General features: G+C 38.9%; 8 protein-coding genes and 1 long non-coding RNA gene across 9 annotated transcripts; 5 read left to right on the top strand and 4 right to left on the bottom strand.

The window, feature by feature from the left end:
• Positions 1–15,070: 15,070 nt before the first annotated feature.
• On the top strand, positions 15,071–51,223 carry LOC141598984 (alpha-galactosidase 1-like). The gene is made up of 10 exons (XM_074418843.1): positions 15,071–15,176; positions 15,346–15,421; positions 15,661–15,782; positions 15,884–15,967; positions 49,629–49,693; positions 49,806–49,888; positions 50,200–50,290; positions 50,518–50,567; positions 50,709–50,849; positions 50,945–51,223. Exons 1-10 carry the CDS (start codon positions 15,082–15,084, stop codon positions 51,035–51,037), a joined length of 900 nt encoding a protein of 299 aa, XP_074274944.1. The 5' UTR covers positions 15,071–15,081; the 3' UTR covers positions 51,038–51,223.
• LOC141601492 (alpha-galactosidase 1-like) lies at positions 16,625–17,687 on the top strand. Its single transcript, XM_074423310.1, has 3 exons — positions 16,625–16,691; positions 17,351–17,400; positions 17,517–17,687. The coding sequence occupies exons 1-3, from the start codon at positions 16,634–16,636 to the stop codon at positions 17,685–17,687; spliced, it is 279 nt and encodes a 92-aa protein (XP_074279411.1). The 5' UTR covers positions 16,625–16,633.
• A 12,132-nt stretch (positions 51,224–63,355) lies between the features above and the next one.
• Positions 63,356–71,351, top strand: LOC141639007 (transcription factor PIF1). Its single transcript, XM_074448209.1, has 8 exons — positions 63,356–63,614; positions 63,706–64,432; positions 67,961–68,059; positions 68,133–68,198; positions 68,320–68,385; positions 68,718–69,128; positions 69,457–69,543; positions 70,914–71,351. The coding sequence occupies exons 1-8, from the start codon at positions 63,565–63,567 to the stop codon at positions 71,349–71,351; spliced, it is 1,944 nt and encodes a 647-aa protein (XP_074304310.1). The 5' UTR covers positions 63,356–63,564.
• Positions 71,352–73,008: 1,657 nt separating this feature from the next.
• Positions 73,009–78,449, bottom strand: LOC141598816 (uncharacterized). The gene is made up of 3 exons (XR_012523631.1): positions 75,800–78,449; positions 75,627–75,706; positions 73,009–73,173 (listed from the first exon to the last, which is right to left on the bottom strand). It is a non-coding gene; the product is annotated as an uncharacterized LOC141598816 (long non-coding RNA).
• A 2,899-nt stretch (positions 78,450–81,348) lies between these two features.
• LOC141598808 (uncharacterized) lies at positions 81,349–84,569 on the top strand. The gene is made up of 4 exons (XM_074418601.1): positions 81,349–81,590; positions 82,306–82,367; positions 82,466–82,570; positions 84,286–84,569. Exons 1-4 carry the CDS (start codon positions 81,398–81,400, stop codon positions 84,415–84,417), a joined length of 492 nt encoding a protein of 163 aa, XP_074274702.1. The 5' UTR covers positions 81,349–81,397; the 3' UTR covers positions 84,418–84,569.
• A 1,790-nt stretch (positions 84,570–86,359) lies between these two features.
• Positions 86,360–93,620, bottom strand: LOC141598804 (alcohol dehydrogenase-like). Its single transcript, XM_074418588.1, has 10 exons — positions 93,388–93,620; positions 93,157–93,293; positions 92,693–92,745; positions 92,202–92,527; positions 87,602–87,684; positions 87,405–87,480; positions 87,248–87,309; positions 86,946–87,041; positions 86,703–86,864; positions 86,360–86,615 (listed from the first exon to the last, which is right to left on the bottom strand). The coding sequence occupies exons 1-10, from the start codon at positions 93,422–93,424 to the stop codon at positions 86,499–86,501; spliced, it is 1,149 nt and encodes a 382-aa protein (XP_074274689.1). The 5' UTR covers positions 93,425–93,620; the 3' UTR covers positions 86,360–86,498.
• A 6,580-nt stretch (positions 93,621–100,200) lies between these two features.
• Positions 100,201–106,821, top strand: LOC141598786 (putative kinase-like protein TMKL1). Its single transcript, XM_074418563.1, has 2 exons — positions 100,201–101,717; positions 106,042–106,821. Exons 1-2 carry the CDS (start codon positions 100,253–100,255, stop codon positions 106,680–106,682), a joined length of 2,106 nt encoding a protein of 701 aa, XP_074274664.1. The 5' UTR covers positions 100,201–100,252; the 3' UTR covers positions 106,683–106,821.
• A 310-nt stretch (positions 106,822–107,131) lies between these two features.
• Positions 107,132–111,714, bottom strand: LOC141598796 (putative pectate lyase 8). Its single transcript, XM_074418575.1, has 7 exons — positions 111,515–111,714; positions 111,370–111,420; positions 110,965–111,039; positions 108,315–108,957; positions 108,095–108,198; positions 107,865–108,003; positions 107,132–107,724 (listed from the first exon to the last, which is right to left on the bottom strand). Exons 1-7 carry the CDS (start codon positions 111,613–111,615, stop codon positions 107,503–107,505), a joined length of 1,335 nt encoding a protein of 444 aa, XP_074274676.1. The 5' UTR covers positions 111,616–111,714; the 3' UTR covers positions 107,132–107,502.
• An 882-nt stretch (positions 111,715–112,596) lies between these two features.
• On the bottom strand, positions 112,597–121,948 carry LOC141638932 (RAF-like serine/threonine-protein kinase 20). Its single transcript, XM_074448136.1, has 10 exons — positions 120,454–121,948; positions 119,052–120,385; positions 118,895–118,981; positions 118,433–118,585; positions 118,026–118,189; positions 117,766–117,913; positions 117,084–117,206; positions 116,922–117,009; positions 112,955–113,133; positions 112,597–112,872 (listed from the first exon to the last, which is right to left on the bottom strand). The coding sequence occupies exons 1-10, from the start codon at positions 121,826–121,828 to the stop codon at positions 112,852–112,854; spliced, it is 3,672 nt and encodes a 1,223-aa protein (XP_074304237.1). The 5' UTR covers positions 121,829–121,948; the 3' UTR covers positions 112,597–112,851.
• Between the last annotated feature and the right edge of the window lie 2,714 nt (positions 121,949–124,662).

Here is a 124,662-nt window from a genome sequence, read left to right as displayed (position 1 = left end):
CTTCTTCATTCGAATTGTCAGCATGAACAATTTCACTTCTGTTTTCCCTTTTGTTCTGGTGATCATTGGTATGAGGTGCACGCCCTTCATCTATGCCTTGCTCAATTATGACATCATCATCATTGTCCACTCCCACGGTATCATGTTCTACTCCAGTATCTATTTCATTGCTCCCCCTCACAACATGGGAATCAATATTTTCGACATCATGTTCATCGTGTACAAATGTATGTTCCTCATGACTTACCCCAGATTGTGTACCCATTTTCTCACCAGTGATTAGAAAAGGATGCACGTTTTCGAAAAAATGAATGTCCCTTGATACAAAGGTTCGTTTTTCTTTCAAATCGTATACTTTCCACCCTTTTTTGCTGTGAGGATAACCAATAAAAATGCAACGCTTTCCCCTTTCTCCAAATTTATCCCGTGGTCGGTCTTTATTATGGACGTAACACAGACATCCAAAAACTTTGATATTATCAAACGTGGGTATTTTTTGATATAAAATCTCATAGGGAGTCTTTCCATCTAGCAAAGGCATTGGGGTCCGATTTATTAAATAAGCCGCAGTTAATATACATTCGCCCCAAAAATATAAAGGTAGACCCGCTTGAAAACGCAATGCCCGAGCCTTTTCAAGTATATGACGGTGTTTTCTCTCTACCCGTCCATTTTGTTGTGGTGTGTCGGTATTACTTGTCTGAAACAATATTCCATTTTCCTCATAATAATGTTGCATGGACCCTGACAATAATTCCGTTCCATTGTCACTTTGTATTCTTTTGACACAAGTCTCAAATTGGGTTTTTACCATTTGACAAAACATTTTCATTAAATCCCCGGCTTCACTTTTGTCTTTCATTAGGTACACCCAAACTCCCCGACTATGGTCGTCTACTATTGTCAAAAAATAATGTGCCCGTGTTAAACTAGCCACACTATATTTACCCCAAATGTCAACATGTATGAGACCAAAAATAACATCACACCGCTTATTATTTAATTGAAAAGGAGTACGAGTCTGTTTCGCTCTACAACATGAATCACAAACAGTATCGATAGTCCAATTTAAATTGCATCCAACTAAAGTAGAAAAACGAGAAAAAATACTTTTCGACGGATGTCCCAATCGATTGTGCCATAATCGTCCCATCTTTGACACTTTCACCTGCCTCACCACTTCTTGCTTTTCTGACTGGTAATAATACACCCCTTGTCGATGCTTACCCCGTCCAATCATCATCCTCGTAGTCGTGTCCTGTATTTCACAATGATTTGAAAAAAATGTTATTACACAATTATTTTCACTAATTAATTGTTTGACGGAAATGAGATCGCAAGTAAGTGTTGGCACAAATAAAACATCCTTTAGAACAAAATTGGTACTCAATCTGACTTGGCCGTGTACTTCAGCCTCTACACGCCTACCATCAGGCAAGCTCACTGTTGACAACTCTCCTGTCCAACAATTCTCTAATAATTCTCGTCGTCCCGTCATATGGTGGGAGGCTCCGCTATCAATCATCCACTCAACATTAATAGTAATTTTCATACCTTGCAATTTTTCGGTACCATCTGGACTACCATTCAACAAGACTCGAATTCTCTTGACTTCGTCATTGCTAAACGGAAAGTCTGATTTTGGCCCTCCGTCGCCTTTGAATTCTCCACTGGAACTGCTCCCCACTGCATTAGCCTGGTAGTTGCCTTGCCCTCGGCCTCTACCTCTTCCTCTTCCGCGTCCGTTGCTCCTGCCTCTACTGCCACGACCCTTCTCTCGTGCCTTAACTACTTCATAACCATGCTTATCATAGCAATGGGCTTCTGTGTGAAAATATTTTCCACAATGTGTGCACGATGGCGGCAGCGACGATTCTCCTTCCTCATTTTCTTCCTTGTTGTATCCGTTTCTACCCTTTCCACCGTAAGTCCTTGTTGCCATGACAGCCTCTATTTGTTCCTCTTTGACTTTGGTCATGGTAACATGTCGCTCTTCTCTCAACACAAGAGCATAAACTCGATTCAGAGGCGCTATTGGATCTTCCATCAGCAAATTACTTCGAATATTTCCATACAATTTGGAATCCAATCCCATTAAGAATTGGTGAACACGTTCTTCTTCCTGCTCCTTCGCTATTGAGACTGCCGCCCCACAGGTGCAACCCTTAATCTTGCTGTATTTTGCCAACTCGTCCCAGATCATTTTTAGACGAGTATAGTACTCGACAATCAAATCCTTTCCCTGTTTGCACTCACTCAAATCACCCTTTAGTTGGTGAACACGAGGCGCGTTTCCCGCCGAATATCTTCCTCGCAATTCCTCCCAAACATCTTTTATTGGTTGATTAAACGAAATACTCGGGTGTAGCTTTGGATCTATCACGTTCCGAAGCCACGCCCTTAGCATGGCATTACACTGCCTCCACGCTATGGACTCAATGCTTTCTTCTCCTTCGTCTTCATTAACTTCCGGTTTATTCACCTTGCCTTCAATGAAGGCTAGCTTATTTTTGGCGTCCAACCCATTTTTGACTGCATCTGCCCACAAATCGTAATTGTTGCCATCAAAAACGATTTGTGTGACATTTAGGTTTGGACCATCGGAGGGATGAAGGTAAAGTGGTGATGTTACGGATATGGTCTTTGGACCACCCATAGGACCCTTGTTTTTATCCTCTCCAGGCATGATAAAGAATACAGAATTATTGATCTTCGTTTTTTTTTTGTGTGTGGATCGCTTAATGCTCTGATACCATGTGAAATTTCTAGGAACAAGAAAGAAGATGAATATTGTTTTATTCGTTCATAATCAAAGAGTCAGATTACACCTATACTTATATACACAATTAGGTTATATCTTTCCTAAAGTTAATCCTACAAAATAGGAAAACTGAATAACAATATACAACAATATTAAGCTAAATATGGAAGACTATACGGAACAATATTATCTCCAATATTGACCATATCTCATATTCTAATAGCTATTGTCGTAGTTTTATGCTACGAAATGCCCGGAATATGCTACTTTGGTTTGTTTTGCCTTATTTGCAGGAATGGACCAGAAAGTAGTGAAATCAAGCCTTTTTACCGTCCGTTTTGCATGCATTTGGAAGAAGAAGTGAATTTGGAGCGGGAATATTGCTGTTATGGGTTGTGTGAAGCCATTTCGGGAGCTAAATAATCAAGTCAAAGCTGAAACTAACGAGATTTTGAGCTGCTGAAGTTAGATATCACTCGATCGAGTACTTTATTGGTCGATCGAGTGGTTTTAGATCAAATAATAGGTCGATCGAGTACTTATTCAAGTCGATCGAACAATGTCTATTTAGTGTTTACTCGATCGAGTAACTATTTTAGTCGATCTAGTGGTTTGAGCTTTATTTTACTCGATCGAGTAGTTTAAAAGGGCTCGATCGAGTGGTTTCTATTGGGCTCGGGCCTTTTTAGCTTTAATCCGTCATTAGGTTAAATAAAAGTTCTATTTTCTTATAAATAGGAAGAGGGACGTCATTTGTAACTCTCTTCCCTATCTCATACACTACTTTACAATACTTTTTCCCTGTTACTTTTCTACTGTTCTCTGCTTTCCGGATTTTACTCTGTAATTCTCCTTTCCCTTTTCCTCTCTTTATTTAATGTTTATTCTTTTGCCATTTGCTCTTCCCTTTATTATGTCTAGCTAATTTCTCTGCTAGGATTAGGTGATTCGATGGACTGTTGTTAATTGCTAATTAGGTTTATAGATTTGTCGTTGTTGTTTTAGTCTATGTTGTTAATCGCTGCTATAATTGTATCCTGCTAGTTGAGTCGACGCAATTAGCTTATTTAACTTTGGTAAGCCTTGACCTAAACCGGAAGGTTGGAAGAGGTGAGACCTGCAGTGAGCAATAGGATGCTTTAGTGAGGGCGGAAGTTAAGCTAATAGCATTTTAGGGCGAATTGAGACCGGAAGGAGATATTCGTTGCCCCTTAGACTGACACGTCGACTAATCTGTGACCTTAACTGCAATTAATCGACGTTCATTGATGAACCGATATCCTAGTTCCCTCTTTCTTCTGTTAATTTCTCTTATTCATTTTTCTCTTGCCTTAATCTTATTAGTTTAGTTCAAATATTTAAAACCCCCATCTTGTGACGTAGACAGACCGAATAAACAAGTAGATAGTGACCGCCTCCCTGTGGAGATCGACCCTACTTACCGCTGACTTCTGTTAGTAGTAGCTAGGTATTTATTTTTGGTACATAACGACCGTATCAGTTTGTATGATCGAAATACGTGCTACTTTATTCGTGTGGTGTTCTACTCTATATATGTCGTAGAGAGCTAGAGCTACTTCAACATTGTGTCGTTAACGAACATGAAGATCCGAACCTAAAATTTTAATTTTTAAGTAGACGTATCCACTGTATTCATTGAAGAATTGGGGAAAATGTACTAAGATTACAATAATTGCTTTTATAACATGCATAATCTTTTTTAAGTCGCTTACCCTTCTAATACACCACCAATGACCATATTTTCGTTAGAATTTGTGTAGCTTTAGCATAAAATATATTCTTAACATTGTATTAACCACGTATATATAATTGATACTTTATCTTACACGTATAATCTATATCTCAAATATTTCTCAAGGTCATAGCTAATCCCGTATTTTAACATAAAACCATTTGTTTACTGTGCATATCGGCTTCAGTTAGGTTTTTACTTTTTAGCTACCTTTTCCGATTTATTTATTGTAAATAGTTTGACAGAAGACTTACTCTAATTTTAACTCTAAGAAAATCTTTTCAGTAAGAAAAAAAATCTAAAATGATAGAGTACATACATTTGTGCAATAATATATGACACGTATTAGTCATTGTTTGATTGAAATATGGACTCTCGTGTAGAGTTATATTACTTAATTATCACGTTTGGTATAATATATAGTATCATGAGCAAGTGATTCTTATTTCTTAGTTCCTCATATTGAAACATAAATACCGTCTCACCTCAAGCATAATTTCATCCTTATTATATTATAGTAAGCTTGGAGCTTCAATTACCCCGAGTTTGCTGTTGTACTTACTTTTCCATCAAGGTGTTAAGTCATGAACTCATGATCAAGATCTTACTTTTACCAACATTCTATACGTAAAAGAAATAGATGCCAATATAGTATCTTGTTGGATTGATAGGTGTTGGAGTTGGTTAACAACTCATCTAATAGTCAAAGTCTACAAGTCAAACTTGTATATAATAGATATATTTATACTGTGTATGTACCACTTGATTCATTTTAATAATACAAAAACACAGTTTATTTACATTGTTGTCTCTCTCTAAATTCTCTCTTTAAAGCTTCCATTTCTTACATCAATGGCGGCATATACATTTCTTCATGGTATCAGAGCAGGAAACTGCTTCTGATCGCCATTGATTCTTCATCATTTCTTTTCGATTGTCAATCAGTTCGTCATATTACTCATCTTTGTTGATTTTCGACGATTTAACCTAATTTCGTCGTTAAATTTTCCTTTTCCCCAAAAATTCGTTCTTTTACCAAATTCTTACCTATTTTCAACGTTTTTCCCTAATTTTTCAGCGATTTACCTAATCCTATTGATTTTCCCCAAATTTCGTCAACTTTACCTAATTTCTTGAAGTTTAATTCGAAACATCAATGGTGCCGGTTGAAATCACACCTGATAATCCGCTTTACCTTCATACTTCCGATTCTCCTAGTATAAAGATTGTTTCTCAACCGTTCGATGGCAAAGGCTTCAGCGGCTGGAGACGATCGATGTTGATCGCTCTCTCTGCTAAGAATAAACTCGGTTTCATCGATGGTAGTACACCTCAACCTGCTTCGACTGATGCTACTGCTGGTCTTTGGAAAAGATGTGACGCGATGGTTCTTTCGTGGATTTTGTCTGCTTTATCTGATGAGGTATCTTCTTCTGTTCTTTATAGTACTTCCGCTAAAGATGCCTGGTCACAATTAGAAGAACGCTTTGGTCAGACAAATGGAGCTCACTTGTTTAGCATTCATCAGCAATTAAATGATATTTCTCAAGGAAACGACAGTATTAGTGCATATTTCACTAAACTTAAGTTGTTGTGGGATGAACTTGATGCTATGGGAATAAGTCCTCGATGTTCTTGCACCTGCACTTGTGGTAATTCCGCTAAATTAGTCAAATTTCAGCAAGATCAGCGAGTTGTCAAGTTTCTGATGGGATTAAAGGATAGTTATATTGTCATTAGAGGTACTCTTCTCATGTTACAGCCTCTTCCTTCCATTGGTGTTGTCTATAACAGTCTTCTGCAGGAGGAAAAACAAAGGGAGATACAGTCCTCTTCACAAATTCAGCTTGATTCTGCTTCTTTCTATGCTCATAATAATTCCAGGCCTTTCCAATACCAAAAACAACACACCAGCTACAATAAAAGCTCTCCTTCTGGCATCAATCCATCATTGGGAAGGTACAATCCTCCTGTGTCTCAGGCTCAAGCAGCAGCCGATAGTTCTAAACCTAAATTCTGCAATTACTGCAAACAAAATGGGCATTTCATCAGTAATTGTCCTAAGCTTGAGAAAAAGAACAAGAAATTCGCTAATCAAGCACAATCATCTGATCCGGGGAGTATTTTAGGTGCTTTTGAGACTGCACATGCCACTGAAGGTGCTGGTTCAAGCCCCATGCCTACTATGACTCAGCTGATGGACTTATGGAATAATTCTCTCGCTCATCCAGATTCTCAGCTCATGTCTCATGCTAACTTTGCTGGTAACACCACTCAGTCTAAACAATCTTTTACTTGCAATACTTTTTTGATTCTAGATAGTGGAGCTACTGATCATATGTGTTCAAATAAGAGTTTGTTTTCATCCATTCACACCATTCCTAAGCCCTACTCTATTTCCCTTCCTAATGGTCAAACTGTCTTCATTAACACTGTTGGCACAGTTCCCATTTCTTCTAAAATATCTCTTGATAATGTTCTTTATGTACCTTCTTTTCATTACAATCTTCTATCTCATTTGCCAAATTAGCTAAAACGATTTAATCATCATTAGTTTCACTCCTGATCTTTGTTGTTTGCAGGGCTCTTCAATGAAGATGCCACTGATTCTTGGTAGAAATCACAAAGATCTCTACTTGCTTCAATCCAGACCTCAGTCTTCTGCTTCTTTTCCTGTTTCCAATGTTAATTCTGTTTTGTCTAGCATTCATGTTCATGTTTGGCATAGTAGATTAGGCCACTTACCATTGTATAAACTCAAACAATTTGAATTCTGTAAAATTTCTTCTGTTAATGAACACGTTCTTAGTAGTTGTTCTGTTTGTGCCAAAGCCAGACAACACAGACTTGTTTTTCCTCATAGCAGCATACAATCCAAAACTGCTTTTCAATTAATTCACATTGATGTTTGGGGGCCTTACCATATCCAAACATACAATGGATACAAATATTTTTTAACCATTGTTGATGACTTCACTAGAACTACCTGGACACACCTTATCTGCTCTAAGGGTGATGCTTTTTCTCTTATTAAAAATTTCATTGCCATGGTGTCTACTCAGTTTAATGCCAAAATTCTTACCATTAGATCTGACAATGCCTTGGAATTGGGCTCCAGTCCTTCTAATGCTCAATTTTTTCTTGATCATGGCATTGTTCATCAAACATCTTGCTTTCACACACCACAACAAAATGGTGTTGTGGAAAGGAAACACAAACACCTCTTGGAGACAGCCAGGGCTCTAATTTTCCAATCCAAATTGCCTAAGAAGTATTGGGGGGAGTGTGTCTTAACTGCCACATACATAATAAACAGATTACCTACCAAAATTCTTCAAAATAAATCTCCTTTTGAACTTCTTTTTGGCAAGAAACCTGACATTTCTCACATGAGATCATTTGGTTGTTTGTGTTATGCCACTTCACCTAAACCTGGAAGAGACAAATTTTCTCCTAGAGCTATTCCTTCTCTCTTCCTTGGTTATCCCTTTGCTAAAAAGGCCTACAAATTGCTCAACCTTGACAATTATTCCGTCTTTATCTCTAGAGATGTTATCTTCCATGAACATGTTTTTCCTTACATAAAAGAAACTGTACATCCTTTTCTTCCTCTGCCTATCCCTGAAACGGATCCCCCATCTTCCTCTTTTGTTTCTTCACCTTCTACTCCAACAACCACTCTTTCTCCTTCTCATCCTGCTCCCTTGAGGCAGTCCACTAGAATATCTAAACCACCTTCCTATCTTTCTGACTATCATTGTTCTAACCAAGTCTCTTCCTTCTGTTCTCATACCCTCACTTCTCTTTGTTCTTTTTCTTCTTCTTTATCACCATCATTTGCTTGTTGCACTGTGCCTGCACACTCTTGTTTGAATGTTTGTTTACTTCTCCCTATTCAAGACCCCTTGAGTTATGAGCAGGCCATTGTTTATCTTGAGTGGCAGCAGGCCATTGCTGCTGAGTTTTCAGCTTTAGAGGCTAATAATACTTGGAGTTTAGTCCCTCTTCCCCCTAGTCAGAAATCAATCAGTTGTAAATGGGTGTTTAAAGTGAAGCACAAGTCTGATGGTACTATTGAGAGGTATAAGGCTCGTTTGGTGGTGAAAGGTTACACTCAACGAGAAGGTATAGACTATCATGAGACCTTTTCTCCTGTAGTCAAAATGACAACCATTAGGAGTCTTGTTGGAGTTGCTGTTAAGAAAGGTTGGTCCATGTTTCAATTGGATGTAAATAATGCTTTCTTACACGGGGATTTAGATGAGGATGTTTATATGAAGCCTCCTCCTGGTTTGACTATCTCAGATTCCAAACTTGTTTGCAAATTGCAAAAATCACTCTACGGTTTAAAACAGGCCTCTCGGCAGTGGTATGCAAAGCTTAGCATTGCTTTAAAGTCCAGAGGTTATTCTCAATCTCTCAATGACTATTCTCTCTTCACCAAGATCACCACTAGTTCCAGGGTTTATATTGCTGTGTATGTGGATGATATTTTAATAACTGGAGACGATCTTGCTGAAATTACTTCTTTGAAATTATTTCTGGATGATAGCTTTAAGATCAAGGACTTAGGCAACCTACATTACTTTTTGGGTTTGGAATTTACTCATACTGCTGCTGGTCTTGCTGTCACACAACATAAATTCATTGTTGATCTTTTGAAGGAGTTTGATTGCCAAAGCATAAGGTCAGCTGTTAGTCCCTTAGATCCTTCTAATAAGCTAATGGCTGGTGAAGGAGATGAAGGAAAAGTTGATTCATATACATACTAACATACTCATATATGTCGAAATTAATTTGTCATAAAATTAAATGTGGATTTTATGCATGCAAACATTAATAAAATAAGATAAGAAAACATTTTCTCACCATAAAGATTTCGGTCATAATGGGCACTAACAAGATCTCCTTCTTGTTAGTTCTTGAGCTTTCCATTAATGGATGAACATTCTTGACTTCAAATTAGAAGCCCTCCAATTAGTAGCACCCAAGACAATCCCTTAATCCCACAAATAAACATGTACTAGATGTTTGTATTGTAGTTTACCTTAAAATCTATTACTAATACTCATATACTACTTCTAGTAATCTTAGTAATTTATTTGAACAATTTAGATTAAAATCTCATCCTTTTTTGATGAAGATGGAAGAGAGAGAAGAGAGGAAATTCTACATGAACATATTGCATGTATTATGAATGGTAGAGTGTGATAAAAAATTAAAAGAACAAAAGCACTCCTCAAGAAATGAAGCCACACGGTTTGGGTGAGCCAAAAGGACCAATATATTGTCCTTCACTTTTCATTTTGTTCTTTTCTATACCTTAGGCTTGTAAGGCTAGTAGTAGGTAGGCATCATTATGTTTATTTTATCAAATAAAATAAAACAACCAAAACCCACTAACACACCCACTATTTTCGGTCCATTATGTATAAAATGGACTACCATTTTATTTTTGTCAATTTGTCATTTGTCACACAATATGTCACATGTAGTATGGTACATGTTACTAATTAATTAAATGCATATTTATCACATAAATATCATTTTATAAATTAATTAAATTACATTCAACAAATTGACTAGTGATGCTTGATCACTTAAATAAAAATGGGTCATATAGTTATAATTCACAACTTCTTGTAATTATAATTAACCATTCATTCTTCTTTATTGTTTCTCAAACAATAAATAATTTTAGCAACAAAGCATTTTATTACTAAAATAAATCTTATTTAATCCCATTACAATAAGATATCAATATTCTCTTTCTCACAAATTGAATTGTTCAATTTTAAGGAATTAATTAATCTGTATCGGTATACAACTAATTAACCTTTTCAATTAAGGGAATCGTCCTTTAGGTGTGACCTCAAGGGATCAACTGATCACCACCGTCGCACGACAGTAATGTCAAACTCTAGCCAGCCAATCATTACCGATATGTGTGGACCAGTTGACTATATATGTAATGTATCATCCCTTTCGTATTCTTGGCATGAGATTTAATAATGATATTTAAATCATGTGATCGCACTATTGTTGAGGACACATTTCCCAACAGGAGATTCTCTTCCTGATGCTACTTTGTACAGGAAACTGGTAGGCAAGTTAAATTTTCTGTCTCATACCAGGCCTGACATTTGCTTTGCCGTTCAACAATTAAGTCAGTACATGTCTGATCCCAGATATCCTCATTGGAAGGCTGGTCTTCATGTTCTTAAATACCTATCTACTACTCCCTCTCAAGGCATTCTTCTCAATAACACTGCTTCTTTCACTCTTCAAAGTTATTGTGATGCAGATTGGGCTGCCTGCCCTAATACTAGACGGTCTGTTAGTGGGTATGTCATTCTCCTTGGTGGAAGCTTGATATCATGGAAGTCTAAGAAGCAACATACGGTATCCTTGTCTTCTCATTGAGGCGAATCTGTGTCTCTTCGCAGACTTACTGCCGAACTTGCTTGGCTTACTCGCCTTTTGGCAGAACTTGATGTACCTGATGTGCTTCCTGTACCTGTTCATTGTGATAGCCAAGCCGCAATTCACATTGCTAGGAACCCTGTATTTCACGAGCGGACTAAGCACATTGACCTTGATTGCCACTTTGTCAGGGAACAACTTGTTGGAGGTTTAATCACCTTGTCTTACATTCCTTCACTATCTCAACCTGCTGACCTACTGACAAAGTCCCTTTCTGGTCCTCAACACCATGTTCTTAGTGACAAGTTGGGACTGGTGTCACCACCCTCCAACCATTGTTGTCAGAATCACGATTCGATCCAACGATTCTACGATTTTACGATCTAAAAATGCTTGACCGATCCTGGATCCTACGATTCTATCATAATTGTAGAATCTTACGATCCTATTAATTTGAAAATTTCTAGAGATGGGATCATAATACGATCCTACGATTTTACGATCCTACGATCCGATTCCATAATAAAAAAAATTAATATATATATTTTTATAAAATGACACCGTAAAACCCAAATTTCGTGTAAGTTGTTAATACAATGATACTAAAATCATTAATTACCAATATTTTATGAATAAATATTAATAAATAAGTGTTTTGATTTTCAATTATATGTTTTTAACAAATAAAAAATTATATTTAGTGAGTTTGTAGAATCTTGCGATTCTACGATCCGATTCTACCGATTCGATCCTACCCTCCCCATCGATCTTAAGTAGAATCCCGATTCTGACAACATTGCCTCCAACTTGAGGGGGGATGTTGGAGTTGGTTAACAACTCATCTAATAGTCAAAGTCTACAAGTCAAACTTGTATATAATAGATATATTTATACTGTGTATGTACCACTTGATTCATTTTAATAATACAAAAACACAGTTTATTTACATTGTTGTCTCTCTCTAAATTCTCTCTTTAAAGCTTCCATTTCTTACATCAATGGCGGCATATACATTTCTTCAGGCTCAAAAGGCAATTAACATGACATTGAGTACATAGCTTGTTAAACATTATCTTCCTAAAGAAAAACTATACCTAATAAGTTGTAAATTCATTGTTTTTATCAAGTATAACACTGATTTCGTGTATACATGTTCGCAATATCGTTTTCGATCATCGCTTGAAAGCTATAGTAGCCTATATTCTTGCATTTGTAAAATTGAAAGACCAGTAATATAATAAGGGCAAAGTTTTATCGTCAAACACAAAAACTTAAATTTAAACTTTCAAGTTACAAATTAACAACCATTGAATTGGTTGTAAGATGAATACCCACACAATATTAGTACTACGTAGCACATTACAAATATGAGTCACACCAAAAACCTAAATTTAGATTATTAACCCATATTGTTAGATGATACAATTTCTTTATGATGTATCTTTGAGACTTTGACTCCAAGTGCTTTTCTGCTTCTATCTACGAAGTATAATTATTCATGAAAAAAGAATTCAAATAAACAAAATAATGTCCAAGATAATTAGAGAAATAGAAACATGGAATACTTAATTTATTTTATATGAGGTACCTTAAACTTTGTCATATAAAAAATATGGTATTTGTGACAAATAAGATACCCTTGCCATTAACTGCTTTAAGTATACTGTATAAGAGAATGAAGATATTAGGTTATAGATACGGAGACAAATCTTACAAAAATTGAACCATGCCAAATATGAAAGACATAACGGAAATTTAAGCTATTAAACTACTTCGATTGAATTATTCAATCTAATAGACCAGAACAGATTTTGAACACATAAGTAGTTTGTCTTACCGGAATATATTCATAATTTTTTTTGACCATCTTCAGCTTCCAACAGCTCTTCAATATAATTTTCCTCGAAAAATTTTCATTAACCTGTATCACATAAATAAATAAATAACTGATGTCAGTAAATATCGCTAAAATCATGAGTTACGAAAATTTAAAACACATCAGATAACATAGTCGAAGCGAAATATTTTAGTTAGGCAATCGTCAGATGCAACGCAGCAAGATGTAAAACTTAAACTTATATACTACGCATGAATGCATGATGTCTTTGACCATCCCCAAGCAAAGGTCACGCTAACTAGGTCACGAACCGATTTTACTCTTAATTCCACCTTATTAACCTTGACCAATTTTCATCCTCCCAAGTAGAAGGTCGCGACCTAGGTCATCAACTCAATCATTATCCATTTTACAACATTCCCACTATCATATTATATACTTCTCTCTTACTTTTTCTAATTTTATAAATATATTCATTGTCCTTTTTTTTGTGTCCAACAAACCAGAAAATGACACCTATTGGGTCATGGAAGAGGTCACCAAATGAAGCAAAGGTCACAAATTGACCTCCAAAGGTCACAAATTGACCTTTGGTCACAAATTAACAACTTTGGTCACCAATTAAGTAGCTTAATTAAGTCACTAACCATGACCAAGCAAGGTCATGACCAAGCAATTGACCTTGCTTGGGGATGGTCGTATTAGAATTGGTCTATTAGCTTCCACTTTATCTTAAGCAATTACGATTCATTTGGTGTGTTTTGAGTTTAAGAGAAACATTAAAACTATCATCATATTTATATTTACAAACTGGCGTATTGATAAATTAGGTTATTTCAATTACAATCTCCTAACCAAATTCATATACTCCGTAATTAGATTATCTTATTCGCTCAAAGGTGTTTCGTGAAAATTGGACTCTCTTTAATCGTTCGAAAAAAAGCTTCCTTTAATAGTATAGATAGATAGATATATTGATAGATATGTTTACTAATAGACATTGTTGAGTAGATCTAATACAATAAACTATGAACATTAAAAATAGATTGATAATATCTGAATTGATATCTAACTAATAACCAATAATATGTGTTCCGGGTGTAATTCCGGAGCAGGATTGTGACCACTTGAACTTGTGGAATGATGTCGTTGCTTGTCTCTTCCTTTCACTCTCTCCTGTAAAGATGAACAAACTGAGAGCTCGGCTTGGTACCGAGCGTACTCACTCCGACGCTCAAGTCAGTAAACTTAGAGGGATAAGTTGTATGTTTAACTTGGCAAAGTATATTGTAGAGAGATAAGGGAGTTTATACCAGATTATTCAGTTAGTTTCTCAATGAGAGATGATGAGTATTTATAGACTTTCACCTTTTGTCACGTAGTGGCCAAGTGGCCAAGTGGCGTAGCGGTGGAAAGACTGTTTTACCCTCGGCCGAGGGACCCATGACAGGCCGGCAGTCCTGGTTGACTCCATGCCGAGGGGACTTGGATGTGAGTACGCGGATATGCCTCTCGGCCGGCTAGTTGCCGAGCCGAGACCCAAGTGACAGGCCGACAGGCTTTGTCGGTTAGGCTGTTAATATGTTGACTTGCTGTCTTTTAGCTATGACCTTGCTCAATATGTTGACTCGGTCAGCGGGTGCAGAATATGCCCCATCAATATGAATAATCTAAAGTGTACTACCCATAACCGTTTCAAGCCGAATTAAATCGAAATTGAACTAAATTCTACATATCCGAAAGATACTCGAACCTAAATGCATATGAACCAGGTATAAGTTAAACTAATTGACTCGAGATAAAAACTTATTAAATTCTCTCATTAATTATTATAACCTGAAACTATTTTCAAATATCCGACTCAATCCGCATTCGAACCATAAAACTACGAGCCGTTTAGGGTGTAATCAATATCAAATAAACCAGAACGAAATTGAACTAAAATTAAAATTAAGGTGGTTGTGAATTTATGACTTGAATTTGTCTAAAAAACGGACTAAGTTAAGGCAAAGAAGAATAAAAAAGCCTCGAAGGACCAAAGTAAGACCGAACCGGTATTAGAATCCGTGAGGCGCGCGTATGGGTACTGAGTGGCGTCAATTTCATGCATATACTTGGCCTTTATAATTGGACGTTTTCTCAAGTGCTCTAGTCTCTTAGTGTTTGACTATTTGACTTAAGACTTTGATTTCTTTTGGTTATTACTTCTAGTAATTACGTATGGTTTGGTTTTACGTATGGTTTGGTTTTGTTTTTAAGAAATTCTAATTTTCTAACGACATACTCCGTATGTTTCAGGGTCATTTAATGGCCAAACGATCAACTTTTCCGTCTGGTATTAAAGCTCTTGCCGATTATGTTCATAGCAAGGGGCTTAAGATTGGAATTTACTCTGATGCAGGGTACATTTGTAGCAAATCACAAATTTATTATGTACTCCCACCGATTCTTAAGAATTGGCCCCATTTGATTAAAATACTCCTCACAAATCTTAAAACGTGGGGTAATTCCAAAGAATCGGATAAAGTAGTTTCTTATGCGGAATTAATGAATTGTTTTCATCTTTGATAGGTACTACACTTGTAGCGGCAAAATGCCGGGGTCATTGGGGAATGAACAGAAGGATGCAAATACATTCGCCTCTTGGGTATCTATCCCTCTTGAGTCGGAATTGTTATATGATTTGGAATTGCCCATTTATGACAATTAAATTATATAGTTCACACTACAAATTATTTGCATCCTTTTGTCAAGAGTGACTAATAATCATTCTTTGGAATTGCCCATTTATGACAAATTAAATTATATAGTTCACACTACAGATCATGAATAGGCCATTTTTGAGTCGGAATTGTTATATGATGACTAATGATCGAATTTCTATAGGGTATCGATTACCTAAAGTACGACAATTGCAACAATGGATCAAAGCCAACTGTTAGGTATCCTGTGATGACAAGAGCACTGATGAATATTCGTCGACCAATTTTCTTTTCACTATGTGAAGGGTAATACGAGATGAGTCGAAAAAATGGTATCTTAACAGTATGTGTCAATAATGTGTCACTGGTGATTCTTTTTTTTTTTTTTTTTCTATTTCTTTCGATAGGGGGGAAATGCATCCGGCTCTTTGGGGTTTTCAAGTAGGGAATAGTTGGAGAACGACCGACGACATTGCTGACAACTGGGATAGGTAATGCTTGCAAATCTAACGGTCTCGTTTGTTACAAAAAATGTGTTTTCTGTGTGAATGTTGAGCTTTTTAGTACTATAACGGTCGTGTTTGTTACATTATAGTATGGTCTCTAGAGCGGACATGAATGAGGCTTACGCTGAGCACGCTAGACCCGGTGGCTGGAATGGTATGTTTAGTTAGATTCGAATTCAGAAGTTCTTTCGAATTTTGAATATTCATGTGAATGATTCTTTGTCTCTACTTAATGTTAGCATTTGCTATTTGAATAGATCCGGACATGCTTGAAGTGGGAAATGGAGGGATGACGAAAGACGAATACATTGTTCATTTTAGTCTATGGGCAATTTCCAAGGTGAAATAATTTTCTTGAAAAAAAAAAGCAAAAATTGAAAAACAAGAAAGTAGATGCTTCCTCCGTTCCATTTGTTTCTTTACGTAAAGAAACAAATGGCAACACAGTATGAATATTAAGAAAACGTACATTGGTATATATATGTATAAAGCAAACGTACTAAATATAGATGGTATTCTTAATTTGTGTTAAATAATGGCCAAGGACCTCATACGAACTGAAATTTTGAAAAAACATATAGGCCCCTCTTCTGATTGGGTGTGATGTGAGAAATATGACAAAAGAAAACATGGAAATGTGATGTGAGAAATATGACAAAGGAAAACATGGAAATCATTGGCAATAAAGAAGTGATTCAAGTTAACCAAGGTAAGGTCACATTCATTTGAGCACAATTTCTCTCCATTTCCAAAATGGAGAGGCAAGTTTCTATTATTGGTCCGGATCGCATTTTGGCAATATCTAACGATTCTCAATTTACGCATAAAAGTAAAGGAAAAATGGGAGTGAAAGGGATAATTATTATTAAAATAAATTGTGAGAGGAAATGGAGAGAAAGGAAATAGAGTTTCTATTTCCTTGAAGATAGACTCGAAATCTATGAGAGCTTTGACTCAGACCATAAATAGTACTCCCTCCATTCAACTCCACACTACCATTATCTATTTTGTACACTATTCATAATTAAGCATTCAATTTGATTTTTCTCCCAATATATAAGTGAAAATATATTCTTGTGGGATCTTATTTTATTCGTCGTTACGAGTACATTAAAAATATCTAACTTTTATATTTTTTGGAAATACGTAGCTAACGATATTTAGCGCGTAAAAGACGCGTTGACAAACGTGAAAAAAGAAAGTAGTAGTGTGGAGTTGAATGGAGGGAGTACTTCGTAAATACTTAACAGAATTGCTTTTGAGGAGGTTTGAAAAATTCCCTTCAAATTTTAAATTCTTACGGACGAGAATTTGAATATTAAATTAAAGTTTTTGGTGATTTAATGATGTACTCCGTATTATGTACAGATCCTCTGGGAGTTCAAGCAAAAAAAGTTAAGAAGGATGGTGTCCGAGAGGTAATGAATTAATATAATAATACTTCCTCTAACACAAATTGTATACATTTATTTTTTAAACTGATATATTTGTTTTAAAATTTAAACGATATTTTTAACATAAATGTGGTTAACAGGTGTGGGCTGGGCCATTGACACATTATAGGGTGGCGGTTGTTTTGGTGAATAGAGGTACACATACCCATCATGTAACAGCCCATTGCGACGATGTCGGCATTCCCCAAGGCACGTCGTTCAAGCCAGGGATCTTTGGGAGGTACATAAATCATAACACAAAATCTCATTGAAGACAGACGATATCCGTCACAAGCTTGTGACGGATACCGTTTTCTCTCACAAAATGCCCATTAAGAGTTAAGTGGGAAGCACATGAGGGTGCCCCACCTTGTCCCTTCTCCCTTTTTGTGAGAGATCACAAGCTTGTGACGGGATTAGCCCGTCACAAGCAAGACTAGGTGAGTTGGATATAGACCTGGCAAAATCAACCCGGCCCGATTGACCCGACCCGAAAAGGTTGACCCGAGACCCGAAATCGACCCGAACTGCCGCACCCGAATGACACCCGAAGTCCGAATTGACCCGACCCGACCCGAAAATGACCCGAGCTTTCATGGACCCGTAATGACCCGACCGAAATGCCCGACCCGAAACCACTCAACCCGAAAATGACCCGACAAAATATAACTCTAATTGACCCCAAAAGACTTGAAATGCCTTTTTCTCTCTTAATTATTGACCCGAAAATGACCTGACCCAAAATAACCCGACCCGCTTGACCCGAAAAAGACCGACAAACAAACCCGAAACAGACTTAATCCGAAATGACGGCCTAGGACCCGAGCTAACCCGAAAATTTGAGAAACCTGAAATGGCCCGACCCGAAATGGCCTGACCCGAACCCGACCCGTTAACCCGATTTGCCAGGTCTAGTTGGATACAATTTTAGGAGGGAAAGGGAGGGGAGGGGGAGTGAGGGGAGGTGAAGGGAGGGGAGAGAAGGGGAGGGCAAATGGAATGTGGGTGTTTGGATAACAAAAATTATGAAGGGAAATGGAAGGGGAGGAAGGAGGGAGATGAAGAATGGATGGAGGATTGAAGGATGGTGGTGGTATAATTAGAGTTCAAATAATGTTTTCTTTCCAAATCTTGCCACCCTTGGAAAGATTATAATTTGTTCTATAGGGGGGAAAATAAGTCCTCTCATTTCTCTCCCCTTCCATTTCCTTTCTCCCATATTTTTTATTCAAACAAAGGAAATTAAATCCCTCCCTTTCCCTCCCCTCCCCTTCTCTCCAATTCCTTCAATCCAAACGGACCCTAAATAAAAAGTTTGTTGGGAATTTGACAGCAACATTGGAGCCTCATACCTCCAAGATGTTCATATTAAAACCAATTGCTTGATTCTCTCTATTTTCTTTTGTTACTTATAAGCATCAGTGTCGAATGAGGTATAATCCATTGGAATGACGAAGGAAGCCATTGAAGCTCGATTGAAGAAGCTTACAGAAGTAGACAAGTATTTGTGAAATATTATATAGAGAGAAAATCTAAATATAGTGTTTTGTGTATTGATAAAATTATGTGTAGGCACGGAAAATTTATTAATGTGCCGAATAAATAAAATAAATTAATTATTTTGAGTTAATACCAAATTTTAACTTAATTTAATTAATTCGTCCCGGTTAAATGAAATATGGGTCGATTCGGATTACAAAAGGAGTTATTCGGATCACTAAACCCAGAAAGAATCAAACTTGGGCCAAGAGAGCTAATAAACCCACAAATGGGCCTGTGACCATCAAAGTCCAATAAGGAGATTTGAAACTCTATAAATAGAGCTCTCCTCATTCATTCAAAGGGTTGAAAAATTCATAATTGTAAAGGAGCTAGAGAGAACAAGGTACAAAATTCCTACAAATCCTCTCTGTCAAAATCATTGCAAGCAGTCAACAAGCACATCAAATCGTGCCGCCTGCGTTGAAGATTCAATCACAAATTCAAACCTTCAAGAGAGATTCAAGTCATCCCGACCCTCTCAAGAAATCAAATCTACATCGTGTGTAGAGCAATTAAATTTGTCTACACACGCACCCCTCACGTGTACCCCGTACACGTACCCCTTACGGCATATTAGAATCAGAGGATACATTAGAGATTGTACACGTACTTTTGATATTTATTAATAAAATTTAATTGTTTCCTTGTTTTGTATTCCAGTTATCGCAATACAAAATTTGCTGTTACAAATTTTGGTGAACCCGACGTGAAAATCTCTACCTCTCATCTCTACTGCTGTTTTATTCAAGTCTATCAAAACAAGAAGATGTCTACTAAGCAAAGCATCTCCTCCAGTCCATCCAAGAAGACCTACGCAGATATCCTGCAGGGTACCCCCATTGCTGCTACCTCCCCTGCTACGCAGTCAGTTGGCATTTCCACAAGAGCAATGGCGAAGAAGGTTGCTGTCAATGCTGCTGCTGCCACTCTACGCTCTGTACACGTCCCAACTAGGCCGCCAAGTTCTCTGTCGCCTCCATAGCTGCTGCTGCTATAGCGCTCTTGGCCGCCTCTTCTCCTTCACGCGAAGAGACTAGAAGTGTTAAGGTTGACAAGAAGGCTTCTCCTTGCAAACCCAAAGCATCGCCAAAGAAGAAAGAAACCTCAACTCCTAACGTTGCTTCAGTCATGGTGATAAGTGGCGATACTCTTGAGGATCGAATGCAGAAAATGAATGATCTCCTTGAAAAGATGATGAAGGAGAGTGAAGAAAAGAACAAGAAAATTGATGAGCTCCAAAAAGAGGTGGTGGCACTCCGTGACAGGAAGGCCGAGAGCGAGCATGGTGACACCGATAGGGATGTTGATAGCGATAGAGAAGTTGGCGAGGATAGGGAAAAGCCAAAGAATGAGATCAGCAACTTCACTGAAGAGAAGCTGCAGGAGTTAATAGCCAAGACGATCAAGTGTCAGTTGGATGATAGCTCGACAAGTAGTGGACGCTACATCAAGCCTTACACTAAGAGGATTGACAGTCTGCGCATGCCATCTCGGCTATCGGCCTCCAAAATTTCAACGATTCGACGGAAGGGGAACCCAAAGCAACACATCACCCACTTCGCCGAGACATGCAACAATGCTTTGGAAGGAAGGTGATCGTTTGGTGAAGCGATTCGTTCGTTCGCTCAAAGGGATCGCGTTCGACCGGTGCACACGATCTGGACTCGAGTCAATTGATTGTTGGGGTCACATGGAAGATGAATTCCTCAAAAGATTCTCTGAAAGACCAGGACGTGTCGTCGCATGAGCGAATTGACAAAGACAACTCAATGGCAAGATGAGCCTCGTGCCGATTACATCAACAGTGGCGTGCGAGCGGAATGCAAGGATCGCTTAAGTGAAGCGTCGGCCCAGATTGAAATGTGCGTCAACGGGATGAAATGGGACATTCTTTACATCCTGAAAGGGATCATGCCAAAGAGCTTCCAAGACCTGGCTACCCGCGCCCATGACATGGAGATCACAATCAGAGAACATGGTAGTGCTTGACCAAGTTCTTCTAAGGTGCCAAGTGAAAAGAAGGAGTTCAAGAAAACTGATAAGAACTCCAAATCGTCGACAAAGGAAACAATGGTCGTCGAAACCAAGAAAGTGCACCCGTGAAAATATTGTCAAAGCCTAAGTATGAAAAGAAGAAAGAGTCATTCTCTTACAACTACCAACGAGACAAGCCTACATTGAAAGAGTTGCAGGCTAAGAAATACCCATTCCCAGATTCTGACTTGTCTGGAATGCTTGATGATCTCTTAGAAAAGAAGGTTATACAATTGCCAGAGTCCAAGCGCCCTGAGCAAGCAAACAAGACAAACGATCCCATTATCGCATCGTCATCACAGGCTGGTGAGTCATCCTATTGAAAAGTGTATAACACTCAAGGAGAAGATCATACAGCTCTCCAAGGAAGGGAAGATCATTCTTGACTTGGATGACACAGTAGCTACAAATCAAACTACTGTAGTCTTGGAGCAACCTGACGAGCCAATTATACGACAAGGACAATGTGTGTATATGTTGCAGTTCGGAAGTTTTGAGCCTGTGGCATTACAGATTCAAGGGTCATTGTCGTCGCTACCTCCAATGTCATTGGAAGAAAAACTACCTCCTCAGAATAAGAATGAGGAAAAGAAGCATGAAGATGACGATGAAGGTTAGACTTTGGTTACGCGCAAGAAGTCAAAGAAACAAACAAGACAGATAGCGCAACCTGTTCACCGTCGAAGAAAACAATCAAAGAAGACTAAACCTCGCAAGACGAAAGGAAAGAAAAAGCCCAAAACAGTGATCAAACCACATGTCTTGCCTATCGATGTACTTGAGCAAGAACCACCGAGTCCCGTCACCTTAAAAGAATTCTTCCCACAAGACTTCTTAAACAAGGTTACCGTGTGCACCGTCTCAGCTACGGAAGGTGGTGATGATAAAAAGAAGATAGAGGAAGGAGGCCCAGATGATGCGGTATTGGCACAACAAGTGTTGCATTTACGAAAAGGAGAGCGAAATAGTGTCTGCTCTTGACGCCCTTCCTACAAACATGGGATGGAAGCAAATCTTTCATCTACCTAAAGAGAAGCGTCAGCTGATAATTCAAGGACTTGAGAAGCCTGAGTTGTATGCGGGCAAGATGAAAGAAAAAATTGAGCCTCTTGAGCAATCAACTGGATGTGTCTCTTGCAACGCAGCCTTGAGTTTTTCAGATGAGGATTTACTTCTTGGATCCAAACCTCACAACAGGCCACTTTATGTGTCCGGGTACATTAGGGGGCAAAAGGTCAAGCGCATCTTAATAGATGGAGGCTCAGGAGTCAATCTCATGCCAAAAGCCACTATGAATGAATTAGGGATCACGATGGATGAACTCTCCAGTAGTCGAACAATGATTCATGGTTTCAACTTGAATGGGGAGCGTGCGGTTGGCATGATCCGTGTGAACCTTGCCATGGGTGATCTTTTTTCCGACACATTGTTCCATGTCATGGATGGCAAGACATCGTTCAAACTATTGCTGGGACGACCTTGGAAGCACGAGAATGGAGTTGTCGCCTCAACCCTCCATCAATGCTTGAAATATTATCGTGGTGGCGAAAGGAAAATAGACGGAGACGCCAAACCTTTCTCTAAGGTCGACTCTTTCTTCGCTGATGCAAAATTCTTTGAAGAGAATGGTACTTCCAGTGAGTTCATGCCAACCACCATCTCTTCAACAGGAAAAGGAGGTAAGCGGGAAAGGAACATCATCAAAGAAGATGAAGCTGCAAGTCCTGCTAAAGAAAATGATGTTAAGAAAGATGTAGACAAGGTCAACAAAACAGCTACTCCTGTTGCGTCACCTAAGAAGCAAGAGAAGCCGCAGAAAACTACACCACCAGTACTACGCTACATCCCGAAGTCTCGCCGCAAAGATGGGGAGAGTCCTTTTGTAGAGTGTCTAACACCAAAGATAGAGCCTAAGGATAAAAAGTCAAGTCTGGTGTTCAAGCAGGAATGGGTAGCCAAAGTCGTTACACCTCTACCAAGTTCATCTCAAACGAAGATTGTGAGACCTCCTCCGAATGGTTTCTTCTGTTCATCCAGTCAATCATCAAATGAAGAAAACAAGGGGATATTTGATTCCAATGCTTACAAGCTACTGGCAAAGGCTGGATATGACTTTACAAATCCGACTCCTCTTGGCAAAGTTATAAAAGTTGAGCCGTACGGTCTTAACAAAGCGCAACATGAAGTATTCAAGCAAGATGGGAGCTTCATGGTGACCAGGGCCGGGCTCGGATATGAGTCTCCTGCGCCTGTGAAGATTGGTGCTCGTAGAAAAGGGGCTACTGCATCTTCTCAGCATATCACAGTAGAAGAGGTCGAAAAAAATGAAGAAGGAGAGGAAAAGATGCATCCATCTTCAGTCTTCGATCGAATAAGTCCACCTGCAGAGAAGTGTCGTCCTTCTATATTTACAAGGTTAGGGAGACCAAATGCTTCAACCAAACACATTTCTGTTTTTGCTAGGCTTGGCAATCAAGGAGAAAGTAAGGTCAAAGTGTCAACACCTTCGTTGCGCATAAACAAGAAGGGCGCAATACATGAACGCTTGAGTGGTCCATCAAAAACAGTCTTCAGTCGACTAGGGGCTCTCAAGAGGAATAGTGGTGAGGGTCGTCCTCTCTCAACTTTTGCAACACAAAATGAAGAAGAAGTAAGAGTAAGCGATGATTTGAGAAGCGCAATACCATCTCGCATGAAGCGTATGCAAGTAGTGGATATCATCCAGCATGAGCCACTCAAAGCAAGGAGGCGCGTACTAGTTCTCACAGGCCAGTCAAAAAATGTTGAGCCTATTCCTTCCTCTCCACGTCCCTCTGATGTAAAGAAGCCAAGAGATTTAGAAGTTACAACGTCGTCATATCATATCACAGTAGAAGAGATACCTGACGAGAATGAAGAAGTTGAAGCCGATGAGGCCCCGAAACACTTGAAGACGGGGGCAATCGATCGTGGATGAACTCAAGGAACTCAATTTGGGAACTACTGAAGATCCTCGCCCCATTTATGTCAGTGCTTTGCTGACTAAGGAAGAAGAATAGGAGTACTACAAGTTGTTGGTCGAGTACAAAGATGTCTTCGCTTGGAGCTATAAAGAGATGCCTGGACTAAGCCCAAAAATTGCAGCTCATCGTCTAGCAATCAAGAAAGGCACCAGTCTCAAAAAGCAACCTCAACGTCGTTTCAGGCCGGAGCTTGTACCTGAAATTGAAAGGGAAGTCAATAAACTCATTGAAGCAGGTTTCATTCGAGAAGTCAAATATTCTACCTGGATAGCAAACATAGTCCCAATCAGAAAGAAGAATGGACAACTGCGCATATGTGTCGACTTCAGAGACCTTAATGATGCATGCCCGAAGGATGACTTCCCTTTGCCAGTTACAGAGTTGATGATTGACGCAACCACTGGTCATGAAGCCCTCTTATTCATGGATTGTGCTGCTGGTTACAATCAAATACATATGGCACCCGAAGACCAAGAAGCAACGGGTTTTCGAACCCCAAAAGGGATCTTCTGCTACACAGTCATGCCGTTTGGATTGAAGAATGCTGGCGCTATGTACCAACGCGCAATGCAAAAGATCTTTGATGACATGCTGCATAAAACAATAGAGTGTTATGTTGATGACGTGGTTGTCAAATCAAAGAAAAGAGAAGACCATATCAAAGACCTTCGAACCGTCTTTGAAAGACTAAGAAAATGTCAACTCAAGATGAATCCACTCAAGTGCGCATTTGGAGTCACATCTGGGAAGTTCTTAGGTTTTGTGGTCAGGCATAGAGGCATTGAAATTGACCAAACAAAAATCAAAGTTATCAACGAGATGCCGGAACCAAAGACATTGAAAGAGTTGCGCGGATTGCAAGGACGTTTGGCATACATTTGAAGGTTCATATCTAACCTAGCAGGACGTTGCCAACCATTCAGCCATCTCATGAAAAAGGATGCTCCATTCCAATGGGATGAAAAATGCAAAAATGCTTTTGATAGCATCAAGAAGTACTTGGCGTGCACCGATCTTTGGGGCACCAATTCGGAAAGCCACTTGTCCTCTACATCGCAGCACAAGAACGCTCACTGGGGGCAATGTGTGCTCAAGAAATTGAAGACCGTAAGGAGAGAGCACTCTATTACTTGAGTCGTACCTTGGTTGGAGCTGAGTTGAATTACTTGCCCATAGAGAAGATATGTCTTGCTCTGGTGTTCGCCATCCAGAAGTTGAGGCACTACATGCAGGCGCATACCATACACATGGTCTCAAAAGCTGATCCAATCAAGTACATACTCTCAAGACCAGTCTTGTCTGGAAGACTTGCGAAATGGGCAATGTTGCTTAAGCAGTATGACTTGGTGTTCGTGCCTCAAAAGGCTGTGAAAGGTCAAGCTATCGCCGACTTCTTTGCTGATCATCCGATTGCAAAGACATAGTGGGAAATTTCAGATGACCTCCCAGGAGAAGAAATTTTCTATGTGGACGTCCTACCTCCATGGCAAATGTACTTTGACGGCGCTGCAAGGCAAGATGGAGCTGGAGCTGGAGTTGTATTCGTAACTCCACAAAATCATCTTATGCCATATGCCTTTACACTCACTCAGTTGTGTACAAATAATATGGCAAAATACCAAGCTCTCATACTCGGTCTTCAAATGGCGATCGAAATAGGTGTCAGGGATATGGACATATATGGAGACTCAAAGCTGGTGGTCAACCAAGTCCTTGGTGAATATGAAGTGAAAAAGGAAGACTTGATTCCCTACCATCAACAGGCATTACAACTGCTGAATCAACTTGACGACATCCATGTTGGTCATGTGCCAAGGAGTGCCAATAAGTTGGCAGACGCGCTTGCTAATCTTGCAGCCACTTTGGCACTGGGGGCAGAAGAGTCTATGCAAGTCCCAGTCTGCAATCGTTGGGTAGTATCATTGCTTGAAGGAGAGGAAAATGTAGATACAACCAACATGATATGCGTCTACACAGTTGATGAAGATGACTGGCGTCAACCTATCATTGATTTTTTGGACCACCAAAAACTACCCGATGATCCCAGACACAAGGTAGAAATACGTCGACGTGCTCCAAAGTTCATTCACTATAAAGGGACACTCTACAGACGTTCTTTCTCAGGCCAATGGTTGAGGTGTCTAAGCAAGGACGAAGCTTATCAAGCAATGCAGAAGCTCATTTCGGCATTTGTGGTGCTCATCAATCTGGGCCTAAACTTCATGATCGTGTAAAGAGAATGGGGTATTATTGGCCAACCATGGTGCAAGATTGTATGGATTTTGCGAAAAAATGTGAACCCTGTCAATTCTACGCAAACATCATACACCAACCGCCGGAGCCGTTGCATCCTACTGTTTCTTCATGGCCCTTTGAAGCTTGGGGACTTGATGTTGTAGGACCTCTTACTCCAAAGGCCTCAAATGGACACGAGTATATCCTCGCTGCCACTGACTACTTCTCAAAATGGGCAGAAGCCATCACACTACGGGAAGTGAAGAAAGAAAATGTTGTGGACTTCATTAGAACCCAAATCATCTACAGATATGGTGTACCTCAACGTATCACAACTGACAATGGAAAACAATTTTTCAACCATCTGATGACAAGTCTGGGAGAAAAATTCAAGTTCAAACAATACAAGTCATCCATGTACAATGCCTCTTCAAATGGTTTTGTAACACTACGGATTTTCTTGGGTGACTACTCGACCGAGTAGAACCTACTCGGCCGAGTAGTGCTGAGGTTGTGTGTTGTTTTGGTTCTGCCGAGGAACACTCGGCCGAGTAAAGTGAACACTCGACCGAGTGTGGGACACTCGGCCGAGTATACATTTACTCGACCGAGTGTCCGGTTTGGCGGAGTGTTATTTCGACGGTTTGATTAGGGAATGTTTAGGGTATTTTATATTTCCGCGTCAGTTTCTAAACATCATTCCAACCCTAATCATTCTACGATCTCTCCCTAATCACTCCCTAATCATCCTCATATCTCGTTGTGTGTGCAAATCGTCGTGATCCTTGCGTGTAGTCTCTTATTCTACTGTTGGTAAGTTTCATTCCCTTGTCATTTGTATTCTTTTGGGGTTTTTTGTATATATGAATTGGGGAAAATGGGATTGCGCAATGTGTAATTGTATTATGTGATTATTGTTGTAGGTGACGATGTGATATTTGTTATGCATTTGTATGGTTGATTGCAAAGATAGCGGATTGCGAAAAGGTAGGGTTTCCCTACTCAGTTTACTGTCAATTGATTTGAGATTGTGCTTGTTGTAATTGTTGTTATCTGCTGATCATCGGAGTATGGAGATTGTTGTGACGATGTTGGTATGAGCGGATTGAGATGCATTTTGTGATGTCATGTGATTGTGATTGTGGTGGAGTCACTTGCGGGAGTGGCTTCACACCCTAGTTCGCCCTCCGTGGAACCCGCCACGGGAGGGGATGTGCACATTAAGGGACAGGGATTGTTAGTCGCTCGTTGATGAGTTGGACTAGGTGGGGATGGGCTGCGGTCACCATCGGCGGCGAGGATTACTGTTGCGATGGGTAATCTGGGGGCTACACACTTCGGTGTGTAGTCGGTTATTGTGTGAGATCGATGATCAGCTGGTTGTATTGTTGTTGTCTTATATTGATTGAGTAGTGACCCCCCGTGTTGTTGTTTTGTAAAACCTACGGTGATCCATTCGGGGATGGTGAGCGATTGTGACAGTAATGCAGATGTTTAGCTATGGGACAGTCATGGGGAGTCACCACGTCAAGTCTAGCTTCCGTTGTTATGAGTTTAGATGTCTTAGATTTCATTTGTATTGAGACCTTGTACGTTTATTTTGAGTTGGTCTGAGATAATGTAATCTTTAACTTTTATACTTTAATAAATGTCGTTTGGAATTTGTAACTTTGATATACTAACCTCGGGAAACCGAGATGGTAACAGCCTTTCATGCTAGGGTAGTCCTTGGTAAGGTACCTTGGTATGAGGGGGTGTTACAAAGTGGTATCAGAGCCGACGATTCCGGCACCTAAAACGAATGAACCCAATGAACTTAGGGAGTCTAAATAAAATGAACCCGGGGAGAGTTGTTTGGAGCTACCGCAAAGACTTGGGAGACGTCCCGGAGTCGCACTAAGGCCCTTACGATCTCAAGCCGGTCACATGGGGGAGAAACTGTTGTATGTTTGAGTTATGTGTGTTTGATATCTGTAGTTTGAATCTTGTGCATGGTTGGATTAAATGAGGAAAGAAGTGGAATATGGTAGTAGTTGAAGGATGTATCGACGATTTGTTGATGTTGAAACTTTGAGCATGGAATATGTCGGCATGTTAAGTGTTGGAACATGGTAAAAGATGAAAAGTGAATTGTGAAATTGCATCTGGTTGATATTGAGCCTGAAGAATGTGATCATGTTACCTGTTTAATACAATGTTGAGCATGAAGTATGGTAGTGGTACATGTGCATATGAATATGATGATTTTAATGCTTGATTGTTGGTAGAAGCATGTGATTAAGGTCATGCGTCTGTATATGTAAATGTGGTGTTTAATTTTAATGTGAATATGATAAATGTTCAACTATGTACTGGTTTTTAGAAGCATTGGGTCGTTATTGTTTGTTTTATGCATGTTAAAGTTGTTCTGAAAAGAAATTTTGATTTGTATACAAACCGATTTTGGAAGTGTTGTCTTAAAACTGTCATAAGTCGAGTTCTAGAAACGATATTGCTGTGATTCCAAGTTGAGGTGATATATTGTCCTCTTACGATTCTAACGATAGGTCACACGCCCAGATTGACCAAGTAACGAGTGAGATATGACTGTTTTACGAAAACTGGACGGTGCTGAGAACTGCGCCTATACTTGACCGAGTAGTCCCTACTCGGCCGAGTGTCTGTTATACTCGACCGAGTATTTCATATTCGGCCGAGTAATCTCTCTGGGATAATACTTTTTAGCGTCTGGAGTCGTGAACTCGGCCGAGTAGTCTCATACTCGACCGAGTAAGGTCTACTCGGCCGAGTATTCCCAATACTCGACCGAGTGATCCTTCTGCGACAATTGAGTTTGGTTCTGGAGTCGAAAACTCGACCGAGTACCTTGTACTCGACCTAGTATGTTACGTATTCGACCGAGTACCTCGTTGGCGGCCACTTTGAGTCGGTGGCTAAGTTTTTACTTTTGTTTTGAGCCGGTGGCTATGTTTTTCATTGTTTTGAGTCATAGGGTATATACACATGTATGTTTTGAGTCTTAACGCATTCTTTTATATGAGAGACGGTCCTGAATACGTAAGTTACCGGATGTTATGACAAGGTGTATTCCGGCTTGTGAAGGACATGTGTTGGGAAAGGAATACATATGTTAATATGTGGTTGTGAGGGATAGTGGAATAAGAAAAGAGTAGATTGATGAGCTAACCAAGACAAGGAGCATGTTTTGTGAGATACGATGAGTGATGTAGCCGCGGATTGAGTATTATAAAAGTAAGTGCATATGGGCAAGGGTGATGTACGTGTAAAGAAACGTGAGAATGAAAGATTGGGATGAGGGATACGAATAGTGGCGTATTGGGAGGTGTAAGGATTTATGGAGGGAGACGGTTTGGGTTGAGTGCTTAAGGTTATATGTGATAAAAGGTCGTTATAAGGGATGGAAACGAATAGTGTATAGTGAGGTCAAGTTATGCCGCGATGAGTAGATAGCAGTTTATTTGGGAATTTTGAATATCACGATGTGAGCCTAGTGAGTAATTCTTAGGGCAATTAACGGTATGAGATGAATTTTTTTGTTTTCTAGTGATGTAAAAGGGAGATGTAATTGTTTGAACATTAAACGTTGGTTTTATGGATAGATTAGTGACAATTGGGAGTTATAGTATAATGAGGGAAGACCCATAGTAAGAAAGAGTGAGATGATATCGACATAAAGTAATGGGATTTGAGTTTGGAGGCAATGTGAAGGTAACCGGAGCACTAGAGAGTTAGATAGAAATAATGAAGAGTTGAATTATTAAGGGAGTTTGTCGAGGGTAAAAGAAAGTAATAAGGGGAGTAAACCTAGGAACATGTTCACCGAGGTTATGTGATATAAAAGTATGGAATCGTCGAGATGTATGATACTTTCATGAGGATTTGAGTTTACAGTTATATAGAAGTTTCAGGACAACATGATAATCATGAGTTTCGAGGAATTAAAGAAAGCAAAAGTTGGGTAAAGAATTTGCACGATATGAGATTTTGGTGGTGAGTCGGGTGACGATACAATTAAGGATGGAATTGGAAATAGTGTTGAGGTGATTTTGTTGATATTTTTGATGTTAGTTGTTTGGGATGATAACTAAAGGGAGGAAACAGATTGTTATATTAAGAAGTGATAGTAAGAGAGTAGTCATATGAAAGATGTTGGTGTCATAGTATTGTCACTAGTGGTTGAGGACGATGTTATTTTAAGGAAGTTAGTTGTTCTAATGAGGTTGATTTTGTGGAGGTGACTAATGTTTGGTTGTGAGGGATTTTAAGGTATGGATATATGAGGTATTCGTTAGTAGTTGGGTACAGATGTTATGGCTACGTTCGCCGGGTGGTGATAATTGTGTGTAAAAGAAGATATGTTATGAAGGGCACCTGAGTTAAGTCCGGATAAGAGGTATTCATTGTCAAGTGGTAACTTACGAATCGGGATTGGCTATTTGGATGTGATTATGGGTCTTAGGAGTATGTAAATGTTTGTGTGAGGTTGTGACCTCACGAGATGTGGTATGGTGTGATAGTCATAAAGTTGTTATATGAATGTTTGTAATATATGTTGGATACGGTAACTTAATGGAATGATGATCAAAAAGTGATAGTTTGGGTGGTCTGACAAGATTGGTTATACTTGCATGTGTATTCATGATATATGTTTATTCCATGAAAAGTATGGATAGTATGCATGAGATTCTTGTCTATTTACTCCGTATGATGTATGGTGTTGTGATCGGTAAGGCGCGGTTTTGAGTAAGTTTGTTGTCTAAGATGTTATATTGAGTCAGTAATTATGGGATTGTGTATGTTGTGATGTCTATCGGTGTGGTTGTGGTGCCTCGGGTGGTGATCCGGGCACGGTACTTACTGTTGTGATGCGGGTATTTTCGCACTGTGGTGCGGCTGTTGGTGGCGGTGTTGCGATGCTGTCACCGGTTGTGGTGGAGTAGGTGAGATGACTATAATACAAGTTTTTGTAAGTGCATACCAGTTAAACATAGATTGTTGTTTTGTTTCTTCGTTGTTCCTTGTGAGTTTTGGTTGAACATAAAGATGTTGTTTTGTTTTGTTGATGTTTCTTACCGTTTGGTTTGGGAATGAGGGTAGAGTATGATGTGAAAGAGAGTTGTATATGTTTTCGTTGTTGTCATGGTATAGTGATATTCTGTTGATGGGACACGATTGTGAGAAGTTGTTACAAGTAATTTTTATCTTGTTTTAAGATGAGGGATCGGTAGTCATAGTCATGGCAAGTGATTCGTGGAATATGTGTTGTAATGATCTGAAAGCGACAAGTGGTTCATAATCTTTTGTTGAGATAGTGAGTGCAGGATATTGGGAATTAGTGTCATGTTCAGTTATGTATGAGTTTTGCGGTAATGAAAGAAAATAACTTGAGGATCTAGTGTGAGTGTACGTAACAAGTGTGGAGTGTGAATTATGCTTTTGGTGATATGAGTTTTATATAGTTTATATAAAGATATATGTCATATTGCGGTAATGTGGAAGAGTTGAAGTTTTGGGTTAAGCTAAGGATTTTGAGGTATAGGTTAGGGGGTGTGACGAGTGAATTGAAGGATGAGAGTTGTTTAAGTAAGAGAGCCTAAGATATATGCATGGCGACTGCTCGATTATAAGTGGTTATCTTTGACATGTGGTGGTGATGAAGATAATGAGAGGTATAGCTAAGGATCTAGTATTAGTGAGTTACGAGGACGTAACATTTATCTTAAGAGGAGTAGGATGCGATAAAAGAGATTTTGATGGTTGTGCATATGGTAGTATAATTGGAAGTAGAGTGTTGGTGTAGCATAAAGGACGGATATTTGTGTTGATTTTATTAAGGGTCATGACCGTGTTTGTAGTAGTTCGATGTTTAGCAATGAGAGAATATTTCAAAGTGTTGTTGAGTTGAATGATAATGATTATGAGTCTAATAGTTTTTGGTTGGAAGATGATGTTTATGTGTTTGAGTAAACTTCGAGGACGAAGTTCGTTTTAAGGATGATAGAATGTAACATTCCGTTTTGATGATTGATCTTCTTTTGTGGATTGAGTGCTATTGAGTGTTATGGAAGTAATACAAGGTTGGCAACATTATATTGGGTAATGTTATGGAGTCAGTATTGAGAGCCTATGCTATAGTTGAGACGATATCGTGAGCCATGTTGTGGAAGGAAGAGTAGTTTGTGGAGTTGGTGTTGTGGAAGGAAGAGTAGTTTGTGGAGTTCGTGTTAAGTGTCCGTGATTTATAGGTTGGGTTAGAACTTCGCGGTCGTGTTTCGTTTTGGTTGTTGTTTTGCTTTGACTCGGGATAATGATTTTTGTGGTGACTTGTATAGTTCCTTGGTGTTGTTATATGTGGCTGGTATAGTCTTGTGGCGTAGTGTTGTGCTTTGTTTTATAGTAGAGTGTGAACTTCGGGACGAAGTTCTTTTTAAGGGGGGAAGATTGTAACACTACGGATTTTCTTGGGTGACTACTCGACCGAGTAGAACCTACTCGGCCGAGTAGTCTTTGAGGTTGTGTGTTGTTTTGGTTCTGCTGAGGAACACTCGGCCGAGTAAAGTGAACACTCGGCCAGGAGTGTGGGACACTCGGCCGAGTATACACTTACTCGGACCGAGTGTCCGGTTTGGCGGAGTGTTATTTCGACGGTTTGATTAGGGAATGTTTAGGGTATTTTATATTTCCGCGTCAGTTTCTAAACATCATTCCAACCCTAATCATTCTACGATCTCTCCCTAATCACTCCCTAATCATCCTCATATCTCGTTGTGTGTGCAAATCGTCGTGATCCTTGCGTGTAGTCTCTTATTCTCTTTGTTGGTAAGTTTCATTCCCTTGTCATTTGTATTCTTTTGGGGTTCCTGTATATATGAATTGGGGAAAATGGGATTGCGCAATGTGTAATTGTATTATGTGATTATTGTTGTAGGTGACGATGTGATATTTGTTATGCATTTGTATGGTTGATTACAGCATAGCGGATTGCGAAAAGGTAGGGTTTCCCTACTCGCCTTCATCAATTGATTTGAGATTGTGCTTGTTGTAATTGTTGTTATCTGCTGATCATCGGAGTATGGAGATTGTTGTGACGATGTTGGTATGAGCGGATTGAGATGGCTGTGATGTCATGTGATTGTGATTGTGGTGGAGTCACTTGCGGGAGTGGCTTCACACCCTAGTTCGCCCTCCGTGGAACCCGCCACGGGAGGGGATGTGCACATTAAGGGACAGGGATTGTTAGTCGCTCGTTGATGAGCTGGACTAGGTGGGGATGGGTGCGGTCACCCATGGCGGCGAGGATTACTGTTGCGATGGGTAATCTGGCGGGGCTACACACTTCGGTGTGTAGTCGGTTACTGTGTGTGAGATCGATGATCGGTGGTTGTATTGTTGTTGTCTTATATTGATTGAGTAGTCCGACCCGTGTTGTTGTTTTGTAAAACCTGCGGTGATCCATTCGGGGATGGTGAGCAGATTGTGAGTGTAATGCGAGATGTTTAGCTATGGGACAGTCATGGGGAGTCACCACGTCAAGTCTAGCTTCCGTTGTTATGAGTTTAGATGTCTTAGATTTCATTTGTATTGAGACCTTGTACGTTTATTTTGAGTTGGTCTGAGATAATGTAATCTTTAACTTTTATACTTTAATAAATGTCGTTTGGAATTTGTAACTTTGATATACTAACCTCGGGAAACCGAGATGGTAACAGCCTTTCATGCTAGGGTAGTCCTTGGTAAGGTACCTTGGTATGAGGGGGTGTTACAGGTTTGGCTGAAGCCTTTAATAAAACTCTTTGCAAATTGTTGAGAAAAGTAGTAGCAAAGTCAAAGCGAGATTGGCATGAAAGAATTGGTGAGGCGTTGTGGGCATATCGTACCACATACAAAACACCTACTCAGGCAACCCCGTACGCGTTGGTGTATGGAGTGGAGGCCGTGTTGCCTTTGGAGTATCAGATCCCTTCCTTACGCATTGCTATTCAGGAGGGACTCACAGATGATGAGAATGACAAATTGCGATTAGCAGAGTTGGAAGCTTTCGATGAAAAGAGATTAGAGGCTCAACAAAAGCTCTAGTGCTATCAAGCAAGGTTGTCACGCGCATTCAACAAAAAGGTGCGCCCTCGTTCTTTCCAAGTAGGAGACCTCGTCCTTGCAGTACGAAGACCAATCATCACCTCTCACAAGCCAGTTGGCAAGTTCACCTCTAAGTGGGATGGTCCATACGTGGTACAGGAGGTCTATACAAATGGTGCTTACAAAATCGTGGATGAAGATGGCGTTCGGGTAGGCCCAATCAATGGGAAGTTTTTGAAGCGTTACTATTCTTAAATCCCAACAGTGAAGGCTCCTAAGCAAGAGCGTAAACTGCAAGTCCAAGCTCCTAAGCAAGAGGTTAAACTGTATACAAAAAAAAAAAAAAAAAAAATACTCCTTCCTTTATGAACTACGTCGGCTTGATCTTGTGAAATACATTTTGTACTTCACAGGTACGTAGGCAGCTTGGGTGAACATGTAGCTCAAGTGCAGCCACACCTCCAAACAAAAAAAATCTCCCTCTTGAACTACGTTGGCTTGATCTTGCAAGTTGTCATCTTGGTAGCTTTGCAAGTACGTAGGCAGTTTGAGCAAACACTTTGTTCAAGTGCAGCCACACCAAAAAAAGAGCCAAAAAAAATTACAGGAAAATAATTACTCCTGGCCCGCAAGAGTTTAAACTGTGTACGGCTAAAATTACAGTCAATCATCAAGCAAGGTTGTAAAAGCAAGGCCATGTTAATCGATGATGAGTTCCGCTTGAGCTGGGTCTTTACACTATTTGCTTCACGGTTAGCCTTGGATAGATCTTTAAAAAAGAGGGTCACATCGCATACAGGTAATGAAATGGTGTAGCAATCTGGCACATAAAGACTTGGAACTTCCTTATAATCGACGAGCGGGTTCATTGCATGGTTACTCCAAAGGGAACCCAAGATGACCCTCCAGGAGTAGCTCGTACTCTCTTGGAGTCTACGAGTCAAGTCCATTTCGAGTTGCAGCCCTACAAAAAAAAAAAAAAAAAAAAAAGGACGAGTCTAAGTTAATATAGAGAATATGTGGAAATCTTTTGCAAGTAGGAGGGACATCAGGTCAAGAAGTTTATTCATCCGGCAGGTCTCATACGGAGATGGTAATGAAATAATAGTCTTCATAAAGAGGTTCATTGCATGGTTCTTCAAAACTGTGTCGCGATGACCCGAATGGGTTCACCCTGACACAACTTGTCGTGATGACCCAAAATGGGTTCACCCTAACAAGCAATAAATCTTCAAAACTGTGTCGCGATGACCCAAATGGGTTCACCCTGACACAGCTTGTCGTGATGACCCAAAATGGGTTCACCCTAACAAGCAATAAGTCTTCAAAACTGTGTCGCGATGACCCGAATGGGTTCACCCTGACACAGCTTGTCGTGATGACCCAAAAATGGGTTCACCCTAACAAGCAATAAGTCTTCAAAACTGTGTCGCGATGACCCGAATGGGTTCACCTGACACAACCTATCGCGATAACCCAAAAATGGGTTCACCCTAACAAGTAATAAGTCTTCAAAGTGTGTCGCGATGACCCAAAATGGGTTCACCCTGACAACTCGACTGAGGCTGAAATATTGTCTGAAGTAATAAATCTTCCGCGGTGGATAAATAAGATTGCAGTGCGTGAAAATACTGATAAATTGAAATTGCTTGGCCAAAAGAAAGACGGAACATAATCCCTGCGGGTCATCAAGAAAACATACAAACAAAAGAAACTGAGGCAAGAATATGCATTCAAAAAAGAAATTGAGTGTTACCTTTCTAACCTACAAGAGCGAAAAACAATTGTAGTAAGATGTGATGTCATAATTGATGCAATAAACTAAAAGGAAAACAAAAAAAAAAACAAAAAAAAAAACAAGTCAAAGGTGCATGAACATTCTGTCATTGCACAAGTTCACTTAAGCATGCAGTAGTCACTACACCAATGTCGCTGTGACGATGTTGATTTCACCTTATCAAAAGAAAGTAATATGGATTAGCACATGGAGTACAAAGCAAATAAGTTCGACTTCAAGGTTCGCTCATGTCCATTAATGGCAAATCTGTATCTCTTTCGATCTACTGATGCTGAGTTTGGAATATCATCACAATCATGCGAATATTGGACGCGTCGTCGGGAAGCAAATAGTCACCAATTTTCTTTGTGACTTCGTGTCAAGAAGACGTCAATTTTAGGTTCAAGACGAGATTGCACCCGGATAGTGACTCCGTCATAATGGGCACTGCCGCACTGGTAGGATGGTTTCTTCCTCTCGAATACAAATGGAGATTTCCTTTCAAATCAAGAATTCGGTGTCGGCCTTTGCGAATTTCACCTGTAATAAAAATACAAGATCAAGTCTATCAAGTCTTTCAATCCAAGCGATCAGTGACGAGGTCAAGGATTAAATCAATATTATATTATGGTCGGAGCGTTAAGCAAGGCAAAATTCGGGTCGATGATATACAAAACGCAGGCTACAGTATGATTCGAGCTTTGCTAGAATTTCAATTTGGGCATGGCTGGAGTGTTTCTAAAGGCAAGATTTCTAAAGCATATGGTTGTGTTGATTTAACTTGTTCAATAAACATGGTACAACAAAGACCAAGCAAGGAAGAAGAAAGGCGATAAATTTGTTGCACATATGCAGAGAGGGCTCCATCGTTGCCAACATCGCCGAGTCTCGATTTGACAAATTGTATTCGTCTTTATTGTATATGCAAAGACTAAAAAACGAAAGTGCAATAACAAATTTAGCATCAGCAAAGAGAGTTCAGGTTTGAAGAGATTAACTTACTTGGAGTATGTTAAATTGTTGAACGAGTCGAGAAATCAGAAACATGCCGGATCGGTGTCCTGTATCAATAGAGTATGATTCTATTCGTGAAAAAAAAAAGAATAAATTAAGAATACGAAATCAGGGGACAATGTGGTGCGTAATTCAAAACATATGGAAGAGTGACCTTTAATGAAGAATTTTTTTCTTAAATGACGTTGTAAACCAAAATATTTACAAAAATGGGGTTCATTTCAAACTATTTACACGGAATGGGTCCACGTCAGCACTTTAATTTTTTTTACAGATGCAATAACTTCCCGCTACTTCAATTAGCGAATAGTAAATTTTATTTTTATTTCAACAACTCCTCGCCATTTCACTTAGTGAGAAGTTACCAAGGTCTTTTTCTTCTACCAAGGTCAACCCAACCTTTGGTTTTAATGCTTCCTCCATTAAAACCAAGCCTCTCACTCTCCGTAATCCACAAATCAAAACACCATTTTTGCTCCATGCTAGCAATTGGAAGCCCCTGATTGTTTCGTTATTCACCACCACTCACAAATCATCCAACCACCATTTCTACGCTACCCATCCATCACCAACGGTTCCGAACCCGACATTTTGTGCATCTCCCTGTACCCTAAACGAAGCCCAGACCAAAACCCGATTTCAGAGCCACTCAAATCACACCACCATTACCGCCATGGCTCGACTCGTGAGCAGCTCATGCTTCCACCCCATTTCGACCTTCTCTACTGGCGCCACATCCGCCAGTCCGCACCAAGCGTAAATAGAACTTCATTGTATGAATGTTGCATTGCTTTGGTATGTATGTGTTTGTTTGTAGTTGAGAGTGTTGGATGAATATTGCATTGGAGTTGTATTGGTAGAGTGTTGGATGAATCTTGTATGTTGTGGACCTATGTCCTGGTTTTAAACCAAGTTTCAGCTGTTTTTTTGTTTACATTCAGCTACATACTCGTTAAATCATTTAGCAAGAGGTTATTGGCCACCAGTAGAAGTAGGCAGAATGTTTTTGAAAATACACTTGTAACTTCTCGCTAACTGAAATGGCGAGGAGTTGTTGAAATAAAAAAAAATATACTACTCGCTAATTGAAGTGGCGAGAAGTTATTGCATCTGTAACAAAAATTAAAGTGCTGACGTGGACCCATTCCATGTAAATAGTTTGGAATGAGCCCCATTTTTGTAAATATTTTGGTTTACAACGCCATTTAAGAAAAAAATTCTTTAATGAAACCATGTTCAGAGAGGAAATAAAAAAAACAGCAAGACCAAGAGCAGGGAAGAAGAAAAGGCAATAAAAACTTACCGAAAGCAGTCGGATTTGTCACACGATGAAGATGAACACGGAGGATTTAATGCAAGACGATGTTCGATAACAATGGAACTGTGTCATATATATACAGAAAGGCAAAGAAGTTAAGAGTATGGTGATGTGTGCTACAAAGATATTCACAAAAAAAAAAGAAGAAAGCACGCAATAGGTTGCAGAAGAAAGAAAATACCTTAAAAAAAAAGGCTTGCACTGATTTATGTTGGGACGGACAGACGGAATATTAGTATATGTATATAAGTTTTGGGTTCCCTAAATTCTACCTAAACTGGAAAGTTTCGGCAGACACGGGACTTTCCTAAAAATTGTATAGTGTAATTCTGTTGGGAATTAGATGGTATGGTTAATGTGTACACAATTTGGATTAAGGGATCCGTCTGTGGGTCACTCGTCAAGTTAGATACTAACGAAGACGTTTTAAAAAAAATTGGTCATCCTTACGATAAGTTCGGGTACCTAATGACTTTCAAGTCAGACAAGTCAAAAAGAAATGCGTTATCCGCCAAGTCTAAAAAGAATGACAGGGTGACGTCAAAAAAAAAAAAAAAAAAAAAAAAAAATTATCCTTACGACAAGTTAGGGTGCTCATTATCGATTTCCAAGTCAAACACAAATTCACCCGCCAAGTCAGATAATGAAAGGGGTGACAAAAAAATGGATCATTCTTGCGACAAGTTAGGGTGTTCATCATCGACTTCCAAGTCAAAGCAAAATGTATCGAGACCTCGCCACGTCAAGACACCAAAAATGGCGCACGTGACAAGGTCCCGAGGGGGCAATTTGTAGGCACGGAAAATTTATTAATGTGCCGAATAAATAAAATAAATTAATTATTTTGAGTTAATACCAAATTTTAACTTATTTTAATTAATTTGTCCCGGTTAAATGAAATATGGGTCGATTCGGATTACAAAAGGAGTTATTCGGATCACTAAACCCAGAAAGAATCAAACTTGGGCCAAGAGAGCTAATAAACCCACAAATGGGCCTGTGACCATCAAAGTCCAATAAGGAGATTTGAAACTCTATAAATAGAGCTCTCCTCATTCATTCAAAGGGTTGAAAAATTCATAATTGCAAAGGAGCTAGAGAGAACAAGGTACAAAATTCCTACAAATCCTCTCTGTCAAAATCATTGCAAGCAGTCAACAAGCACATCAAATCGTGCCGCATGCGTTGAAGATTCAATCACAAATTCAAACCTTTAAGAGAGATTCAAGTCATCCCGACCCTCTCAAGAAATCAAATCTACATCGCGTGTAGAGCAATTAAATTTGTCTACACGCGCACCCCTCACGTGTACCCCGCACACGTACCCCTTACGGCATATTAGAATCAGAGGATACATTAGAGATTGTACACGTACTTTTGATATTTATTAATAAAATTTAATTGTTTCCTTGTTTTGTATTCCAGTTATCGCAATACAAAATTTGCTGTTACATTATGATGTATGTACTGTATCTATATATACAATTAATTCCTACTTTATGAATTAATAAAACGCAAATTCTTATTTGCGACGGGTACTGTTCGTCTCAAATAAGAGACGGGTCAAATGTGACCATTTTATGAGAAAATGTGACCATTTTTTCATAGGTAACATTTTATGAACAGTTTATGAGTGGTTACATTTTATCAAAAAGTGGTCACATTTGACCGTCTCTTATTTGTGACCGTCACAAGGGAGAATTGTTGTTAATAAAAATATCTTTAACTACTTTACAACAACTTGTAACAACCTTCGTATTCTGTTATTTGTGAATTGTCGATGAGGTAGTGTGGTTACGCGTGCCCTCATTCTCGAGTCCTACCTCGAATCATGGTTGAAAGCGTTGTATCACCTTACGAGAAGTGCATTTTTTCTATGATTTTTTTTTGCGAGGCTTTTTGTATAGTTTTTTTACTGACGGCATCAAATTGTTTCGGTAAAAACCATCAATAGTTATGTGAATTAGCTAAGTCAACCAACAACTTCTCTCTAGGCGGGTTTTGATCTCCGTTGATGCTCCTCGTGGGTGCCGACCTCGCTCAACCTACACATGTAAAGGAACAGGTCCCGAGGTTGTCCGAACATACCATCTCCGATGCCTAAATTAGTAGGTTTAGGAAGATAGAGTTTCTACTTTGGCACATGATGTGCCCAAAGTAGGTTTCTCATGTGCCCAAAGTAGGTTTCTCTTGCTCGTGTAGAGAGAAAGAGTAGTTATACACTTCTACGATAGTATATGGTGAAAATGTAGTTCACCTCTTTCTTTTTTTTTTCTTTTTTTTTTTTAACCTTGGTATTGGTGTGGTATATATAAACAATGGATTATGTAACTTACTTCCATACTAACCGTTATGTCAACGTGACGTGGCTAACCTCTGGCCGAGACCACCCAACGTCAGAGGGATCTCAATCGACCTAGAGAGTCGACAACTCTTGTGGACGAGTTCTTTTCCTCGTTGTTAGAATATAAAACCATCAGATTCAGCTTTTGGTTGAGATGATTTCTTGACATGGTATTAGAGTCAGTGAATCCCACTCCCTTCAATTCATTCTTATTAGTTGAGATGATTTTTTGACATGGTATCAGAGTCAGTGTGATCAAAAGGTCACGGGTTTGAATCTCACCCCTTTCAATTCATTCTTAAGTGGAATATTAGCACCTGATATGGGGAGGCATGCAGTTGCATCCACAATTCAAGCTCAAAGGGCATTTGTGTGAGGGGCCAGGTTAAATATAAAATCATCGACATAAACTTTACACTCGTCGCCTTTCATTTGATGCCTTCAGGTTTGGTGAGCCTAATTAGGGATGCCAACCTTCTAGCCTCCGAGTCTCCGACACTCTCATATTATATTAGTACCGTGTCATAAGGCACTCTCGATATTGAAAAAGTAAAATTAAAGAAGCTTAAAAACTTCCAAAAATGACACGGGTACATTAATATATTATATCTAACATTTCTAAATAAAGGGACCAAAATTTTAATCGCAATGACTAATTAGTTTTTGTTGGATATGCAAAACACAAAATTTTTAGAGGCGGTGCTGATAAAATGATTAGTGATAGCCTATGAAATTCGTCTGCATTAAGTTATTTTTGTGACTTTGTTTACTCCGAAAAAATAGATCAAGCTAATATTATACTCTCTTTTAGGCTATGTTTAACGCGGGATGAAGGGTGGTATGAGTGTGGGTCTGAGGGTCAGATTTTTAGAGGTTGAAGCTCATACGTGGATAAAGCAATGGGTATGAGCTGAGAATCTGAGCATGAGTCTTGGAATTTCAAGACGCTTCTTCAGACGCAGGAATAGTAGATTTGTAATATTTTATTAATATAAGTTGTAGATTTTATTAATATAGTCCATCTTGTTTCAGACGCTCTAAAATAAGACGGATTAAATGTCACCATTTTTTAAAAGAATGTAACCATTTAGTGACAAAATATTATATGAAGCTAACATTTTATCGTAAAATGACAACATTTTGTCCGTCTTATTTCAGACGGGAGAATTTGCGCTTTTTATATATATAGTAGATTATTTGCGTTCATGCATGTATGGCATTTGGTGGGCAATGAAGTAAAATAAGTTGAGTTGAGTTGAGTTGGGTAACAAAAATTGAGAAAAAGCCCATCTTATTGAGTTGAGTTGGGTAACAAATATAGATAAGATAAAAATCTACTTGACCAATTGAAATGTAGGAAAATCTAATTATAAAATTATATTTATTAAAAAAATCTGTGTAATAAAAAAAACAATTAGGCTTGTAAAAAAAGGTTTATAAATAGCTTGTTATCTTGTATGCTAGTCACATATATTTCTCAACTTAAACTTATATTATCTCGTATTTCTATTTATTTTGTTCAGTTTTATATTATGTGTTTATGTAATTTTCTTTCGTATCTTGGAATTTAGTTTGTAATATAATTTCTTTTATTTATATATCGGTAGTAAAAAAATACTATGTCAAAAGGTTTATTTAATATTTGATTTATTTGAGTGAAAAATATGTCATCAAAAAATAAGTGAAGATATTGATGTAAAATGAAATATAAAAGTAAAATAAGTTAGTGGAAAGCTGAGGTGGCAAAGTCTGAAATGAGTATGAGGATAAAGTGTATATTTTAAGTGAGTCTGAGAGTGTTGAGTATGAGTCTGAAGAATGAAAAGTTAGTGGAAAGCTGAGGTGGCAGAGTCTGAAGTCTGAAGATGAGTCTGTGGATAAACATAGTCTTAGTGGCTGTTTTATTCATTTTTTTGGATACAAGAATAATAAAATAAATTTAGACCACATAAAAAGATCTGTTCTCTACTACGTGAAATTGAATTTGACCGCACAAAAGATTTTCAAATAAGGAAAGAGATAACAAAATCCGACTAGCAAGAAAAAGGAAAGAGGAACATTACTAAAATTAGGAGAGAATATAATTTTAAATATAGGAATTAAAGTTAAGTAGAATTATCTTTCCTGGCCCCACTCATTAGTTATCAACTGAATTCGACATAAAGACCAATGAATTGTGATAAAAAGCATTTTAATTTAAATAATAATATTGGATCACAAATCTCCACTCGCACCTTGGCACTTGTAAGGTAAAGTTTAGGGTTTTTTTTGTCAAAAATTACCTTATATTTAGGTGTATTTGTAAAAATACTACCTTATATTATTTTTTTTGTTTTCAACTACCTTTGTTTTCTTTATTTTTGGTCAATAACTACCTACGCTAAGAATCTAGACATATTTGATCTATTTTCCGACTTTAACATATCTCACATGACTTTTTTATGTTTTAATCTTACTAAGGCCTGATTTTGGGAAGTCATAAAGTACTTACGCTAAACTTTAGTAGATGTTTGTAGTTATTATTGAAATGTGAAATTTATTAATTTTGCTTATCTGAAGTTAAATTTTGGTTTGAATTGATTGATCATTGTTGTTTGATGTTAAGAAAAATTGTGAGATAGGTTAATGTCACTAAATCGACCAAATCTCGCCATATTTTCAAGTAGTAGGTAGTTTTTGACCAAAAAATGAGAAAGAAAGGTATTAAAACAAGAAAAATAATATAAGGTAGTTTTTTTACAAATACCCCTAAATATAAGGTAGTTTTTGACAAAAAAACTCTAAAGTTTACAATAAATAGAACAACTTGTCCGTTGAAAGAAGCGATATCCGTCATGGTGAAGATGGATAATGTCCCTCTCACAATATCATGAAGTGGGAGAAAAGGAGTGCTTCTATTTAATTAAAACTTACATATTATGAGAGAGATACTACCCGACTTTAGTTTGTGACAAATAATGTCCATTTTTAATGAGAATTTGTGTAAATAGAAATGATAACTATTAACGGATACATCTATACCTAGAAAATGATACCTATTGACCGAAATTTAGTCATGGAGGAGGAAGTAACAAGTATTGATAAAAGATAATGTTGAGGAATGTGCTAATGATGTGGTAATGATAGATACGTTAAGGATGAGAAGATATAAGGTTATCCTAAATCCTAATACTCAGAATTAAAGATTAGGACAAAAATGAAAAGAGAAGAGACGTATATAGTAAGGATAGCCACAAAATGATCCTCGTAAAGCTAAAGCGCGGGCCATACATGAATCGCGACTATATATACACAGCCTTATAACAGGGGATGTGAGAAACCAAGATTTTATAGCAATAGCCAAAAGGCGTTCAAAATTTATTAGCTGTGTTACTGTGTAGCATATTTATACGAGTAGTAGTAGTGGTAGTAGGTCCATCAGTAAACATGGGGAATAATTACGCATTCTTGTGTTTGTTTTTGTTGTTAGTGCTTCATTACGCCATCAATACCAGCAATGCTATTAATGTTAATGCTACTGGTCATGATCCATACAGGAGATTTTTGCTTTCTAATGGCCTTGCCCATACTCCTCCCATGGGGTATGTAACTCTCTCTCTATTCTTACTCTTTCAAATCATTTTCATTTTTGCTTTTTTTTTTTCATTGTTTCGAGTATGTCGGAAATAGTCTCATCCAATGGTGGAGTGAGGGGGCTAGTAGAGGTGGTAATCGGATCACTCGGGTCGGTTACGGGTCGGGTCAAAGCGGGTCGGGTCATATCGGGTTCGGGTTGTGACGGGTTAGCGACGAGTCGGGTCGGTTACGGTTCATGTCGGGTCATCTTCGGGTTGGATCATCAGCGGGTTGCAAGTCGGGTCGGGTCAGTATCGAGTCAGATTATAAACATATATTTTCTCTTATGTATTTAGTTTTAGATGGGTAAATTTCTGTTTAAACAACGTGTAGGTGCATTAATTGTAATTTTAAGTGAAAATAATTAAGATTATTGCCAATTTGGTCTTATTTACACCATTATTAAGCTAATTCACTATCGGGTTGAGTCAATATCGGGTCACGGGTCGGGTCGGGTTCGGGTTGGAAAAAATAAGGGTGTTATCGGTTATTGGGCCGGGTTGGATCGGGTCGGTTCGGTTTCGGGTCACCCAATTTTCGGGTTGTATCGGGTCGGGTTTCGGACGGGTCGAGTCGGGTTTCTCGGGTCGGGTCAGCTTTTGCCAGCTCTAGGGACTAGTAGGGGCCTGGAGCGCTCGTCCTTTTTTTTTTTAGTTTCCCTTATACTATTATTATTACTACTACGCTACCTACTAGACCGCCCCCAATCTCCACCACTTTCTTGTAGTTATTTTCATCAGTTTCATGTAGTTATGCAATACTCCCTCTATATCACACCAATAGTAACATTGACTTTTTCACACTTGTCGAGACACGTTTTGCAACGTGAATATCTTTAGTTACACATTATTAAAAATTATAAAAAATTGATATTCTTATAGCATTCATGACGATAAATCAAACAAGATCTCACATGACTATATTTTGTTTTATAGATTAAGAATAATATTAAAGATTCTCTACGACCATAAATAGTGTCAAGATTCTCAATGTTATCATTGGTGTGGTATGGAGGGAGTATTACTTTGTATTTGCTGGTTTTATGACTTATGATAAATATGAAGGGTTTTTTTTGTCAAACACAACATTTAAAAAACTTTTTTTTCCAAACACCACCTTTAAAAAAAAAGTTTGTAAAACACAACTTTTAATAATTTTTCTTTTGTAAAACACGACATTTTGGCAAGTCTTGCAATAGGGTGACTTTAAGTCGATATTTGAGGTAGCAAACGAGGTCGATTTGAGGTGTTCTTAGACTTTTTGGAAAGGTGGTAGTACAAGCTTTCCAGGGGTTACCAATACGGTGGTAATAGGTGGCCTTATGTGGGGTTTATTGGTGTGTATAGTAAGGTTGGTCAAGGAGTGAATTGGAGGTAAAAACAAATCAGAAAAACACAAATTCACTCCTTAACCACCCTTACTTTACACACCAATAGACCTCACATAAGTCCACCTATCACCGCCGTATTGATAACGCCTTGAAAGCCTATACTCCCACCTTTCCAATGAGTCTAAAAACATCTCAAACCGACCTTTTTCTTATCCCAAACGGCGACTGAAAGTCACCCCATTGCAAGTGTTCAAGCTCTAGCCAAAATGTCGTGTTTAACAAAAAAAAATTTATTAAAGGTTGTGTTTCACAAACTTTTTTTTTTAAAGGTGGTGTTTGAAAAAAAAAGTTTTTAAAAGGTTGTGTTTGACAAAAAACTCAAATATGAATGAGTATTGCTATCTACCTTTTCACTAGCTCCTATCTTCTTCATTTGCCCTCTCACAATCGATTAAGTTAATATATATCGTATGAGACAGATGCCAAGTGGATGAGACTAAATATATTATATTTTAATCAGTTATTAAAAAAGAAGATAGATAAGACTTCTCAATATGAAAACATGATATTCAAGTCTCCAATTCTTGATGTGACAATTCACTCGCAAAGTCAAAAGGGTAGTTGGACACAGGTATCCGTTTTAAGATAAACAGTTAAATATCTTTCTTTAGGACAAACTTTTTTAGTCCATAGGCATCCTCCTTTTGGACCATTTATCATACTTTGCCAATTTTAAGTTTAAATGAATATTGCTGTCTTAAATAAGAATTTTTGTATAAGGATTAAATATACATTCTTTATTCTTACTTTTAAAACCTTTTTTTTAGGGTGATTTATATCGACGACGTTTTAGTAAATATCGACGACGTTTTTTATAAAAAGACGACGATTTGACGCTTTTGACTTTCTCTCTAAAAAAATTTCTCTCAAACTCAACTAAATTAAAAACAAAAAACAACAACAACAATTAACAATATGTCAACCTAATTAGTTCATGACATTAATTTTGTAAATAACATATTGTTAATTGTTTGCGAATCAAATTTTTACCCCAAGATTGAACCATAGACCAAACTTTGAGATCTAACGTTCAACCATGGACCAAACGTTGGAAATCAACGCGTTTGTTAGTGGTCCAAACGTGGGAAACCAACGTTGGCGTGGTCCAAACGTTGAATCCACGCCACACGAGATTTTTTTTTTTTTTTTTTTAAAAAAAAAAAATTTCTCCGTGGCCAAACAACCAATTCCCGTCACGACAATGCGGATGACGCGTTGCATTCCAACGTTACACCCACGCCAACAACCATTTCCAACGTTTGGCGCGGTTTCGCCTAAAAACCGTACAAATTCACTCCCAATCCAATTAACAACAACAAATTTCGACTCAAAAATCAATCCCAATCAACTATATTTTAAAACAACATATAACAATCCCAAAATTTACATAATAACAACTAATTAACATGAATTTTAATCGAAAAACTAACAAATTCTACACTAATTCAATTAATTTAAATAAAAAGCTAACACATAACCTAATTTACTAACTAATTCAATTCTAAAACAAAATCCAATCAATTTAATCAATCAACAATAACAATAAAGGAAATAAAACTATTTAATTTCATAGTTTAATTCAATTAGTTTCAATTTCTAAACTAATTTAAAAAAAAAAAAAAAAAAAAAAAAAAAAAAAAAAAAACCACACTTACTTGGCAACGTGGGAGGCGGCGTGTGTGGTGGCGGTGGAGGCGGCAAGGTCGGCGTGGTGGTGGCGGCGGTGTGGTGGCGGTGTGGTTGTGGTGGCAGTGTGGTGGTGGTGTTGAGTGTTGGTGGAAGTTGGAGGTTGAGTAGAGAGAATAGAGAGAATAGGGAGAATGGCTAGTGAGAGATGAGGGGCAGTGAGCGTCTTTTTTATGAAAAACGTCGTCGACGTTTATTAAAACGTCGTCGATATTAACGAATCCGGTTTTTTTAAAGTGCATTATGACTAATTGATAAAAGTATTTTGGATGAGAATTTTGAAATTACTCTAATTTAAGCTAGGATTCATGGTTCTGTGTATAATCTTAACTTACTAATATTTAATCCGACCAAAAATATTTAAATAACTTGTATTGTACTACAGTCTGATACTCTGATACTCGAACATGAAGCCAGTCACGTTTCACGAAGACCAATTTATGACGATTGTCTTTGTTGAAATTCTTTATTAACATTGTTGATTTTGGTCTACAGATGCTGTCATTTGTAGTGGTTTTATATGTTGTTTACTAAATCATATACGAAATTTGTAGTGCTGGATGTCCGGTGTGTTTCGGTTTACTGATGGGAGTCTTTGGGTTTGCTTGACATGAGGGTCGTTTGCTTATAAGTCGATATAAAACTAATACTGCTAACCGAAACACCAGTTAATGTATCAGTATAAAGTCGGTATAAATTCAGGACAATTGTTCTAATGTTTTCTATCAACAATCTCAGAATCAAGGTAGAATTAAGGTGACTTTGATACTTAACATCAATTATATCTATTTACTTATTGTTTGAATCGGATGGAATAGTGGAATCACTTCAACTGTGATGATGTGAGAAAAGATTGTAAGAGAAACCGGTAAGATTTTCGACCCCTATCTATACTAACGTAATTCAAGTAGAACAAGTCTTTGAGGGATTAGAATCCACATTGGTGATGCAATGGTCGAATGGTCTCTCTAAGCTTGGTTATAAGTACGTTAACATAGGTACGTCATGTATTTCCTTATAATCCGTTATAATACTTAACATTTGAAGTTTAGTTTGTAGTCTGACAATTTGCTCGGATGTTTCCTAATCCCTAACATTTGTGTTCTTTTCATCTCGAGATGATTGTTGGGTCGAATTAAGGCGTGATAGAACGGTGCGCGTCTTTTTTCCTACTATGGCTCAACATCAACATTACACTAGTGACTAGTGTAATAGAAGGCTCTCGTACTTGATAAAAAGGGGTGCACGACCTATCCGAGACTAGCGTTACAAATTCACGACGGGTTGATACTTCCAAATCCGACTAAACTCCGATATTTTTTTCCTAAATCTAATGTTGTGTTGATATGTTTGGGGTCATTTAGTAGCCAAAAGATCAACTTTTCCGTCTGGTATTAAAGCTCTTGCAGATTATGTTCATAGCAAGGGGCTTAAGATTGGAATTTACTCGGATGCAGGGTACATTTGTAACAACCTCTTTTATCACAAATTCATAATGTAATTTCTTATGCAGGAATTAAGGAATTGTTTTCGCCTTTGATAGGTACTTCACTTGTAGCAAGAAAATGCCGGGGTCATTGGGGCATGAGCAGAAGGATGCAAATACATTCGCTTCTTGGGTATCTATCACTTTCATTTAACCGTTAACTCTTGACAAATTAGATAGTACACATTACACATTATCAATGGGCCACTTCTAATTGGAATTTTAAAATGACGACTAATTATCGACTTTCTATAGGGCATTGATTACCTAAAGTATGACAATTGCTTCAACGATGGGTCAAAGCCAATTGTTAGGTATCCTGTGATGACAAGAGCGTTGTTGAATGCTCGTCGACCAATTTTCTTTTCACTATGTGAATGGTAATAAGATTATTACCTTCTCCTACTATTATATGAGATCAGTAAAAAAATGTTTTTCTTAACCATATGCGTCATTGTTGATTTTTTTTTTTTTTTTTTTTTTTTTTTACAGGGGGGACATGCATCCCGGCTCTTTGGGGTTCTCGGATAGGGAATAGTTGGAGAACGACATCGACATTCACGACAACTGGGATAGGTAATACTTGCAAATCTATCCGAACAAAAATGTGTTGCCTTTTGTATGAATGTTAAGCTTTTTAGCTACTATAACGGTCATGTTTGTTACATTATAGTATGGTCACTAGAGCGGACATGAATGAGGCTTACGCTAAGCATGCTAGACCTGGTGGTTGGAATGGTATGTTCACTTAGATTCTAATTCATAAATTCTTTCGAATTTTGAATATTTATGTGAATGATTCTTTGTCTCTACGACTCTACTTAATGTTAAACGTTTGCTACCTGAGTAGATCCGGACATGCTTGAAGTGGGAAATGGAGGGATGACGAAAAACGAATACATTGTTCATTTCAGTATTTGGGCAATTTCCAAGGTGATATAATTTTCTTTAGTGCGTCTTGCTTCAGACATGCTTTTTTGGTCTGAAATAATAAGACAGTTAAATGTGACCACCATTGAAAAAACCAGTTACCATAAGTTGTAACGCTGCCTATACCATTGTGGTTACATTTAACTATAAAATAGTCACATATGCCCGTCTGAAAAATAAGACGAAAAATGCCCGTCTGAAACAAGAATTTGTGAATTTTCTTAAAAAAAAAAAAAGCAAAAAATGTTGCTTATTTTAATTGATGGCCAAGGACCTTATACGGCAAAAAAAAAAAAAAAAAAAAAACAATGTAGGCTCCTCTTCTGATTGGGTGTGATGTGAGACATTTGACAAGGGAAACCATGGAAATCATCGGCAATAAAGAAGTGATCGACGTTAACCAAGGTAAAGTCATCTTTTAAGTACTCCGTATAAAACATGTCAAATAGTACTACTTTGTTTAAGACGGATAGGTGGATAAGGCAAGAGTTTGTCATGATCTAGACATTCTGCTTTTTGTCTCATTACCCATTTTATATCCGTCTTAAACAATAATTGTATTGATGTCTATTTCCTTGAATAAATATAGAGGATTGAAACTCTTGGTGATTTAATGATTGTATTATGTACAGATCCTCTCGGAATTCAAGCAAAAAAAGTCGGGATGGAGGGTGACTGGGAGGTAATGATTAATACTCCGTATAATATACTCATACAATATCGTATACATTCAATTTTTCTAAAGAAAACGGGTATATCAGTATTAAGATTAAGACGGTTAAATACTAGTCTTTGCTGATATAATGATAAATGTGGTTAACAGGTGTGGGCTGGGCCGCTGACATATTATAGGGTGGCCGTTCTTTTGGTGAATAGAGGTACATATACCCATCCCGTAACAGCCCATTGGGATGATATCGGCATTCCCCAAGGCAGCGTCGTTCAAGCTAGAGATCTTTGGGAGGTACACATTGTTACTCTCCGACTTCATTTTAATTACGTATTATGTAAATAAGTCGACTTAAAATAACGACATTGCGTTGTCATTTGTTATTACAGCACAGGACCTTAAATCAGAAGTTTGTTGGGAAATTGACAGCAATGTTGGAGCCTCATACCTCCAAGATGTACATACTGAAACCAGTTGCTTGATTATCTCTATTTTTTTCATTATTCTTGATGTATTCCTTCATGTCGGTCCTTAGTTTGTGCTTTGATAAAAAAAAACCAAGAAACTTTAGTGAAACCTTGACATACTGCTTCAATTGCACTCAGTGGCGGAGCCAGAATCGTTTTACCTGTGGGATCTATTCTAATGTAATTGTTATTTATATTTTATTACGGGGTCTTAAAGACATAAAATTTTCAAAATAGACAAATTTTAATGATAAAAAACGCCAATTGTCGAAAAGCTATGGGATGTCAAGACCCCACTACCATATATGTGGCTACGCCACCGATTCTGCCCAAGAATCGTTACTTATAAGCATATCGTATGGGCTACTCAAACAAATCCCCTGTTTTTCTCTCCTAAGCTCTAATCGCTTCTCATTAGCTCTAACCCCACTGTGTTGTCACGAGTTCGCGATTGAGTGTGTGGTTAAATACTCATCAATCTAAACATATATAATCGATTAATTTCCTAGGAAAATATTATTGTGCGGACTGTGAACCCTGAGATTCGACAGTAATAACATAAAGAAGCAAAATGTAGGGGAAAAACAGGATTTTTAAAACTTTTTAAATAAAATCCAACAGCGGAGTCACGAGATACAAATCACAGTTAAAACACGTTCAAAAGTTATACAATCCGAAACAGGGCGTAGAAATGTAGATAAAAGGGATTGTAGTCACTCTCAAACACCTACATGTCCAAAAGTAGGCGGCCAAGCTAAATTGACAAGGGTCAACATTGAGTCATTAACATATCTACACTCGCTAGCTCACTCATTAAGTCTTGACCATCCTCCAACAAAGCACCGACCTTCCATTTGCTAATTCACCAAAAAAATGAATGTCACTGTCGGTGCGCGGGGCAGAGCAAAACCGTATATAAAACCGTATTTGATATTCGGTTTTTAATATTATCATTTTTTAGTATCCTTATTCAAACACGGATTTTCTGTATATACGGTTCTATATATCCGGTTTTTCTGTATATCTGGAAACCGTGTATACAGAATCCGATTTTCAGTGTCAGATATGTATTTTATACGCAATATCTCCTTTCGAGTTTCTTTTTATGATTCTATACTTTTTAATTTAAATAATGCAGAGTATTTAAAAGTCGATGACCTAAAGAGTATAAGGAGTTATAAGACGGAGTCATTGAGAAATTAAATTTAAAATCAATGTAGTCCGTTATTTATTTATTTATTATGAGCACGATATTTTAGGAAATATTCGCAAAAAAGAATTATTTTGACTGATATCCTGCATCTGTCACTGGATATGATTATACAGACTTTGGGAGAGTTTCAATAAGTTGAGAAAATAGCTATGTATTAACCATTATTATGTGCCCAATTTTGAAATGGAAGAAGACTACACAATTCCTTCAACATCTACTCTAACCAAAACAAGGTACTTTCCTTCCTTATTTCGGAAGTAAACGTGTTTACTTCCGAAATGGAACTTTTAAACTTTTTAAACAAATTCCAACAGTGGAGTCACGACTCGGGACCGGGCGGCCACGGGCGGCGGAACCGGACCTCCAGTTTTGGCCACTAAATTTATAAGCTTTATTGATACAATTCAATACAAACCTCTACATATAGTACACTTATACATTCATGTTTAGGGCCTCATTTTCTTATGGTGCACCGGGCCTTCATTTACTTTAAGACGCCCCTAAATTCACGAGATACAAATCACTGTTAAAACATGTTCAAAAGTTTATACAATCCGAAATACTCCCTCCATTCAACTCCACTTTACATATATTCCTTTTTCGTCCATTCAACTCCACTTTATATGTTTCTTTTTTAGGCCCAGAAAATGATCATTCTATCCTTATTCACACTCCATATTTACAAAAAATATCATCCATACCCCACACAAATCTACCATAAAACCCCACCTTTATATTTTTTTAATATTTTTAACCCCACCATTCTCTTTCCCTAGGTACTTTTTATAATTTTTTTAATCCGCTCCTTAATATACTGCAAAAAGCAAATATGTGAAGTGGAGTTAAACGGAGGTAGTAGAACGTAGAAATGTGGATAAAAGGGATTGTAGTTGATGGGGCATATTCTGCACCGCTGACCAAGTCAACATATTGAGCAAGGTCAAAGATATCCACAGCAAGTCAACGACTTAGACGACCTAGCCGATGCGCCCATCTACTGCCAACACGGGTCCGGCATGACAACTGCCGGTAGGAACACATACCGCGTACTCATATCCAAGACCCCTCGGCGGTGAGTCACCGGGGCCCGCCGCCAGACCATAGGTCCCTCGGCCGAGGGATAGATCAGTCTTTCCACCTGCTAGCCACTTGGCCACTTGGCCACTACGTGACAAAAGGTGAAGTCTATAAATACTCCTCAACCTTCATTGAGGAAAGGATCCAATCCAGAAATACACAACTTAACCTAAATACACTATTCATCTGGTATAATCTTCCTTATCTCTCTACAATATATTCCTAGCCAATTAGCATACAACTTATACATCTAAGTTTACTGACTTGGGCGTCGGAGTGGGTACGCTTGGCTCAAAGCCAAGCCCTCAGTTCGTTCATTGTTGCGGGGAGAGGCCGAGAGGAACGATTAAGACAAGGAGAATCCAACTCAAGACATCATTCAACAAGCCACGGGTGGTAACTATACTTGCTCTGGAATTACGCCCGGAACAATTGGCGCCGTCTGTGGGGAAAGACACTAGAAGCTAGTCACATTCATTCCCAAAACAAAAAAAAAAAAAAACACACAAAAACCCACCCAAAAAGCTAAGAAGATGTCGAAACAACAAGACGCAGTCGTGACCGACGAAACCGCGTTCTACCAAGATGATACCTTCAACAAGTTCGAGTCGTGCGGCCCTCCACCGGGGGGGTAATCCAACCGGAGTTCGGGATGCCGATGATACCAGACACGCCGCTGCCAGCCAACCAGGTCACCATCATGGGGCATGTGGTTGACATAGCAAAGCTGAAAATGGTCCTGGACCTAATTAGTAATACGTCTGCTCACACTGTCACGCCGACAAGAGCGGCGGAAACTGTCCGGAAGGGGAGCCTCGGCAAATATGTTGCCAAAGGCCAGAAACCGAATGCCGGCGGGTCAAACAGCAAATCCGTCTTCGAACGGATGGGAGTAATCCATGCTATCATCGAGGGCAACGGGAATGGTGGGTCCGCTCATGGGCACAAACGGCACCTGAATGAACCGTGCGGACCATCAACTTTGTGCCCAACACCACCCCGCTTCCAACATCCCCGATATGACCATTGGGAAGAAGGACTACGAGGAGGTCGTCGCTCTTCACAGCGACCCACTTACAGTCCACCTGGACATAGCCAACCACTTGGTGAAGAGGTGCCGATTGACACGGCGCCTACACAAACATTATGTACGAGAGAATGCTTTCTCGGCCTCGGTCCGAGAGTCGAAGATTTGAGCCCCGCACCAACCCGCCGTACTGACTTTTTCGGGGTCGGCCTGGTACCCCCGGGTCGGTCGGGGCGCGGTGAGGTTCGCGAGAAGGAACCGGGAATGTTATGTCGAATTTATAGTCATCGACGGCGCAAGATCCGCCCACAACGTGCTCATAGGCCGGGTCACTTTGAGTGAGACCGACGCCGTAATTTCCATCCGGGCCTTGACATTGATATACGTCTCGGACCGGGGGAAAGCGCATAAGCTCGCCTCAAAGAACGAGAAGGAACCCGGCGTATGGGAGATACACACCAACGGCCCTTCCACGACGGGTAGCTCGAAAGCTTGACATCGTTATTTTTAGCCCAAACGGAGACGTGTTTGAGCACGCCTTAAAACTTACCTCCGTAACCTCAAACAACGAATCCAAGTTCGAGGCGTAATAATAGGAGTCAAGCTAGCCAAAACCGCGGGGGTGAGCACGTCGTAGTGAAAATGATTCGCTCCTAGTGACCAACCGGATCAAAGGAGAGTACAAGGCTCGGGACTATAGGACGACAAGGTATCTAGAGAGGGTGAGAGCTGGCGCTTCAAAATTAAAATCCTTCCGATACAAAGATACTCCCGGGCCGAGAACGACCGAACCATCGGCATGGTCGAAGGAGCGAGAGACCGAGGAGGTGGAGATTGATCCAGGCCGCACCATAACCATCGGTGTCAACCTGGAACCAAAGTTTGCCGAACTCCTGGACTGCTAAGGAAAAATAAAGACGTCTTCGCCTACTCGGCCGAGATGCCGGTGTGAGGTGGGAGGTAATTATTCACAAGTGAACGTACTCCCCACCGCTCGCCCTGTCAAGCAAAGGATGAGGAACTCCTCGGTCGAGAAAGATGAGGCCATCAAGGCCGAGGTAGATAAAGCGCTACGGCGGGCTTTATTATGCCTTGCACTTACCCCGAGTGGTTAGCCAATGTTGTGATGGTAAAGAAATCATCGGGGGCATGGAGAATGTGTGTAGACTTTACCCAACTTAATAAAGCATGCCCCAAAGATTGTTACCCTATGCCTCGGATAGATAGCTTAATCGACGCCACGACAGGCTACACCATCTCGAGCTGCTGGGACGCCTTCTCGGGATATCACCAGGTTTTCATGGGTGAGGAAGACATGCCTAAATGCGCATTCATCACCGCTAACGGCACATACATGTACAAAATGATGCCGTTCGGTTTGAAAAAAACGCCGCGCAACGTATACAATTTGGTGGACAAAGTGTTCCAAAATCAAAAAGGGCGAAACATTGAGGCCTACGTCGACGATGCTATTGTGAAAAGCAAGTCCGACAAGCGAGCACTGGCCGATTTACACGAAACATTTTGTTCACTAAGGAAATACAAGATGAAACTCAACCCAATGAAATGCAACCGGGGTCGGGTAGGAAAATTCCTCGGAGTACTTGTCGGTGCGGAGGCATCGATGCAAATCCGGACAAAATCCAAGCAATCCTAGACCTGCCGGAGCCAAGGAATCGAAAAGAGGTTATGATCTTTGGCCAGGAAGAATGGCGGCTCTCGCCCGCTTCATCTCTCGGTCGGCAGACAAGAGCACCCCATTCTTCAAAGTGTTGAAGGGGAATAAAGACTTTGGTGGGGGAGGAACGAGCACGGCTTTCAAACAAGCGAAAGCTCATCTTCGGACTCTCCCAACTCGTCCGGCCGATCTTTGGGGAGACGCTATACCTATACACATAGCGATTACCTCGGCCCACGGTCGGTCGGTGATCATCGGGAAGAAGACAAACAGCAACACCCAATCTACTTTGTCGACCATACGCTTTTGCCCGAGAGAAATTACCCACTAATCGAAAAAGCGAGCCTTTCGCCGTCGTCGTTGCCACGAGGAATTTAAAACCCTACTTCGACGCGCACCTCGTGACGGTCCTAACCGATCAGCCGTTAGAGAAAGCTTTGGAAAAATTCGAACAATCCGGCGAGCTCATCAAGTGGGCGTAGAACTCTCTCGGCTTCGGCATTCAAGACAAACCAAGACCTTCGATAAAGGGGCAAGCACTTGCAGATTTCCTGGCCGAATGCACGTATCAAGAAGAGCCAAACCCAGGCGTATGGGAGGTCTACACCGACGGCTCCTCCCACAACAGCTCAGAGCCGGCATCCTCATCATCGGCCCCAAACGGGGACGAGTTCGAGTACGCCTTGAAATTCACCTTCTCGGCCTCGAACAACGAATCCGAATACGAGGCGGTGATAACCGGGGTCGAGCTAGCTAGGGCTGCCGGAGCAGAGCACATTGTGTTTAAGACAGACTCACTGTTGGTTACTAACCAAATCAGGGGGAGTTTGAGGCTCGGGACGACGGAATGGTAAGGTACCTAGAAAGGGTAAAGGCCGACATAGCGAAATTGAAGTCTTTCCAAATCCAATGCGTTCCCAGATCCGAGAACAACCGGGCCGACGCTCTCTCCAAACTTGCCAACTCAACCATCAAGAACGTCACCAACCGTCTTTGGTAGATATCAGGAATGCGAAGATCATCACTGAGACCGACGGCATGGTGGGCAACGTGGAGGCCGAGGCAACGTGGATGACTCCGATAATGAAATACAAACTTACAGGCGAATTACCGGAGGGCCGCAATCCCTCGGCCAAAATAAAACGGATCGCGCGGTACTTAGTGTTCGAAGGAGAAGCGTACGGAAGGTCCGTAATAAGACCACTCTTGAAGTGTGTCGGTCCGGCGACGCAGAGGCGATCTCGACAGAGATTCACGAAGGCATCTGTGGACACCACATGGGGCAAGAACGCTATCCCACAAAGCTCTACGAGCCGGCTACCGGCCCACCATGCTTCAAGATTCGAACAAAGACCAAGAAGTGCACGAACGTCGGATGCATGCCCCGTGTACACGCTCCCTCCAGGGACCTACAACCGGTGCTTAGCCCTCTTCCCTTCGCACAATGGGGGATGGACATGCTAGGGCCATTCCCAACGGCCTCCGGAGGAAGGAAGTTCTTGATCGTCGCTGTTGATTACTTCACCAAATGGGTTGAAGTCGTAGCGACCGGCGAAGACCACGTGGCCGTCGAAAGGTAATGCGGGAAAATGTTATAACTCGTTTGGATTACCCCAAGTTATAGTATTTGACCACGGCCGAGAGTTCGGAGTGACCGATAATGAATTGGTTAGAAGAGCTTGGTATCAAGTTTGCATACTCCTCGTCGCCACCCAGAAAACGGACGGGCGGAGGCGGCCAACAAAACGATCCTCAACGGTTTGAAGAAGACGGTCGAAGACCTTAAGGGAAGATGGGCCGATGAACTACCCGGCGTCCTATGGTCCCTTTGAACCACGGAGAAAGAAGCAACGGGGTACACCCCTTTCCACCTAGTCTACGGCTCCGAAAGCGATCCCGCCAATTGAAGCGACGGTGCCAACATTGAGCGGCTACCTTTAACCCGATTTGAAAACGAGGAAGGCACGAGAGCTTCCTTAGACCTAGTCGAAGAAAGCCGAGATACAGCACGCCTCAACTTGGCAGTATATCAAAACCGGATGAAAAGAGCCTACAACCGAAGAGTCCACAAAAGGGACCTAAGAGTGGGAGACCTAGTCCTAAGAAAGTCGGCTGCCACTAACAAGGGAAACATTCACGGTAAGGCGACGGCCAACCGGGAAGGTCCCTACAAAGTGGTTGAAGAGATGAGGCGGGTACATACCGGTGACGGACATGGAGGGTGTGCCTTTGATGAGCCATTGGAACACCGACAACTTAAGAAAGTACTTTGTATAGCGGCGGAGGTGTCCAAGCCCATTGTGGACACCCCAATGCGTAATCATAACAAATGAAGAATCACCCAAATTTTCCATCAAAGTGCTTGTCCCCTCCATAAGTTGCCACCGGTCAGTCACCCAAAGAAGAAACGTATACTCGGTGCGGTTGAGACGCAAGTCCGCGGCGGTCAATATGCCTACGATTCACGAATGCTATCGAGCCATAACCCCGATTACCTCGGCCCTAGCCGAGAGCGACGGGACACAATGATCGATACGCTTATCGAGCCGTAACCCCGATTACCTCGGCCAAAGCCGAGAGCGACGGGACACAACGACCGATATGCTAGAAGAAACGTATACTCAGTGCAGTTGAGACGCAAGTCTGGCGGTCAATATGCCTACAGTTACGAATGCTATCGAGCCATAACCCCGATTACCTCGGCCCTAGCCGAGAGCGACGGGGACACAATGACCGATACGCGCTATCGAGCCGTAACCCCGATTACCTCGGCCAAAGCCGAGAGCGACGGGGACACAACGACCGGTATGCTAGAAGAAATGCTAAAGACGTTAACACAGTTGAGATGTGCATTCTAACTGCCTCGGCCATGCCGACGGTAAAACGAAGGCACTCAATTAAATAACGCAAAGAGACAAGTGAAGAATGATGATCAAAGTCCCGGCCAAAGCCAAGGACCAAAAGATAAAACTTTATTAAAAATGATTGCAAGGAGAGTCACGGGACGACGGTAGTCCCCATGAGGATAGCCTAAACTCTACCTACCAAAGCTTTACAAAAAGCAAGGAAACAAAGAAAAACAAAAGGTTACAGACTTAGGATTTGAAGCGCCAAAAGATGGCAGGGAGAGAAGGCTCAATAGTTGGCCCCGAACAGACTAAAGCTATCCGAGACGCCGGTGAGTCCGGTGACGACCGCCCGTCTCCCTATGCCTGTTCTTTGTCCTCCATCAAAAGCAGCGGCCCTCTTCGGTGGCCGGCTCGGAAGAGGGCTCTACATTTTCAAGTGCCTTTAGCACGTCACCCTCCTTCACCTCTCGCATCACGACGGCCTCCGTCTTCTCCCGCCAGCTGCGTCGCGAGCCTCGGCCATCTCGTCCAAAAGTGCTCAAATTTATCCCACGGGAAAGAGCCCTCGGGGACGAGCTTCCTTATTGCCTCCCTGGTCGCCTCCTCGGCCTGGTCCCGGGGTGGGCGCACATTTTAGGGAGAAGATCATCTTGAAGCATGGCAATATCCTTCTCCTTTTGAGCAAGGACGACTGCGCATCCCTAAGCGCCTCCTTTGGTGGTGGAACCGATTCTTCCACTTTTCACCCTCGGCGACCACGGCGTTATGAGCGTCCTTGTACCTATTCCGCTCCTCCATCATCTTGGCGATGGCGGCATCGCCTTGCTCAACTTTGGCCCTCTCGGCCCCCAGCGACTTCTCAACCTCCTCCACGCGCTTCTTGGCGAGAAAAGAGATCCGATTTAAACTTCGCGGCTTCCCCCTTCGCGCGGCGGAGAGGTCAAGTTTAAGCTTCGCCATCGGCGGCGCAGCTTGGGCCATGGTTTTCTCTGCTCCGCGATATAGGAGCCGGCTTGTTGGGTCCACTTCGCCGGCCTCTTATACATTTTCACACCCTCCGCCACAAGCTCGGAGGCGAGAGATCTTCGAGCAGAGGAGTCAACAATGACATTTCCGTCACCCGCCTTCTCGAAAGCCCTCTCGGTCTGCTTCCCACGATTAGTTCGAAGAAGAACGACGGTCGCCGAGGGAGGATCTACAAAAATTTACACAAAGCATCCATGTCACCTTGAATTGACACGTCGAAAGCAGGTCATACGGGATATCCGGCGAACCAGCCAAATCCGAACCATAAGTTAGATCCGTACCAGTTTGGAACCTCTTCGCTCGTGGGCGGTTTCCTCCCGCCAACGGCGAGGTAGATGGCGGATCTTTCCTCTTCTCCCCGACAACGGCGGAAGCAAGCGGTGGCTCCTTAGCAACGGTCACCGACCCCCCAGTAATATCAACGACCTCCACGGGTTCCTTCGAACCACCAAGGTCGAAGAGGGAGTCGGGCACGACGCCGCCCCGACACGGACGCGGCTTTCTTCGTTCTCTTTGGCACGCCTCCGAGAACCCTTGCAGGCGCCACCGGATCTACCCCTTTCAATCGCTTATCCATGAGCTCGTTGGGGGACGGTCTACGATCGCGCGATTTAGCCGTAGGATCTTTGCTCAACGACCTTCCCGTCCCGATCAAGGCCTAACCTCTTCAAGTACTCTCTCGGACGGACCACTGGCCAAACCGGTGCAAAAACCAAACAAGAATTACACGACAGAATAGAACATAGCTCTAAAAAACGGGAGCATAACGAGGCAAAAATGGGCCTCACACCGACCCCACTCACCCCCGGGCCGAGGGCCGGTATGAGGCCGACGTGTGAAACAGCTCATCTTGAAGAATAATCGAGTCGGGGCAGCCATCCCTTCTCAAAGATCGAGCAGTGCATCGCCCGCTCCTCATCCTCGATAAGAGGAACCTTGAAGCGTCCATTTTCACCTTACCCCGGGAGGTACACTCCTCATACTCTTCCCGGTTCTCACACCGCAAGTAAACAGGGCTCTGGAAAGACCGGGGCAATGGGTAATCCTCCAGCACTTGGACGTACACCCACCGCGTTGCGGTCTTTGCAAGAAGTAAGCTTGTTCACGGAGACATAGCCTGGCTCCGTTTGTACGCTGTACCACCCCACTTTACCGGCAATTGACGGTCGAAGACTGTGGAGTCGGCGGAATAAGTTGACTGTCGGGATCTCCCCCCTAAAGAGACAAAGCCACACAAAGCCAACTATCGTCCTCATGGCCCGCGGATGTAGTTGGGCCACCGCGACGTTCATAGCTCGATAATGGCCACGACGTATTTATTCGAGAGGAAACCGCAGCCCATACTCCGGATGCACGATGTACACGCCGGTGTGACCCGGTGGAGGGCAACAGACCGCTGACCCTTTTTAGGAATAACCATCTTATACCCCTCACCGAACGAGAAATGGCCTCCGAAAAATGTCTCGCCGGAACAAGCGGCGAACTTATGGGACCAACCACGTTCAAGACCGATCGTGCGGGGCTCGCCATGATCCGGGACAGCATGACCTCCCACCATCGAAGGGGTCCCCTCATCCTCATCAGCATCCTCACCCTCATCCTCCCGTCCCTCCGGTGGTGGATCGACTACGGAGAAGGAGACCAGGGCCCCCAAACCTTATCGGAATGGCGTCTAGTATCTCCTCCCCATCAAGACGCAATGGGGAATCCTCCGTGTGAAGTACTAGTCCGGCGCCGAGAGCGGACATAATAGCAACAATTATTTAACAAAATAAAAAGTGAAGAAGTTTGTTTGTTTACCTTGAAGAAAAACACTCACGGAATAATAACAACGAATGTTAGAAAGAGAAGCCCTTGAAAGTTTAGAGAAGAAAATTTTGGAGAATGAAATTGGTGACCAATTTCACATGAGCAACCGCCCTATTTATAGGGAAAAGCCCATGAAGAAGGACCAATCGAAATGACCCATGAAGCGTCAACCAATCGGCGTGCGGACACGTGTCGGACATGCAACCACGGGATGTCAATCGTTGCAACGATTAGACGTCAATCAATGCAACGATGACCAAGCGTCTTCAACACGCCTATTCATATCTCCTTGCCTATTCACCTTCCTCAACGAATTCCCAAGCATCTGTTCTCCTCCCGGCCACATGATCAACCAGGCCGAGGCGCCGGCCGGGGGCAATCAAAAACTACTAAGCACTCTCAAACCCGGTCTCGACCGGCGTCCCTTTCTTTTTCCACATCGGATGCCCAATACACATCCATGTGGAGGGGGGATATGGTACGGCCTAAGAAAGACCAGGGCGAGAGAGGCAAAAGAAGCCGCCGAGAAGAAGCCCGTCGAGAAAATTTTCTACAAACTACTTGCGCAGAATATACGCTCGGACGTACATCGAAGCCCATACCACGGCATAGACTACGCTGGGGCAAATTGATGGGGCATATTCGCACCGCACGACCAAGTCAACATATTGAGCAAGGTCAAAGATATCCAAAGCAAGTCAACGACTTAGACGACCCTAGCCGTGCGGCCCATCGGCTGCCAACTGGGTCCCGGCATGACAAACTGCCGGTAGGAACACATACCCGCGTACTCATATCCAAGACCCCTCGGCGGTGAGTCACCGGGGCCCGCCGGCCAGCCATAGGTCCCTCGGCCGAGGGGTAGATCAATCTTTCCACCTGCTAGCCACTTGGCCACTTGGCCACTACGTGACAAAAGGTGAAGTCTATAAATACTCCTCAACCTTCATTGAGGAAAGGATCCAATCCAGAAATACACAACTTAACCTAAATACACTATTCATCTGGTATAATCTTCCTTATCTCTCTACAATATATTCCTAGCCAATTAGCATACAACTTATACATCTAAGTTTCCGACTTGGGCGTCGGAGTGGGTACGCTTGGCTCAAAGCCAAGCCCTCAATTCGTTCATTGTTGCGGGAGAGGCGAGAGGAACGATTAAGACCAAGGGAGAATCCAACTCAAGACATCATTCAACAAGCCACGGGTGGTAACTATACTTGCTCTGGAATTACGCCCGGAACAGTAGTCACTCTCAAACAGACACAAGTCCAGAAGTAGGTGGCCAAGCTAAATGATAAGGGTCAACATTGAGTCATTGACATATCTAGTTATCTACACTCCCTAGCTCACTCATGAAGTCATGACCATCTTCCAACAAAACACCGACCTTCCATTTGTTAATTCAAAGAAAATGAATGTCACTTCCGGCGCGGAGGGCGGAGCAAAACCGTATATTCGATATAGTGTTTGAAAATCGTATCTGATATCCGGTTTTTAACATATCGTTTTTTAGTATCCTTATTTAAAATGAATTTCCCGTATATACAGTTCTATATATCCGGTTTTTCTGTTTATATCCGGATGTACAGAATCCTTTTTATTATCAAGAAGGAAAAAAACCGGCGACCTACTGCGAGTAGAGTTCCAAAGAAAAGTTTACATGGAAACTGAAAAGTATCAAACCGAATAAAACATTTTATCCTTTCCAAAAACAGAAACCTTGCATACTAGATTCAAGCACCAACCCTCGGAGTCCTTCTTTGCAATCGCAACGATTTTCAGTTGTTCAGCCATTCCTCCAATATATAAGTTGGGAAAATAGAAGTATGTATTAACCTTTATGTGCCCAATTTTGAAATGGAAGAAGACTACACAATTCCTTCAACATCTACTCTAACCAAATCAAGGTACTCCGTACTTTTCTTCCTTATTTTTGTTCTTATAGTTACAAAAATGAATTAAACAATATTGTATTATTCTTGAATGAATTGGAAACAGCGGGGAGGATGAGATCGCCGAACTGTTATGGCAAAACAATGCCCCGGTTACAGTTAACCTAAACCAACGTTTACCTTCCAACTTTGGAATCGCACCTTCACCACCGCCACCGCCGCCACTGCAGAATCCGCCAGCTGAGGCAGCTGATCATAAGCTTTACATGGCAGAGGATGAGATGGCGTCATGGCTTCATTACCCTCTGGAAGATTTTTACAGTGAACTCCTGTTTTCGAATCCTACCCCTTCAACAACGACCTCGCCACCTCCAACAGCTGTTAGACCGCCTGACTTTCCTGTCAGGCGGTCGGCTACTGGAGGATTCCCGCAATTTTCAATGATGGCGGGAATTAATCCACCAGAGCCAGTGCCAGAAAGCGCGATAAGGTCATTGTCGACCGTTGTGGGTTCCAACGACACGCCGCCAATCATGACCACCGGTGACACCCGGCCTGGACCGAGTGTTTCCGGTCCAGCAGTGGTGTTGGCGAACACGAGTTCCGTGGGAATTATTTCGGGTGGCGAAGGGACTTCAGAAGGAGCAATGACAGTGTCAACATCAAGCAGCTCCATCACTACTCCATCAGCAGCCACTGCAACTGAAGAAGCAGATGTAAAAATGACTAGGAGCGATATTGGTGACCGTAAGCGAAAGAGAATTATTGAAAGGGAGGAGTCCTTTGTCTCCACCGCCACCACAACCACCACCCCAGTTGACGCTCAAAATGAGGTTAGCGTTTCATACTTTACAGTACTTACCTTTTTTGTGGTAAAACTTTAAAAAATTTTAACCAAGAATATCGTTTAAAGTTTTTAAATAATCTGCATTCTGAAACCTTCTTAAGACGGATTAGGTTAGTTATAATTTACAAAAGTAAAGCTTATTTTGTTCATTGAATTTTAGTGGAGAATCCTTAAATTGTTGTTTTATAAATACTTCTATAACACGGCTTCCACATATTTATCGTAAACCAGCATTTTCTACCAACTGATTTCACGTACTAATAGTATTGTGTTTGACTCTGTTTTATACCGTTAATATAACAAGAATTTTCTTTGATTTGTACATAAAAGTGATGAAATCTGGTATTTCATTTTCCTAAGTTAAATGTGGGTTACATTCATTCTCACCCGTGGCCAAACATTTGTTTGCCTTTTTATGATTGGGAAAAATAAGAGTATTTTTTAAAGAGAAGGATATAAAGGGTGCAATGTCAGTATGATGAAGGAAGTTGTATACTTGTATTTAGATTTAGATAGTATAGTGTGTTTGGTTGAATTGGGCGGTAGATTTTTGCGGCGGTGGGAGTTAGATTACGCGTCATGCTCGGATGCATAACAGACATCTGAGGTTCTCATACTGGATGACTATCTAAATACTGCATCAAAGTTTGGGTCATATTTTGTCGTCTCTATTAACTAACTCTTCTATTGAATATGTCGAGCTTTTGTTCTTTTCCGTTCAAATTGTATATCTAGGAATAGGATTGGAATTTTGTTTAGCCGTGAAGCCCTATTCTTTTGAACTTAATTTCAGCTCATTTTAGTTCTGTTTAATTTACCTTCGTTTAGTTTAGCCTCATTTAGTTAGATTGATTGATTCGATTGATTCTGCCGGATTGATTCAATGCGACTCTCACTTCATTAAGTTCAGTTTAGTTCAGACAGTTTCAGTCCAAAAGAACAGGACTTGGGCCTTGTTCTTTTGATCGAAATTATGAATGAATCAACTTAATGGACTGGAATCAACTTAATAGAGCAGATTTGAAATGATCTGATCAATCAATTAAAATAAAAAGAAAAAGATAATAATAATAATAATAATAATAATAATAATAATAATAATAATAATAATACCAATAATTATAATAAATATTATAATAATAGTATTCATTATTAATAATAATAATATATTAATATAATATAATAATTATCTAATAAGTTATATAAAAAATAAATATAGTAATAATAATAATAATAATAAATGTAATATAATAATTTATTAATATAATAATAATAAATATGTTATTAATAATATTATAAAAATGAATATAATAATAAAATAATATAACAATATAATAATAATAATAATAATAATAATAATAATAATTAATACTACTAATATTGCCATTAATCATAATAATATAATAATAAATAAATATATTAAATATAAATAATATAATAATAAATATAATAGTAATATAATAAATATTAATATAATAATAACAATAGTAAATAAATTAATATAATAATAATGATAATAATAAGAATATAAAAAAAAAAAGAATAATAATATTAATGTTGAAATAAACTCAACTCAATCAATCAACTAAATCAACTTAATAGATTTTAATCGAATCGAACTTAATAGAGTGAATCGAATCGAACTTATTAGAACTGAAATTAAGTCCAAAAGAACAGGGCTTTGGTCTTACTTAGGGGGTGGTCATGGGCCGGGCCGGGCTTGGCTTGATGTAGGTGGACCCGAAAACAGACTGGTTCGGGTCAAGGGCCCTAGTTTTTGACATGTCGGGTCGGGTAAAAATTGACCCCGGGGATGGGTCGTGTCCGAGCAGGCCAGGCCGACCTAAAGGTTCGACCAACCCTAGTCTTACTTAGCCCCTGTTCTTTTGGACTTAATTTCAGTTCTAATAAGTTCAGATCGATTGATTCACTCAATTCGATTCACTCAATTGATTGATTCAATTGATTGATTGATTCAGATCGATTGATTGATTGATTGATTCATATTAGTTTATTTCAACATTACTATTATTATTCTTATTGATATCATTATTATTTTTATATTAATGTATTTACTATTTTTATTGTTATTATTATTATTATTATTATTATTATATTATTATATTTATTAATAATAAATTCGTATTATTTATATTATTATATTTATATTTAATACATTTATTATTATTATTGTTATTATTATTATATTATATTTATTATTTTATTAATATATTTATTATTATTAATATTATTCATAACATATTTATTATTATTATTATATTAATAAGTTATTATTTAATATTTATTATTTTATTAATATACTCATTATTATTAATATTATTAATCACATATTTATTATTATTATTATATTTAATATTATTATGTTAATAAGTTATTATATTAGACCTATTATTATTATTTATTTTTTAGTTATTATTATTAATATATTATATTATTATTAATAATGTTATCATTTATATTACAAATATATTATTATTATTATTACTATATTTATTATTATATTAATATTTTATTTTTTATATATCTTATTAGATTATTATTATTATTATTATTATTATTATTATATTATATTAATATATTATTATTATTAATGAATAATATTGTAATAATATTTATTATTATTATTGGTATTATTTTTATTATAATATTTATTATTATTATTATTATCTTTTTATTATTATTCGATTGATTGATTGATTGATTGATTGAATCGATTGATTGATTGATTGATTCAGCTCCATTAAGTTGATTGATTGATTCGGCTCCATTAAGTTGATTGATTGATTGACAAATCCAAAAAACAGGCGCTTAGAGCGGAGATATTCATTTTATCCCTTAAACGGATTAAATACTATCACATAATGATAATAGAGACAAACATTGTTAGCTGTTAGAGTTTGTCTTATCAAATGAAATCTATTTGAACGGTTTTAGTTGTAAAACAATTATGTCTAATTTTAAGCAAGAATTTGTGTTAGTTTAGATATACAGGCCGTTGATTTAATCATTACTCCTGATATCGAATTTTATGGTCCCTTTTTCTATTGTCCCTCCTTAAAATTAGAGTAATAGACTTGCTAACAATCTTTGTAAATTGTCGAGATAGTTGCTCTATTGGAGCAATAACTCGCTTGCAGGCAACACCCGCTCCAATAAGCTAACACCTTCAAATCTAATAGCTTACTTTCTATGGTATAATTGTGTTTTATGTGGGAACATTCAAGCTACAAGATGGTTATATCTTATCATTGGAGAAATATGTAGTTTCAAAGCAATATGACTAGAAATTTTGACATAGCAGATTCAGTTACAAGAGGTTGAGTTTACCATCGTAGATGCTCTAATAGTAACTATTATGAGAGCATCTCCAATAGTTCATTTTTAAGAACCTCCTCGCAATATTTGAAAAATATAAAGCTTGTAGTTTACCATTAAAGATGGAACAAATGCCGGGCTAATCAAGTAATCAATGTCTTATATTACTTACTGCAAGGAAGTAGAATTTGAATCTAGTGATGAGAAGAAACATTTGCGTGGATCAAGCTCTACAAAGAGAACTCGAGCTGCAGAAGTTCACAATCTCTCAGAAAGGGTATGTCTCATAGTAGTTTTTATAAACATTGTCCACCTTTGTTTGAAGTTTAAATTGATGATATTGAATGCAGAGACGTCGAGATCGTATAAACGCGAAGATGAAGACATTGCGAGATCTCATTCCTCGTTGTAACAAAGTGTGTGCAACTCTTATTTGTAATCTATATGTGCTCTCATTCATGCATCATTAGTCCTCTTCACCTATTTTGGTTGTAGCTCTTGTTTGTCGGTTAATTTTGAATTCTTCAATGACTCTAGTCCGATAAAGCTTCAATGCTTGATGAGGCGATTGAGTATTTGAAGTCACTGAAGATGCAAGTACAGGTCAGTTCGATCAATCGATCATATAAAGGTTTTTCAACTTCTAGTGTCAATATTACTAGGTATGTAAAAACTCAGACTTCCATAAGTTGAAGCCTTGAAGTAACACATTTGAATAACAAAACACAAATTATACTATAAGACCTTTGTATAGTGCGACCACTTAAAAAGTGACCATTTTATGTTAGAAAGTGACCACTTTTTACCATTGTAAAATAACGAATAAGCAGTGGTCGCTTTTAAACCTAGAACACCATTTATCATAAAATGGTCATTTTTTTATCTGCCGTCCACCTTTATCTATTCACAATCACTGACAAAACCTAGGTATGCAGATGATGTCCATGGGATATGGAATGATGCCAATGATGTACCAAGGAATGCAACAACAATACACACCACCAATGGGAATGGGAGTAGGCATGGGGATGGATATGGGAATGACGACTCGCCCAGTGGTGCCATATGCCCCTGCTATACCACCTGCTACAACAAATGTCATGCCTCCAATTGCTCCGAGATTGCCCATCCCACCTTACGCAATGCCATCCGTTCCTCCGCCTTCTGTTCCTACACCAAATATTCTAGTAAACCAACCAGGCAATTTGGGAGATTCTAGTAGTAGTCCATATGCCCCTCCGGGCCCTGGAATCCCCCAAATCCCTAACGTGGCCGATCCATTTCAGCAATACCTGATTTACCAACAAATGCAGATGCAAATGCAGCTCCAAATGCAGGCATCACAGGTGATTCTTTAATCTTTCTGGATATATGGTCCACCTGCTAGAAAAGAAAGCGTAAGGGTACAATATACTTGGTAGTCGGGATTGCTAAACATAATGAATGACTCAACTTGGCCCGACTCATGATAATTTTGAATTTTATTAACAGAGCCAAACTTTATCCCAGCCTGGTTCAAGCAAGCCAGACGCCAGCAAAAGTGATGATGAAAACGAAGACGACCTTTAATAGCGTAAGCTCTATTGTTAAATTCACCATCCATTGTCTTTTCTGTTCTTTTCCCCTGATGTATGTTGAACTTTTTAAGTTGATCCATAACATGTTCTATGGCAGGTTACAGCTTCACCAAACACTAAACATAGGTTACTGCCAACAAGATTTTGTAGCAAGAGGAAATCCATACTTGTTAATTCGGCTCAAGTTTGTATCATTATCGTGCATTAGCAGGAGAGACGGACATGATAAACCGTAAACCTTAAACCTATCCCGGTGATGTGATCAAGTTTCATGTAAATATATATTCCTTAGGTTTTCACTTCTCTATTTGTTCATCTGCTGCTTAGCTTGGCGATATAAACTAAATATGCAATTGAGTGATGATAGGTGGTTACCACGGCGGAGAACCAGACAAGTAAAGGGGAAACTATATAAGCATTAGAATTAACAGAGGGTCGTCCGTGAGATTTCAGGACCCTCTACGAAGTTTTATTAAGGGGGTGTTTGGTTCACCCAATATAGGTATGAGGTATGGGTTTGGAATGAACCAAACCCATACCATGTGTTTGGTTGACAAAATTGAAGGTTTGATACCTATACCTCAAACCCATGAGGTATGGGTTTCTCATACCCATGGTATCAAATTACAAATATTAAAAAGTGATAAAAATAATTGTAAAAAAATCATTTTATATATTTATTTGATTAAATTTTCTCTACATGATTTAATAGTATAAAAATTATTATTAAAAATATTGTATTTTGAAGAGTTTTTAGCTTTGATTAGTTTCTAACCTCATACCCCCAAAATTGAACCAAACACAAGGTATGAGGTATCAAGTTCCAACCCGATACCACCCAGGTATGATTCCCGATTCCAAACTCATACCCACGCGTGAACCAAACACCCCCTAAAGAGGCATTGGTTCTGACTTTTGAGTAGCCGGCCTAGAAGTTTAAACATAATTGACTCTTATCTTACTTTAGACGGATATATCTGTATATAGTGGGACTAATTGTAAATTTTAATCCCCTCAAATAAGTGTGGGTTCGGTCGTAAATTTGACGGAAATTGGCCTATTTTTTATGATCAGAAGTTCCTAGACCGACTTAGAGTCGGTTTGCCTTTTAGTTTAAGGTTTGCTTAATTTATTTATTCCCCACCTATATATAGTTTGCTCTGCTATTTATGTACAATCAACAGAAGTAATCCCCGTCAAAAGTGACCAAAGTTGAAGAAAAGAATCCAAGGTATTTATTTAGAATCTGTTTTTTTGCTTAATGTCCTTGGTACTTGGTATGATTGATTGCTTAATTTCTTTGCTTAATGTTTTAGGGCCAATTGTAGTTTTATTTTAATCTCTTGTTAATTCACAATTGAAATTTTTCGTTGTTTAATTTTAATCTAATTTTTTTGGTTGTTTAATTGTGTTACTAGATCTAGGTTAAATGATGTTTACCTCTTAGGTCTCCCATCATTGAAATTTTGTTTCAGGACTATTTTTGTATAAACAATTCAGTCAAACTTAGTTCAATCGTACTACGATTTTTATTGGTTGTTTTTGTATAACCAGGGGTTAGACATGGACAATCATTCTCCTTATTTCCCGTCTTCTATGAAAGTAAGGTTCTTACCTCATACGGGAGGTGGAACTTCTTTGGAGGAGGTAGATGGTGACGATGAATTGAAAGAAATTGGTTATGCCCCTTATGAGTTTAGTAACGAAGACAGAGAAATAAATATTGGTGAAAATTTCGATTTGTCTTCACTCTTCAGCCATACCCGAAATTTCTTGATCCGCAGTAATGGAGACAAAGTATTTGTGCATAATCTCGCTGGAAAATATATTGTTATTGTTGGGTTTTATATACCAATGCCCAAACAATCTTTTATGCCTCATTTATGCAAAGACGTAATCACAATCTACGATGAACTCAAGAGTAAAGGAATAAATGACTTTGAGTTTGTGTTGGTAACGCACATGAGACCTGAATTTCCTGAATTTAAATAAGATCGGGTGGTCGAGAGTTGTTTCATCCACTTCTTCTCCGCATTCTCGTGTCTCGCGGTTCCCATTTTTGACTTTGCATGTTCAAGGAATCTCCTACAAGCCATGGCCATATATGGCCCTTATCATAACAGATGTCTGATCTTATCTACAGATGGGGAGGTTTTGCAAAATGATTTGCTAAAATTCAGAGATTATGGTGATAAATGCTACCCTTTCACCCATGAACAATTCAATTTTCTAAGGTGTTTAATGACTAACATACCCCACGGAGTTGTGTCACTTAGAGATTTATTGTGCACTACTACATGTGATGTATTATCGGTGCCTGATTGTGTGATTTTAACCGGTCAAATGCCTTTATATAAAATTAGAAAAAGGTATGTGTGGTTGTACTTGTTCAACGATGCCACTTTTTTTGCACAACTCCTTTCATGGGCTAGTTATCACGAGGAGGTAGAGGTTGTCCTCATTTTCCCCATTCATGCCGACATGGAATATAGGGAGTTCATTCGGAAGACTTGTAGGGAGGAAATCTTGAGGTTTGATACATTTCGGTCCCAAGACAAAAAATTTAGAATACTGGAATGTCGTATGAGCCGGTTGTTATGGCTTTACAGTGGTCGTCGCTCGTTCGACCAGTTGATTGTTATGGGCCCTGGGTTTGTGGATCTTCATGGTGTCGAACTTTCTATTCATTACTTTGATCAAGCTTTTCCTTTTTCTAAGAAGTTACTATATAACAGTATCGTAGGAAAGTTGCGCTCTATTACCATGGGGGAAGTAACTTCTTTGCTCCCGCCTGGTTTAGACTTTGATGGCCGGGATGTATTCCTTTACATAGATGCTCATCAAAGGTACTTGTGTGGGAGCATCATTTGGCTGAGCGGTGCGCTGCAATGAAGAGATTATTCCGACCCAGCCTTGAGTTAGTATTTCTTTGCATAGATGATAAGGAAGTTGCACCCCCGGATAATTCTTGGATTTCGATTCCGTATGAGCATAGCAGGAAGGTATATAACATGTTTGAAAGTTTGAAATTTGGGAGCGCCCCTACAATCTATGCTTATGGAGCTGACGGTAATATTGTTTCCATTCGGGCTCAACAATATTTATTGGACTCGGACTGTACACCTTCTGCCACATTTCCTGATTTTTCTTATCTAGAAGAAGAAGTTGCGTTACATCTAGTGAACTCTGCTCATTATTGGAGTGAACTTTTTCAACCTAGATGGGAGAAGCCGAAGCCGAGAAGCCAACTCTATCTCATGTAGTATAATAGTATGTTAGTATTTAACTATTTATGCAGTTAGCTTAGTTGGCGGCTTAGTTTGCTTGTTCGTCTAATGAAAAACTATTAATTATTTGTACTTTTATTCGATCACCGACTTAATCTAATGTTGCATGGAGTGTTGCTCTTTTAATTCAAAGTGAGATTTCATGTTCGTCATCTATGTTCTCTGCTTACTTTCTTTGGCTAGAATGTCTTATGTCAATGTTTTGTGCTGGCCCTAAATACTACAGTAAAAATATTAGTTTAGGGTCACTCGACATGCCACGCAACCAGATTACTTAGCATTGGCATGACCGTAAATACTAAAGACTGGGACCTTTAGTCTCGTATATTTTGGTGTTTAACTATTAGTGTGGACGTGTCGCCAAAGCATGCATCTTCCAGCTACATCTTTATAGGTATATACATGTTGTCAATACACAATGCCCGCTAGCTTACTCGTTCATAACCTATATAAACACTGATCTTCAACCATATAGACATAAAAATGACAGCCACACCCGGTGAGGAGTTACTCAGGTCTATTTCCACCTATATTACAACATAATAAGCATTATATTAATAACAAAACCAAACATGATTCAATTAAGCAAGTCATCATACAACATGTAAGAGAGAAGTAAAATACAAACATGTTATCATACGGTGACCAAACAAAGCTAAAGGCATGATAATAAACCATAGCACAACCAAGCAAGACATAACTCGGATAAGTCACAGAATCAAAATACTACGAACCTATGACAAAAAGTGACATTTTAGTAAAGCAAGGCGCATATAAGACACACAACCAACAACGATATCATGGCCGAATACATCACAAGCATCAAACCCAGTAACCCACTATCGTAGACATAACCCATCGACATGACTAAGGCCCTGTTCTTTTGGACTTAAAGTCACTTAATTTAAGTTCACTTCAGATCCTATTAGTTGATTGATTGATTCATATCCTCAGTAAATTGATTCAGATCTAATAAATTGATTGATTGATCCTTTAAGTTGATTCGATTCGGATTCTATAAGTTCGATTTCAAATCCTATAAGTTCAGTTCAGATCCTATAAATTTAGTTTAGAAAAGTTATATATAGAGTATTATTTTTAAAAACCGACGCAAAAACATTTGTCATTATTAATTAATTATTTGATACATGTATACATTATTATTATTTTTTTTTAAATTATCACTCTTTTCATTATTCTTTATCGTAATGTAACCGTATTATAATGTATGAACAAACCAATGAATATAAAGCGGAAAAATGTTAATTCGTATTATTTTACCTTGTGTTTTAGACTATACAAGTATTTTTTTATCGGAAAAAGTAGTTGTTGTTGTGATAATAATAATAATTAAGTTAGATTAATTTAAGTTAATTTAAATTCGGATCGTGTAAGTTCAGTTCAGATCCTCCAAGTTCAGTTCAGATCCTATACGTTTAGTTGATTCGATCCTATAAGTTGATTGATTCAATTGATCCTATAAGTTCGATTGATCGATCGATTCGTTTGATCCAAAGAAATGCGGCCTAATGCCCTCCCCTTAGGACTACAATAACATACAATCCTAATCCAAACCGATTCTCGGGTAAACATGATTCGACAATGGAAACATAGCCAGACTGAAGGTCCGCTACGAAAGGTTGAGCAATTGGTCTCCCTTGTGACGGGTTACCATTTGTGGCAGATATTTTGTGAGATAAAATGGTAACAAAATGGGTTAGTAGAGAAAGGGGACCACATGAATAGTGTTGCAGAGAGAGAAAAAGTGGGTACATTGTGAGGTAAAATGGTATCCGTCACAAGCTTGTGACGGATATGTCATGTCTTCAATGAGAATTTGTCAAGGTTGAGTAATTCTTGCCATAGAAACATGGCCTACATAACCTGACCAATCTGGCAGAAAATGGAGATAAGAAGGGAGTCTTAGTTAATCACCCAATAGCAAGATAATACAAACAACCTAACGCATGTGCGCAATATTTGACAATAGAGTTGATCAACAAAAATGTCGACCCCTCAACAATGTTGTCTTGTCCACACCACATAAATACATGAATACAACATTTGACGGTCAAGTCAAACAATGTTAAATGTCAATCCCTGAACAATGTCATCATATCCACAATAACTCATCCAAGCAAGTAAGACTTGCCAGAATGACTCCAATGTAATGGAATAGTGACAATGATATGTATAGACATTATAAATAATCGTCTTACACATATTTTAGTTGTAGATAGCCTAATTTAAGTCAAAATAAATCATACTCAATCAAGTCCACCTCTGCTCGGTCGAGTGAGCATACAAACACTCAATCGAGCAAACCAAGAAGAACACAAGCATATGTTCAAATTAGACCACCCTGGATCACTATGTTAAGAAACCATCTCAACCAAAAGCTTAAGCTATTGGTTGGAGTCCCCAAGATCGGTTTTACACTCTAACATGCCCCCGGCCCTCATAAGAATCACGAATGCCTTTTGACTTGAAGAATGAATGCAACTGCAGGCCTCCCTACCTGGTGTTAATATTCCACTTAGAATTGAGGGGGATGCGATTCGAACTCGGGTCACACTGACTCTGATACCATGTCAAGAACCCATCTCAACCTAAAGATTAAGCTTAAGATGATGGTTGGAGTCCCAAGACCGGTTTTATACTCTAATATAGCACATCCCCACTCGATTGAGGTGCAATCGATCAAGTTAAGCACTGCTCAATTCTGCTCCTTTTCACACTCGAACAGTCGAACATACATAAAAGTTAAGCACAAACAGACTTAGAGCATGTGATTCCCCAGCATATTGCATATATGTAGCAAGTATTGACATGCAAACATGGATTATAAACAATGACAATCAATTACATGCACAAATGCATAAGCAAACAAATTTACCCAAAATCATACAGATCACCCAACCCTAACATACAAAGCTACATTCTACGAGTAATAAATACAGAAAACAACCATCACAGTTACCTTTTCACCAAGCTAGTAGGCGAGAGAATAGTCCACACCACATAAGAGTTAGCGTATGGGTCATCAGGGTCAACACGTACCTATAACAATTATGATCATCTTGTGAGAAAATGTCAACTCAAATAAGATTAGGTTTAATTTACAAAATGATAATGAAACTGAAATATGCTTACATTAAATTGTAGAGGAGACAAGATGAGAACAACGCAACAAGAATAACTTATCAACCATATCTCTTCATCTAAGGCAAATAATATCCCCTCCTCAAAGATATGATCCCATATCTATCCTTACCCCCTACACAAGACTTTGATCTTATGTATATTGTAATTATGGCAAAGATAGTTTGTATATCACCTAGGTTATTCATTGATGTAATAGTATATATATGCATCTCCTCATCATTGTATAAACACAATTCATTAATACAAAAAGACCAAGTATTATATGGTATCACGTTGCCCTAATCGATCCGCCATCAACCTACGACCTAAACGACCCACCTTCAAAAAAACAACACTCCCTGCTTCCGCCACCCTCCATCATCATGACAAACCCCAACAATGACATCTCTGTCCCCAATCCTCACGAAACAACCAAGCCCTTAACCTCCTTAAACTTGAACCACTGTGTCAAGTTAAACCCGCTCAATTACACGGCTTGGCATTTTCAACTCACCCATATCCTTTTCGGATTCAGTCTTCTTGGATTCCTCGACGGATCTGAGAAAGCACCACCCACCACCATTGTTGATGATGCCAAAAACGAGACCCCAAACCCTGCATACCTATCTTGGTTAAAACAAGATGGGTTAATCCTAGGTGCTCTTATGGGCACGATCTCCTCCGCCTTGCAATCTACGATTTACGCGCGAAAACTTCCAAAGAGGCATGGGATATCTTAGCCCACACATATGCCAACCCTTCCCGAGCCCATATTTTACAGCTCAAAGAACGCCTTGATTCCATCGTTAAAACGACGGATCAAACCATTACCGACTACATGAACCAAATCAAAGCATGTGTCGACCAACTCGCTCTTATGGGCAAAGTTTTAGACACCGAAGATGTTGTCGCCAAAATCTTTAAAGGACTAGACTACGAACTCTATAAACCCGTGATTGACACAGTTAGAGCTCGTGACAACCCCATCACGTTTGAGGCATTACACGAGAAGCTCCTACAACACGAGCTTCTCCTCCAACACCAACCCTCCTCAAACCATTTTAACCCATCTGCCAACCCGGCCTATCGAAGCCAAAACCGTGGTAACAACCGTCATTCTCAACAGTCGGCATCCACCCAGAATTACGCCCCATCCCACCCTTATCAGCCACCCTCCAACACCAACCCGAGACCATTCAAAGGACGATGCCAATGGTGTCGTCAAACTGGTCATGTAATAGCTAATTGCCCATTGTTTCGCAAGCTATTTCCAACCATCGTCTTTCCCGAACCCAACTACCGTCAACATAATGGACCACCCCAAGCCAACCTAGCTACCTACGGCAACCCATCACCAAACCCGAACTACCTCCTCGACAGCGGCGCGTCCCACCACTTGACTCGCGACTTGGATACCCTGGCCTTCCACTCTCCATATGACGGTATGGATGACTTAATCATTGGAGACGGTTCTACCCTTGAGATTGCCAATACAGGTTCATTCAATTTGCATAATCTTAAATTCAATAATGTTTTACATGTTCCAAAGATTTCTCGTAATATTTTATCAATCTCTCAACTATGTCGAGATAACCATGCTTATGTAATTTTCTCACATGATTCGTTTTTTGTTAAGGCAATCCAAACCGGGACAACCCTCCTCCAGGGCCATGCTAAACACGGAGTCTATGAATGGTGCCCTTCCAAACCAACCGCACTAGCCGCTGTCAAAGGATCGTCACTACTATCGTTACATCATAAGTTAGGTCATCCGTCCTACGATATAATGAAAATTATGAATAAAACTTTAGTTTCGTCAAATTCGCATTTTGATAATTGTCATTCATGTCGCATCTCGAAAAGCAAAAAACTCCCGTTTTCTACCTCCTCTCTACACTCCACGGCACCCCTAGACCTCATTTTTTCCGACCTATGGACGAGTCCCGTCATGTCTCGTGATCATTATAAATACTACGTTATATTCGTTGACCATTTTACCAAATATATTTGGTTATACCCATTAAAACGAAAATCGGAAACCACCACTGTTTTTATGCAATTCAAAGCCGTTGTCGAAAAATATTTTCAAAAACCAATTAGACATTTATTTTCAGACAACGGTGGCGAATATATTAAATTAAATACCAATCTTCTCAATGACGGTATCACTCACGGCACATCGCCTCCTCATACACCCGAACATAATGGCTATGCCGAAAGGCGGCATCGTCACATTGTTGAAACTGGTTTAGCCTTACTCAACTATGGCGGTCTACCTACTAGTTACTGGCCATTCGCGTTTTGTACTGCAACCTACCTTATAAATAGAATGCCTACCAAAACCTTAAATGGTAGCACCCCATATTTTCAACTCCACCGTGTTCAACCAAATTATACCAAACTCCACAACTTCGGATGTCTATGTTATCCGTGGTTGAGACCGTACACTAAACATAAATTAGAAGACCGCTCCATTGCGTGTATATTCGTTGGCTATTCTAACACCCAAAGCGCGTACTATTGTCTCGACCCAAAAACACATCGAATTTACACATCCCGTCATGTACAATTTGTCGAAGATAATTTTCCGGCTCGAAAATCAAATTCGACACCTTCCGTAAATACACCTCCTGATGATTGGTGCACCCTAAATATTCCACTCCTACCACCACAACCCGCATCTCCACAACCACCCATCACCCACAACCGCCGGCCCATCACTATTGTCTACACTAGACGGCAACCTATTCCCACCACTGCCTCTATCCCATCCCCATCAGTCGAACACCCCACCTCCACCTCCATCGATACACCTAATACCACGACACCACCCACTGAGAACGCCACATTCGACCCCATCGAAACACCTACCTGTGACCTTCACACCGACACCAACAACCCCCCTCCTCTTCAAACTCGCCTTCTGATCAACCCTCATCACCCACTCCTGCCCCACGCACAAAACGTGGCAAATTACCTCCACCCAAGACCGTCACAACACGGCTTGACAACAATATTCGAGTTCCTAATCCTCGCTACGCTAACCTTGCACACACGTCCACTACCTCCGACAACCTTCCTAATACTATCAAACAAGCCCTTGTTCTTCCTCATTGGCGTCAAGCAATGCAAGATGAATTTCAAGCACTTGAACGCAACCTTACATGGACTCTTGTTCCACGAAACTCGTCCCAAAATGTTATCGGATGTAAGTGGGTTTTTCGAAACAAATACAATCCTGATGGTACCCTTAAACAACATAAGGCTCGACTAGTTGCTAAGGGATTCCATCAACGACCCGGCATTGATTATAATGAAACCTTCAGTCCCGTTATCAAACCAACCACTGTCCGTCTAATTCTCTCCTTGGCCATCACGCAATCATGGTCCTTGCGACAATTAGATGTTAATAGTGCGTTTCTACAAGGACGCCTTACTGATGATGTTTTTATGATTCAACCACCAGGATTTGTCGATCAATCCAAACCAGAATTTATTTGCAAGTTAAATAAAGCAATTTACGGATTAAAACAAGCTCCACGAGCTTGGTATACGGAATTAAAAACCTATCTTTTGACTTACGGATTTAAACAATCTATTTCCGACTCTTCCCTATTTATATTTCAAACAAAAGCAACCTGTATTTATATGCTTATTTATGTAGACGATATCATAGTTACTGGACCGCATCCTACGCAACTTCAAACCTTCATCACTAGCTTGGCACAACGATTCTCGCTCAAAGACCTTGGACCGCTGTCCTACTTTCTTGGCATTGAAGTTGTACCAAACCAAAATGGCATACATTTAAATCAATCTAAATATGTCTATGATCTACTCACCAAATACAAGTTCATTGACGCTAAACCAATCAACACACTCATGGCAACCTCCCCGCCACTTACTCGCGAAGATCATCAATCAATCCATGATCACGCAACCTATCGTGCCATAGTTGGTAGCTTGCAATACCTATCACTAACCCGGCCTGACATTGCCTTCACTATAAATCGTCTTGCTCAATTTCTTCACCACCCTACTATCACTCAACCGGATCGCACTCAAGAGGCTCCTTCGCTATTTGCAAGGAACCCAGACCTTCGGAATTCAACTCTATCGCAACTCACCCTCATGTCTTCATGCTTTCTGTGATGCAGATCATGCAGGTGACAAAGACTCCTACATGTCCACCACTGGCTATATCATCTACCTTGGTAGAAATCCTATCTCTTGGTCATCTAAAAAGCAAAAAGGTCTCGCGCTCTCCACTACTGAGGCTGAATTTCGCGCTGTTGCGTCTGTCACAACCGAAACACTATGGCTTCGCAACCTCCTGAACGAGCTCCATATCACTGTCACCAAACCTCCCGCTATCTTCTGTGACAACATGTCGGCTACCCTTTATGCCAAAAACCCCGTCTTTCATTCCCGCATGAAACACATGGCCTTATCCTTCCACTTCGTCAAAGAACAACTACAGCTTGGTCAAGTTCGAATTCAGCACATTGCAAGCAAAGATCAGCTGGCCGACATTCTCACTAAACCGTTGCACAAAGCTCAGCACTTCGAATTACGATCCAAGATTGGCCTCACCTCACGGACGTCCATCTTGCGGGGGCGTATCAACCATATCTCTTCATCTAAGGCAAATAATATCCCCTCCTCAAAGATATGATCCCATATCTATCCTTACCCCCTACACAAGACTTTGATCTTATGTATATTGTAATTATGGCAAAGATAGTTTGTATATCACCTAGGTTATTCATTGATGTAATAGTATATATATGCATCTCCTCATCATTGTATAAACACAATTCATTAATACAAAAAGACCAAGTATTATATAACTAGAATTGGTTGAGAAACCAAGTCATATTAGTGATTTGAAGATGAAAGCTTGAATGATCAAGAATCGTGGGGCTTGAGGAAGGAGGAGGGGAAGGTAAAAATGAAAAATAAGCCAAGTCTTCCTCATAAAAGCTTAAATGAATCGAACCCAAACCAGTCTCAAGGTCAAACTAAGTCGGGTTTTGCTAAAATTTAAGATAGAACCGACATTACTAACCCGAGTTGGAAAAAACTTAAAATTGAGCTGAATAACAAGACTTTAAATCAAACGCCTTTTTATCTCTAACGCTTTTTTTTAACCATTTGATATTAATACTTTAATTATATTCAATACTTACAAGGCATACAAGCTACATATTGAGAAAATTATAGAAATTAAGTTATTTTAATATAATTTTATTACCAAAGTTATAAGAGTTTATAAAACTGTGTTTTAATTTTCTTTGAAATTTAAAGTATTAGAAATAATTATTTTTAAAATTTTAATAAATAAATTAATGTTAATATTTTAATAAAAATTTTGATTCATTTTTACTCAATGGTTCGACCCATTATAGTTGACTTTCGACCATAAATTAACTGGTTACTATTTATTTATTTTTAGGTTAAGGTTAAATAGGTCACTGACCGAGATTTACTTTTGACACGGTAGAAAAAAGGTCGGGTCGGGTTGGACTCGAAACTTGACATGTCAATATTTGTTCCTCATAATCTGAAGCTTGAAGCAAAAATCAGAAAAATCGTTCCGGTAAAAAAATGGCAGCTTCAAGCATTGGCTATGGCGTCGTACCCATTTCACTTCATCATTCATCAGCCAAATACTCTCAATCTCTCTCCTTCAATTCTTCATCTATTACTCTATCCCCTATAACCTTACTCCCTAAACTTCAATTTAATTCTCGTGCTGTTCTACCCCCAATCTCCGCTATTCAATCCAATTTCTTCAAAGGTGAAACCATTTCTCCCAACTCAATTCCTTCATTAATTACTACTACAACTTTTTACTTTTAGCAATTTTGTTGTTGTTACTGAATTCCCAATTTAGTTTATTTATTCACTTCTTAGGTTCTTACCGAATTATGTTCCGGTGAAAATTGCAATTTTACGGTTTGATGGTGTAATTTAGTAATTGATACTCCCTCCGTCCCGTCCCAATCATTTGCTTACTTTTTTTTATTCTTCGTGAGCGATATTGTAATCATAGGTAAACAAATGATTGGGACGGAGGGAATATTATGATTTTATTTTATTTTTTCCGTGTTTCGGGTTATTTGGAGGGTATTTGAAAGCCAACCTTACTGAGTGTGGAATTTAAGGAGTGGGGAATTGATATAGGATAGAGCATTCTGACCAAATTACATTTTGGGAGATTGATGGTCCAATATTCTGCCAAGTTCAGTCTGTGGTTTTAATTGATTATGCTGTATATCGCATTGATTGTGTTTGAGCACCCACTTTTTCGACTACACACAAAATTACTATCACGTACAAGGCGGTCGGGAGGTGGAGGGTTGGGGTTCTAAAGATGGTGGACTAGGGCGTTCCAGTCGTGACTGCCCTATTGACCTTGCTATCTGTCTGTGCTAACTGTTCGGATTAAAAACCATTTTGATTTCAGCTGTTATGTTTTAACCATCGTATATGTATCCACTACTCTAAAGCAGTGGTTCAGACAGCTTTCAAGATTGGAAAGGATGGAATTGAAGGAGGAACCAACCTTGTGCCGGTAATTTTAAGTTAGCTTGTTTTATTCTATATTTCTATGCTAAATGTATCTATAGGTTTTTTTTTTTGAATTCTCGTGACTATGTTTAATATTTCCAGGAAGCTGTTCCACGACCTGTAGCTAAGATCTCTGTGGCCATCGTTGCTACTGCTCTTTCTCTTTTGGTTCTCAGATCCTTCATATCGACAGTTTTCTTTTCAGTGGTACGTTTATTGACTCTTCTTTGTATTGAAGTTGGATCTTTACTCTTGGCTGGTGACACCTATGTTTACAGTTTACTTAAGGTCACTTTACTTGATTTTCTGAGACTCAAATACATACGTAGTATTATTTTCCAATGGGCCAAAGACACTTTTTTTCGGCTTTAGAAATTGATGGAATAAAGCAAATGGCTCACTGTACTCTCTATTCTTATTGTATCACTTTACACCCTCGCAGTGTTTAACACAACGATAGAGTTGTGCACATCCAATACTCTTACCCCGCCACAACTCACAACTGTATGCCATTGAGAGTTTATGACACTAGGTTTGGGGTTTCTCAAAGACATTGATCATTTACATTGAGAAATGACTGGAAGAACAATTTTTTTTAGCTTGATAAGTACAGTGGAACTTGTATAAGAAAGTCTCGCATATGAGGCCAGTCTATTAACCATATAATATAATGAAATGAGGAGTATATAGTATTCGGATTCGCTGCACATGTTAGACCGTCTTAGTAAGAGTCATTATGCTAAATATATATGGAGTTTTCCATTAGTTGTCATTCAATGATCTTTGTGAGATGACGATGAAAATGGTTTCCGCCAAAAAGACTAAGGGGTTGTTTGGTTGCCTTTTAAATTCATGGGAAATGGAAAATCATGGGAAGTAGCTAAATGAAGTCTTGTTTGGTTGCCCAATTCATGGGAAATGGAACTTCCTATGAAACTCCAATTCCTACATGATGTAGGAAGTCACTTACCTAGCCCTCCCTAGGTAAGTGGAAATTTCCACATGAATTGAAGTTCCCACATCCAACCAAACAACATTTATACAATTCACATGATTTTCAAGTTCATATGAATTTAATCTTCCCGGGAACTCTATCTTCCTTTGGTGAACCAAACGACTCCTAAGGATGTAATTGTTGTTGTTATTTAGGGTTTAGGGTTTAGGGTTTCTCAAAGACATTGATCAATTGCATTGAAAAATGACAGAAGATTTTTTAGCTTGCTAACTTTACAGAAACTTATATGAGAAACTGCCACTCATGAGATGAATCCTTTTAACGGTATAATTAAATGAGGAATACACAATATATATTCGTCACACATGCCAGACGTCATTATGCTAAATTTACATGGGGTTTTCCAATAATTGTCATTCAAGGGTCTAATATTGTGAGACGTCATTCAAGTGTCCAATAATTGTCATTCAAGATTTTTTTTGGCGGTTCTTTTACAAATCTAAAGCATACGTGTGACGAAGAGTTGAGGTTAATTGAGGTGGTCTTTCTAGGTTATGTTTGTTTGCTGGAATCGTCATTACAAATTTACGATATTATGGGATCATATTATTAGAAAAAAAAATACGGGAAGAGAGAGGATGCACAGTTACCGAGTCTCAATGTATAAGCACAGTTACATGACTAGTGGCGCTAATATACTTTCCACATACTACTCTGCCCTCTCCCATAATTTTTTTATTATGTCTCCTACAAATGGTCCATCATAAAATGCCATTTTTTTTTTCTTTACAATTATTTTTATGGTTGAATGTAGCCAGTTACTGCTAATTTGGTATATTCTACTGTGTCTTCTACTTTTCATGAGAAGGTCAATTTGATGAATCCCATGAGAGCTCATCAATTCTCTATTTGAAAGAGAGATTTATTTTCACAAAAGCCTTATTATTGTTTATCTACTGCGGAACAGGGTGTCATGGGCTTTGTCTATTTCGTTTATCTTGCTCTAAATAAAGACAAAGGACCAAAAATAAATGAAAAACCAGGTTCGACGGATGAAGCAATAGACCAAGCAAACAAGATCATGGACAAATACAAATAGCTCCAAGCTTGCCGGTATTTACTGTGTATTCTGCCTTTGTTTTCTTACTTGCATAGTCCGCATGTATTTTGCCGTTCTGTGAACACTGAATATGTTCAAATATTATTGAATTGAAATTAGGGCCTACGTGAAGGTATTTTGGAGTTGGGAAACCTGAGATTTTTTTTCAGTTAAACTAGGACTTCCCTTCCCAAAGGACATAAACTTAGGCAGTCTGGATAGCCTAGGTGATACGTGCCTACACTATGGGACTAGCGACCTAGGTTTTCTTCTTGTTGGAAGTAAAACTTTGGGACCCCTGGGACTTGTAACATAAATATGCGTTGTTGAGTTGTTGGTAAAACAGGCATGCATACTGCTAAGCTTCTCAAACATTAGAGGGTAGTAAGAGGCTCAAACATTAGAGGGTAGTAAGAGGAGGATGAAGCATTTGTGAAAACTACACCTCTAATTCTGTGATTAAATACGCCGTGGAAAAAGTTATCCAAAAATCGCGTTCACCTAAACTTTCAAGATATGTTCGACTCATGATTTTTCCCACTCAATTGTAAAACTTGCAAATAAGTTAAAACGCCTCCCATAGAAAATACATAATGGAAATGCATTACCACTTTTTATGTTCAGTTAATTATTTGGACTTCTTTCAGTTTCTTTTTGGGAAAATTTTGAACTTCTAAATCAAGAGGATACCCTTAAAAAGCAAATCATAACTTGGGGATGTAATGATGTGTGAAGGGAGGGTAGTTGGGAAATTTAAGCTTAGAAAGCAAGGATGTCCCTATTATAATACTTCCTCCGTGCTGTTTACTTCCACTATCATTTTTGAAGTTTCTTTTTATCTTTCCACTTCTCATTCTTTTCTTATTTAGTAGTAAATTATTTATTTTTACCGAATTACCCTGCCGCCTAATGTACCCACAATCCTACCCATCTTCGCCTCACCCACACTCAGGCACCCTCAACCTCAAACCTCAAACCCCTACCCAACAAACACACAACTTAACAAATACAAAGCTTATCACCACAAGTCAAATACCAACCACCACCCAACCACCTTGATCGACTCCCACAGCACCTCGACCGACCACATGCTCCCCCTCCCGACCCATTCACCTCCCGGACGACGATCCATGGTTCAAAATCTCGGCCGAGCTTTATCATATTAGCCAAGTTGTATTGGATTGTAACTCTACCGATACGAGATACCGCCCGAGATATCAGCGAGATTCATTGCGTTTCCTTACTATAATTCTTTACTCTGAGTTTGAGGCTTTGAGCCATGGTTCAAAATGCCTTCGAAACTTAACATATGCCTTCGAAATATACACATATGTTAATATTGGAGGAATTATACAATATTGCTCATAGAATCGCTCCATGACGCCTGCAAATGACCATAATACCAATTACCACCTACAGTCCCTAGCTAAAATGGTACATCACTGCCTCTCCGATGAGAGTCACACTCATCACACACTGCGGGTCTCTCATCTCTGGCTTCGAGGCACACGCTGCTGTCTCAAGCCATCACATACCATCTTGACTCCCACAATGACTCACCATATAACCCTATACCATATCTGTGAAAGAGAGATCCGTTGATGAGAAGGCGGTGGGAAGAGTAGATTAGGTTTTTGAATTGTATTCTACAGGGTTTGGTTTGGTAAGGCTAATTGTGGGTGGTTGTTTTTTGGATAGTGATGGCCTTGTGGGTGGCGGTGGATTATGGTGTTGTTGTGGGGCTTGTGGGGTGGTGGTGCTGGATTTGGTTGAGTGGTAGTGCTGGAATTGGTGTGGTGGCGGACCGGCTGTTGAGGGAGGCGGTTAGTGTTGGATTGAGGACTTGATGTGGGAGAAGGATAAGAGGGAGGAGTATAAGTTTCAATTTAATCAATTTGCTAGAAAGAGCATGAAATAAAATGGGAGAAAAAAACGGAGGAAGTGATTTGCTTCTGGAATTTTTCCCCAGAAGCAAATTATAAGAATTTAGAAAATCAGATAGAACTTTCTATTTGTCATTCCTGAAAACTATTACAATATCATTGCGACAAATCAATATTTGCAAGGCTGCCTGTAGGGTGCTAATTATCCATGCTAATGATGCAACGTAATCCCTCGCCCTTCTTCATGTACTCAAAAGCCTTGTTGATCTCAGAGAAGGGCACTCTGTGAGTTATGAATTTGTCCAGATCCAACACCTGCAAATTGTGCAGGCAAATGCATTAGAAGTTTATAACCCGTAATTTTCAAGAGGCTTTATTATGGCCTAATCTTTGGCACTTTACCTTATTCATGTACATATCAACAACTGAAGGAAGATCAGTCTTAGGCTTATAGTTGCCAAAAAAGGTTCCTTTCAGAGTGCGCTCATTGAGCACGTTGATCGGCTTGGTCATGAAAACTGCATCCTTGCTCGGAACCCCACAGAGCACTGCCACTCCCCATCCCTGTTTAGAATACCAGAAATCTAATTTGAGCTCTTTAGTTATGCTGAAGGAATACATTTTCCCAAGGTATAGATGACATACATCATGAACACATTCGAATGCAGATATCATAACGTCAACATTTCCAGTGCATTCGATGCTCCTGTCGACTCCTCCTCCTGTCATCTCTTTAATAACCTATTCCAAGAAATAGGTTTCCAATATTACTGCAAATACTACTTATCAAGTATCAGCAGAGCTGTTAAGGATGAAGCAATTCAATAAACCGCACCTCAGCACAAACCGATAACTATACAACCCCGGAAAATTAACGAAAACAAGATCGACCTGCGTGACCAGATTTGCAGCTATCCGTTGAAAAAAGAGATTTACAGATGACTTACCTCTTGTATTGGTCTGGCATGGTCTTTTGGGTTTCTGAAATCTGTGACACCAAACTTCTTGGCTAAAATGCAGAAGAATGGTGGTTTTCAGATCAATTGAATTTATAGGATTGGTTATAGAATGCATGATTTCTACAAAGAAGAGTGGTATATGTACCTTCTTCAAATCTCTCAGGATTTCGAGCGATCCCTATTATTCTTGATGCACCAGCAATCCTAGCACCTTCTGCAGCCTTTTGAAGGTAGACATGATTGAAGCATAGGAGCACAGATTAAAACACAAGTACATATTATGGATCTCAATCTGCTTCACATAAACTCCCTGTAAAATTGGTGAATCCTAGAATTACTCACAGCAAGTCCGACAGCCCCAAGTCCAAATACAGCAACCGTAGAACCCTTCTTTGGTTTCGCCACATTTAAAGCCGCACCCAATCCTTCAAGAGTTAGAAACACATGATATTCAGCTTTAGAATTCTCAATTTTATGTAGAGGTTGTGACTTGTGAGTCTAGTTCGACACCATTTCACATTTGGGACTAACCCAGTCCTGATGTTTAATGATCACAATTTCTTACTCGTAATATAGTTGATGTTGAAGACGATTTGGCACCGTCTTCTTCATCATCAGAAGATAATTAAGTTAATTAAGTTGAAACTACGGGCCATAGATATGATCACGGTAAATGGAACTACGGATTTCCCCGAGTAAATCAGTTCTAGCCATCGTGAAATGAGATTGGTCACCCTGAACAGCATGTGAGAGAACTCGGTAACCACAATGACCGTCTCTGGATGGATTATACCACGCTTCTAGATACTGTGTAAACCAGGAAGGCCAAAACTCAAAATAAGGAAAGTACCTCCAATGACCAATAGTATAGTTTACCTCTAGAGGTGCGCAATGACCAATAGTATAGTTTACCTCTAGAGGTGCACTGTGCGATGTGCTGAAACTCCCCGTACTCGTGGTAGCGGTGGTAGACGGTGTACCGGGACCCGTTTGAGTGGAACGGGGGTAGTAGACGGAGTAACATGAACCGTCGGAGTAGAACGGGGGTAGTAGACGGAGTAACAGGAACCGTCGGAGTGGAACGGGGGGTACTAGACGGATTAACAGGAACCGTCGGAGTGGACCCCCACCCCGTACCCGGGGGTGGTAGGTTGTTGTGTAGACGAGTTTCTTTAGGGCGTAGCTGATCTGCCTCTACCTCTCCCTCTGCCTAAGCTAACCCGAACTCGTGCATGCTCAACGACGGACGGTTCTCTACGATTTGCCCTCTTCGGACGTCCTCTAGGGTTCTCGTTCACCCGAGGCTCGTATACATCCTCCTCATCCGGATGTATCTGAGAGTAAAGGGCATCGAACATGGATGATCTCATACTCGGATCTGCATTCCGAATTTCATCAAATAACTCCTCGAGTCGATCATCGTCACAAGCCGGCATTGCCTCCGAACCATCGTACTCCAACTTCCTCCAAAATACATGTAAGACATCAAGAGGGGCTCGAGATCCGTTTCTAGATATGTCATGAGGTGAACAAGCACATAACAAACCAAGTGTAGAAGTCTTTACACAACCGCAATCGATCATCAAGGCATCTTTTAGTCATCTTGGCGCCTCTTTCGAATTCTCCACGCAATTCAATGATGACATTCTTTGAGATTTTATAAGAAATTCTGGAGAATAATCGATGAATCCCCGTCAACCGTCTCGATCTAGATAACTTCAACAAGTGTCGGATCTCAACATGTTGCGTTTCCAACAAAGAATGAAAATGGATCCAGATGCTATCAATGGCCAGTTTCGCGCTATTCATTTCTTCAAATTTGCATGAGCCGACTCAACCCGGGATGTAGAAGTGTTCCCAAAATGAGTTATCTTGTTCGTTATGTACTTGGCCAATATCTCCACGTGCGGGATCCATTGACCCTCAATATAAGCCGCCACTCCCGGCCATTGCCTTGCCAAATTGGCCCACGCCACATCAAACTCATCTTGGGTCTCCGCCTCGACAACTGCTTTAAACAAGTTACAAGTTATGAACTTAGCCCAACTATCCTGACCCGTGATATGAAGTGATCTCGTCTCCACGTTAGAATATATATGCCAAAGACATAGCAAGTGAGCCGAATCCGGAAAAACAGTGGGAATCGCATTCAACAACCTTTGCTAGAAATCAGTAACAATAACATTAGGTTGAACGGCATCATTGAGAAGGGTCTTCAGTTGTTGTAAGACCCAACGATATCCATTCTCGGACTCATGCGTCACAAGAGCATATGCGATCACCAAGGTCTTCCCAACGGGTGTGACTCCAACCATCTCAACAAGCGGAAGACCGTATAAGTTTGTCTTGTACGTGGAATCGATTAGGACCACATAATAGTATGATCGAAACATCTTAACGGCTTCTGGATGAGCCATGAACACGTGGGTTAGCTCATCGGTCTCCCGATCAATGACCCAGTAATGAACGTACTCATGCTGAACCGCAAGTGCTAACATCTGTTGTGTCGGGTTTCTCCCATCTCTTTCCTCGACCCTTACTTTCTGAGAACGATTGTAGATTTGTCGCCGATTAGGTCTTGACTTTTCAAGATTTCGCTGAGGCAAACCCGCACTAATAATAGCCGGTGTTACGTGAGCTCTAACTTTGGCGTCGATATACGCCAACTCTTCTTCATCAAATTTTGCGAAGTATCAATCGCCGTCAGAATACAACGTTAAACCATGATTATGAAACCCGAAGAGCATGACAAGCTTCCACTTATTCTCTTATATTTCAACAACTTTCATTTCAGCATAAGTACGTTCATTACTGGGTCATTGATCGGGAGACCGATGAGCTAACCCACGTGTTCATGGCTCATCCATAAGCCGTTATGATGTTTCGATCATACTATTATGTGGTCCTAATCGATTCCACGTACAAGACAAACTTATACGGTCTTCCGCTTGTTGAGATAGTTGGAGTCACACCCGTTGGGAAGACCTTTGTGATCGCGTACGCTTTTGTGACGCATGAGTCCGAGGATAGATGATGAGTCCGAGGATAGATATCGTTGGGTCTTACAGCAACTGAAAGCCTTTCTCAAGGATGCCGTTCAACCTAATGTTATTGTTACTGATTTTGAGCAAGGGTTGTTGAACGCGATTCCCACTGTTTTTCCGAATTCGGCTCACTTGCTATGTATTTGACATATATATTCTAACGTGGAGACGAGATCACTTCATATCACGGTCAGGATAGTTGGGCTAAGTTTATAACTTGTAACTTGTTTAAAGCGGTTGTCGAGGCGGAGAGATGAGTTTGATGTGGCGTAGGCCAATTTGGCAAGGCAATGGCCGGGAGTGGCGGCTTATATTGAGGGTCAATGGATCCCACACGTGGAGAAATGGGCCAAGTACATAACGAACAAGAGAACTCATTTTGGGAACACTTCTACATCCCGGGTAGAGTCGGCTCATGCAAATTTGAAGTAATGGTTGAATAGCGCGAAACTGGCCATTGATAGCAGCTGGATCCGTTTTTATTCTTTGTTGGAAACGTAACATGTTGAGATCCGACAGTTGTTGGGGTTATCTAGATCGAGACGGATGACGGGGATTCATCGATTATTCTCCAAACTTTCTTATAAAATCTCAAAGAATGCCATCATTGAATTGCGTGAAGAATTCGAAAGAGGCGCCAAGATGATGGAAGATGCCTTGATGATCGATTGCGGTTGTGTGTAGACTTCTACACTTAGTTTGTTATGTGGTTGTTCACTTCATGGCATATCTAGAAACGGATCTCGAGCCCCTCTTGATGTCTTACATGTATTTTTGGAGGAAGTTGGAGTACAATGGTTCGGAGGCAATGCCGGCTTGTGACGATGATTGACTCGAGGAGTTATTTGATGAAATTCGGAATGCAGATCGGAGTATGAGATCATTCATGTTCGATGCCCTTTACTCTCAGATACATCCGGATGAGGAGGATGTATACGAGTCTCGGGTGAACGAGAACCCTAGAGGACGTCCGAAGAGGGCAACTCGTAGAGAACCGTCCGCCGTTGAGCATGCACGAGTTCTGGTTAGCTTAGGCAGAGGGAGAGGTAGAGGCAGATCAGCTACGCCCCCAAGGAAACTCGTCTTCACAACAACCTACCACCCCCGGGTGGGGTTCCACTCCGACGGTTCATGTTACTCCGTCTAGTACCCCCTGTTCTACTCCGACGGTTCCTGTTACTCCGTCTACTGCCCCCCGTTCCACTCCGACGGTTCATGTTACTCCGTCTACTACCCCCCGTTTCACTCAAACGGGTCCCGGTACATCGTCTACCACCGCTACCACGAGTACAGGGAGTTTCAGTACATCGCAGTGCGCATCTCTAGGGGTAAACTATACTATTGGTCATTGGAGGTACTTTCCTTATCTTGAGTTTTTGCCTTCCTGGTTTACACAGTATCTAGAGCGTGGTATAATCCATACTGAGACGGTCATTGTGGTTACCGAGTTCTCTCACATGCTGTTCGGGGTGACCAATCTCATTTCACGATGGCTAGAACTGATTTACTTTGGGAAATCCATAGTTCCATTTACCGTGATCATATATCTATGGCCCGTAGTTTCAACTTAATTATCTTCTGATGATGAAGAAGACGATGCCAAATCGTCTTCAACATCTATTATAGTTCCATTTCTCATGGTAAAAGTATAATGAGACGAAATTATATTACGGGTAATTATTCTTACTTTAGTTCATTGTCAGTTGATGACTTGTGCCCTTGATGGGTATATGTGGGTTAGTTGAATTAGGTTGGTAATTTTAGATAATCTCACAGGAGACCGAAGTCATCCAATAGGGTAAATGACTTGGTTTGACATACAAGAATGTATCGTTTAAGTTTTGTCATCAGGGTAATTTATTCGAGAAGGAAAAAGCACAAATGTTTGGTAAGAGAACCTGTAGAGACACCACAGCTGAGAATGCAAGCTTTTTCTAAGGAAGCCAGAGGGTTGATCTTCACAAGGCAGCCAGCATGAACAACTGTATATTCAGAAAACGTGGAGGTTCCTATGAAATGGTACACTGGATTTCCCTTGAGGGAAAACCGAGACTTGCTGTCATTTAGCATCACTCCTCGGTAAGGATTCATTCTCAGAAGGTCACACATGTTGCTCTCCTCAGATTTGCAGTGGCGACATTCTCCACACTCTCCGGTAAAGACAGGGAGAACATGGTCCCCCACGCTGAAATCAGTTACACCGTCTCCAACGCTCTCTACAATGCTGTTACATGACAACAACAGTATGGTAGGGTCATTATTATACCTCAACGTTCCGTAAATTTAGGTAGAATTTCAGTCAGTAACATATGACTAGCTGTGAGCCTGTTAAGGCAGTTTATCAGTACAATAGTGAATAGCCGATAGCAATTCATTAGTCAGGACATACCCAGCTGCTTCATGACCGAAAATGCGAGGGAATAATTGGGTAGCAGAACTGCCCTGCAAAATTTGTTACTTGCAGTTTTCAGTTTTGATGATTATAAAAGCTGAGTACTTCAAAAACTCAGGAATACAGCATACGGAGTACAGCAATATACACGAGGCAAAACATTGAGATGAAGGTGTAACGATATTGATACATTTTGTGGGCCGGTTCTCGTTATGGGTCATTCATAGACAATCTGTCTCGTATGTTTTAACACGAGTAAGATTGTGTACTTCCCAATTGATCTTGCATAGTATTGTTGGTAAACCATAGTTAAATGAGGTGTATGACAATTAATTGGATCTTTATATGCTACTATCTTAACTGAGCGTTTTGTGAGTCAAAAATAATGAGTTTCAGCTTGATTGAAAATGAAGAAGTTCCGGATGATGCTACTTAATGAGCAATTAAGTCGAGAAGTAGACCTTGGCTTCCCAGAAGTAGAAGTCAGTTCGGCAAAGAGTGGTGTATTTGATCTTTACTCGGACTTCCATGGTTTGTGGTGGTGCAACCTCGATCTGCTCTATGACCAACGGCTTACCTGCCTCCCATGCTACTGCAGCTGTACACAATACATACAATCTTGTAAGAGACACCATACCATCAACATCGAAAATTACTCAAAATCGAAGACGAGGAGTTTCTATGACTAATACCTTTGCAGGGGATCACAAGGCCAGCAAAACTAGACATGGGTTTACTTGACAAAGTATTGATCAAGAGTGTGTGATGGAATGAGATTTTTTATGCTCTTTAGTTTTTGAAATATTCTTTTTTATAATAATGGCTTTTGACATAAGGTTTCATTTCTAGTTTGTATTTAAGGAGTTTGAGGGAAGAACAAAGACGTGTGTGTAATACATGGACAAAAGATAGAAATGATTGTCCTGTGAGTACTAACTAGAGCAGTTTCAGCCCTTCATGCAGGATAATGTAACTCATTCATGATTGGAGTAGTGTAGGATTTTTGAATTTTCATGTGTTTTAGGCGTGTATATGTGCGAGTAGCTTACGTAGATTGCTTACGTAAACCTGGCAAATGGGTTATTTGGTTCGATTTTGAATGAGGTTAAAAATCGGTGGTTTGTTTTTAGTCTAGTTGACCTTAATTTCAGTTTCAGTTTGATTATTGGGTTCACTTCAGTTAGCTAACTTAATCGAGTTTGTTATTTCGAGACATGTATGATTCAGATCGGATCAATATCAGTTCAAATGAGTTTCAGATTATAATCTCTCTTCCTTTCTCACCTTTACTCTTTATCATTCTTCCTTCTCCTCCACCACCACCATCACCATATTCATCTCTCCCAACCGCCTCCCTTTCCATCCCACCTCAACCATGTATTCTCTCTCCTCCTCCATAAACTTCTTGTATGTCAACTCTATGCACTCTATTTTTCCCCTTGTTCACCATCCTCTTATTCTCAACGTGCTCAAAAAGCCATCAAACTCCTCCGCCATCAAATAATTCGACAAGAGAAATAATAACTAAACAAGCACAATACCCATAATAAGAGATAGATGGTGTTGGGCAGTAAAGGAAGGTGATTAAGGATGGTGGTTGTAAGAGGAGGGCAAGGCCGTTTCGAATTTTTCGGGGTCTCTGTGCGAAATCTAAAGATGAGGCCCTATATAGCATTTTACGAAACTATTTTATAAAAACATTGTAAAAAAGAAGACATAAATACTAAGAGGGCGTTTGGTTAGAGAAAGAGAAAGGGAAAGGAAATTAGAAAGGGTAAGAGGGGGAAAGGTAAGGAATTACCTAAAACTTAACTAGTTGTTTGGCTACATTAAGAAAATGAAGTGTGGTGGATTATGGTTTATTTTGGTGTGCGGGTGGTGGTTTAGGTGGGGTGGTTGTGGTGGTGATGGTGGCGGTGGCGGTGGCGTGGTGGTGGTGGCGTCATGGTGGTTGTGGCGGTGGTGGTGGTGATGGTGGTGGTGGCGTCATGGTGGTTGTGGTGGTTTATGTGGGGTGGCTGTGGTGGCGGTTTTGGTGGTGGTGGCGGCGACGATGGCGTCTTGATGGTGAGTGGTGTGGTGGGAGTCGCAAGTGTGGTGGTAGGTGGTTAAAGATTTAACAAGTGTAATGAAATCTCATACCTTGGGGGGTGGGGGTAAAGAATTAGATGGATTGAGGGGTAAGGAAGGGAATTTCATTCTCTTTGTTTGTGTCAAACAAACACCAACAAAGGAAATCAATAACTTTGTTTCCCTTTCCCTTTACATTTCTTATGGACCTCCAACCAAACGCCCTCTTACTAGCCAGCAAGACACTAGCTTTCAATGAGTTTTTAAGGCCAAATTTATTTATCCTCACTTTGCTTTGGTTTTCTAGACCCAAAATTTTGAGACCCTATGCAGTCACACGGCCCGCACAGGCCCAAAGACGTCCCTGGAGGAGGGAGATTTGGGAGAAGAGATGGATGGTATTGGGTGAAAAAAGATGATTAAGGATGTTGGTTATGGGTTGTAAGAAGAGGGAGATTTGGAAGAAGCGAGGTTGAGGGAACAAAGGAACATATATCAGATATACTATTTCAGATTTTATTTGTATTTGAGCATATGTGTATTTATTATGAGCTTATTACGTCAACTTTATTTGTTTTTGAGCATATGTATTTTTTTCCGAGCTTATTAAAGTTTATAAGTTAGATTTTAATTTTTTTCCCGTCAAAACTCAAATTTAACTAAGTTTATAGGTAATATTTTTGAGTTTTATTGTAAATTTTTGAGCTTAATGTTTAAGGGAAAGAACTCAGAAACTTTATAGTAAAACTCATAATTTTTAGGGTTATTTCATGAGAATAATCCAAACTATGACACATCTTCTCATATTAATCCATACTAACATTTAACCGAGAAAAATCTGAATTATTGCCTCATTTATCTTCCATTGAACTGAGCCTAATTTTTACCTGTTGCAACAGGTAAGCTTTCAGGTCATAAGGCTGTGGGGCCTTTATTTTTTCTTTTTTCACTAAAATCTACCTAATTCTTGTTGTTCTTCCTGATCTTCAACTTTTCCCAAATTAAACAAAAACCCAGAAAATCAGATTTACTAAATTGCCCAAAAGTGGACATGGATATGATGGTTGACTGCGTGTAGCTGCAATTCCTATCCGATCGTGTCGCACATTAATGCTTCTTGTATTATTGACTGAATTGCCCAAAGGGCTAACCATTAGGGTACCAATGATTATGCTTTTTGGACTACTAAGTATTGCAGTGCACTAATATGTCTGCAAATTACGTTTTAGAAACCAATCCCTCTTCGTCTTCTCTCAATCTCTCTTGTGTGCTTATCCCCAAATATAACCCTAATATCATTCATTTTGCGGATTTTTTTTCATGTTTTCGCCTATATCATCTGTTGATTTTGGATCTTGATAGACGCTGCTTCATCGCCTCGAGATTCAAAGCTTCCTAATTTTTAATGTTCATCTGTATTTTTTATAATTTTAGTAGATATTGATGTGAATTGAACGGGATTTTGTTGATTTTGGTTGATTTTGTCTTATTGCTTTGTGATTGAGGGATGTTTACTCTTGCCCAGATTGTTTAAGCATATTAATTTCTCAAGCTCCTTTGTCGCAATCTATGAGGAGATTTTCTGGGTTTTGTTTTTATTTTTGTCTTGATTAATGAGGTAAAATGAGTTTTGTTGATATTCAAACTGAGGAGAGGATGAGTGATTTTAGATATATGGGAACCGGCTGTCCAAGTCTCCCTTCCCTAAGTTCGGTGAAAGTTAAATGAGTCAATAGTTCAGATTATTCTCAGTTAAACGTTAGTATAGATTAATACAAGAAGGGGAGGCATAGTTTGGATTATTCCTATGAAATAACCCTAATTTTTAAAACAAAACTCAAAAATTTTATTTTAATGAAACTATACAACATGTGGTAGTACATCAGATGTATAATCTACTTGCCGGAGGTTGAGGAGTGAGTTATTATCATATTTTAATTGTAAGTAAAATTGCAAACAACTTTTAATTTATGTTTTTTGTTATGTTTGACGGAAACTGCACTTTTTTGACGGAATTTGTCAATGGGTATGTGTTAATAAAAGGAATATTAGGTACCTTTATTAGGCCAAAAAAATCTTAGATGCCTTGATGCCAATGAGGTTAAATGTTAAGTACTCCTTGACAAAAAAAAAACCAATTAAAAATCACGCGTTTTACATTCTTGTAGTAATACTATAACATAAGACATAGTATAAGAAGACACAAAGAAATAACATCCTAATAAAGAAGGTAATAAACTATGATAGATGAGATAATAGCGCCAAGTTTTCATGGTGGAATAAGGTAAACTTGGGGTCTTGGCATGAGGTTCTTCACCAATTATAACAGCAAAACTTAAAAGCTCTCAATGCAGCTGAGCGACGAGAACAAGGTGCACTTATGCCTCTAGGACATATCATGCGTTTTACAATTGCAGCATGATAAGATTAATCAAGCAAACTGAGTCACTAATAAATTCAATTAACAAAAATAAGGAATCACACTATACTCGAAGAAGAATTTAGTAGTCTCATTAATAATTACCGAAACATCATGTTATTTGAATCAAGAACAATAAAATTAGCCTTGCATAAGGAGTATTTGCTAGTAATTTTAGCTTGTAAGGTTCCTAACTGAAAGTAGAGCTTTTATACCATAACAAACCGATTGTATTAAAGAAAAGTAAGTGTTCAACATGCACTAGCCAAATGTTGTATACATGCCTCTATTATCCGTCCTGCGCCAGTTTTTATAACGAGTGTATAAGGCAGGCACGAGTCGCGCCTTTTTTAAGCCGCATGCCGTCCTTTTCTTTGTGAATTGTATTCAACCAAACATATTAGATCCCTACGCACGAGTACGAAGACAAGACTCTGGGTAATTAACCTCACCGCTCCTCGTGCCTAGACTCCGTCTCGACCTTTGGTTCTGACTCGCATATGAATACCATTATTATAACAAAAGTAAGAAAGAACAAATAAAAAATTAAACAATAAAAGACAAAACACACATATTTACGTGGTTCACTAACGGATGTTAGCTACGTCCCACAGGGCAGAAGGGAGAGAGTTTTATTGATATGTGAGGAGTTTTCAGATTACAGATTCAGACGGTAGGATAAACATAACTGCTATGTAGAGGCTTATAGAGTTTTTATAATACTCTCTAACACCTAATACAGAATTACCTAATAAGGCCCAAAACAAACCCCACATAATCGTTCAAAGCGGCGACTAATAAAATCAAGGCAGAAACCCAACAAATACTGCTACCCAAAGCCGAGTGGTCATTGCCAATTTGCCATACACAACCCATATTTACTCCAACAACAATATCACATTGTCGTACCATTCATTAATGTCATAGTTGAGTAAATTTAATGACATTTTGACCAAAAAAGATGAAAATGTATAATAGGCAGTGAATCATGCCTTAATGAAACTAAAGTTACTATATTGATAATGATAGGTGTGTTCCGTTGACAATCTTGAAGAATTTTTTCTCCAAAATGTACACACTAAAATAAGGCCTGGAAACAAAATTAAATGTTACTCATTATTTTTTTGGTTAACAACAAATCGGGTATTACCAAAAGCGAACATAAAAACAAAACAAAAACTACAACAAAAACTTAAAACGCATAGAATAGAACCATCCGAGGCCAAGCGACACCACCGATGTCTTGCTGAGTTAGAATAAAGAGTTGATTCGGCATTTTGCTTCATTATGATATAAACTTTTCATTAAGCTAAAAATCTATCTTTTCATTAAAATAATACGGAGTATAAATTACAATCTTTTTATTAAATTAGAAACTATAATCCGTATAAAGCAAAATCATAAACTGTTATTACTAGCTTAGTGTGTGTTTTGCCTAACTTGTAAAAGTGTTTTGCGATTTAAAAACACTTTTTAGCCAAACACATCAATTTTTAAAAGTTAAACAAAAAATTTCAAAAGCTAAAAATCCATATTTTTGCACATAAAAATGGAAGCTTTTAAAAAGCATTTTTAAAAAATTGAGCTTGAAAACCAAAAACTCATTTTTGAGAATTGAGTCCAAATAGTTGAAATAATTTGAGAAATTTATAAAATGATAAAATTAATTTCATAGTAAAAAAAATGTTTTCATAAAAATATCAAAATACAGATTGATTAGTTTTGCCATTTCATTTATTTTTCTCAAATAAAAAATGTAAGGATGAGAAATTTGAAAAATTAGTAGTTGTCAATTTAAAATCTATTTATATCGTCTTAAGAGAGACTTACTGTTTAAACATGTCTTAGTTGTTTTGTAATTAATTACTTGTGTCACCTGAAAATTTTTTTTATAAAAAGAAAGTAGTCAATCTCTATACTACGAGCACTATTTTTGATGATACATTTATTTTTTATTTTTTTTTTGGTGACGAGGGGTTGAATCCCCCCGGACACATGCAATACCCTACAAACCACGTGTGCCATGTAAGACATCCTTTAGGATGATATACGTGAATTTCCAAAGTGTGCAGAGTCGAACCCGGACTTCTCAATTCGTTTATTCTAACGCTTTGATGATACATTTAAATTAGGTTTATTTTCGACTCTTATTTCTTCAAATCTCAGTCGCTCAAATCTGCCAAAAACATTTTATTTTAATGGAAATTATATTGTTAGGAATCTAATATTTGTAATTTAAAGTCAAATTACACTATGATGGAAGTTTTTCCTTTATAAAAAAGAAATTAATATAGTAGACCCATTTGTCAAATCACATAAAAGCACAATTATTCATTTTACCAGGCCACAAACCACAATTGACAACCAAAGTTAGAGAAAAAGCCAGAAAAGACATCCAAAAAATTCAAGATATCACATTGTCCAAACTCAAACGGTCAAACTTTCCCTTTCCCCAGCTCTCCTTAAAATCAAAAAACCCAAAAACAAATTTTTAAAAAAACACATTCTTATTTCAGACGGGCTGTTTTTCCGTCTGAAATAAGATTAACAAAATGTTACAGTATCATTTTTTAAGAGAATGTAACCATTTAATCCACAAAATGTTATCGCTAGATGTGTCACTTTTTATCTTGAAAATGATGTGAAAAATAATGGTAACATGTTATTAGAAAATAACAATATTTTATTGTTAAATCACAGCACGTTGCCCGTCTTATTTCAGACGAGATACAGCCGTCTCAAGAAAGATGCATTGTTTAAAAAAATAAACTCTTATTTAAAATGGGTTATATCCGTCTGAAGGTTAAACCGAGTCAAACAGTATAAATACGCTAAAAGAAAACCAGGTATAGTTTAGAACGGGTCAAATATTCCGTATGAATAAGCTAAAAGCAAATTGTATAGGAAAAAGTAAAAAAATTGTCTTAAATACTCGAGTAAAACGATATTTTACCCGTTTTAATTTAAGACGAAAAGTAACAATTTAAAAAAAAACATCATGTGTCTACTTTCCCAGTGCACTCCACACTCCTACTCAGTTCTCAGTCTCACTCCCAACATTCCTTTCCATGTTTCTCTCTCCAAAACAACTTTCTGCAATGGTGTTCCATAAACCCATCACCTTTACTCTTCTTCTTCTCTTATCTTTTTCATCTTCATCTTTTTCAAAATCTCCATTAACAAAATCCCCATCTCCATCTTCTTCTTCTTCAAGAACACCACCACCAACACCAGCTACAGATATTGAGCTCCTCCTCTACAAAATCAAACCAACATTACAAGGAAACACACAAAGTTTCCTCCTTTCTTCATGGAACACAAGCATCCCTCTCTGTCAATGGCATGGTCTTAAATGGGTCTTCTCTAATGGCACTTTCCTCAACTGTGAAACCCTTTCTTCACCACACTGGTCTGACACTTCTCTTTCAACAAACCCTTCTCTTCATCTCAATTCTCTTCAACTTCCGTCTGCTAATCTCTCTGGTTCTATTCCTCGAGAAATCGGCGATTTTTCTGCGCTTCAGACTCTTTATTTAAGCCTGAACTCTTTATCTAATCAGCTTCCTTTAGAGCTTGGTTACAGTACTTCTCTTATTGACATTGATTTGGGTCATAATTTATTTACTGGTTCTCTCCCTGCTTCATTGTGGAACCTTTGTGATCGTCTTGTCGCGGTTAGTCTTCATGGTAACTCTTTCTCTGGTTCTCTCCCTGACCCTGCTTTGCCTAATACTACTTGTGATGATTTGAAAGTTCTTGACTTAGGTGATAATAAGTTTACTGGTTTATTTCCTGATTTCGTTTCGAGTTTTAAGGGTTTGCAGGTTCTTGACCTTAGTCATAATGTATTTACTGGGGTGATTCCTGATGATATTGCGCAATTAAAACTCAATAAACTTAACCTGTCTTATAATAATTTTACTGGGTTGATTCCTGATTTTGGGGAGGGTAATAATAAGTTTGGGGTTGAGGCTTTTGTAGGGAATAATCCTGGGTTATGTGGGCCCCCTTTACAAAGTTGTAGTTTTGGTGGTGGGTCTAATATGACCCCAGGCGCGATTGCTGGCCTTGTGATTGGGTTGATGACCGGGTCTGTCGTTGTTGTGTCGTTGTTAATTGGGTATTTGCAAAATAAGAGGAAGAATAGGAGGGAAAATGAGGATGAATTGGAAGAATGTGATGAGGATGATAATGCTATGATTGAGAATGGTGAATCGAAACTAATTGTGTTCCAAGGCGGCGAGCATTTGACCTTAGACGATGTTTTGAATGCTACGGGACAAGTTATTGAGAAGACGAGCTATGGAACGTCTTATAAGGCAAAGCTTGCAGACGGAGGGACAATTGCGTTGAGGTTATTGAGGGAAGGTTGTTGTAAGGATAGGAGTGCTTGTTTGCCTGTGGTCAAGCAGTTGGGACGTCTTCGACATGAGAATTTGGATCCTTTGAGAGCTTTCTATCAGGGAAAGAGAGGAGAGAAGCTGCTTATTTATGATTATGTTCCTACCAGAACTCTTTATGAGCTCTTGCACGGTACGCATCTCAGTTCTTAGCTTTCTGTAGTCTTCTTATTCTTTGTCTTCATCTTAGGTGCGTGTTTGTTTTTGTTTATTCAATACAATTACAAAGGGAAGGAGATTCGAACCTATTACCTATCTTGAGGCCGTTAGTCTTAGCAACTAGGGCAGGACCTCAGGGGTACATTCAGTCCTTATGGACTAAATGACTTTAGCTGGAATGTTGTGTTCACGACTTCACGTAAAGGGGAGTTATAGTTCGCTTCTCCCCTGACAGGGATGAGATCAGCCTTCGGGAGTTAACTTGAATGTAATATGTTGCTGATTATATGACTAATATATGGGCCATGCCGTCATGGGCAGTAACTCAAGTGCTTCTTTAGCCGGCAGTTGTGCTGGTTTAGACTATTGATAAGTGTAGACGTATATATAGTACTCCCTCCTATTCTAAATAACTCTCCCCCGACCCTTCTTATGGGACGTGCTTTTTCACATACGGATTTTACTCTTTCACATACGCATTTTACAATTTTACGCTTGTCATTTTGTTCATTCATTTACCCAATCGATTTTTTTTCTCCCTTCCCTCATCTTGTTTCAACATCAACACCACACTCTCCCTCCCACCTGCTCTGACCACCACGCTCCCGTCCAACACAATAGAGTAACCACCACCAAAACAATCTTAAAACACATTAATGGATGAGCAAGTACAAGGAGTCACCGGACAAATTTGTTCTGGTTTTTGTACCATACACATTTGCTGATACGATGGCATAAAGCTGATGATAGTAATACATTGTTGAACACATAGAGTAATCATCAATTAATTAATAGGCGCACAATGATAGAATCCATTAATTGGGGCGAATGACGACAAATAAAAGCACAAGCACAAAAGAAGAGTAAACAAGTAAACATTACTTGATAATTCTCCGTAAACATTACAAATTGGTTATTGATAAACCCTAATAATTTTAACAAAATCATTTTATAATTGCTACACAACAAAATTACTTCATTAATTGAAGAATTATAATCTATTGTTCCAAGTTTATAGAGCAATTAGATTCGATTTTAAAGAAAAGGGTATACGTAAGAGTTAATTTGTTTAGGTTCTAGTGAAAACTGAAAACGGTACGATAGAGAAAGTTTATGAAAATGTGTATTTGAAAGAATAAAGATCTTATGTGGAAAAAATAATTCCTATTCACAATACTCTCCCCCATTTCCTTATTTGGTAAAGTTTTATACTTATTTTAATCACTCACCCCACAACAATACCCCACATCACCCCACAACAATAATTATTTTAATCACCTCACCCACAATAATACCCCACAATACCTTCCCTCTCTCCAATTACCTCACCCCACCAAAATAATTTAGCTTATTTAATTTGGTTTCCTTAATTATCGTGCCACCCTTGAATAGGGAGGGTTATTCAGAATAGGAGGGAGTATCTCTTTTGATTTGCATAAACTCACATGTCGCAGAAGGAAAGGAGGGTCACTGGAATCTATACTTGTAAATTGTTTTAAGTCGGCGGTACTAATGAAATTGTATTACTTAATGTTAAACTAGTTTAGACTTCGTGCAATAAATGCACGGTATATATATAATATTTTTTTTATAAACAAATAACTTATAAAATAGTGATATTTCATTAATTGTCCATATTTCTCATTATTGTATTTTGCTTTGTTGACAATTAATCAAGAGATTTTTTTTCTTTGAAATGTATTTTAAAACAAAATATTTTTTACCCACAAAGCTAATGAATTCAATTTTTTAGTCATCTCAATTTTTTTTGTCACGAAAGTAATAACAGTGATTCAGTTTTGTTTTGTATGTTGCATGTATTAAGTTATTCTTAAATTATAGTATCAATAAAAGATTTAGCGCAATTTATAGTTTTATATAAATTTTATTTATATTTTAATTAAGCTATTATAGTTTGGGGTTAGAGGTGAAAATAATATAATTTGATGAAAAGATTAATTTTAATTAAAAGATAATAATTTAATGTAATAAAAATGAAATTATTAGTTTCCTTTTTTTTAGTAAATGCACATAATTGTAGTTACCGACCTTATTTAAAAAGATACTTTTTGGAGGGAAAATGTGAGAATTTCTATTCATTTGGTAAATAGGGGATTATGACATCTAAGTTAGACGGGGACAATGAAAATGACAGTAAGGGAGTACATTATCTTGTCGAATTTAATTGAAACCTTATAAGGAAGTTAGAGTTTAGGTTACTAGATTCGCTCATGGTGGTTGCTTAAAATTTATGTCATACAACTAATGAAAGGGTATATATATGTCACTATCGTGTATTCCTAAACTCTAACATGTTTCCCATGCTTGTCTGTGTATTCCTAAGACATGTTCCGCACGATCGTTCTCAAGTGTTAATATTGTTTCATCAGAGGAATTTCATCTATAGCCTCTATTTAGCATTTCTGTTTAAGTCACTATAAATAATTCCTACCATATTGTTTATTTAAGTTTGGATGATCTAAAGCAAAAGGGATGGAAATGAAAACAAAATTGAATCCCCTTATATAATGTAATGTTAAATAATTATTCCCTACGTATAGTTCATTTAATTCCTTATTTATTTTTATATTTCAATAGATTATAAATAAATATTATTACATATAATATTATTCCGTATATTATACTAAATTTAAATTACATTTATGGTAAAAAAAATTAATATTTTCTTTTAAATTTGCAAAAAAATTATATTATATAAATACATTTTTTCATACTTTTATCTAATGATTTTTATGTTGATGATGTTTATTTATATTCACTATATATTTGTTAAGATGCACCAAAAATTGAGCGCACTGATTTTTACTTGAAGCGTACCTACTCTAAATTCTGCAAAAATAGAGGATATAGGGGAAAAAAAGCACAAATATAAAAAAAATGTTTTCATAAAAATATCAAAATGATATCGTCAGCACATTGATTAGTTTTGCCATTTCATTTATTTTTCTCAAATAAAAAATGCAAGGATGAGAAATTTGAAAAATTAGTAGTTGTCAATTTAAAATCTATTTATATCGTCTTACGAGAGACTTTATTGTTTTAATTTAAAATGGACACTTAACAATTTTTTTAAAAAAACATGTGTTGTCTACTTTCCTAGTGCACTACACACTCCTACTCAGTTCTCAGTCTCACTCCCAACATTCCTTTCCATTTTTCTCTCTCCAAAACTTTCTGCAATGGTGTTCCATAAACCCATCACCTTTACTCTTCTTCTTCTCTTATCTTTCTCATATTCATCTTCTTCAAAATCACCATCTCCATCTTCTTCTTCAAGAACACCACCACCAACGCCAGCTATAGATATTGAGCTCCTCCTCTACAAAATCAAACAACATTACAAGGAAACACACAAAGTTTCCTCCTTTCTTCATGGAACACAAGTATTCCTCTCTGTCAATGGCATGGTCTTAAATGGGTCTTCTCTAATAGAACTTTCCTCAACTGACATGAGTTTGATCTTACCATTTATGATACAAACAATAGCTACAATTATGAAAATGTGTATTACATAATATAAATTCATACAAATCTTAAATAATTTTTTTTTATTATAAATATAATATAAATTTATTAAATATGGAGTAGTAATATATGTGAATATATTACTAATCTATTACTAATATATTACTTATTAAAATTTAAAAATAAATAAAGCATTTAAGAGAGTATATTTAGGGAATAATGTTTTAAAATACATTATATAAGGAATCATTGTTGTTAAAATCGCGATCCGGATCGTAGGGTCGTACGATCCTACGATCCAAAAAGTGGAAAAAGATTCAAATCGTCGTAGGATCGTTTTGGTGGTAGGATCGGTCAGGATCGGATAGGATCGTAGAGGATCGTTCAGGATCGTAAAATGCTTATTTATGCAACAAATTTGTGAGTTGGTTGTTATTCTATACTTACAACTCTAAATTAAAGGTATATGTAATATATTGATATGATTATTAAGACTTTCATGTCATTAAATAAACTTGTTTATCCAAACTATTTTTAGGATCTTACGATCCTGCGATTCGATCCTACCACTCCTTTATCTCGATCCTGACAACATTGCAAGGAATTTCAATTTTTTTTTATTACATGCCTCTTGCTTTGGATTATCCAATCCTACATCAATTATATGGTGGGAATTAATTTTAAAACAACCGTATGAAGGGAATTATTTTCCGTCATAACATTATGTAGTGAAAACACCCTTCTTTTGTCTATAATAAATAATTTTGGATTTGTTTTGACGTATTCCCTCAAATCTAAATATGTTAATCCAGAAACTAAGCTAGGAAAACCTGTGCTGAACTGGACGCGGCGCCACAAAATTGCACTTGGTATCGCAAGAGGACTAGCATATCTCCATACAAGCCTAGAGTCTACAATAACTCATGGAAATGTGAAATCCAAGAATGTACTTGTCGATGATTTCTTTGTGGCTAGACTTACTGAAATCGGAGTAGACAGGCTGGTCATCCCTGAAGTAGCTGATGAGATGTTATCTCAACTCAAGGCAGACGGGTATAGGGCTCCAGAACTTCAAAGGATGAATAAGTGTAATCCAAGGACCGATGTTTATGCATTTGGTATAATGTTGCTTGAGATTTTGATAGGGAAAAAGGCTGACAAGAATTCTCGAAGTGGGGATTTCTTGGATTTGCCGTCAATGGTAAAAACAGCCGTTCTTGAGGAGACGACAATGGAGGTTTTTGACGTTGAAGTTCTCAAAGGGATAAGAAGTCCCATGGAAGATGGACTAGTTCACGCATTGAAGCTCGCAATGGGCTGCTGTGCACCTGTGGCTTCTGCTAGGCCTACAATGGATGAAGTGGTGAAACAATTGGAGGAGAACAGACCGAGGAACAGGTCCGCTTTATACAGCCCAACTGAAACTAGAAGTGGAACAGGTACTCCTTTTTAATCTTTTTTTTTTTCTAGTGACTACACTTATGTACTATGTACTGTAGGAGCTAATGTCACTTGAATTTGAACCGGTTTCTAAGAATGTAGTATTTGGCTGACGTGAAGAAATTATTGAAAGTAATTCATCATTTGTTTTACGTTCCTCGTAGTTTTTCACTTTTTCCTATATTTAGTCTCCAAAGAGACCGTCCCACATTTTAAAAATTGTGGGACATCGAACTTCAATGTGTAATGGGTTTTAGCAAGTAAATGGAGCGGTCTCACAAAAAACACTGTGAGACCGTTTCTTTTGAGAATTTGTTTATTTATTTATTTATGTGTTTGTTTATTTATTTATTTTGGTTGAAGTGAGTAGCTTACTTTATTAGAAGAGTACCACCACTTTAAGTCAGTAAACCGTTTCACAATCAACCAGAGTGACCACTGAGCAACCGCAAAGCAAGATTCTGAGTTCTGACCATTTCTTATAATGTTGTTCCACAAAGACCACAAATCATAATTACTGTCTCCAATTGTTTTTCTTTCTTTACATATTCTTGTCTTTCTTTTCTCAATTTCCTTTTTTCTACTACAATATTTCATTCGAAATAAAAGCCAGCGAGATATGTGACAAGGAGGTACTCGAGTGATTGAGACTATCACCCGACTATTAGGCAGACTAATACCGATATCAGACAATGGAGGGACTACCATAAAGCTTACAAGATGAGCAGAGGATTTTGGACTCGAGGAAAATGAAATATTGGTGCATTTTGTGGGTTTAATTTATACTTTGTTCTTCTGTTTGTAAAATGTATTTGGGTTGTGGATAAATGGGACTAACACTGACGACCACGGCGACAATTGAGAACACCAGCACCAGAAGTTAGGGTGGCAACGAGATTGGATGGCTTCGCTGCCAAGCTTGAGGCTCTGGCGTAGCTAGCACCGGCTTCTGATCCCGATGCTGTGAAATATGCCCCATTTAGAAGCAGATCTCCTGATGATCTCCAGTTCCAGTGCTTCCATCTACCCTCATTGTTGTCAACCCTCTTAGTCACCTATAATTGAGAATCATCATAGTCAGTACTTACGAAAAAAACTTGTACGTTAAGACATGGCAAAACCGTCCCATCCTAAAATAACCGGGCCTGTAACTGACCTAAATTACCCCTATACTAGGTTCACATAAAACAATCACCTCTTTGGCATGAGTATTTGCAGGGGCAAGGTATCTGTTTCCTTGACTGTTGATGGTGGGTTCTGCGCTGCCTCCAATCGCGTACATTTCCCAGTGAGTGTAGTCATTATTTACGACATGGAAGTACCCATGCCTACACCTGTATATGGGTTATTGACCCAGTTAGTTAACCGTCTGGTGAAGAAGAGAGTATATAATGAACCAAGACGCAATTCGGTTTTTAGCAATACCTTGGCATTCTCTGAATAAGTCCTTCACCGAAGTGGTTGTAGGCAATAGTAACCTGCATTATCTTATCCGGTGTGTATGAGTCACTGTGACCGAGTAACATAACCTGTTTTCCATCAAATGACGAAGAAAACACCAGTAAATAGTTGATAAAGAAACAGTCGAAAACCCTAGTTACGCTTGTATGAGACGGTTTTACATGGGAGACGTTTCAGTAGTTACCTCATTGTGGTGAGTGAAGTAATTGTTCGAAATAGTAATGGCTGTGGAGGCCATAATAGCATCAATGAGACCATCAGCACAGTTCGCCAGCGAATTATGGTCAATCCATATATGACTGGCACCGAAGATGGAAATCCCGTCACCATCAGCAATAGTTCTCCATCCATAATGAGTCGGCGAGCTTCTGACCATAGCATTACCTGTTGGCTTGCAGTCATGTATATTGAGACCATGGATGATGACATTAGTAATGTATTGGATTGTAATGCAAGCCCCATTAGCAATGTGAACATTATATCCTCGGCCATCGATAGTTTTGAAGCTGTTCATAATGAGCTCTTGCTTCAGGGTGATCACCATGTCTCTCTTGAAAACAATCCAAAGCGGCTCTTTCTGGATGACTGCATGACGGAGGGTCCCAGGCTTCGGGTTGACTGCATCATGGTCACTTGGGTCAGTAACCACATAGAATTTACCGTCCCGGCCACCCACAGCATTGCGACCGAACCCAATGGCACAGTCAGCAAGGCGCTTGCGGTTCTTATGCCAGTTAGGATCACATCTCCAACAATCATCAATTGGGTTTCCTGTTCCACACGAAAAATAGCCGAGGTTTCTTCTTGCTGTGCTGTTACTAATGCTCCTGAAAATTATAAAACTTGCATTAAAACTACTTCTTGGTCCCTAAATGTTTTGGGGTCGGCATGATTCCCGAAACATGACTATGACTATTAGACTGTTATTAGAGCATCTCCAATGGTTTGACTTAGTTTCAGCTAATAGTTTGACCATTTGTTTAAAGAATTTGGGCGGCATAATCGAGTTGTCAGGTACTCAGGTTGCGACATGTGAAACGGTGCAGGGCGTGATCACACAGAATGGATGAAATACGGAGAATAAGAACAGTATGTGCAGAAAATAATGGTTACATTCTGTTTTATGGCGTTTGGGTAGGAAATGAGATTTGTCATTAAATGCAGAGAAACAAAATAAGTACATCAATTACGAGTTACGAGTTACGAGTTGGAGTAAATAAAAATAAAAGGTGTGATGTCGGTATGTAGGACTAACTAGTTTTATGATACATAGTAGTTCAGCAGATAGCAGCATAGGCTCCTCTCATTCAATTCCGACAATGGCGCCCACATCGTATCGGGGCCAAAATGTCGTCCAAGAATGCCATTTCGAGCTTGAATTTTGCTGGTATTTTGTTTTAGTAACCGGGTCAAATTCTAAGTAAAATGATTTTGATAACAAAATCACACCGGACTATTAAAGTTATGAAACGAAACCAAAATAACGTAACCGAAAATATCTTAGCTCCTAATCCTAACCTAACCTATTTATTTAAATACTTATTTATTAGTATTAAATGAGCAAACTTTTTATAAAAATGGACCGTGGTGTGAGACCGTCTTATTATAGAATTTGTGTATTATAAGAGGTATGGACTGTGATCCATACTAGTGATAATATGGGATGTCGGAGCAAAATGAAATTAAATGTGCCAAACACTGATCTCGTGCCTAGGCATGTGCATTACTGGTTTATCATGCAAAAATAGCAGAACTTAATATCACGAGAGTGTCTAAACCTAAGAAAAGAATAACGCAGTATTTAATACGGAATATTTTACTACTATTCATTTACTTAAATTCACCGAGAATTGAAAATGTCTTATCTTAGTACCTTAGTACGGAGTATTAATTAGGGGTTACAATAAATCCTAGGTTAAAATCCACCCAACCCCGATATTTTACTGCCTTTGTGGCACATTTGACACCAAAAAGAAAAAACTAGGATTTAATGAGTTTATTGTTATTTGAATATCATAGAAGAATTTCACAATGTAATGGAATAGCTACATAAAGTAGTTAAGAACTTACGATATAAACTCCTATAAACGAATATTAAATACTTATCTTTGTATCACTTTTTTACTTTTGGTAATTACAAAGAATAAAATTGTAAAATAAATGATTGAGTATGAGGGAGTTAGTAGTTATTATATTCTCCCTTCGACCGATTCTCATGAATTGTCCCATATTTCGTTTTGGCCATTCAATTCATCAGAATTGTCTCATTTCCATTTCCATTTTTATTTTTTCACTCCCACCTTATTTGTAAAATTCACCATTCACCCATAATCTTAACACTGCGACCGTCACAAGTAAGACTTATTGAACAAAGTAAATAGAAGATCTCCGAAGAATGAGAGGTAGTAGCAAATTAGCGTAAGCCTTGACAAAGAGGGAAGGACATGCAAAGAAAGGTCCCTAGCTAGTGTTGGGGCCATCACTCATTTATTAACATTTCATGTGTGAAAAACTGACAGAATTCTATTGACTTCTGTATAAACTTAGCATAGTTAGTAAATTTTCTATTTTAATTTGTATTAATCTTTTTGACTCCTCCATCAATTCCGCAAGAAAAAGGCATCTCTTAAATGAAATTTTCCAAGTATATACACTAAAAGAGAGGTTAGAAAGTGGAAAAGGGGTGGAATTTAATTAGCGTCTGCTTCGCCATGTGTTTGGTGTAGTTTTTTTTAGGGTAATATGCATTAAAACCAGTCACCAATTTAATTATTGGATTTTTCTTTTTTTTTAGCTAAGTATGGAAATCAATGGTGAAATGAACTGAAGCTTACTTTTGGACCATGGCAACAATCTCCTCCGGTTGTTCGGCCACCGCTTCTTCATTTCTCACTTCAACCTCCTTAATCCTGCAGAAATCGCAACAGAACTTTGTTGTACTTATCAAGTAATACCTCTTAAAAGGCAATGAATTATGGATGTTAAAATTCAACCAAATACATTTCCAATCAAACTCTTGTGGAACATAATAATAACAATGTAGGTTGTTGCACCGTATAATTCACGCCACCGATTCTCAATTTATTGCGAACGACAAATTTAGGCACAGTGTCAAATTCATTCACTCTCATTAATAATAGCAATTATATAATCTGCGTGCACTCTGTGTTTGCATTGACAGACGGACATTTCATTCGAGATCATAACCATCAATGAATTCTAATTTCTAACTCACTCACCTCTGTACTGCCATGGATGAGTTGTACAAGTTCTTCGACTGCTCTTCAATCCTGTAATAAAACAGTATAAATGTATAATGTTAATTATCCAGTTAAATTAAATTCCGATGATAAAAAGTCGGAAAATTTGAAATAGAGTAAAAACCTGTCAGTTATGTTTACTCTGCCATCAACGTAGTAGCCGAGAAGAAGCACCAAGAATAAGAATGTGAATACGGTACAACATTTTGAGAAAATTTCCGCCATTAATGTCAAATGTCGTCTCTCTCCTTCCGTCCTTCGAATGCGGGAATAATATTGAATTTATGTTTGTTAAGGAGAAGAGATAGGACAAGAAGGTCAAATAAAAATGGCAAAGGTAGGCTGGGGTTTTATAGGAGGAATAAGGAGAAATAGAGAGGGAGCAGAGAGGTGTTAGTTAATTAAGTGTAACTAATTAACAACTAATACTCCGTATTAGTTTTGGACTTTTTACCTCTATATAACTGCTTCTACCTGTACTTTGTGACTCCTACGCTCTACTTACTGAGTTTAGTGTAATTTAAGTCAATGGTATATAACAAATTTTTGACTTATATTTCACTTTTTTTTTCTTTTTCTTTTTTTTTAAGAAAAAATTGGGAGTATTTTATTGATCTTTCGATTTCATCACCAACCGGAGCAAAGACGTCAGCAAAATTTGGTGAAGGGTTTTCTAATGTCAAAAAATGAGTAAGCGAATGAAATTGGAATTCCATGAAAATTTACATGCTATAACAATGGCAAAGGCTGGGAAATAACCAAGGATTTGTCGTGGTAAAGGATGTGGTGTTAAACTCTGAGTATCTAGGTTACTCCCTCCGTTCCAGGTCGTTTGTTTTTTATTCTATTTTGGAGTGTCCGGTCAATTATTTGCTGTCTATTTTAGAAATGCTTTTAATGGGTAATTGGATCCTCCACACTCAATTTGGTCAACTCATGACGACCGATTTTACCAAGTAATAACTTCCAGTCTTCTGATTCACAATTGATATCTCCTGTTGTAGTAAGGTTCTCACCCAAACTTGGCCCATAGTAAATACTTCATATTATGTCTTACAAATATAGGAATGTAATGTCTTGCAAAGTGGGATTTGAACTCAAGTTATGAGTACCACTATCTCATGACCTTTTACAAACTAAACTTAGTTAACTTCCGCACCGTCTTGCCCAGTAATCATGGAGAAATAGCATAGGCAACAAAAGAAGTAAACTCATGAAAGTCATTCATCAAGATGAAGTATATACACATTAATTGTTCAGCCAAGAATTCATGGACAACTGAACCAATATATCACACAAGCCTGCTCACATATCGACTCTTATATAAAAAAAAAATGAAAAAATGGTGTAATACACGGCTATGCACATAAGATAAACAGGCAAATTACAACATTCAACTACTGTTGAGAAACAAAACTTCTGCCACGCTGTCGCCTGGACTCATCTCATCTTTGACATTCTCTACCCGGCGCTGGGAGATTTCTGGGGCAAATTACAATTTGTAAGAAAATGGCCATCAGGTCACGTATTAAGAATATATATGATAATCGGATTTACTCCTCACCTGATTCTGATTTCCCCTAGACTGGACGGCTGCAGACATCAAACGGAGTCTACTGGTCACCTCTGTGAATGAAGGCCGTGCATCAGGGTCCACTGACCAGCACTGTTCCATTAATTTCCTCCATTCAGGATCACATCTTTCTGGAATGGGTGGCCTTAACGTGTTCTTTAAAATACCGCCTGCCAAGAAGCCAACCCATGAGGAGGCAAACTAATACACTTGGGTTTGACAAATCTTTTTTGCAACAAACTATCAACTATGTCAAAGGATCAAAAGATTCAGTGAAAAACTACCAGTTTTCAACAAGAAGAAAAATGGAAAGAGAAAGCCAGTCAAATTAAAGCAGTGGAGGAGACTGGCGAGTGCTTTTTAGTCCTTTTCCTCTAAAAGGAGGGTCCACAAGGCCACTGTTATTTAGACGCAGTCAGACTTGGCTATTGCATTAAAAATCCCTCTTAATTTTACTGAAATGCCTAAGAATTACCCACTTCAGAGTATTGTGTGGTAGCTATGTGATGTAATAGAAGGAATAAGAGTAACATAGCTCATGCCTAGAAGGCCACAGGATTAAAAGAAGCAAGGCAGAATAAAATGTATGCAAGACACCGGAGGACATTATCTACAAACGGCTCAGCTTATTATGGAATTGAAACGAGAAAAACAAGCTGTATCTTGAATATACAGTAATACAGATATGTCAAACCATTAGTCATTCAATAATAACCGAGTCATGTATCCACAGCTCAATGACCATGATGAAATCTGTATCGAGAATTGCATCGAAAAACTAAAATTTCACAAATTTTGAAGTACAAGCAGTTTAGTGCTATTTGCTCTATTCAGTCATTATCCTAACAAAGCCAAAGAATGATGAGTTTTTGGCTCAATTGAGGATGAAAAAAATGTGTTGTCCATTATGTTTCAATTTATAATGGGGCCAAAAACTTGCCATTCTATGATTTTGGATTATGATGAAATAAAAATGACTCGATAAATTGGGTGTTTCTTTTTACTACGGATCAAGTCATTTGATGAAATTTTTGGTGTGATTTTTATTATGGATCATTTTCAAACATCTTTGTGTCATTAATAGAGGGGTTGCACACATTAAAAATTTCGACCCCTTTACCAATCCATTCCCGCAAGCTTTAAGGCACTGGATAATGATTATATATTGTCCAAAACTATAACAGGAACTCTATGGATTTCAAACAAAATAGTTCCATCGTCAATGGAGGGGGAGGGAGAATAATTTACTACCAACAGCCCACTTTAACTCTTGGTCAATCTGTCCCCTTACAACCTCCATTTTAACACCATAAACCTAGGTTTTCTCCATTCTTAATCGACAGATTGAATTCATCTTTTTCAATCTTCACTCCTGATATTCTTCCCTGCTTTTTAAAATATGCAAGGCAACCTGGGCTCCTTAATCCTCCACTTCCTCAAATTTTACAAGATTCAGAATGGTATGGGTTGTAATCAACTAAAGATGACTGTCACAAGTCCATGAATGATGTACGTCAAAGAGCTATTGCCTCTGGAGCCTTATGAGTCCCAACTGCCTAGCACATTTGGAACATGTCAAAAGAAGTTGAAAATTTTATCAATGAAAGCAGATACAAACTATGTCACTTCGATGCTTCATTTTTAGGACCGTACCCATGCAGACACGACATAACATGGATATGGGCATGAATTTCATAACCGAGGCTTTTTAATCCGACACTTCTCCTAGTAGACTAAACTAGTGAGGCTCATGAATTTCATAACCGAGGCTTTTTAATCCGACACTTCTCCTAGTAGACTAAACTAGTGAGGCTCGCACCACAAAAGTAGAGGAAGAAAGCTTGTAAAGCATTTAGTAATATATTCAACGATCTAGTCTTATTTGCTAAACTTCTTTCCATTTTACTTGTTTTTTTTTTACAAAAAAAAAAACATGCTTAAAGTGTTTGTGCTTTGAAGGCGTGTCTCTGCGCCCGTATACTCATTTTATGACAACGTCCCCATGTCTACAAACTTTACTCGCGTCGAGTCCAACACTTCATATGTACCCGTGTGCAATACTTGTACCCAAGAGTAACATCGAACACAAAAACAAATACACCTTAATAACGCTAAATCACCCATAAGTCCATAACTCATTCACATACCCATTACAACACTAAACATTCGGTTCTACCTCGGATACTAGGACCTAAAAGTTAATTGTCTCATTTGACAATCTAAGCTATAGAACATTGAGTATTCTAGATTAGTTAAGAGAGGCCCAGACTTTTTGGTTAGAACGCGACACACAAAACACAAATAAGGATACACCAAAAAAATCATTGCCCACAATCCTTAACTTTGTTCTATTTTCTTCACACCTAATACCAACATAGGCGTATGATGCCAGTTACCACTATTTTGCATGCAAAACTGTGTCAAACTCCCTTCTTTACATTCAATTCTACACATATTCTTTTATTGGCCTTTTTCATTCATTCTATGCATTTATATTTTTAGGTCAGATTTGTCGGTTTAAAATACAAAAATACCCTATTTATTTGAATAAATAGTGGACACTATTTGGGGGGACAAGAGAAAGAGTATATGATTAAATGTAAGGGTTATTTAATAGGAATAATCCAAACTATTGGCCATCTTCTCGAAATAATCCGAACTTTAATTCAACTCAAAATAAACCATATTATTGTTCTCCTCTTCCCATACTTCACTTAAGGCCATTTTTAACCTGTAAAATCCGGTAAACTAACAGATGAATCCCATTTTATTTGTTAAACCTCTTTCTTCCTCCTCCATTAACAACCCACATCACCACCCACCACCAACCACTTAACGAAGGTCGAATTTTCAGATTTTCGCGATTTTGCACCTTGTTTTAACGACGTTTCCACTTCCAAAAATTGAACAAAATCAAACATTCTAGAATGAAAATCAGCTCCATTTCAATCTAGTTATTCCACTAACCACCATCTTGAATGCTTACCCACTAGCTCCCACATCGGTACATCATTAACTTCCATGGTGACGAACCCTAATTTGCTCCCCCAATTCTTGTTTTCTTTAATTTCACCCCCAATTCTGGGTTTTTTTTTTTTTTTTTTAATTTCCTCCCTCCAAAAGCCTAATCTTATACCCTAATTCCCCTCACTTTCCCTCAATTTACCTTCATAATCCCCTTCTAATTCTCAATTTCAGCTCATTTTCTAGTTGGGTTAGTTTAATTTCGTTACAAACCTAATTTGCTCCCAAAATAACAGCAAACAGCCCAATTTTAGCATATGAGTTGTTCCAATTTATGAATTACATCCAACTTTTCAGCAAAAGGTGGTGGGGCAAGGACGTGTTGTTCGGTGGTGTGAAATGGTGAAGTAGTGTGGTTTTGAGGTGGTGGTGCGGCTGGATGGGATGTTTTATAGATGTTTTATAGATGGGGTTCGGTTGGTGGTGTGGATGTACGGTGCTGTTCAATGGCAAGGTGAGGCTTAAAGGGTGGTTCTTGGTGTTTGGTGATGGGTGATGGATGAATTAAGGGGATGGAGGGAAGGGAGATAATGTTATACGAGTAATTGATTTAATTATTGTTTTAATGATTTTAGGTTTTTTTTAAAATAAAGTGAGACTTGACGAACAGGTAGCCGGTTACCGGGTACATTATGAGAAAATGAGGTTACTAGTATGATTTATTCTGAGATTAAATGAAGCTGGGATTATTATAAGGATTCCAGTTTCCACCCATACTTTGGATTATTCGTGTTAAATAACCCCAAATTTAATGCTTAAAAGACACCATACTCCCACTTATTTTACTCTACCTAAAACTTAGCTAAAAAAAGCAGATGTAAATAATTGAATAGGAAGGAGGGAGTATAAAACTATTAAAAACAGACATGGGAAACTAGAGTTTGTCAAACAAAGAATGAATAGGCCCTCAATTAATTAACCCGGCAGTGCTTACCTATGATTGCACCACAGTGCATGTTTGCATAGGGCTCCTCACCAGTCAAAATCTCCCACAGCGCAATGCCAAATGAGAAAACATCAACCTGCCAATGCCATCCCAGTCAATCTAGTTATATTGTTTGGAAAAATATAACACAGAATTTATTTGCCTACAAACCTTCTCAGAAACCTTGTTGCTACTACCATTCAACAACTCTGGTGCCATCCAAGGAAGTGTTCCCCGCACACCCCCGGATACCAATGTATTACGTTTTATCCTTGACAATCCAAAATCGCCAACCTTCACATGTACAGATGATAACAGCAGTTCAGTGCAACAAGGAGTCAACGATATCCCAGTAAAATGTCAACACGCAAATGAAAATAGATTGCAGTACAGTCAAGGTCTTGTCGTTCTGATTTCTGAAGAAGTCCACTTCAACAAGAAAATTAAAGTGGAACCAAGAGACCCCCAATAGAATTCAAAATAATATATATCCACAGAAATAAACTAAGATTGATTTCTTAACATAGATTGGCTAGTAGTAGAGTACCTAATATGTAATGCTGTGTTCTTTCTAGCCATCACCACAACTATAACTGACACTTCCTCTTTAGATTCGCAGTTTGCTTTGCACAAGCAAGTATGAGTGATTACCATCACCGCAAACGTAACATCATGATGTGGGAATGGGGGCAACGACAAAGTAGGTGGCTGGGAAATGGAGGGGGTGTTTTCAGAGCTATGAGGAGTGGGAGCATTTCTTAGTTATAATATTTTTCCACCTAAAACTATGTACCAAAAAGGAATGGGAACCATGCGTAGCTACTAGTCTAAGACAAAATTTAACATTACCAACCTTGCATACAGGTCTTTGCGCATCCCTCATATTAACCAGCAAGTTGTCACATTTTAGATCAAAATGAACAATATTTTTAGAGTGCAGGTATTCCATGCCAAAAGCTGCATCCATGGCAATGATGAGCTTCCTCCGACGATCAAGAGATCTGCCAAATTCGGTTTTAAAAATAATAAAGAAGGAAGTTCTTATAAGAGGAATCACTTGTTTTCAATTCTAAATCACGGCGATGACAGCAAAATAGTTTATAAAAATCTAACCTGTCCTTTTTTAGTAGGACATTCCTTAAGGAACCATTCACCATGAACTCTGTAACGGTTGCCAAGGTTCCACCAGATCCATCAGGTACGACCCCGTAGAATGCGACAACATTTGGATGGTGAAGTTTTGAGAGTATTTGTGCCTCTCTCCAAAAGTCTCGGGTCTAATAAAAAATAAGAGTCTGATTATCAGTTAATGTGACAGATACCATACAATAACACTATATATGATCTTAAACAACCATAAACCTTATCACCTTCTATACTCCTTTAGAAATTGGGAAAAGTTTAGAAGTAGAGCATCACAATAAAGTAGTAGTAGATTATATTGGCCAAAATAAATTAAGAATAAAGAAACAGAAAAAATTTGAGCAATAACAAGAATCATGAGACAGGATACGACATACCAATCTTTCCTGCTCCGATGATCTTCCTGAAAAACAACTCTTCTTGATTCGCTTGATAGCAACATCGGAACCTCGCCATTTCCCATGATAAACTGTCCCATAAGTACCAGAACCTAATTCTCTAAGTTCTTCAAGATCAGCATTTTTAATGATCTGTGCATCATCAAACATGTATCAACAATATAGTTTGGAAAAAAAATGCCAAGCTTCCAGGACTCCCAGTTATCCACAAATATTGGGTAAAAGGACTAGATGAAAAATCCTACATACTTTCAAATATTCCCTTTCCAGTGAGCTAAGTATTTCATAACTCATAAAAATCAAAGAAGCTTTTTTATTAGAGAACTAGCAAGCACACTAAAGCTGAATAAAGATTATCTTACTCATCAAGTTCACTCTTTGAAAGAATCTTGTCCCAACAAACCACTAAACATTATAAAGCACGATAAAAGAGTGTACAACCTGCAGCCCATAGAGACCAGCTTCTACTTCAGCCATCACTGCATCAATGACAGTATCATCCTTAAGTCCACCAGCAGGCGTAGCATCCTATGCAGACATCAATGTCAATACACTTTAAAGGACAAATAGCCAATAGAACAGCAAGAGATTTTGGTACCTCCAAAACAATTTCTGTGCCAACGCCATCTCGCACAGGCACATAAGGATGTTCTGAACCATCAGTCATACAATCGACCACATCCTTGGAAATTTTTGAGGAAGCATCAGCTGCCAGGGGTGTAAAATGGATCATCTCGTCAATAACAAGCAGGGGCTCAAGTTGTTTCTGATCGTGCACACTTACAGGTTCCGCGCCATTAATTTCATTGGCTGTAGCAGCCACTTCATTTCCATGTCTATCTCCCAATTTTCCTACACCAGGCCCCAGCTGACCATTGATATCATCAAACAGAAACATATTTCCTCCTCCATATGCAGCACCATTATCCAAACAATAGGGATTATGAGTGATAGCGTTATGAACTATAGATGGATAACCATCCAATGCATTAATCAGAGATTGTCCTTGAGAAACCTCATCTCTGAGGCATGCAACAGGCTGCTGTCCCATAGGCACATAAGAATCACCTAAAACACCAGAAAGCGGATTCATTGGTTGATCCTGACCATGAGACTGCACCACAGCGCTCTGAGATCTAACTAAAGATTCAGAAGTAATCTCCCCAGTGAAGCTACATGGCTCAGACTCAGAATGTTTATGATTATTAACAAGACCACAAGAGGTGTTTTCTAGCTTAGATGAATACAAACTATTAGGGATACAGCCTGATGAAAGTGTTGCATCAATAGAAGTTGATGCCGCCTCTTGGTGACCTAGTGCGTCAGGGTTGATGTGGTAACCATTATGGTTCATCAGCTTAGGCGGGAATACAACTGGATTGTTTGTTCCTTGGTGCGTTTGGGAAATGTTCATCATTTGGAAATCCAAAGGATCGGAATGTTGAGGTTTCTGAATAAGGTAATTGGCTTTGTCTCCCTCATCTACACCTTTTTGAGGTCTCTGATAAGTGGCATTGTTTAAGCATTCGAGATATGGGTTGCAGGCTAATGGGTCAGAAGAAAGAGGCACGGGCATATCGGCTCTGAATTGTGGTGGAGAAGGCTCAATATCTACTAACTGATTCGTAACTTCGAGTTGGGCAGAATGGATATTATCTTGCAAATGGACAACGTTGTCTTGAAGTGGAGAGGACAATGCTTGTGAAGATACTACTCGCTTAGAGAAGTGTAAAGGAGAAGAAGGGCTCATCCCCTCCTGTGAGCAATATGATGACTTATCTCCATACTGTTGCAGCTGTGAATCCGAATATGCATGAATCATGCCATGATGAGAGTCAATTGAGTCAACTGACCCCAACATGAACCCACGACTGTCAACTTGCGACATATACCTCTCATGATGTACTGGCGGCCTTCCCTCAAGCAAAGATGGTCACGATGTCATTTTGATTAACATCGATTAGAGGAGGTGTAACAAGACAAGCACTTCCATTATGAGCTTGGGCGTGATTTCGCCCTTTGTACACTTGGTTTACCATATAAATTATCAAATGGTAATTGGGTTGCATTATGTGAGCTATTGCTTTCACCACTGTGTTGCCATAAGCTATCCTCATGCCATTGGACAAATCCACCTGGTAAGTTGTGCTGAGCAGGCATCATAGAGTATGAAGGAGATTCAGTTGGTGACATTACCGGGTTGAAAACTTCCTTCCGCGTATGTGAAGCTTGTGAGAAGCTCAATGCATCCTTGCTCTCCACATGATAAAGAGATGTTGGTGACTCTCCATGGAAGCTCGGAGTACGGTCTAGTGCAGAAACTGGTTTTACTTTATCAGTGAACAGTTGATCTCCGGCGCTTTTTCGAGGGCTCGGCTCCATGATACCATTTACGGCAACAACATACTCATAGTCAGGAGTGGTCTGCTGGAGAGTACCTGAATTTCGGTTTTCAGTCTCACTTGAAGGGATCAGAAAAATTCGAAGTCTTTGAGATCCCGCCGACCTTTCCACCCCACCATACTCTTCCATCATATTTTGGAGATCCTCATCAGAAGATACTGATATGAGTGCATCAAGGTCTTCACCTGGTAGCTGGTATTTGATAGTGTATGGTTGATTACACATACCGGAAGTCTTGTGAACGAGTTCTTCCCATGAAATATTCGTCCTGATGGAAATAATTCGCGTCTCCCCTCCAACATATCTGAGCTTAGAATCACTCGGTCTGGGCAAAATTCTACCCCCAAAACTACAAAGAATCCTCATTTTTTCAGGTTGTGAGCTATCAGAAGAACCCGTTTCATCAGGGTTGCATGAATTCTGGGGAGGAGGAACAACAATAGGTGACACTTTGGCACCAAGGTCAGCCTGATCAAAATTTGAAATACCGTTAACCTCCCGAGATCCCCTGACCTGACCACCATCAGTGTCATCAATATGACATCTTCTATCCCTGTGAGACCAACTACCCACCTCCAATGCACACCCTTGTGAAGAAGAAAACTCAGTAACATCAGAACCACATTCAGAGTCAATCCTACGCAACCCGAGAATCCTAGCAAGTTCCTCATAACCCATTTGACGGAGATCTTGATCATTGTTAAACCCAGACCCTAATTCTTGATTATGAACCACCATAGGAAACCCATGAACACCATGAGCCACCTTTGGAGTAAGACGATCACGAATGAACTCAGAAGAGAACTCCTCTCCCGTCTGTACAGACACATAATTATTATTTACAACAACATTTCCCCCTTGAAACCCACCAACATTTCCCCCTTGAAACCCACCAACATTTCCTCCTGTACTCCCTTGATCCGACCCCAACCCTAACCCTAACCCTAACCCTGTGTTCATGTTCCCCCTCATACCTCCTTCCTTCCCTATAACACACTCAATTTCGTACAAGTAAATCACCACTTCATAACTCGAAACCGAAACGAATCACCAAATCACGATCTATACCACCAACACCTCAAATATAAACACTATGGCAGATTCAAAACAAAAATGCAACTATCTGTAATTCTCTACAACTCAAAACTTATTAAAATATAAAATCTATATACCTAAGATTAATCCTCCACAAATAACAGTATAATATATACCTAATCACAAAATTTACTAAACCCCCAATTTAATTCAATACCTATATATACAAACGAACAAATTAAAAAATAAATCTCTCTAAAATGTATATATAAATACGAAAATTCCTAAACAATTCAAGCTCATAAATCAACAGAAAAATGATTTCAATTAAATGACCTAAACGATCCCGATTTGTGATTTTTTTGTAAGATTAAAAGCTTGAAACTTTGATCAAATTAAAAGAGTAATTATTTAAAGGGCGATCATAAATTTTGCATATGATTTTGGTGAAAAGGATGATCATATCATAAGAAATTTGAATTTGAATTATTGTTTTTGGAATTTCTTGGGATATTTGGAAAGGGAAAAAGATAACAGAGTGGCTTACGGAGAAAATCATCAAACGACGTCGTTGGACGGCGATATTGCTGTGATTTTGGCGGCATCAACACCAGAAAAAGAAATTTGGAAACGGGAGATGGAAATATACAGAAAGAGAGAAGTTTTATTTTCACTCTTTTTTTTGTTTTAATTAAAATAAAAATAATTGTAGTTTTAATTATTATTATTATTATTATTATTATTATTATATTATTGAGCTCAAAATTATTACAAGAAATTAGTCGGTAGTCGAGTTATAAAACTAAGGGATAATTCTCTTGATACCCCGAAATTTGCATTTTTTTTTCCCCAAATGTCCCTACTTTTCAGAAAAATTATTTTTAACTACACATATCTCCTATACGATTTTGTAAAGCCGCGGTTCTTCTTCTAAAGTTGTTGACCCCGGAATGACAATCATTTTGAAAAAAAAAAGAGTTCATTTTCTGCATATGTAATCGAAAATAAAAGTCGGTCAAAGTTTCTTGAACGAATAAACTTTAACAAGTCGTAACTCCGTTCTAAGTTGTAAGAAAAACACGTTTTTTATTTTCAAATTGACGATCTCGTAAAGTCGTTCCACTTAGGAAAAAATTCGCGGTTTTTCGATCTCGTATCTAAGAAATATGACCAGACAAATGATTTTTTGATAAAAGTAGGGTTATTTAGGGAAAGGTGTAAACCTCAAATGTACCATGAAAATTATCCCTAAAACTAATTCTATTAAAAATATAAGCAGCAGCGCGCGCCGCCATCCTGCGACACAGAGAAGCTCTGAATCTGTTTGAGCAAGGCAACAACATCCGTCTCTTATTTCCCGGGTAAAGAGAAGGAGAAAAACAAGAAACCGTAATCAATCCGTCTCTAATTATTACTCCCTATTATTCTACATAAGTGTCCCATTGTCCATTTCCGTCTATTCACAATAATGTCTCATTGTCTATTTTTGGTAAACTTTTATACTTATTTTAATCACTTCAACCCCACAACAATACCCCACCTCAACGCAAAATAATACTTATTTTAATCAATTCACTCACAATAATACCCCACAATATCTTCTCTCTCTCCAATAACCTCACTCCACCACAATACTTTACATTATTTAACTCATTTTCTTGATTCTCGTGCTATCTCCACAATGGACACTTATCTAGAATAGAAGAGGGTATTATTTATTTATTTACTTTCGATTAGTTATATCCTTTAATCATCTCAAACGGGGTAAAGAAATTACTCTTACAAAGATTTAACCATTAAATAACATCTAGTACAAAGATTTAACTATTGAGATGCTCTAGGATCTTTTTTTTTTTTTTTTTGGCAACCGTAAATAAAGAGTTTTACAATCGCATGGCCCGAGCAGCAAGACCATGTGCTACAAAGTTAAGATTTCTAGCAATATAAGCAAAACTTAAACAATGAAAAGACGCATAAAAGTCCTTGAGATCCTGCAGAATGCCTTTGATGCCATGATGAACTCCTGTAAAACCTGCAATCTGACAAAGTAAGGGCAGACAATCCGACACTACCTCCAGATGGAGGAAGCCCCTACCAACGGCCTATTGAATAACTTCAGAGATACCTAAGGCCTATGCTTGCAGAGCTGATTCAGCCTTAATCTTCCTGCTTCCGCTCTCAATCATAACCCCATCACCATCATACACCACCCACCCTATTGCCGCGTCCAAGGTCTTCAACCATCCAGCATCAACCTTTATCCGAATACCTCTACAATGACCCCGTCTACCAACCATATAAACTGGGTGACCATCCTTAATAGTATGCATACCATCTTTTCCTAACGATTCTATCACTCGTCCTTGCACCTTCTCATTGTACTCCTTCTCCTTCAGTCTAGATTGTAAATACACCTCCACATTGTTGGCGATTGACTGGAGGAGGACGCACGGCATAACCTGATCTCCTTTGAAGACCGCATTGTTACGAGTGATCCAAAGACCCCATAAAGTTGCCAAGAAGACAAGAATTCGACTTTCGTCCCCCTCCAAAGTATCCAAATACCGGATCCAATTTATGACCCAATCGCCAAGCGGGATCATCGCAGTGCCTTCAACCCGAATCCCGAGGGCCGTCCCTGCCCAAACTCTGGAAGATAAAGCACAATCCCTAAAGATATGCTCAATTGTCTCACTGTATTGTTGATCCCCTAGACACATCCTGCATGTATGACTCCCTTCAATCGATCGCTTGTGAAACTCAAAACCTAC

The sequence above is a fragment of the Silene latifolia genome, chromosome 1 (genome assembly GCF_048544455.1).
Source record: "Silene latifolia isolate original U9 population chromosome 1, ASM4854445v1, whole genome shotgun sequence".
Taxonomy (NCBI): Eukaryota; Viridiplantae; Streptophyta; class Magnoliopsida; order Caryophyllales; family Caryophyllaceae; genus Silene; species Silene latifolia.
Note: the sequence above shows the minus strand (reverse complement) of the source record. Positions and strands in the feature narration are given on the sequence as shown.

Excerpts from the sequence above, each read along its gene's own strand:
- LOC141598804 (XM_074418588.1), bottom strand. The coding sequence starts at position 93,424 with ATGTCTAGTTTTGCTGGCCTTGTGATCCCCTGCAAAG. Across the intron at positions 87,310-87,404 it reads TCCTGAGAGATTTGAAGAAG|CCAAGAAGTTTGGTGTCACA; the intron begins GTACATATACCA and ends TCTGCATTTTAG. Across the intron at positions 87,042-87,247 it reads ATGCCAGACCAATACAAGAG|GTTATTAAAGAGATGACAGG; the intron begins GTAAGTCATCTG and ends TTCTTGGAATAG.
- LOC141598808 (XM_074418601.1), top strand. The coding sequence starts at position 81,398 with ATGGCAGCTTCAAGCATTGGCTATGGCGTCGTACCCATTTCACTTCAT. Across the intron at positions 81,591-82,305 it reads TCAATCCAATTTCTTCAAAG|TGGTTCAGACAGCTTTCAAG; the intron begins GTGAAACCATTT and ends ACTCTAAAGCAG. Across the intron at positions 82,368-82,465 it reads GAGGAACCAACCTTGTGCCG|GAAGCTGTTCCACGACCTGT; the intron begins GTAATTTTAAGT and ends TAATATTTCCAG.
- LOC141598786 (XM_074418563.1), top strand. The coding sequence starts at position 100,253 with ATGTTTCTCTCTCCAAAACAACTTTCTGCAATGGTGTTCCATAAACCC. Across the intron at positions 101,718-106,041 it reads TCTTTATGAGCTCTTGCACG|AAACTAAGCTAGGAAAACCT; the intron begins GTACGCATCTCA and ends ATGTTAATCCAG.
- LOC141598984 (XM_074418843.1), top strand. The coding sequence starts at position 15,082 with ATGGCCAAACGATCAACTTTTCCGTCTGGTATTAAAGCTCTTGCCGAT. Across the intron at positions 15,783-15,883 it reads TTCTTTTCACTATGTGAAGG|GGGGGAAATGCATCCGGCTC; the intron begins GTAATACGAGAT and ends TTCTTTCGATAG. Across the intron at positions 50,850-50,944 it reads AAGCTAGAGATCTTTGGGAG|CACAGGACCTTAAATCAGAA; the intron begins GTACACATTGTT and ends TTGTTATTACAG.
- LOC141639007 (XM_074448209.1), top strand. The coding sequence starts at position 63,565 with ATGGAAGAAGACTACACAATTCCTTCAACATCTACTCTAACCAAATCA. Across the intron at positions 63,615-63,705 it reads TCTACTCTAACCAAATCAAG|CGGGGAGGATGAGATCGCCG; the intron begins GTACTCCGTACT and ends AATTGGAAACAG. Across the intron at positions 68,060-68,132 it reads TTCACAATCTCTCAGAAAGG|AGACGTCGAGATCGTATAAA; the intron begins GTATGTCTCATA and ends TATTGAATGCAG.
- LOC141601492 (XM_074423310.1), top strand. The coding sequence starts at position 16,634 with ATGACAAAGGAAAACATGGAAATCATTGGCAATAAAGAAGTGATTCAA. Across the intron at positions 16,692-17,350 it reads AGTGATTCAAGTTAACCAAG|ATCCTCTGGGAGTTCAAGCA; the intron begins GTAAGGTCACAT and ends TATTATGTACAG. Across the intron at positions 17,401-17,516 it reads AGAAGGATGGTGTCCGAGAG|GTGTGGGCTGGGCCATTGAC; the intron begins GTAATGAATTAA and ends TGTGGTTAACAG.
- LOC141598796 (XM_074418575.1), bottom strand. The coding sequence starts at position 111,615 with ATGGCGGAAATTTTCTCAAAATGTTGTACCGTATTCACATTCTTATTC. Across the intron at positions 108,199-108,314 it reads ACTTCACTCACCACAATGAG|GTTATGTTACTCGGTCACAG; the intron begins GTAACTACTGAA and ends GATGGAAAACAG. Across the intron at positions 107,725-107,864 it reads CAAATACTCATGCCAAAGAG|GTGACTAAGAGGGTTGACAA; the intron begins GTGATTGTTTTA and ends TCTCAATTATAG.
- LOC141638932 (XM_074448136.1), bottom strand. The coding sequence starts at position 121,828 with ATGAGGGGGAACATGAACACAGGGTTAGGGTTAGGGTTAGGGTTGGGG. Across the intron at positions 118,586-118,894 it reads CTGGTCTCTATGGGCTGCAG|ATCATTAAAAATGCTGATCT; the intron begins GTTGTACACTCT and ends GATGATGCACAG. Across the intron at positions 117,010-117,083 it reads GCAACAAGGTTTCTGAGAAG|GTTGATGTTTTCTCATTTGG; the intron begins GTTTGTAGGCAA and ends TGGCATTGGCAG.